Source organism: Salvia miltiorrhiza, chromosome 3 (assembly GCF_028751815.1).
Source record: "Salvia miltiorrhiza cultivar Shanhuang (shh) chromosome 3, IMPLAD_Smil_shh, whole genome shotgun sequence".
Classification (NCBI taxonomy): Eukaryota; Viridiplantae; Streptophyta; class Magnoliopsida; order Lamiales; family Lamiaceae; genus Salvia; species Salvia miltiorrhiza.
In genome coordinates, this window is record NC_080389.1 from 12658948 (window position 1) to 12801881 (window position 142934).

At 35.4% G+C, this 142934-nt stretch overlaps 10 protein-coding genes and 2 long non-coding RNA genes across 16 annotated transcripts; 9 read left to right on the forward strand and 3 right to left on the reverse strand.

Annotated features, from left to right (window-relative positions):
* Nucleotides 1-5779: 5779 nt before the first annotated feature.
* LOC131017605 (uncharacterized) lies at nucleotides 5780-6535 on the reverse strand. The gene is made up of 2 exons (XM_057946416.1): nucleotides 6378-6535; nucleotides 5780-6303 (listed from the first exon to the last, which is right to left on the reverse strand). Exons 1-2 carry the CDS (start codon nucleotides 6469-6471, stop codon nucleotides 5879-5881), a joined length of 519 nt encoding a protein of 172 aa, XP_057802399.1. The 5' UTR covers nucleotides 6472-6535; the 3' UTR covers nucleotides 5780-5878.
* Nucleotides 6533-7366, reverse strand: LOC131018351 (uncharacterized). Its single transcript, XM_057947080.1, has one exon. The coding sequence runs from the start codon at nucleotides 7364-7366 to the stop codon at nucleotides 6533-6535; it is 834 nt and encodes a 277-aa protein (XP_057803063.1).
* Nucleotides 7367-16299: 8933 nt separating this feature from the next.
* LOC131017577 (F-box/kelch-repeat protein At3g23880-like) lies at nucleotides 16300-17652 on the forward strand. Its single transcript, XM_057946380.1, has one exon. It carries the CDS (start codon nucleotides 16468-16470, stop codon nucleotides 17539-17541), a length of 1074 nt encoding a protein of 357 aa, XP_057802363.1. The 5' UTR covers nucleotides 16300-16467; the 3' UTR covers nucleotides 17542-17652.
* Nucleotides 17653-19349: 1697 nt separating this feature from the next.
* Nucleotides 19350-25839, forward strand: LOC131017704 (uncharacterized). Its single transcript, XR_009099802.1, has 2 exons — nucleotides 19350-19569; nucleotides 25649-25839. It is a non-coding gene; the product is annotated as an uncharacterized LOC131017704 (long non-coding RNA).
* A 7031-nt stretch (nucleotides 25840-32870) lies between these two features.
* LOC131017628 (uncharacterized) lies at nucleotides 32871-34705 on the reverse strand. Its single transcript, XR_009099711.1, has 2 exons — nucleotides 33901-34705; nucleotides 32871-33768 (listed from the first exon to the last, which is right to left on the reverse strand). It is a non-coding gene; the product is annotated as an uncharacterized LOC131017628 (long non-coding RNA).
* Nucleotides 34706-62367: 27662 nt separating this feature from the next.
* LOC131017602 (uncharacterized) lies at nucleotides 62368-64257 on the forward strand. Of its 4 annotated transcripts, none has more exons than XM_057946409.1 (5): nucleotides 62384-62609; nucleotides 62929-63087; nucleotides 63175-63279; nucleotides 63702-63792; nucleotides 63889-64257. In XM_057946409.1, the coding sequence occupies exons 1-5, from the start codon at nucleotides 62528-62530 to the stop codon at nucleotides 64004-64006; spliced, it is 555 nt and encodes a 184-aa protein (XP_057802392.1). In that variant the 5' UTR covers nucleotides 62384-62527; the 3' UTR covers nucleotides 64007-64257. The 4 variants fall into 4 exon arrangements, with proteins under 4 accessions (XP_057802395.1, XP_057802392.1, XP_057802394.1 ...); XM_057946411.1 differs by having other exon boundaries at nucleotides 63705-63792; XM_057946412.1 differs by lacking the exon at nucleotides 63702-63792 and having other exon boundaries at nucleotides 62368-62609.
* Nucleotides 64258-64875: 618 nt separating this feature from the next.
* Nucleotides 64876-65985, forward strand: LOC131018352 (F-box/kelch-repeat protein At3g23880-like). Its single transcript, XM_057947081.1, has one exon. The coding sequence runs from the start codon at nucleotides 64900-64902 to the stop codon at nucleotides 65983-65985; it is 1086 nt and encodes a 361-aa protein (XP_057803064.1). The 5' UTR covers nucleotides 64876-64899.
* A 23527-nt stretch (nucleotides 65986-89512) lies between these two features.
* LOC131018353 (uncharacterized) lies at nucleotides 89513-93634 on the forward strand. The gene has a single exon (XM_057947082.1). It carries the CDS (start codon nucleotides 89513-89515, stop codon nucleotides 93632-93634), a length of 4122 nt encoding a protein of 1373 aa, XP_057803065.1.
* A 5245-nt stretch (nucleotides 93635-98879) lies between these two features.
* On the forward strand, nucleotides 98880-99872 carry LOC131018354 (F-box/kelch-repeat protein At3g23880-like). Its single transcript, XM_057947083.1, has one exon. The coding sequence runs from the start codon at nucleotides 98880-98882 to the stop codon at nucleotides 99870-99872; it is 993 nt and encodes a 330-aa protein (XP_057803066.1).
* A 1578-nt stretch (nucleotides 99873-101450) lies between these two features.
* On the forward strand, nucleotides 101451-103388 carry LOC131017616 (uncharacterized). 2 transcript variants are annotated; one of them, XR_009099684.1, is made up of 4 exons: nucleotides 101451-101586; nucleotides 101983-102103; nucleotides 102765-102948; nucleotides 103030-103388. XR_009099684.1 is itself a non-coding variant. In XM_057946433.1 (2 exons), exons 1-2 carry the CDS (start codon nucleotides 102803-102805, stop codon nucleotides 103232-103234), a joined length of 351 nt encoding a protein of 116 aa, XP_057802416.1. In that variant the 5' UTR covers nucleotides 102627-102802; the 3' UTR covers nucleotides 103235-103388. The 2 variants fall into 2 exon arrangements, 1 of the variants encoding a protein (XP_057802416.1); XM_057946433.1 differs by lacking the exons at nucleotides 101451-101586; nucleotides 101983-102103 and having other exon boundaries at nucleotides 102627-102948.
* Nucleotides 103389-131088: 27700 nt separating this feature from the next.
* Nucleotides 131089-132281, forward strand: LOC131018355 (F-box/kelch-repeat protein At3g23880-like). Its single transcript, XM_057947085.1, has one exon. It carries the CDS (start codon nucleotides 131089-131091, stop codon nucleotides 132064-132066), a length of 978 nt encoding a protein of 325 aa, XP_057803068.1. The 3' UTR covers nucleotides 132067-132281.
* Nucleotides 132282-135976: 3695 nt separating this feature from the next.
* LOC131018356 (probable disease resistance RPP8-like protein 4) lies at nucleotides 135977-136648 on the forward strand. The gene has a single exon (XM_057947086.1). The coding sequence runs from the start codon at nucleotides 135977-135979 to the stop codon at nucleotides 136646-136648; it is 672 nt and encodes a 223-aa protein (XP_057803069.1).
* Nucleotides 136649-142934: the final 6286 nt, after the last annotated feature.

A 142934-nucleotide genomic window follows, 5' to 3' on the forward strand; every position in this document is an offset into this window, starting at 1 on the left:
CCATCAAATACTGCCTCAGCATAATTCACCTTTGCCTTAGCCCTTCCCTCTTTTACCTTCTTATACCAATATGGAAATTCATGTATCTTGAAGCACTCTGCCTCCTCATGCCCATGTCTATCACAATGAGAACAATATAACTTCTGTCTCTCTTCTTTTGTTTTCCTCATCTTAAAGATTTGTTGCTGCTTTCCATATGATGCAGATTCTTTCCCTTTAGCAGTCACCTGCTTTGCTAATGCAATAGCTTGCATTGCATGTGCTTCCCCAAAACTTTCTGGAGTTATTTTTTGATCCTCAATCTGGAATACCATTGAGTATGCTCTATTAACACTAGGCAACGAATCCGGAAATAGGATTTCGCTACGTGCACTCTCAAAAGAGTCATTAAGCCCTAGCAAAAACTGCATCAGCCTTCTATTTTCTTCCCTATTAACCCCTGCAGCTCTAGTTCCACACACACAGGTTAGTGGTGGTAGCAACATGTCTAACTCATCCCACAATGCAGTTAGATTGTTGAAATACACGAGTACACTTTGGCTTCCTTGAGTATAACTGCCTATCTGCCTCTGAAGCCTATAGATCTTAGAACCGTTGCTTCGCCCAAACCTCTGATTCAGTGCATCCCAAAGCTTCTTTGTATTATCAATATGTACAAAAGCATTCACCAATTCCTTCGAAATAGAGTTTATAATCCATGAAGAAATCATATAATCAGCCTTAATCCATGCTTTATAATAAGGAGATGCAAAATCGGGCTCTATTAATGTGCCATCAAGTAGCTCTAGCTTGCTTTTAGCTCTTAAAGCACGCTTCATAGAACGACTCCAGTTGAGGAAGTTATTACTTGTGAGCTGAGCTGAAACCAGCTGCATTCCTGTGTGATCCGCATTGTGCAGCTGCAATATTTCTTCGATTTGCTTCGAATCCATGGCGGATGGATCAGATCTATGATTTCGTCGATCATCTCCAGATCGGCGACGTGAATCCTCATTAACAGACAGATCCTCCATCTCTTTCTCATTCATAGTGCCCGCTTCCTCATTAAAGAGAACATTCCACTTAGTGTGTCGAACTTTCCCCATTCAGATCCGATCTCAAAACCTTGCTCTGCATACCATGTTAAATGTGTGAGTGTAGAAGTATAGAGAGCATGAAAAAAGGTGAGCTACTGCCGTTTATTTCTCAGAGAAAAGTTAATTACAAAATAACACTCTGGGGCTATTTATAGATGATAGCACGGAGTCAAAAACAGAACAACAAACCACTATGTGACACGTGGTATCAAATATAACAAACAAGAAATAAGCAAGCATACAACAACTCAGTATATATAACACCATAACACTATTCCATTACTAATCCCGATCAGGATTAAGTGAGATGCAATATTTATGAAATCAAAATGATAAATAAATGATGAAAAAAGGGGAATAAAAATAACACCAAATTTTGACATGGTTCAGCCAAACTGCCTACATCCACGGACCCACACCCGTATTAGAGAATCCAAGCATCTACAACACTGTGATTTTTATCCACCTACACAAATGCTATATGTGAACTCATTTTCATTACTCATGTATAACTTCAATCTGATGTTTTTTTCTCGCAAGATTTTTCTCTTAATTTCTCTCTCGATAATAAAAGAAGATATTCATGTTGGACCCTCAATTTATAGGCAAAAATGAGATGTTAGCCGCAATGCATGAAATTAAGGCACCAAAAATTGACATTAAAACAGTAGGTATTAGCCACTAATTAATGCTTTAATTTGCAGCAGCTATAGCAGACGCCCATTTGATTAACATGTTAGTTTGAAAATTTAATCACTTTTAAATTGTAACAAGGCATGATCTTTCAATTAGGATCGTTAATGTGCATTTATAAATTTCCACGTGTACTTTTAAATTTCCATGTAGATGCCCATATAATGCAACTACCAGCCTCGTTCCGGACATTTCATGAGAAAAAAAGGGCCCTTTTAATTGAACATGATTGTGTGCCTATGGCTCGTTTCTTTAATGGAATAGGATTGGAGCTTTTGGACCTGCATGCATTTTTTTTTTTACTGATTTGGACTTATAAAAATTGATGTTGTTCGAGAATCAACAGAAGTTTCAGAATGTGATGGTTTTCAATTAATAAAATTTTCAACATATATATGGTTGGTATCTACCTTGGTGGATGGGAATTAACAGAAGCTTCATATTACAATTGTGGTATCTACGTTGAGAGTTTAGTCTCACCATAGCCTTCAACATCGACATTTTATCAATTTTAGGGTTTATTGCTTATTTTTATATCAGTTTGTGACAGTTTATCAGCCTTGTATCTTATGCTTAACCTTTTGTTTTTGCTTGTTGAGAATAAAATTGGGTTATGTTGTTCTTTTACCAGCTTCTGTTTAGTTTGTAGCATATCGTTTCATTCTATGAAGAATTATCATCAATATATACCACTATTTAGGTATAATTATTTTCGACTAAGCTCAATTCGATTATACCTCTAGTTTTAACTATAAATTCAACGATTTAGGTGACTCGAACCTCCGACCTGGTGGTTGTAGGAAAATGTTTTACGAGCTGAGGTGCGCCTCGTCATCTATTATAAAGTATTTATATTTTTATTGAGAATAAAAATATTCAATATGTATCTTAGTGGAGCTCTTCATTCTTCGCAATCTTGGTGTGGCTAGTCGTGAGAAACCTCTTTTTACTTACAAAAACAGCCACTTTCTTAGGACTTGGTTTGGATTTTAAAGTCAGAAGTTTTTTGCACGCTATTATTGCTCTCTCAAGTCAGAGTATATTGGACTAATTGATAGAACATTAGAAAATAATTATGGATACAATGGATAAATTTTATACTGCACTTATAAGGTTATTGAAAATTAAAAGTTGGGAAACTTCATTGGGAGATCAACTTTCATTGATGAACATACGGAGTTTGCAAACATATGATAGAATATATTTATGTTATTGAACTCTAAAAACAACATGGTAATTTACACTTCGGGGAGTAAAATGGCAATCTAAATTAAATAACTAAACTAAATTCTATTTTTTTGAAAATTAATCAACTATATAATTTTTTTTCTTTCTAGATGCATTAGAACCCCTATCATCATCATCATCATTATATAATACGATTTGGGATTCCTTGCCTCCCCTTAATTTTAGGTCTTACGTGGCTTCATGAGAGATTTTTATTTTAAATCTCTGCAAAAAAAAGTTTTTAACAAGACTCGACCCTTATGGTTTCAGGTGTTCTTCTATGTTTTTTCTTTTTTCTTTCTTTATAAAATCACCATTTAATTTTAAAAAAATCAAGTCAGTAATTGTATTGTGGTCTCCGATTAATCTTACCTTATGAATATTGGTCCTTCTACTACAAAATTAATCACATTTAGGCCAATTTAATCTTGAGTAATATCGAATGGGGTTGTATGTACGTCTAGTTACCTAATTTAATTTGGATTATTAAAATATTTTGTTGAGCTTTAATATAATTTCATAATTATTAATTAGGATTTACTAATCCAAATAGGACTTATAATTAGTTTTCATATTTATTTTGCAATTATTAAATTATTAATTGATTATGAGGTTATTTAATCCAAATTCAAGGTGTAAATTTTTTAGTGATTAATGTTAACTTGGATTCATTATATGATAATTTAATTTATTTATTAGGAAATCTTTATAATTTAATGACCACCTAATAAATATAGAATTATAGATAACATAAAACCCTGTTCAACCCTGCAAACTAAGCCGCCGCCGTAGATGGATCGTGAAAATACGCCGCCTCGGTTTAGGAACATTGCGAAATCCCACCATCTTCATCAAGACATCATCGAAGAAATACTGTCAAGACTTCCAGTGAAATCACTCTTGAGATTAAGGTGCGTTTCAAAATCATGGCGTTGTTTAATTGGTAGCAACAGATTCATCAAAACCCAACTCGAGAAATCAAGAAACTACCAAAATTATGCTCGTTGGCAAACCATCTTCAACTACAATTCAGAAAATCCTGTACCCGGATTGAAGCGATGCTCTAAGTTATCCTACATGAATGACCCATTTGTTGATCCTTCCCCTATCGATGATCCCACCAATAATCATCTCTTGATGGGTATTAACGTTGTGGGTCATTGTAATGGGCTGTTGTGCATTCTCAAGCAACCAGGGTGTTTTTTCTTGTGGAATCCAGCCACAAGAATCTCCATCGAATTACCCAAACTAGACCTTGAAATAATAAAATATGGGTTTGGTTGGGATGAACAAAGTGATGCATACAAGGTGTTTGCTGTTTTGTGTAGCCATGTTGAGAATGAGTGGATAGGTAATGTTTATAGTGCCAAGACAAATTCATGGAAAACAGTAGAGCACGGGGTCTTGACTTGGATTATGAAGATGGGGATTATTTATGCGGAAAGATTCACTGGGTCGCAAGCGAAGATTATATTGAATCATTTGACTTGAAGAGTGAGATGTTTGGAATGATAGAGCTACCGGTGAAACCAGCGGTTGGCGTTCGGCCGTGGCTGGAATCACTATTGGAAGAAGAGGAGGAGAGAGGGGGGCGGCTTAGAGCACTCCCAGCAGATCACCTAAATGCATCACTAACTCTAAATTTAGGCTAAAACAATTGAAAATTAGATAAAAAAAATGCATCCAGCAGATCCCCTAAATTGGATGGGGCCCACAAAAAATTTTACACCTACCTAAATTCAATCTTAAATTTACACTCATCCTAAATTTATTTTAAGCTTATAATTAGTAGGGCCCACACATAATTATTATTTTTATGTAGAAAATAGGAGATCTGGTGTATGCATTTATAAAATCGAGATCCTAAAATTAAATAGGGAAGCTTTAGGGAGGAATATAGGAGCATAATTTTGAGATTTCTGCTGGGAGATGGAACACGCATAGTTTGGGAGATGAAGAAATATGGGGTGAAGGAGTCTTGGGTGAAAGTGAGCGTCGGTGGCCCTTTTCCTTCATACAATGCATCCACTAGCTTGCTTTGGGAGTTTGATGATGAAGGAGTGCTGGAGATTTTTCCACGCGAGATTGTTGGTTGCGATCAAACGAGTTACTATGTTGAAAGTTTAGTCCCACCAATATGGTGACATGTAGTAGGTTTTCTGTTTTCTTAGTTTATGCATTATCTACATTAAACCACATCCTATATTCTATGTTTTGATTTGTTTAACTGAGATCGTCGATTAGGAATTCAACAAACTAAGTTTGTTTAGATGGTTCACTCAATGTTTAATTAAGATTGTAAAAGATATTTGAATCTACTAAAAATGGTTTTGTTTTTCATAGAATTTGCTCAAGATCGTTTAATTTATTATTTTGAGTTACATTAACTTGTTGATTTATTCTTTAATTCGTGGCTTGCTCATTTTATGCGGACTTTTACTCTTTAATCTTCAATATCCTGCGCACCTTTACACGATTTACACGAAGTTTTGTGTAACAAAAATTCATGCAGCATATAGTAAATTGCCCAGCGTAAAGCTGCTGGATTTGACCTTTAATAGTTCAAATTGTAAACAAACAAAACCCTCTCTTTAACTTTGTAAATGCCGCCACAAATGGAGAGCAAAAACACCAAACAATCTCTTCATCTTCTCTATTATTTTTATATACCGAACGAATGAGAAAGATTCATGTGAAAGCAGGGGCGGATCCAGGAATTCTGTTTGGGGGGGGCTGAACCTGCCGCCCCCGAAAAATTTTTTTTGGGATATAATATATAGTAATTAATAAATAATTGTTTTTTTGTCATTAGTTCAACCATAATAATAAAAACGTACAATAGTTTCATTCATTACCATGTCTATTACAACATTACAAATAATCTATGAAATAATACTTGGCGAACTCGAGCTAGTCGTCTCTGTTTGAGAAAGCAATGACAGATGATTTCGACGTGTACTCATTGACTGAAAACGTTGCAAAACCTTCTCGTTGTCAATTGTTGAGAAAATTTCCTTCTCAATATAGACGACCAAACTGTCATTCATCCACTCATCTTTCATACGGTTTCTCAAATCAGTCTTAACAATCTTCATTGCAGAAAATGCTCTCTCAACAGAAGCAGTAGCTACGGGTAAAACCAATGTCAACTCAATAATTCGAAAAACCAATTGAAAAACTAAATGATTACCACTTTTAACCATTTCCTGAGCAAGACTTCCCAAATTGGTAATTGCTGAGAATCGAGAATCATTGCGAACAAATGATATGAAATTACGGAGTTGTTGTGGAAGACATAGACAATCACCTAATGAAAACGAAGCACAAAATGCACATTAATAATGAAATTACGAAGTAATTGTGGAAATAATTAATAATCACCTGGCCCAAAGTCTTCGGGATATAAAGTAGTCAAACGCATGAGTTGATCAATGTTGAATTGAGAGAAATTATTTCTCGGATCAAGACACGCCATGCATCTAAGCAAATTAGTGCTAGCTTCGGAAAACCGAGTGTTTAGCTCTTGTATTGTTAGATCAACAACCATGTTTCACAAATAAATCATCTATAGCATGCTTCAAAGAATGTGAACAAGTGTCAGCAACATGAACAATTCCAATAAATCTTTCAACCACACATCCTTCATTATTCACATATCGTAAAACGACACCCATTTGCTCTTTCATTGAAATATCTCGAGCCTCATCAACCAAAATGGTGAACACTTTATCTCCAAGATCATTAATTATCGCAAGTGTGACCTCTAAAGCACAAGCATGTGCTAACTCTTTTTGAACTTTTGGACAAGTCATTTGATTATTACCAGGAGCATGTTCACCCAAAACCTTGGAAACAATATCATTATGATCACTATACCATTGAATTAGCTCAAGGAAATTACCTCGATTTGAAGAACTAGATGACTCGTCATGTCCACGAAAAGCCAATCCTTGCTTCAACAAAAAACGAGTAACATCCAATGAAGCGGTCAACCGAGCACGATAAGCAATGTTCACCTCAATAGCATTTGATCTAAACATATTAGCCACACTCCCTCTTTGATTTTTAAATGCTTCAATTTGTATTCTAGCATTGTTGTGACAGCTATCTGCATCTCCAACGTGCTCTGCAAATTTGATTAACGCTTTTTTCCAATTGGTAAAGCCCGTTTTGGTAAACGCATCTGCTCCATACCGACCCGTTTTATCTGGGTGCTTGAAAATGTAACACCAAAAGCAAAAACAAGCATCTTTTGCTACACTATACTCTAGCCACACAAACTTTTGATACCACACATCTTGAAAACTTCTTAGTTGATTGCCAAATTGAGTTTTCGGATATGTATGCCCAACTACTTGACAAGGCCCCATTGATAAGTACTCTCTACGTGCTTGATCGCGAATAGCAATAGGAAACTCCTCAATTGCTTCAATAACGGGCGTAACTGAATCACATATTGATTGACTTCTACGTTTTTTAGAAAAAAAACGTTCCATTTCCTATAAAAATAAATTAGTTTAATTTAGCATTCATAAATAATAAATCACAAATATACAATTGGCTAACCCACAATTTTATTCTACTCATAATTGACCAAATATACAAATAGCTACCCTCTGTACTCCATCGAAAATTGACCAAATTAATTTACTCAAATTTAACAAATATACAAATTGAAATAGCAATGCTCTCTCCATCAAAAAATGTATAAGTATTAAAAATTGAAAATTGAAAAGATGCTCTCTCCATCGACTGCCCTCTGTCCTCCACTCAAACATTTGGGTCCCTCATAAATTGAAAATTTGGGCAACTCATAAATGCACAAATTCTAATCTAAGCAAAAAATTAGGAATGGAGATGAACTCACTGCTGCGGCTTGCGAGAGTTGCGAGGAAAATTGGAAGCAGAGCAGACCGACCGGCGGTGGCAGCCTGGCAGGTTCAGTGTCCTCCAACGGCGGTGCGGAACGCGAGCGACGGTGGAGTTGTGGCCGGAAGGGGGCGACGCCGCGACAGGCGACTGAGTCTGGAACTCTGGAAGCGGCGCAAGGAAGAAGGGTTTCAACTTTTAATTCAAATCTATACATACTACAGTCCTCCCTCGTTTTAGCCTTTTAGGAGTATTTAGTTTTATTATTATTATTTATTTATATATATTATAAATATAAAAAAAAAAAAAAAAAAAAAAAAAAAAAAAAATTCTAAAAATTGGGGGGGGCTCTAGCCCCCCCTAGCCCCCCCCTGGATCCGCCACTGTGTGAAAGTGCTCAATGCGCCTCTTGCTTATAAGAGCTATCACAACACATTCTCGTCAATGTTCGAGATCGTTTCGGAAGACATATAAATCTAATTAAATTAAGGGCAAATAGCATCAAAATCCCGATAGTTTATCCGTTTCGCATTTTTCCCATGACCTCAAAATTTCTCGTTAAAATCCTTGACCATTGCTCCGATTCTCGCTTTTCCCTTAGTGACGTTTTTCGGCCATTAATTAGATGACGTGTCACCAACGTGGCACACTTATGCTGAGTAGATTAATTAGAAGCTAAAAGACGTCGTTTTGCGTCTAACCTAATAGCGTCAAAATCCTTAAAGTTTGGCGTGATTTTCGTTTTTCCCTTGACCTTAAAATGACATTTTCTCGCCGTTTTGCTGAGCTTCTTGTTGAGGGTGTCTGATTTGGTTGAGGGAACAAGACGGTGCCGTCGTCTGACTTAGGGGCAGAGTTGAGAGAGATGAGGGAGGCTGGGGTCGGCGGCGGCGGTGTCGCTACTGCCCAGCTAAGGGTGGATGGGAGTGGACAGAGAGGGAGATTCAGATGGTGTTTCAGTTTGAGTGACTACAAACGAAGGACGAGGCCGACGCTCCTCGCCGGAGTTACAGCGGTGGCGGTCTCGTGCTTGTGTGTCTGTGACAGCCGGAGGAGAAGAGAGGAGAGGGAATCTGTAAAGAGAGGAGAGAGGGGTTAGCAGGAGAGAGGTGGCCGGCGGCCTAGTCGTGGTGGCCGGAAGAGAAGAGATGAGATGTAAAGAGAGGAGAGAGGGGTTAGTGGGAGAGAGGCGACCGGAGGAGAAGAGAGGAGAGGGACAGATCATCTCTGAAGAACCCTAATTTCATTTCAAATGAAGACTTTTAATGTTCTCACTTAAACACAGTCAGCGATTCACCGGAATTTTAATCCTACGTGGATTTCCGACAAGCATGTCAACATAAATTTATGGGCCGATTAATTTTATGGAAAAATTAAGAATTGGGATTAAAGTCAAGAATTTTAACGAGAAATTTTTAGGTCATGGAAAAAATGAGAAACGGGTGAAACTACCGGGATTTTGATGTTATTTGCCCTTAAATTAATTAAGGAAAGAAGCTGAAACAATACAACTGAGAATCTTTATTGGTCAGGACTATTTTATTTACAAATAATACTCCCTCCGTCCGTCAAAAGTGGACCACTTTTACTATATCGGGCGTCCGCAAAGAGTATACCACTTTCCTTTTATAGAAATGGTCCCACCATCCACTTTAATCTTTTATCCTTACAAACACTCTTTATTTACAAAAAAAACCACCCAAAATTCAATCTCAACCACACATCTCATAAAGTGTGTCACGGAACTGGGAGGAATGGAGCTTGATGTGGAACTGGGAGAAATGGAGCTTGATGTGGAATGGAAGGAAGAGCTGGGGCACAAGCTCGCTGGTGATGAAGGGGGCAGTTCAAGGATTTTGACTCAGTCAACAGGGAATAGTGGCTGAAGAGACAATTTTGTAGAAGGGAGTAGCGTACTTCACACAAAAACGCTTTTATCTTTATTTGTTGTTTCAGCAACTTTTATTTCTAGTTTGGTTGTTGCGTGGGACCGCATGTTCTCCCATATATGTCTCTTGTTTCTCAAGAAAGCAATTAAGCAGAAAATTATCAATTCTCCCTATCTTCTCTCTCTTATCTCTCTTGTTCTATCTTACTATTACTATTATCTTCCAGAAAATATATTCACAAACTAAATTACAGATCGGGCCACTACAATTGGTATCCAGAGCCAAGGTTTTGCTTCTATTCTAGCAAAATTCTGGGCATACTGATGGCGGACAACACTCGGATGAAGGAGCTGCAGGAAACACAGAAGAAATTAGATCAAATAATACAAACTGAAACGATGAAGAGAACAGCCGCAGAAGAAAAGATTCAAGAGAAGATCCATGCGGTCGATCAGAAAATGAATGATAGAATGTCTGGAATTGATGCAAAATGTGACAAATTGACTGCTCTTTTGGCTGATATCCAGTTACAGATGAGGAATTTGGGCAGGGATGATCCTAAATCTGGTGGATCTATATTTGGTAAGCATCCTTACCAATTTCATTCATTAAAAGGTTCTGGGTCTTCATCTACAGCTTTTACTTCTAAGTTCAGAACAGAGGGATCACAATCTGGTAATGGGAACTCATTTCATAGGGTTGATTTCCCTAAATTCGATGGATCTAATCCTAGATTGTGGATCATTAAATGTAATACCTACTTTAAACTTACTCCTGCTATTAGTGATGATCATATGGTGCAGATGGCCATTCATAATTTTGAGGGAAAAGCACTACAGTGGTTTCAAAACACTGGGTATGAGAGTGTTTTGGATATTAGCTGGGAACAGTTCTTAGAAGTGGTTGCTGCCAGGTTTGATGATATCAGTGAGGGGAAGGTCTTAATGGAATTTAAAAATCTCAAGCAAACTGCTACTTATTCTCAATATGTGGAGAAGTTTGAGGAGCTTAGGTCTTGTTTGATGTTAAGCAACCATATGAAATATTCTGAAGAATATTTTGTGGCAAATTTCATTAGTGGGTTGGCTGATGAAATGCAAAGTTTCCTATTGTTATTTAGACCACAAACTCTACAGGATGCCATTGAGATTGGGCAAAAACAGATGCTTACACTGGATGCCTTAGCTAAGAGGGTGAAACCAGCTCCTAAGAGTTATAACAATCACTTCTAGAATTACAAGAAGCCTGAGGTGGTGTCTAACCAGAAGCCTAATTCACCATATATTAGCAAGGTTCCCATTAAACTGTTGACAAGTGCCGAGATGGCTGCTAGGAGAGAAAAAGGGCTTTGCTACAATTGCGATGAGACTTATGTGTTTGGCCACAAATGTAAGCCTAAGGTTTTCTATTTGGCTATGACTGAAGAGCACGAGCTTTCTCACATGCAACATGATGAAGAGTATGTGGAACTATTAGTGTCAGATAAGGAACCTATGCCAGAATCAGAAATCTCCATGAATGCTATTACTGGCTCCACTAATGCTAAAACCATGAGGATAATGGGGGAGGTTTGTAGTCAAAAGGTGCAGTTACTCATTGATACTGGAAGTACTCTCAGCTTCATTAAGAAGAGTACAGCTAAATTCTTAGGGTGTTGCATTGATCAAGATACTCCAATGTTGGTCAAGGTGGCTAATGGGCAACAATTGGTCAGCACTGAAATGGCAACCAACTTTTCATGGAGGGTGCAGGGGCATGAGTTCACTTATTCTCTCAGATTGCTAGAACATGAGGGTTATGACATAATATTGGGAAGTGATTAGTTGGAACATGTCACCCCGATATTTTTAGACTATAAAAGCATGACATGTACTGTGCATGATAGAGGAAAAAAGGTGAGAATGCAGGCTGTTACTAAGGCTAATGAATGTCAGTTTATTTCTGGCCATAGACTACTTACTATGATACATCAGGAAACTAAAGACATTGAAGAACTATACCTGGTTACACCATCTGCTGTGGAGTCTGTATTGGAGTCTCAGTTACAACCTTTGTTGGATGAATTTGGGGATGTTTTTGCTGAGCCGCAGGGTCTGCCACCTGTGAGAGGAGTAGAGCATCAGATAATCCTAAAACCAAACAGCATCCCTAAACATCAACAGCCTTACAGGACTTCACACAGTCATAAAAATGAAATTGAGAGGATTGTGGGGGAGTTATTGAAAGATGGAATCATTCAACAGAGCAGGAGTTCCTTTGCTGCACCAGTCATATTAGTGCTGGAGGATGTGTGTTGATTATAGATACTTAAATTCACTTACTATTAAGCATGATTACCCGATTCCTATCATTGATGAGCTGTTGGATGAACTATATGGTGCTCATTATTTCTCTAAGCTAGACCTTAGGTCAGGGTACTTTCAAATATTGGTTAACCCTTCTGACAGGTACCTTACCGCTTTCTCCACACATCAAGGGCATTATGAGTTCCTAGTTATGCCTTTTGGGCTTTGTAATGCACCAGCTACCTTTCAGTCACTAATGAATATTGTCTTTCAAAAGCATTTAAGGAAGAGTGTACTGGTGTTTTTTGATGATATTTTAGTTTATAGTAAGACTTGGGAGGAGCATTTGTTACATCTCAGGGAGGTATTGTTGCTGCTCAGAACTAACACCTTGTTTGCTAAAAGGAGTAAATGCAGTTTTGGAAAACAGAGGATTGACTACTTGGGACATGTTATTACTCCTGAGGGTGTATCCACTGATCCTCAGAAGGTGGCAAGCATGTTAAATTGGCCAATCCCTAAAACCATTAAACAGTTGAGAGGATTTCTGGGTTTAACAGGCTATTATAGGAAGTTTGTGCAGGGTTATTGCCAAATCAGCTAACCCCTTACCCTACTTCTTAAGAAGGATGGTTTCAAATGGGATGAAAACGCTGAAGCTGCTTTTAAGCAGCTCAAGCAGGCTATGTCTACAGCTCCAGTGTTGGCCTTGCCTAATTTTAACTTACCCTTTACTTTAGAAACAGATGCCAGTGGCTTTGGGGTGGGTGCTGTTTTGATGCAGCAGAACAGACCTATTGCATATATGAGCAAAGCTCTTTGTCCCAAGAATCAGGCTCTATCTATATATGAAAGGGAATTTTTGGCAGTTGTTATGGCAGTTCAGAAGTGGAAAACCTATCTACAAGGTCAGAAGTTCATTATTAGAATGGATCAACAGGCTTTGAAATATCTGTTGGATCAGAAAACTATTAACCCTGTGCAGCATAGGTGGCTCACCAAATTATTGGGGTTTAATTATGAAATTCAATACACTAAAGGGAGTGAGAATAAAGTTGCTGATGCACTTTCCAGGTGCATCCCAAGGCAGGAGGATTTGGACGCTATTACGGTTGTCACTCCAGATTGGATACAGCAGGTTACTCTCAGTTATCAAGATGACCCAACTTTATCCCAGGTTATTGCTGCTAAGGCAATTGATAAGGATGCATATTCTGAATATGAGTTGAATGGTGACTTACTCAGATACAAGGGAAAAGTTGTGGTGGGTGCTAACACAAATCTGAGGTCTGCCTTAGTGGAGGAAATGCACAGTACTCCCTATGGGGGTCAATCTGGAATTCATGCAACCTACATGAGGTTGAAAGGATATTTTTACTGGCCTAAGATGAAATCTGATATAGCTACTTTTGTTCATAGCTGTGATATTTGTCAGAGACATAAAAATGATTTGGGTGGTTATCCTGGTCTTCTTCAACCCCTGCCAGTCCCTGATAAGGCTTGGGCTGAAATTTCTATGGATTTTGTTGAAGGCCTACCTAAATCTGGGGGTAAAGATGTTATCATGGTGGTGATAGATCGACTCACTAAATATGGGCATTTTATTGCTCTTTCCCATCCTTTTTCGGCTCAATCTGTAGCCAAGAATTTCCTGGATCACATATACAAGTTACATGGGCCTCCTACTGTTATTATCTCAGATAGAGACAAGGTCTTCACTAGTGTCTTTTGGAGAGAGCTCTTTAAACTTATGGGTACTAAGCTTGCTCTATCTACTGCTTATCACCCCCAAACTGATGGGCAGACCGAACGTCTCAATCAATGTTTGGAAAACTACCTACGTTGTATGGTTAGTTCTCATCCTAAACAGTGGTCTAAATGGCTTTCGCTTGCTGAGTATTGGTACAATACCAACTTTCATACTAGTTTGAAATGCACCCCATTTCAAGCCCTATACGGTTATCCACCAAATCAACTTGGCCTAGGTCCTTACCTACCTACTGATTCTTTGGAGGTGAAGGAATTAATGGAGGAGCGGCAAAAGTTTATTCAGTTTTTAAAAGATAATCTAACTCAAGCCCAGAGTCGTATGAAGTTTTTTGCTGATAAAAAGAGGCAAGATCGGGTTTTCCAGGTAGGCGATATGGTTTACCTAAAACTACAATCATACAGGCAGAACTCTCTGAGCTTGCGGAAGAATCTCAAGTTGTCTGCACGTTACTATGGACCTTACGAGATAATAGAGAAGGTAGTAGCAGTGGCCTACCGCCTGAATTTGCCAGATTCATCTCGGATTCATCCAGTCTTTCATGTTTCTTTACTCAAAAGGTGTATCGGGCGAGAGTTTGTACCTGTTCCGGATCTGCCCGTCCTTGATGACGATGATGTTTGCAAGGTGGAACCTTTAATGTCTTTGGGAAACCGCATCATCAGCCGGAGCAACCTGCCGGTCCCTCAAACCCTTGTGCAGTGGGTGAATCAGGATCCACTCTTGGCAACATGGGAAGATGATGCTTTCCTTCGTCGAAAGTTTCCATCTTTCAATCCTTGGGGACAAGGATCTTCGTCGGCGGGGGGTATTGTCACGGAACTGGGAGGAATGGAGCTTGATGTGGAACTGGGAGGAATGGAGCTTGATGTGGAATGGAAGGAAGAGCTGGGGCACAAGCTCGCTGGTGATGAAGGGGACAGTTCAAGGATTTTGACTCAGTCAACAGGGAATAGTGGCTGAAGAGACAATTTTGTAGAAGGGAGTAGCATACTTCACACAAAAACGCTTTTATCTTTATTTGTTGTTTCAGCAACTTTTATTTCTAGTTTGGTTGTTGCGTGGGACCGCATGTTCTCCCATATATGTCTCTTGTTTCTCAAGAAAGCAATTAAGCAGAAAATTATCAATTCTCCCTATCTTCTCTCTCTTCTCTCTCTTGTTCTATCTTACTATTACTATTATCTTCCAGAAAATATATACACAAACTAAATTACAGATCGGGCCACTACAAAGTGGTGGGACCCTTTCTCCACTACATCAAAATTATCACCAATTTTATTAAATCCCGTGCCCAGCCAAAGTGGTCCACTTTTGACGGACGGAGGGAGTAATTAGTATTAATTTATATTTTGATTCAACTTGATATTTATATTTACTTATTTAATTAAATAATCATTTAATATCAATGTTTGCTCCCACAAGGAGACGTACGTGCTAGTTAAATTAAGCCCATATCGCACAGGAAACCTATAAAACTGTTTGTTGTGAATACAAAAACCAAAACCCTCGTCTCTTCAAATACAAAAACCTATAAGCTATAACCCTCTAAATATATACCCAAGCTTTGGCTATGGAAATCGCTAAAAGTAGTCGAAAATCTTTCCATCTTCCCAAAGAAATCATCGAAGAAATACAGTCAAGATTGCCGGTGAAATCACTCTTGAGAGGAAATACAGTCAAGATAGTTTGAGAAGCAGGGCGGATGCAGCTAGGAACATGGGGGTGCAGCTGCATCCCAAAAAAATAATTTTTTTTTTAGTAGTATTAATATTCATATATAAATTATTTTAGATTTAGTTTTTGCATCCCCAATTAAAAGTTTTAATACAAAATAAAAGAGAAATTCAGTTTTTAAAATTTTAAATTCCATTGGCCCAATTAAAAAGAGAGTTCATCATCTCTTTCTTTTTCATTCTTTTGATCAAGCCCATCATTTAATCAATCAATTACCTCAATTCTTAATTAAACAAAAAAGTTGCAAGTACACATTTTGCATTTGGAATGCAGAGTTATTACTATTATATTTGTATTTTAGTAAAAAAAATGTTTATAATGTATTGAAGGCCTCAAAAAAATGTCTAAAATGTATTGAACCCCGGCCCCGTAGAAGTTCAGCTCCCTCAAAAAAATCTTAGCTCCACCCGTGTTTATAAGATTATTTTTTACACCCCCAATTTATTTAAAAATTCTAGATCTGCCACTATTGAGAAGGAGTGGTTTCGCTGATATTGTGCTTTCCTGGCCCAACATGGGTGACATTCATTACGCCCCATGCCTCTATGTTGAAAGTAGGGGTGAGCAAACCCAAACTGAACCAGTTAAACCGATTCGGACCGACCCACTAGACGCATACAGTCCGGTCCGGGTAAGTTTAATTTCTGGTCGGTCCGGGTCTAAATCCGTTTGGAGCCCCCGAACCCCGACCGACCCGTTCCTATTATAAAATAATTATTTAATTTATATTTTTATTACCTAAACCCAATATTCTAATTTCTAAACCTAGCGCCGCTCTGTACTATCTGCACTCCAAAAATTTAACTTTGAAGTGAAACCCGCCGCTCCGCCGTCAGCATCTACCCTAGCGCCGCCGGCCGCCCAGCAGCAGCCTTCTCACCGGACAGGACACAGCGAAATCCCTCCACCTCCAGCAGCAGCAGATGGATCGTGAAAACACGCCTCCTCAGTTTAGGAACACAGCGAAATCCCACCATCTTCATCAAGAAATCATCGAAGAAATTCAGTCAAGATTGCCGGTGAAATCACTCTTGAGATTCAGGTGCGTTTCGAAATCATGGCAGTCTTTGATTGGCAGCAAACGCTTCATCAAAACCCAGCATCAAAATTCAATGAAAAACCCATCTTTACCCCATCAAAGGGTCATTATACAGAAGGATCTTTCTGCTAATCCTGTGCAATGTTCTCTGCTATCGGTTTTGAGCGAACAAACGAATACTATCCCTGCATCTCCTCTACCCAATCCAATGCGATTTCTAATTATGGGGAGCTGTAATGGGTTGCTCTGCATTCGTGAGCATCCAAGTATTGGGGAACAAAGTAGATTTCACTTGTGGAACCCATCCACTAGAATCTCCAAGAAACTGCCACAAATTTTTAATTGCGGCTATGTTAAAGCTGTGGGGTTCGGTTGGGTTGAATCGAGTGATGAGTACAAGGTGTTTGTGAGTTTTGGTAATTCAGATTATCGTGCCCGGCAGATAAAATCAGTTTGTAAAGTTTATAGTTCAAAGACAAAATCATGGAAAACAATGGAGCACTGCGCGGATTTATATTCATGTGGTGTAACGGGGATATTTGCAGGTGGGAAGCTTTACTGGAAGAACGGACATGAAAAAGTTATTACTTTCTTGGACTTGAAGAGTGAGGTGTTTGGAAGGATTGAGATTCCCCTCGGTCAAGAGAAGTACTGTGTTGTGGGTGTGCTTGGTGGTTTCCTTTGTGCGCTATGTTATATTGACTCGTCTAGAGAAGTCGTTCGAGTTTGGGTTATGAAGGAAGAAGCTTGGAAGAGAGTGGCGACGTTTGCTAATCTTGTTGAGCTTCTTCAGCCAGCACCATTGGTGGTGGGTCCAAAGGGCGAGATTTTGGTAAATTTTGGATCCATCTTGTTGGTTTACGATCGTCAGGATAATGTTTTCCGCTGCCCTGAGGTTAATTTCCGTTACAGTCCACGTGTCTACGTTGAAAGTTTAGTCTCGCCAGAAGATGTATGAAAGCTTGAAATAAAATCTTAGGACATGATGATGAGTGATTTCATAGCATGCTATTTCTTGACAATATTATGTTTAGTATACATATAGTTTGATTTGATTATGCATAAATGGCTGCGTTTTGTTTCTACATAGATTGAATAAGTGCATGTCGATCGACAAAACACAAGTAAAAGCATCTTGTGATTTTGATGAACATAATTTGATGAACTTTAAATCTGTTGCATGATTTTGTGCTTATATATTTTTGTGTTTCCTAGTTGACTATTTAACCAAAAGCTAATTTATGCAGTGACACTTGATTAGACGCATCTGTATTTGGTATTGTGTTAATAACAAAGTGTACATGACAATTATTGAAGATAAAACTGTCTAAGATCAAATTTCTGAAACAATATGTGTTCTGTATGTGAAGATGATGAGCACTAAGATCGAATAAAAAGAAGATCTAACAATTTTGATTTCTGGATTTCTTTTGTTAGCTGCAGCTTTTAGATGTAGGGGAGAAAAATATTGATCTTTAGCTATCAACACCCTTAAACAAAATTCTCGATTATTGGTTGCAAAGTTGACAAATTTTAAATGTATGATTGTATTAAATGATGGGTTGGATTGTAAGTTGCAAGAGATGATTATCTTTCGCAAATTGGCCACAACTGCCAAAAATTTAGGTCAAGATGGATTTGGCAGAGTGTCTAGAGAGCACTAACCAGATTTCAAACAATAGGTAAACTTGATTATTATCATTTCAATTTAGGATTTCTATTAGCTGAAATCATTTTAGAGCTCAGTTGATAATAGCAAGTTCCCTTCAATTCTTTTCCACATTTTGAGTGCTTCTCTTTTTCAACTTTTAATCTTACTACAAAATATGATAGATTTATCTTGATTGATAGACTAAAAGTGTTAACATCTTCGCCAATTTTCACACTGCTTTGATTGCACTAATATTTATGTCTGTTTTAGGTCTAGATCGAGTCTCTTTTTTCTTTATTTTATTTTATAGTAATTTATTATTTTAAAAAAATCTATTAATTCATTACTTTTATAGATAATTTATTGAATGGATATATTTATTTATAAGCCTTATTAATAGCTATAGAAATATATCACATAGATTTAGTGTAATATCTAATGAATTAATATATTTTATAAATATATAATATGTAAAATAATTTTAAAATAAAATATATATAATCTATCTATATATATATATTAAAAGCAAAATAAATCATATCCTACGTGGCAATATATAATCACTCCATTCTAATTTTCCTCAATTCTCATTCATTCTTATTTTTTTTCTAAATATAATCAATTTCTATATCTAAAAACCATTAAAAATCTAAAAGTCATGATATATTTAAAAACTAAATATCTAAAAAATCATTATATAAATATTTCAACAAAATAAATTTGCAAAATAAATCATATCGTACGTGGCATCATATAATCACTTCATTCTAATTTCTTCAATTCTCATTCATTCTTATTTTTTTCTAAATTTTAATCAATTTCTATATCTAAAAATCATTAAAAATCTAAAAGTCGTGATATAACAAGTTGTGCCTTACGATGTTTTAGGCTCTTTTTCTATTAGTATAGATATAGATATAGATATAGATTAGTTGGACCCGCTGAGAACAGGCCTTTGTGATATTATATTAGTAGGGGACTCGGGGCCAATTTACTTTACCTAACGAATAAGCATTTCATATTAATTGATGATTGAAATATATTTCAAACCTATATAAATATAAAATAAATGACATAGGTCGGCCCAATTTAGATCCGGGCCACGATTGAAAACATATACCAAGGCTATAAAAGCGTTTGTTGTAAATACAAAAACCAAAACCCTCGCCTCTTCAAATACAAAAACCTATAACCCTCCAAACATAGTTTGCTATGGAGATCGCAAAAAATATTCGACAATCAAGATTGCCGGTGAAATCACTCTTGAGATTGAGGTGCGTTTCGAAATCATGGCGGTCTTTAATTGGCAGCAAAAGCTTCATCAAAACCCTGCCGGTAAACGGATACTGTTTTTTTTTTTCATTAAATATTTATGTTATAGATTTTTGTTGGATTAGTTTTAATAATGTCGGCCTTAAGTATACAATTAATTATGTGCTCCAATACGGGTGGGAAAATCAAAATCGGGTGACGGATAGTACCAACCCAAATCAGATCGGGTATTGGATACCCGTCCCCCGATAATAATTATGGTATCAGGTCGAAATCTGTGCTACGGGTGTGCGCTGAAAATCGGGTATATCCGAACCTGCACTCTATTAATGGCAATGATGTATTAATTAATTATTAATACTTTTAATGTCGTGCCTTAACATGGATTAGTTCATAGAATTATAGTGAACAATTATACTTTCAAAATTAATGTTCTTCTATTTGTTTGAGGCATCCTTTTTGAGAATCAGAAAACAAAACTTGTGTCGAAAATTGAGGCAAAGTAATAATCCTATGTGTACATGGTTTAGTTCACTTGAGTTTGCCCTTACTTTCCACTAAACTGCCCTTACAGAACATAGAAGCTAATTTCACAGATTTGGTTCATAACATCATGGATTTGAATGAAAGGTGCTATTGAGCCAAATCGGGTAATTCAAGTACCCGAATATCCTATTTACCTGAATAAACTCGATGATATTTGAAAATTAAAATTCTAGTAATTTCAAGAATGAAGCATCTAGAAATTAAGAAGCTCCCATATCTTGATTGTTCCATCATCACTTGCAGAGGCGAGCACCCTGTCTTCCTGCACCGTTAGAGCCAAGAAAAATAAATGTGAAAGATAAATGTGAGGTTGTTTATGACAAATATGTAGAAACCATCAATGTGATGTTTGAGTGTGCCTGCTGAATTTCATTTTGTTTGATTAAAATATCTCATTTGTACTCTCATCCCTAGTTCCCACAAACATACATACATAATAGTAAGATTTGTTGAATATATGTTTTGTTTGCCAATCAACAAAACTACCTTAGAACTCCACTGCACGGAATTTACACCATTCTCGTGAGCCTCTCTTCTCCTATGGAGCAAGCCGTATTGAGGTCCATTAGCCTGACATGACATACAAGAATAGAAACAAAGTTAAAGAGATCCTAAAGATAAATGAGTGCTGAGGCTTCTTAGCTTAAGCTTGTCCCAAAAGTTAAGCTTCAAGTTAGCCAACCATGATTGATACTATTTTTCTCACTTGATATTCTTTCTTCACACACATTTCTGCACAAATGAATGACTAGCTCACCTTATACTATATTCATATTTATATGTACAATATACATGTGCGTGTTTGTGTGTGCAACCGAGTAATGTTTTACAGAAGAACTGACTTCTTTCAACGTAAAGCTAGATGGTGTATATTAGAGGCAAACATAAAAAAAATGTGATTAAGCCAACTAACACATATACCGGGTTATTTGTGCCGTTTATAAAGCATATGTAACCATCAGCTGCTCCACTGCATATTATTCCCTCCCTGCAACATTCGTAGCTCAAAATAAATACACAATCTGACGAAACAAAAACATGTTACCCCAACAACGCAAGAATTATGATTACCAACTTTCTGAGTACATCTGAAACTATGAAAAAAGAAAAAGAAACAGAAGATGAAGAGAAAGATACAGAGAGTTTTCTACCTTGACCAGTGGATGAAGAGAATAGGTTGCACATGATAATATTCCAGAGTACTATTAAGTGTCCTGAGAAAGACAAATGGAGTCAAAATGATCGAGTTGTGAAGCATATAAGAAACTATCAATAATCAATAATTAGTTTACCACGTCATCTTCAACTCAGAAAAATAACAATAAGAATTAGCTACAAGTAACTGGGCAAGAAGAAATGCAAATTGATCCAAGATGATGACAGAATATGTTGTAAAAGAAGCATTTCACAAAAAGAAACCGGCCTTGATTGGTTTTTCAACGAAAAATAGAAATTTCCAAAGTATTTGAGACATCAAAGACAAGTCAAACAAACTTTACTACACCCAATGTAAATTCTAGGCTTCATATATTTTTCATTCTTTCATTCAGAGAACAAGAAAAGAAAAGATCTAACAAAGATACGTCAAATTGCTACTCACCAACGTGGAAGCTCCACATTGAATCCTGCTTCCCATATCTTGATGGTACGATCGTCACTGCACAATCACAACGCCATATAAATATATATTGCTCATGCACTACTTAATTGAAACCGCCCAAGACTTAAACGTTTTCTTAGTCAGGGCCGGCCCTGAGGGCGGGCGGGCATGGGCGACGGCCCAGGGCCCCAAAAAATTGAGGGCCCAATTTTTTAATATATCCCATTAATTATAAGCTTTATGTATACTAAAAAATATTAGATAATATAATTTATTGTCAAAAATTCAAAGTTCAATTTAAAATCAATTTGATGATAATTCTGTAACATAATTTTGAGGGCCCAAAATTTTAAATATATCTCATTAATTATAGACTTTATATATACTAAAAAATATTAGGCAATATAACTTATTATCAAATTTATATTATATAAAAACTTCAAAGTTCAAATCGAAATATAAAATTATGCTGACAATGTCAGTCACTGACTTACTGTTGTAAAAGGAGCTTCTCAAATTTAAAAATGTTGAAAACGTATTTGAGATCGTCAATGTCCCTAGAGAGATTAAATGATTTGACAATATCTATATACATATATAAAAGCTCAATCACTTTCAAAAATAGTAAATTATGTTTTCCTGCCAAAAATCACCTTATTATTTTTTAAAATAATTTTTTCTTTCTAATTTTTTTATCAATTTCTTCTACTCTAGATAATAATAATAATAATAATAATAATAATAATAATAATAATAATAATAATAATAATAATAATAATATAAAATTCATACAAAAACGCACTAAAAATTTAATCAATGTAAATCATATTAGAAATTCTATTTTTAAGATATATATATATATATATATATATATATATATATATAGAGGAAGAGGTTCTAATAAAAACCTCTTTTAAAATAAGAACTAGGAACCACATCTTAGCCTTTAAAATTGAAGATCTAATGGTTAGGATTAAGTTGAGAAAACATGCGCATAAAACGGTTCCATTAGTTATACATTCCCGTATTTTTGTGTTTTTGATTAGTTAAAGGTTATATTTGTCTTTTTCTATTTTCTTAATTGGTTTTAGTTGATTAGTTTTGGTTTCGTATATATGAATGCAATTAAATCCCAACTATTTCAATTAAAATCCACATATATGTATATACGATTGCAACTAAATTAACAATTAATAATTTATATATTTTTAAGCTATCCAACTAAACATTCTTTTGTGCAATAGATTATTTATTATGCACCCACTCACTATTAAAATGCACTTAAATTAAATAATTAAAGCAAATAAACATTCCAATAGTATTATTCACGAATTTGTGCAATAATTTTTAATATCTATGCAACAATAAAATCTGCTTGTGCAATTCTTAATATCTATGCAACTGTGCATCTTGATATTATGTAATAATTAAGAAGTGTTTTTGTAGAGCAATTTTTGTATTTTTTTTTTTTGTATTCATAACATATTTTTAGGTTGCTTTATTATATGTCCATTGTTGCACGTTTAACTTTTGTATTGCACTTCGTTTTATAATTCATTTTATTTATATGTAGATTTCAGTTGCACAGTATATTAATTTCGTGGACGAATATTGTAATGCATATACTTTCACATATATGTATTGTAATTGCATAGATGTGTGTTGATGTAGCATAGTTTTATTTATGAGTATATTTCAGATGCACAGCTACTTATGTTCGTTGCATAGATGTTGTGTTGCATATAATTTTAATTGCATAGTTGGTATCTAAAGCTGCATAGTTGTTGTAGTGTACTATGTTGCACAAATGAAAATTTTAAATACATAATGTGTTAATTTTAATTGCATATGCATAATTGGTATCTAAAATTGCACAAACGAAAATAAATATAGATGAGAGAACGTGATAAAGAATCCCATAAAAATCGATTCTATAGTTAATTCAATCAAATACAAATGACTTAATTAACCTTTAAATTATATCAAACTAAAAAAGCGGCACTTATTAATTAGAATATCTAATTAGGCATGTTTTATTAAATGAAACAATCCTAACCACTAGATCTTCAATTTTAAAGGCTAAGATCAGGTTCCTAGTTTTCATCTTAAGGGGTTTCTATATTAACCCCACCCTATATATATATATATATATATATATATATATATATATATATATATATATATATACAATTATTTATCTACAAATTTATATTTTAAGCTAAAGAGTTCTAAAATGAAAAAATATAAGTTTAATCTTTGTAACTGCATTAAATTGTTACAATAAAAAATATAAATATAAAAATAATGCTATATAGAAAAAATATAAAAAATAAAATAAAATAAACAAATTTTAAAATGTTATGATTCTTGATCATGACAAATTTTAAATTTCATCTTTGCTAGGTTGTATTTGTTAATTTTATCAAAATAAAAATTTTAAAATTAAACTATATATTCATTAAATATAAATATTAGTACTATGTATATTTCAGTAGAAATTTTGTATAAGTTATTTTAATATAATGTGTATATATTATATCATCTTTAATTTTGTCATGTATGAACGAAATTAAAATTCAGGGCAAATTCCGGAATGAGCTAAAGTTTATGTATTTATATTGCAATTTTATATAGTTGAAAAAATAGCAAACTTCACTAATAGTTTGTGGATTTACAGTCAATTAACGCCTCAAAAAAATATATTATGAAATAAAAATCAGTAAAAGTAATTAAAAGTTCCAAAAACCCTTTCAAAACTAATAGAAAATTTGAAAGAAAAATATCTAGATATTTTGGTGGAAATTTTTTAAATAGATAATAATAATCGTTAGTTAAAAGGTTTTGTCAAGATCTTGGTCATTCATTTTTACATCCTACAATTATAAGATGGTTTTATCTTCATTTTAATGCTATTATCTTTATTAGAGTGTAACACCCCGATAATTTAGATTTATTATATAAGTTTAATTATTAATATTTTCTTGTACTACTTATTTTTTTTTAGATAATTATATAATATATATATGGTTAACATATTTAAATGGGTGTTATCATAGAAATTTATAATGCATTTATTTTGGTGTTTTCGTTTTTAATGTTCATGTTTTCTTTTAATAAGCTTATAATGATTTCTTAATTGATAGGTTTAATTTTGAATGGTAATAATAATAATAATAATAATAATAATAATAATAATAATAATAATAATAATAATAATAATAATAATAATAATAATAATAATAATTAGTGACGATTTTAGTCTATTTAAAATAGATTTATGTGGTCCTTTATAGATTAGGATATATATATATGCATACAATCATTAGATATATGTATGCTTATCTAAAAAAAAAAAAAAAAAAGAAAGACGTGGCTTGCATGGTAATATAGATGAAGTTATCTTCATGCTAATGACTATTTGAATAAATAAGGATAGATCGACTCCAATTAATTTTGGATACTTATCAAGGTTTTTCACACTTGTATATATAGGAGGGGTCAGGGACGTAGATTAGGGAGAAACTCCAAATTTCATATTATTTTCGTTCTTTTCTTATTTATGCATTTAAGATTTGTCAAGATATTTCAAAGCAAGTTTAAGGTGAGGGATTATATGCTTGTGGTTATATTCATGTATGTTTTTATATGCTCTTAGTTCATGTTTGATTATACTTGCTCAGCCATGTAGAAATACATGTTCAGAATATCAGCCATGTTGAAATACATGTTCAGCCATGTAGAAATACATGTTCAGAATATCAGTCATGTTGAAATACATGTTCATCCATGTAGAAATACATGTTCAGCCATGTAGAAATACATGTTCAAAAATTTAGCCATGTTGAAATACATGTTCAGGGGCTCTCAGTTCGCCCATCAGATTTTCAGTTTATGTGTATGACAATGTGAATTATTTGCATGTTTAAGCGTATGTGAATATTTTGCATGGTTCCTCACTGAGTATATTTTCAATATGCTCACCCCTTATCTTTTCAGTTTTGCAGTGTTGGAGTCGAGGTGGCCATGGAAGTCGAGAATGGCTAGAGAATTAGTATTTCTATAAAAATTTAAATTGAACTTATTACTTTTCAGTTTATCGTTTTTATTTCATGTTACTATATTAGTTTTTTTTGAACAAGTTCGTTTTGAATTATTTTAAACTTTGTTAGTCAAGAAATTTTATTTTATCTATTATTTCTTCAAGATTTTAAATTAAAAAAAAAGTTTATGAAAATTGGGGTGTTACATAGTATAATAATATGTCTAACTTATAGAATTTCATTTTCTAAATATAATATTCTAAAAAATACTATAATTTTTTTTACCGTGCATCGCACTAATACTAGATGAAGTAATTTTTTATAAGTAATGGAAATTTTTATTTTTCAATTTATTGATGCGCTAATATATTGAGGGCCCATTTCTATAATTTCGCTCGGGGCCTCATTTTTCTCAGGACCGGCCCTGTTCTTAGTCATATACATATATATTGCGCACTACTTAATTGAAACGCACTAGTGTGAAGCATCAATAAGCAAGCATGGAAACAACGTGAAAACTATGAATACATGCACGATACCATATGATTTCCACTGGCATTAAAAGAAAAGGCCCAGACTGTAGATCTTTGTCTCAGGACCGGCCCTGTTCTTAGTCATATACATATATATTGCGCACTACTTAATTGAAACGCACTAGTGTGAAGCATCAATAAGCAAGCATGGAAACAACGTGAAAACTATGAATACATGCACGATACCATATGATTTCCACTGGCATTAAAAGAAAAGGCCCAGACTGTAGATCTTTGTCCGTCTAAAGTATGAATGCACTCAAACCCTCCATCTTCTCCAACCCACTCCTATACCAATTAAATAAAGTAGTGTCAATATAAGCACACAAGAATCCGATATACTCAAACATACAAACCATTATCCTTTAATACACACCTTGATAGATGTGTCAGAACTACAGGAGAAGAACATACAAACCATTATCCTTTAATACACACCTTGATAGATGTGTCAGAACTACAGGAGAAGATATCCACAAGAATCCGATATACTCAAACATACAAACCATTATCCTTTAATACACACCTTGATAGATGTGTCAGAACTACAGGAGAAGAACATACAAACCATTATCCTTTAATACACACCTTGATAGATGTGTCAGAACTACAGGAGAAGAGGATATCTGTTGAGAATGATGGATTCCATTTTACCATTTGAACATCTCCTGTATGTCCTTCCAATGTTGCTTCATGAAATAATTCGCCTGCTGCCCTTTGTAAGTATACATGAATTGATCTGCCCCACCCACACATGGCTATGTAATGGCCAGTTGTAACCGCCACACATTTGACTTCGATCTTAGGAATCTAGATGCATTTCTACCTTAAGTTAGCAATCTTAATCAAAAATATCAAAATCTTTGAGTCACCAACATTTGCAGACACACAAAAGACAACATTTCTCTCTTAAAGTAAAAGGAAGAGATCACCTTCAAAGCGTAACAAAGTGAAAAATCATAATGGAGATCCTACCAGTGAGTAGTGCCGGCATCGAAACTAGTTGTTAGCAACATTGTCGGTGTCAATACGCAAGATCGAAAAGCCTTATCCTCCAAGACTTTCTGCACAAACAGTAAGTAATTAGCCCAAAATCTCAAGTAATTAAAAGACAACATTTCTCTCTTAAAGTAAAAGGAAGAGATCACCTTCAAAGCGTAACAAAGTGAAAAATCATAATGGAGATCCTACCAGTGAGTAGTGCCGGCATCGAAACTAGTTGTTAGCAACATTGTCGGTGTCAATACGCAAGATCGAAAAGCCTTATCCTCCAAGACTTTCTGCACAAACAGTAAGTAATTAGCCTAAAATCTCAAGTAATTAGTGGAAGCAATTGTATGAGAAGAGAGAGGTGGAACCTTGCAGTGGAAAGAGCCGGTGGCAGGATCCTGTTCCCATATGCTAACGGTGTTGTCTGTGCTGCAAGAGGCGAGTAGGGCGGGCACACCTTCCACGGTGTACGGTTTCCAATTGAGGATACAAACCCTTGCGGTGTGGCCTTCGAGTCTCTGAAGTTCAACCAGCAAGAAATTCGCCATCTCCCGATTGCAGTTTAGATCAAAGAGATTGTATTGTGGTGTTGTAATTCAGCTAAGAGAAATGAAGATATCCCCAACACAAACTTCTATCGAGAAGAGCTGCTTTCGAGTTTCGAGAACCTTCTATCGACAAGACAAAGAGCTGCTTTTGAACCATTTCTTTCTTTCTTTTTTTTATTATTATTTTTTTTAACCATTTCTTTCTTGCTTTCGAGTTTCGAGAACCTTCTATCGAGAAAAAGGATGCCTGCTCGTGGCTGCTCCCAGCCAAGTCCTTCCTCACAACCCGGCCCAAGGACCCGACCCGTATCCTGTACAATAATTTGACCCTATCTGGTCTCATGTAGACCGGTTTCATGCAACGCAAGTGTGTCTCTTTCTTTCTTCTTTTTTTCTTTTTTTCTTTTTAAGTTAGTGTGCCTCTTTCCTTTATTCAAATTGTTTAGACGAATACTCCTCTTTTCCATTCAATATTAAATAAAAAAACTATTTACTTTTTGGGATGATATGATTGTTGAGACAAATTCTATTTTTGATATAATTAACGAATCAAGTGCTGCTCCTTGTAATTGTAATCTTTAACTTGTGCTAAAGTTCGTTTTCTTTTGTACTAGTACGCCCACCCGAGCGCGAATCATAATATATTTATTTTTAAAATTTTGAATTATGTAAAAATGTTAAAATATCATTGTTTATGGATTATATTAATTGTTAACAAAGAAATACGTTACCTCCTTCGTCCTGCGAAGCTTGAGCAGTAATTTTCTTTTTTTGTCCCATAAAACTTGAGCAATTTCCTTATATGGTAAAAGTTGTTTCTTTTATTTACCTTTTTACTTTTTCACCTATCACGCTTAAAGCACAAAATACCAACTCCTTAAAATTCGTGCAAAAAAGAAATTGTTCAAGTTTCGCGGGACGGAATGAGTAATTTAAATATTAGTATTTGATTTAACACTTTAAATGATCATAATTTATTTATTTCAAATTTATTTTTTATAATTTATACATGAAATTAAATTATCAAAATTTATTTATTTAATATCCATATTGAGTATTTTTTTTTTCATGTTACAAAATTAATGATTTCTACAAAAAAATTAAAATAGAAAAAAGAAAAAAGAAGATAGAAAATTTGGAGGAAAAAATTATGAGGAGAGAGAAAAATTGGAGATAAAAAAAAAACCTTCTTTTATATTATATATAGATATAGATTTTAGAGTTGGAATTTTGATCAATGTTTTATAACACACAAACGTATCCTCATTTTTTCAAACTTAGGGCATGTTAGAGTTACAAAGTGACGTGACTTTACAATAAATGCATATTTCTCAGATTTTGTACATTTTTTAACTACTTATCATACACAGTGGCGGAGCCACGTTGGTGCAAGGGGTACAACTGTACCCCCCAAATTTCTTATATTTTTAATATATATATATATATATATATATATATATATATATATGTAAGAAATATATTTTAATATAATATATATGTAAGAAATATAAGAAAAAATATAATATATTATTTTAATAACTATAATATTCATGTTAATTATTTAATATTTTATAGTAATTTGGTATATTAGTTTGTTAAATTGTGTTATTTTTGACTCATTTTCGTTTCTTAGTTAATTTTTAGTTTTCTATATTTTATATTTATATTTTCTTCCATATGTTTTCTATTATTTCAAATTTGTATGCTAATAATTATTTCTTACAGTTAATTTATATTTTTTGCAATAAAAGTTGAGTAAAATTTGTAATATTGTAATAATTTTTTTAAAAAAAATTATCATTAAAATTAGGGTTAATTACGCCAAAACCCATGAATTATACCCCAATTTTCAAATTTGCCATGAACTTTTTTTTATCAGCAATTCCCTGAATTTAAGGGGTTGATCAATTTTTTCATGCTTTCTAAAAATTCCCAAATTCATAGCTAACATGGCATTTTTAAGTGACCTGAGATATGACATTGCATTGCCAGACGGGAACCAAAACGAAGTCGTTTAGTTGGGGGTAAAACGACGTCGTTTTACCCCCAAACCCTCTCTCTCTCTCGCTCTCTCTCTCTCTCTCACATATGGGGGTTGAGCTCGCCGAAAATCGAGCTTGCTGGAAATCGAGCAGCAGCAATCGAGCTCAACCATGCCTCCCAGATTCACAACCTCCAAGACATCAAGATGGTGGAGCTATTCCTTGGCGAAGGGCTCGAGGATTTGGGATAGAACCCTAATTGCTCGATCTTGGTAAAAACCCTTTTTCCTCGATCTGAGAGGCTGCGGATCTGAGGAGGTGGTTGGGAAAAGCAAGGCGGCGGATCTGGTGATGGTGGGAGGTAAAACGACGACGGTGAAGCTCTTGGAAGCGGCGATTGATGGAGGGTCTGTGGGAGTGGTTGGGGAGAGGAAGGTGGCAGATCTGGTGACGATGGGACGTAAAACAATGACGGCGAAGCTCTTCGGAGGTGGTGGAGAGAGAGGTGTAGTGGCGGGGGAGTAAGGCAACTGGACGATGTAGCGGAGGTCACGCGAGGTCTAGAGCGGTGATGCCGAGGGAGAAGAGGAAATTGACGTCTAGAATATTGGTAGCGGCGGCGGAGGAATGGAAGTTGAGGCAGTGGAGAAGATATCCTTCGCCGATGACGGCAGCAGTGGAGGAGCAGCCACCTATGGTGGTGGCTGTAATGGCTGGAGGGAGCCGTGGCTGCCGGCGATCCTCCGGTGCACTTCCACGGACATAGAGAGAAGGAAGAGAAAGGAAATGAATTTTTTTTTGTTTTTTTTTTGTTTATATTTTTTCCGAGTATCAATCTTTCAGTCCAATAGGCGTCATATCAGCTCGGTAATACACGTAGGCGACAAGTCAGCTCGGAGCTTCGTCAGTGCAAAAAAGCATGTCAAAATTGGTCAACTCCTTAAATTCAGGGAACTGCTGATAATTAAAAAAAAAATCATGGAAAATTTGGAAATTGGGGTATAGTTCATGGGTTTTGACGTAATTAACCCAAAGTAAAACACTAGCTCCTAAATGCAGCGGTATAGGTGATGTTCTCTCTCTAGCCACTCAGTAGGATCGTAACAAATTCCACGTATAAAGCCACTAGTAACCAATTACTCTATTATCACTTTTTGAGAAACAAAACGCAACTATTTATGCTTAGAGGGTGTTTGGCTAAGTTTATTTTAAAGAGTTTATAAGCTCTTGGAGCTTATAAGATGTAAATTTTAAGAGGTTATAAGTTGTCAAAGTGTTTGTATAATTGAGCTTATAAGCTAAATAGAGAATTTTTTTAGAGAGAGAAATTTTTTTTAGAGAGAGAAAATCAAAGAAAAATGATCTTGAATGATATATGATGAAAATAATAAATTATAATTGAAAAATATTTGTGAAATAATTGTTGCATATGAGATTATAAAAAAAATAAGTTGGGGTAGAGCAACTTATTTTTTGGGGAGCTTATAAGCTCTTGGAGCTTAGTTTTGAAGCTTATAAGCTGTTTGGGAACTTATTTTGCCAAACACTTTGAAAGAGCTTATAAGCTCCTAAACATCTTACAAGCTGTTTCGAGGAGCTTATAAGCTCAGCCAAACACCCTCTTAATCAAATCAAACTATATATAACTGAAACATTATTGGGTATCTTCGTCTAGCCGGGGTTCACTGCTTGTTTCTCGAACCATCCTGTTGCCTTCACGGTTGCTCAAGCAACCAATGAACCCTCTTCACTCTCCTTCTCTATTTCACGGCCTCACTTCTATTACATGCACAAAAGAAGAAAAACACCAGTGATCACTAATTTCTTAGTGATGAGGAGTAATATATGCGGAATAGAGGAATGTCTTTACCAGTAAGATCACAGGGAGCAGCGAGGTAGCTTTCGTCAGAGGAATCATCCTCGCCAGAGGAATCGTTCTCGGCAGAGGAAACATCCTCACCAGAGGAATCATCCTCGCCAGAGGAATTGCACTCGTCAGAAGAATCACACTTAGCAGAGGAATCATATTCTCCAGAGGAATCACACCCGCCAGAGGAATCATTCTCGCCAGAGGAATGGTTTTCGCCAGCGGAATCACCGAAACGCGGGGAAATCTCCCGCGTAACAGCGATTTTACCATTATGCCCTCGACCACGCAAGACGCATGCTCCGGTGCTGATTTTACTATTTTACCCTCCATATGTAATCTATAAATAGGGCATACGTGCTCCTTTGTAAGCTACGCTATCTTTTACTCTCAATACAACAGCACCTTTTCTCTCGTTCTAGCATTCCGATTACTTCCTTTGTCTTCTCCGATCAATCAAAACTAGGTATAGTTTGTGGTTTTACGATAATTCTTTGATAAATCCGTCCCCGTTTAATGATGTTTCACCACTTAGCAAAAAAATACTGCAACTAACAAAGTGCAAATTGTAGCAAATAATCGATAACCGAGTATCGTATCCACATGGACTGATAAATGAAATTACTCTAAGTAATCATAATAATTCATATAGCAATATTCAGGCAACCTAAAATATGAAGAAGAATACAAACTAAACTCAAGACAGAACAAATAAATTCAGATAAATAAAACGACTGATCCTAGGGATATAAATTCATTAATCAAATTCACACAATCAACCTATTAATCATATTTACTAGATTAATCTAGTTATGATGAGAGATCACGTATTTAATCAAATACTCTCGTCATAGCAGCAAAGATCGTAGATTAATAAATTATCTATCTGTAGTAGCCCGCTCTTTTATTTATTATTAAGACCAATAAATGCGATATTTATTTATTGCATCTTTCAGTTATATAAATCCAGTGATTGTTTATCGGATAATACAACTCAAAATCTTGTATTAAATGTCTTTGCATGAGGCGATCGCGATTGAATTATTGAAGCAATCAATAATTTATTTTCTAATTTAATAACTGACTTAGCAAAGTCAAGTTATTAATTTATATACGATAGAAATAGTATTTCTATTATTTACTTGAAATCGTGATTAATTGCCGACTTATAAAACGAGTTATAAAATATGTAATTCGTAGAGAGTTATAACGAAGCGTCGTTATATGGGAACCCGAAATTAGTATTATAGATACAGAATGAGCAACACTGAAGGATTTTATTCATCACATCACAACTTTACAACTTACTATTCCCTGCATCCCTATTTCCTACCTACTACATCAAGAAAGCAGACCAAAGAAAGGGAAAGAAAGGGGACGTGTGCTATGTGTGTGCAGAATAGCTGCAACGGCAGCCTTCAAGCCACTCTCCCATCCCTTTAACCATGCCAAGGTACACATAGGTGTCAATCAGCCACCCTATGACAGCCATCTCCTCAATCACCCACCACCTCCACCATTTTCGATTCTTTAAGGCTACTAGCCAACACTCCTTGCCTTCATTCTCTGATCCTTCAGCCACCAAAGTAAGGAGAATTCATTAAGCTGCTGCTCTGCCAACTTTAAGAGTCCCCATCGTCTGCATTCAATATCAATAACAGCAGCCACCAACACCAAATATTTGCAGGTATTTACTAAGCTCAGCTCGTTCAAATCCGATTCGCATTTCATTCACAAACAGGATTAGTTGAAGGACATAAAGTTTACAACGAGTGTATATATATGCACACAGGGACTTAGCAATCGAAATCAGTTTATGCTATATTTTCTTATCACACGAGGCAAGCAAGGAAAATTCTTGATACATTAGTAAACCACGAACTTAGTTTTATCTCTTGCATAATCAATTATAGAAATACCAGAATTCAATAGAAGAAGGGAGAGAGTGAGGCTTGAGCCGGTTCTTGAGCAGAGGACAGATTTCAGCGGCGCTGCGATCTCCGGCCAAGGAAGACGCGACAGCATCGAACCAGGGCGCTGACCCGCGATTTTAGACGGAGAAGCTAGGGCCGAACTTTTCTCCCTCATTTGTGTGCTTCCTTTGAATGTGGAGGAGAGATGAATAATTAATGTTCCAAATTGAGTTCTGCTTGAGGCTGCTAGAGAAATCGAGAGAGGAATGGAGTCAGGGCCGGTGAAAGAGGCGGACATCGCCGGAAATTGCAGAGTGGCGACGGCGATTTCTGATAAAGAAAAGCTAGGGCTCGGGTTTGAAAAGGGAAAATCACCTGGGTCTTTCTGTGAGAGAATAAGAGCGGAGAGCTGGGGCTCATTTCGAAAGGAAGAACGACGTCAATCAATCGCCGGAGATGAGCAAAGAGACGACCGTCGGCGGTTCCACGAAGGCGGCGGCGAAATCTCTTGATGAGAATTAAGCTCTTTTCGATTTTGTAGATTTGGGTATGAGGAAGATTTAATTGAGAGATAATAGGGACAAAGGTGTGAAATGGAGAGGAGTGGGAGGCGGCAGCTCAACGAGGCGGTCGGCGGCGGCGACGCCGGGAATGAGAGAGAGAGAGAGAGAGAGAGAGGGAGAGGTGAGCTTTCGATTTTGAGATATGAAGAAAAGGCAGTTCAGCCGTATGTTTACACAAGAAGTGGGCGGCCCTTTTGGGCTTAATTTTATTATTTGGACTAAGAAAGAGAGATATAATTGGGCCGATTTTATTTTTATGTGGGCTGGAGTTTATTTTTTTGTTGGGCACCCATATTTTTTTGTTTAGCCGATTAAAGACTAGCCCATATTAATCTAGTATTAATTAGAATTAGTGAGTTTTAACTATGGTTTAATTTGGAACGAAATTATTATTAGTAAACGGCTTAGAAAACCCTAAGACAAGCAGATTAATTTTATAATTTAATCCGACAGCCAGGATTAACAATAGAAATTTCAGATTATTATTTTAGAATAATGATTCTTGAATACGAGTCATGCATAGTTAAATTACGTATTCTCATTTTTTAGGATTATATACGAGCCAATACCTTATTTTATATTATCGCAATAAAGGTCAAGCGCGAGAGTAATAGCTAGACAAGAAGCTACTATACCAAAGCAAAAGTTGCTATCAGGTGGGTTTACTTTCATATATATCAAATGAATTAAATGTTACATTTGAGCAAGTTATTTCATTCCAAATTATTTGAATTGTAAATCATTTCAATTATTGTCTTGCCATAAATGTTTAAATTTTAGTATGATATCTATCTGCTTTGGCTTTGCCAATGATGTAATCGAATTTGGGTCCTGAGCAGTTGATAGCTATCCTGTCAGGACTAGTGTACACCAGTGACCGTGAGTCATCTAGCGGGTTGGCCGGTCAAGTGTCCGTGAGAGGTGGCCACCTCTTCGGCACATAGTTCCAGATATGATAGATTACAAGAGAACTTAGTCTGCGCAGTCACACTTTAAGAATCACAAATGAATTTAGTAAGCTTGAGCCTTTTAGCTAAAACTCCCTTGCTGTACTGTTTATGTTGGCATGACAATTTATAGTTTTTATGCAATCATGTGTATATTTAGGCATACGTGCCCACTGAGTACTCTCGTACTCAGCCCTGCATATATTTCTAAATGTGCAGGTTGAGCAGTGGCTGATGAAGATGAAGTGAAGAGCGGAGTTTTTGTCATAAGTTAAATGAATGAACTATTGGATACATGTGATCAGATTATGTTATTTCGCTGCGTACTCTTAGGTTTTATGTCCTTTTAGTTAAGTCGAATTCATCTGAACTTACAAGTCTGTTTGAGTCTTTGTGACTAAACATCAGTTATATTATGAATTTTTCCTTCTTTAACAATTATTTTAGTTCGATCCTCTATTATTTGTTCACTCTCTTTCTATCGTTGTTTATAACTGTGTCCTTAGTTACGATTTCCTGACTTAATTATCCTTAATTAAGTCCGGTCGTGACAGAATGGTATCAGAGCAGTTCGTTTGCTCTGAATCCAAGAGTTACCCAATTAGTCCTAAATTTGATATTAGTATAAAAGAGTCAGTCAACAAAAGCTCATCACTTCATCACATCGTCACGCTCAACAAGAAAGGAAGAGGTAATGATTTTTTTTTCAAACGTTGAAAAGTTCACGTTTCATGCGACTGTACCGATGCTTATATTTAAGTTTTATATCTTTTCGATTGATTAGATATCTCAATGAACTTAGATGCGTTAAGAATGCATGATCACTGTTACAAGAAGAGCAAGAAAACTAGAAACTCAGTTATATCTCACTATAGTTATAGTGCCTAGAAAGAAGAAGAAAATCAAATGTCACTTCAAGAGACACGAGAATTCAATGAGAAGAGATGCAATGAGATGAAAAGAAGAGTGTCACACACGAGTCAGTGACACGAGAATAGTTCCTTATTCAGGCTGTTCACACGTGACAAAATACTAAATCAACCATTGCCTTACCGACAAGAACTTACTTGAGACATTGCTCATAGCGATGAGTATGACTTATGCAAATTAGCTAGAGGTTGTGTGATGAGCCAAGACTCATTTCTAACCTTTAATTATCACCAGTTATGGCATGAAGAGAACCTTCATAATTTATGTTCGAACTTTAGAGTAAGACTCACATAGGGTCATAACGCTTTGTATAATGATGTTATAGTATTATGATTAGAACTGTCAGCTTATAGTTTCAGATATTCAGAACCTTTTTATTACAATTACCTATTGCATTAGGCGGGAACACGATGGAGAATCCCTATTGATTACGATCACCTGCTATGAATCGAAAAGATGAGTTGTGGCATAGATAATTAGCAATTACCAACCATTATGATTGATCAGAAAATTTACGCAGTGTGTAAGATAGTTCAGAGTTCAACAAGAGCCAAAGTATCGACAACGACTTTATGCTATTAGGTATACATACCTTAGCCTATTAGAGACATCGCCTCAGTTAGAATGTCTTGGATTAGACATTCAGTTTAGTAACCAGAATGAAAGCGTTGACTAAGGTCATTCCATGACTTAGTATTATGTGTGGTGACACATACATTGTAAAGATGCTAAGAGAAGCAAAATCTATTTCCTTGTGAAGGGTCTTTCACAAGGGTACGAGAGAGTGCTTTAAATTACATGGTTGGAAACAAGCATTTGAGAATGAATGCAAGTATAGAAATACTGCATTATGATCATTTAGAGGAAGATTGTTGAGTAAGCTTGATTACAGTTGAAAAGTCTTACTTCGCACGTAGAAGTTTTAAGAAAAGATGCTGATTTTAGAAACCAGACTTCAAGCTTGAGAATCTCCAGAACATTTTCAAGGATAGATTCTAGATGTTAAGAGGAAAGTGGAGACTGTAGACCAGAAGTATCTTTTGCAGCCAATGAACAGAGAATCACCATGTTCGGAAAAGTATTCCGTGTGACTGAGAAGTAATTGTGTTGGGCCTGGCCAGTCCACATGACCAAAATCTCAGTAGTCGTCATATATGGGTTTCTAAACCTTTATATTTAACCTTTCATCTTAAAAGCCAAACAGGTTCAGACTATTAGGTCATTTCGTTTCGACCTTTTAGTCAATTCATTTCTATCCTATGGTTATTCATTTTTAGTTGTTTGGCATTCTGCTTAAACACTTTGCCTAATTGTCATTTATGATTTCAACCTTTGTGACTTATTGGTTATTAGTAGATTTTATTCGACCTAAAGATAAAAGAGTTATCCACCATTTTAACTCAGTCAGATACTTATGCCTTGACCCAAGGGTCAAGCATGTGATGTAACTAGACCATCTCTTATGGATATTGGTAGAACGTTGTTGTGTATTCTGGAAAAGATGATTGTTCTGATGCTTTTGTATGCCCCTATGTTGGCTTAGTTATTTTGACTAGTATTAGTACGGAAACGATGGTCCACAAGGTGTTCCGTGACCAGTTCTCTTGTGATGGCTTGGTAGAGAGCCAGTTCATCGTGTATAGTACTTGGATAGATCAGTAGATCTAGATTCAAATGTTAATGAAACAGTCCTCATCGAAGCAATTTTCCTATGTCTATTTAGCGACCTTATCGGTCTTTTGCGGTAAGTCACTTCTGCCATATTTTACTTATATGCTTGCACGAGGAAGAGTGCGAGCAAGATTTGAATATCAAGAAATGGTTTATAAAAGTGATGACATGCTTTTGTATGTTTACAATGCATTAATGACTATATGTCAACTCATCAGTATTCCACCCAATAAGAGCGTCCAAGTAGAGGAGGAAGAATTCCCTGAGATGATGAAAAAGACCCAGTACCAGGGCCATAATAAAACATAACCCCACCATCCATACAACCAGAATGTAGAATAGATGAACAATATCTATGTTAAAACCCATCTTTATTTAGTGGGACATGAGATTCCGCAGAGGCTGAGACTTGAGTATGAGCTATTGAGTGCATCTTCAATTTCTTGTGCTGCACAAACCAGAAACATCTTACTTGCGTGTCCTTTCAGCAGACCTCTAGTGGGAAGCACAGAGGAAAACGATGATAGTCGAACAATTAGAAAATTTTACGTGGGAACATTTTAAGATGAGATTATATGATAAGTATATGTACCTAGAGCTATCGCGAAAAGAAAAAAATTGAATACTTCAATCTAAAGTAGGAAAAGATGACGTTAACTCAGTATGGTGGAATGTTCTGCGACATGTCGAGATATGTGCCAGAAGAAATGGATACAAATGAGAAAATGACTGAGAATTATGTGTTAATCTAAGGCACGAGATTAGGAAGGCTTTGGCAAGCCAGGGGGATTTATTTACATAGAATCGTATAGCAGAACGATAGACATTCAAGCAACAATGTTGAGAGAAAGATCAGTAACGACGCGTATGCCAACACCTCCACATGCACAAACTCAGAACTTTTGAGGAAGAATAAAATGGAACAGCAGTAACAATTATGAAGCAGAGAAGACGCCATGGCAGGAGCAATCATCCCAACAACAAGGTTACGCAAGCCAGGGTACTCCTAAACAGGTAGGGGATAACCAGCAGAGGATCCGGCCCCGCCCAAAACAAAAACCATGGAAGACTCTGCAAGGCTGGTAATGATGGTTGTTGTTGTACAGCAGTCGGAAGGGGCATTATGCCAACTGTTGTCCGAAGAAGCAACAAAGGACGAGTCTCAAGCTAAACTAGCCTGTTTAGGCTCCGCATTTGCGAGCAATCCAAGTTTTGCCCCAACCACACCAAGAGTAGTAACCACACCAACAACAATAACAACAACAACAACAACAACAACAACAACAACAACAATAGCACATGTGTGCTTGAATTTAGAGCTGAACATAAAATCACTCAAAGTCGTAGTGAACAACTCTTATGTTATACCAATGAGAGACGTTGACTTAATCTTAGGAATGGATTGACTAGCTGTGAACCAAACCAACATCCTTTGCAACACAAGACAAATTTCTTTTCGACCCTTTGTAAAGAAACTGACACATTCCCATGGAATCAGCATGGACAAGAGGGAGATAATCATCTCCACCCTTAAAGCAATGAGGATGATGAGGAAAGAATATCCAGACTACCTTGTGTATTGCACGGAGAACTAGGAATCGAGAAAAACATAAGATTTGTGACAATCATACGAGAAATTCCAGATGTTTCCCAATGATTTCACCGGGGTGCACCCGTTCTTTTCGAAAGAAGAGAAATGACACATTAAGAGTGTGAATAGACTATAGAGAGTTGAACAAGGCGACACTCAAGAACAAGTATCCTCTGTCAAGGATAAATGACCTTTTCGATCAGCTCAGATGAGCAAGTGTGTTCTCAAAGATAGATTTGAGATTTGGATGCCATCAACCAAAGATTCAATCAAAAGATGTACCTAAGAACGACTTTCTGAACCAGATATAGCCATTATAAGTTCGCAGTTATGCCAAACGGATTGACCAATGCACCAGCCGTTTTCAGGGAGCTCGTGAACCAAGTTTTCCATCTATACTTAGACAAGTTGTCTTAGTTATCATAGGCGGTGTTTTGATCTAATCGAAGAATGTGAAAGATCTTAAGGAACACTTGAGGATTATCTTAGAAACGATGAGAACGAAGCGCCTTTATGCCAAGATTAGGGAGTGCGAATTTCGGCCCGATGAAGTCACATTTCTGGGACATAATGTCTCATCAGAAGGGATCTTAATCATGGCGGTCTTTAATTGGTAGCTAAACCATCATCAAAACTCTGCGTGAGAATTCAATAAAAAATCCATGTTTCCCCCATCTAAGGGTCAATAAAAATTCGTACCGGTGCTTCTTAGCTAATTATAGATCTGATGAAGATATTTTTTTCTTGGGACTCGAAGAGCGAGGTGTTTGGAAGGATTGAGCTTCCCTTTGATATAGACAAGAATGGCTTTGTGGGTGTGCTTGGTGGTGTGCTATGTTATATTGTCCGGTCTACAGAAGTCGTTCGAGTTTGGGTTATGAAGGAAGAAGCTTGGAAGAGAGTGGCGACGTTTGCTAATCTTGTTAAACTTCTTCAACCAGCACCATTGCTGGTGGATCATAAGGGAGAGATTTTGGTAAATTGTGAATCCATCTTGTTGGTTTACAATGGTCGGGATCAGGGACGAAGCCAGGGGGGCTAGGGGGGGCTAGAGCCCCCTCCCAAATTTTGATTTTTTTTTGTTTTTTAAATTTTAAAATATATATAGATATATGTTTATACCTCTTATAAAATAATTTTGTTTTATAAAAGAGTATTTGGTTATTATATTCTCTCATATATACTTAATTTAAGGATAATTTTGTTATTTAAAACTATATAATCTATGAAATATTGTTTGTTATTATTACTATTATACTTGTCTTTTAATAAAAAATGCCTAATATGTATGAAATGCTAAAAAAAATTATAATGTATTGAAACTAATTTGTAATATATAGAAAATATATAATCTATGAACATGTTGTTTGTTATTATTATTATTATGCTTGCCTTTTAATAAAAAATGTCTTAAATATACGGAATGTCCAATTTTTTTTTTGTGATATATTGAAACTATATAATCTATGAAAATATTGTTCGTTATTATTAGTATTATGCTCGTATTTTAATAAAAAAATACCTTAAATATAAAGAATGCCCAAAAAAAATTCCTGGGGGGCTACCGCCCCCCCGAACCCCCGTACAAGTTCAGCCCCCCCGAACTTAATTCCTGGCTCCGTCCCTGGTTGGGATAATGTGTTCCGCCGCAGACATGAGGTTGTGGTTTGTTCCAGTTACACTTCAACTCATGTCTATGTTGAAAGTTTAGTCTCGCCAGAAGATTTATGAAATATGGAAACAAAATCTTAGGACATGATCATAAGTGATTTCATAACAAGCTATTTCTTCACAATTATGTTCAATTATATATAGTTTGATTTGATTAAGCATAAATAGTTGTGTTTTGTTTCTCAAGTGATAATAGAGTTAGGTAATTGGTTGAACTTGTATTACTGGTGGCTTTAATTTATATGTGGAATTTGCGGTGGCTGGAGACAAAACATCACCTATTCCGCTGCATTTAGGAGGTGATTGGTATGATAGAATGAAAGTGGAAAATGGAATAGTGATTCATACCTTCATTCCATTCATTTGCTTGGTATATTTTTTTGGTAGGAATCATCTGTCACAGCCCGCCCTAACTAGGGATAGTTAGGCCGAGTGATCCGCGACTAGGGATGGGGTTAAAGAAGAAGGGGAAGAAAAGGGGCGTCATTTATAGCCGTAAAACTTACTCATCTTAATAAAACTCGTCATTTTTATTCATTAATACTCAATTGAAAACAGTCTATGAAAGACAGCATAAAACTTAATTAATATCATTAATCAAGTTATACATCATATGAAACCATTCTCTTAAGACTCAAAGTATGACATAACATACTATAACATCAACAACATCTTGCAGCGGAAAGTAGCTAGACATATGTATGAAGACATATTCTAGACAGGTTAACTATTTATTAACAACCCTGGAGACTCCGCTCATTGCAGCACCATCATCACATCAGCTCAACCTGCACATTTAGAAAACATATGCAGGGCTGAGTACAAAAGCACTCAGTGGGCACGTATGCCTAGGTATAAAAATACATGCTTCAAAACTGTAAATTGTCATGCCATCATAAACAGTACAGCAAGGGAGTTTTTCGCTAAAAAGGCCCAAGCTTACTAAATTCATTTGTGATTCTTAAAGTTCGTCTGCAGACTAAGTTCTCTTGTAATCTATCATATCTGGAACTTTGTGCCGGAGAGGTGGCCACCTCTCACGGTCACTTGACCGGCCAACCCGCTAGATGACTCACGGTCACTGGTGTACACTAGTCAAGGCAGGATAGCTATCAACTGCTCAGGACCCGAATTCGATTGCATCATTGGCAAAGCCAAAGCAGATAGATATCATACTAAAATTTAAACATTTTATGGCAAGACAATACTTGAAATAACTTTAACTCAAAGATTTTGTCATGAAATAACTTGCTTGAACGTAACATTTAAACTCATTTGATATATATATGAAACTGAAATTAACAGTTAGATCATCTCATGCATTCATTCGTATAAGAGGCCTACGACACGCAGGGGATCTCTATATACGTATAGTAAAAATAATGCCCACCTGATAAGCAAACCTCTGCTATAGCTTAGTTACTCCTGAATAGCTTTTACTCTCGCGCCTGACCTTTAATGCGAGAATATAATATAAGACTTTAACTCGATGATAATTCTCAAATCCGCCGCCTTCATCGTGGCTCTGAGATTCCGGCGAGGTCGGTTCTTCAATTTCCATTCATTTTCTTCATTGTCATTCCTTCGAAATCACAAAGATCGAGCCCTAGCTTTCTCTCTATTGAGTGAAACCGTCGCCGCCGCTCCTCTGTAATTCCGGCGCCGCCGCCGCCTTCAACGGCTCTGCCCTCTTTCCTCTAGTAACATCAAGTGGAACTCAAATCAGGGCCAAAAATCTCCTCGCTTTCTCAGTCTCAACGAAGACACACAATTGGGGAGGAAAGTCGAGCCCCGGTTTCTCCGTCTGAATCGCGAGTCCCCGCCCTTGTTCGACGCCGTCGCGTCCTCCTTGGCCGGAAATCGCAGCGCCGCTGAAATCTGTTCTCTGCTCAAGAATCGAGCTCTAGCCTCTCTCTCTCTCTCGGTTCAGGCGAAGTCGCCTCTGCTCAGCTGGACGACCTCCGTCTCCTCTTCATCGGTCAGCGTCGACGTCATCTTGTACCCGTCCCCGATTTAATGAAATCAGGTACAACAAAATACTACTTTTATCTTTCCCTAAAATACTAGATTCAGTTTCACTAAATCGAAAGGAATTTCTCATTCTATAATCTATGTCTTTCATGTTACTAGAGCAAGGGAAGCATCATAGATTGGGATTCAATTTGTGTAGAATATACTATGGATTAATCTTATTACAGCAACTCGTGGTTTGCTTATGACCATATGTACGTATATTACTCATTTATGCACTCTGCATTCCATAAAACTGAGCATGCTTGTTGGTATGAATGTGGACTGGATAAACTGAGATAGTATATACCTTGTGTATTTTGTGCTTGATTGGCTGATGTATTTTTCTTTAGTTCAGTGGGGATTTGCTGAAATAAGTTGTGATGTGCTTTGTCACAATTGCAGGAAAAAAAATATGGAAGAAGATGAAAAATCAAGCCAAGGCTTACCTTAAGTTTAAGCAGAAGCTTGAATGATCTCTCTCTCTCTCTCATTCTCTTGTTGTTGGCGTGTGAAGAAGTGGATGGAAATTGCTTGGCTGATGATTTAAAAGATGGAGTTGTTGGCTGATACTACAAGGAAGTCAAAATGTATCTGCCTTTAGAGGAGGTATAGTCATAGGTTGTGGCTGAGGTGGTTGGAGGACTTGGGCGGCTGGAGCATGCTAAGGAATAGGGCAGGGAGAAGGGGATTGGTGGAGTTGGGCGGCTGTGGCAGAGCTATTGCTGCTTCACACACGCACGCCTCCTCTCTCTTTTCTTTCTTCTCCTATTTCCTCCCTATTTCCTTTCTTTGTAATTAACATTCTCATGCTTAGGTAGATATTAGTATTGTAATAGCTAGGTTGATTGTGGTGCAAATAAATAAAATCCCTTTGGCTTCAAAATTCTAAATCTGTAATATGAAATGCGTATCTGTGTATTTGCTTGATCATTATTGGACTCGTATCGAAAAACTAAGAATATTTCTCGACGACGTGCACATAAGATTTTGAAAGTCGACAAAAAGACGAAATAGCAGTATTTTACTATTCATCGTCAAAAAGTCAAAATTTTCAAAAACGTCTTAACGGACTCAGATCTCACTTCCGAGTTCATCATTCTCATTCAAATAATTATCTCGAATTATTCAAATACTCAAACTCAAATACGGACATAAAATCTCACATCATTCTCACATCATCGAAAGAACATCTCAACATCTTAAAAAAAATAACAAGAAAACTTCATATAACTCCTCATCTCTTTACAAAGTAAATCAAACAAGGGATCTATACCCTAATTACTCAAACTTAAGCAATTAAACACGTCATCAAAAGCCCGGGTGTTACATACCCTCCCCCTTAAAATAAATGTCGTCCCGAAATTTGTACCTCCTGTAAATGTTTCGGATACTTCTCTCACATCTTATCCTCAAGCTCTCTTTCCACTTCTTTCTAACTATCATATCTCCATTGAACCTTATCCAATGCAATCGACTTATTACTCAATTGCCAAATTTTATGATTTAGCATCATCTGAGGTCTCTCTTCATAACTCAAGTCTGGTTCTAAGATCATTTCTTCTTAGTAAACCACATGGTTTGGGTCGAAAATATATATCCTCTCAATTGTGACACGTGAAACACGTTATGCACATTTCCAAAGCTAGGTGGCAAAGCCAACCTGTACGCTATTGGACCTATCTTTTGCAATATCTCGTAAGGACTTATAACTCTGGGTCTAAGCTGTCCTTTAACTCCAAATCTATTCATCCCCTTTGAGGGTGAAACCTTCAAGAAAACTTTGTCTCCTATCTCGAAACTTTGTCTCACATCTTATAGGCAAACTCAATTAGTGGCAACACATTCTCCCGATTTACTCCTCTATCAAGGATAGTAGTTCTTATCATATCTTCTATCGTCTGCTATGCTAAAATTCATCCTTGTACCCAACTCTTTCTGTAACTCATCCAAAAACGTGATGTAATATTTTTTTTTTGAGGTGATCTACACCGGTACTCAATGCAATCTTATAATGTCATGAACATACAATTGTGCTAACTTATCTGGTCCATACGCGATTAGGATCGGTATGAAATGTGCAGATTTTGTTAGTCGATCTACAATCACCCAAATTGCTGTATTTTCTCTTTGACTTTTCGGTAAAGCTATCACAAAATCCATCGCTATGTGATCCCATTTCCACTCGGCAATCTCCAACGGTTTTAACTTCCCATAGGGTCGTTGGTGTAATGCTTTCACTTGCTGACAAGATAAGTATCGCTCTACAAACGAAGCTATGTCTCATTTCATTCCGTCCCACAAAAATCTATTTTTCACAACCTGATACATCTTTGTGCCTCCTGGGTGGGCGGTGTAAGGCGTGTCATGAGTCTCACTCATGATCGTATTCTTAAGTTCATCATCGCGGAAAATGCATATTCTCCCCTCAAATAAAATAGCATTGTCTGATGCTTTTTGGTAACTCTTGAGATCTCATGCTCTTATCCTTTCTCGTAACTTGTTCATTGTCTCATCTTTCCTTGTGCTTCAATCACCATTTTCCTCAAACTAGGCATCGTCGCAACAATACTCGCTATCGTCCCTGGTGGTTTTATCATCTCTATCCTCATCTTGTCAAAGTCCTTTATAAGCTCATCCTCTCTCGTGAGAAGACATCCTTACTTTGACGAGACCTTTCGGCTCAATGCATCGGCTACTACATTGGCCTTGCCAGGGTGATAGTTAATGTCGCAGTTAACATCATTTACTAATTCGAGCCATCTCCTTTGCCTCATGTTAATATCCTTATGCTTGAAAAAGTATTTCAAAGTTTTGTGGTCCGTGAAAATCTCACATCTAACTCCGTAGAGATGATGTCTCCAAATTTTCAGGGCATGCACAACGGCTACAAGCTCTAAATCATGCGTTGGATAATTTATCTCGTGGGGTCTAAGTTGTCGTGATGCATAGACTATAACTCTTCCTTCTTGCATCAAAACACATCCTAGCTCATTCTTTGACGCATCTGTGTAGATGGTATACTCTTTATCCATTTTCGGAACTAGCAGCACTGGTGCTGTAGTCAATTTCCTTTAAGCTCTTAAAAAAAACTCTCTTTACACTCCTCTTTCCAATTGTACTTAGCTTCTTTTCTCGGTCTTGCTATCATGGAAAATCCTTCAATAAACCTCTCATAGTATCCTGCTAAGCCTAAAAAGTTGCGAATCTCGTTAGGCGTAGTTGGTGATCTCCACTCATGTACAGCTGGTACCTTGGCGGGGTAAATTTTAATTCCTTCGGATGATACAATATGTCCTAGAAAAGTTACTTCGTTCAACCAAAACTCGCACTTGGTGAATTTGGCAAAAACTTCTCAACTCTTAGCGTTTCCAACATCGTTCTCAAATGTTTTGGCGCTCCTGTTCATTCTTCGAATAGATGAGAATATCATCTATGAAAAGTAGGATAAATTTATCCAGTTATTGATGGAACACTCGGTTCATGTGATCCATGAAAACTACTGGTGCCTTCGTCAAACCGAATGGCATAACTATGAACTCATAGTGCTCATACCTCATTTGAAAAGCTGTCTTAGGTGTATCCTTCTGTCAAAATTTGAACTGGTGGTAATATGATCTCAAGTCAACTTTCAAGAAAAAGTCGCTCCTCGTAATTGATCAAACAAGTCATCTATCCTTGGTAAAGGATATTTGTTCTTGAGTGTCAATTTATTCAGCTCTCGATAATCTATGCACATTCTCAACGTGCCATCCTTCTTTTTTGACAAAAAGGACTGGTGCTCCCCACGGGATACACTAGGTCTAATAAAACCTAACTCGAGCAATTCTTGTAGCTGAATCTTCAGCTCTTAGTAGCTCCTTAGGCGCCATTCTATAGGGTGCCTTCGACACTAGTGCTGATCCAGGTTCTAGGTCGATAGTGAACTCCAACTGTCTTGTTGGTGGCAATCCTGGTAAGACCTCGGGAAATACATCTCTATATTCCCTTACCACTACTACATCCTCAAAGTTTTTACTTGATTCTCCTTCATCATTCAAGTAAACTAGGTAAGCTTGTGCTCCTTTCTTCTTTACCAATTTCGACGCCTGAAGTGCCAAAATGATTGGAATTCTCTTCTTTCTATCAATGTCGTGAAAACATGTTTGTTCCTTCCCAGGTGGTTGGAAAGTTATCTGTCTCTTCTTACAATCAATCGGGGCAAAGTTCTCTGCTAACCAGTCCATCCTTAGAATAATGTCTACGTTCCGCATAGGCATTAAGTGCAAGGTTCTTGTTTTCATCTTTAGTGATCCTAACTTAAACTCTAATTTAGAAATCATGTGAGAAACTGTAGTAGCTCTTCCTACAGGAGTGATTACTCTCAACTTGGGACTAGCTCGTTTTGGTTCGAGTTTGAAGGTAACATGCTTCAAACACTTAAAGAATGCAAGGCTCCTGTATTAAACAGGATTCTAACTGGTGCATCCAATATCTTGCCCATACTACCTTAAAGTCCTGCCTTAAACCAGCACTTAAAACTCAAACATTTCTTCATCAGTATCCATCTTCTGATGAGCGAACGTGATAGCTCACAGAGTTCTCAATTATACTCTACAATCGATTTCTTTCCTTGAATCAAACTTCGATAATAAGTCTCTCGCTGCTTACTGTACTCCTCGGTACATATTTCTCAAGAGTAGCCTTGAATTGTTCTCAGGTGTAGTTTACCAGTTGCTCGGGTGTTAAAGTCCTCTGACGTGCCTCTCACTAGTCTTATACATCAAAAGAATCTACTAGGATAACTCAAAAGTTGTAAGAGTTCAACCCTAGAATGACATCAAAACAAATTGTTCAAGAGACTCAAATGAATGACCAGAGGGTAGAATGAAGTAACTACCAGGTCGAACAAAAATGACCTAGAGTAAGAACCCATCTGGCTTTTCAACCGAAAGTTGAAACACATGGGTTTATAAACCCAAAACACGTCTACTGAGATTTGGATCATGCGGACTGGCCAGGTCCAACATAATCACTCCCCAGTCACACGGAATATACTATCCCGAACTTGGAAATTCCGTGTCTTCTAAACCCTCAACATATTATACATAACAAAACTTAAGTTCACACCAGCAAGCTAAAAGCTTAAACTCAGGGTCCTATGTTCTAGACTCTTGTTTCGAAAGTTCAATATTTTTCGACTCTCCTCTCATGTTGCGCTGGTGGTGGCGGAGTATTATCCCGCCTATCATTCACATCACACTATTGATGACATATTTGAGGCATTTTTGAAATCACAAAAGGAAAACTCAACTCGACCAACGCTCTAAGCATCCTCGAAACTCAAGTTCAATTTACTAACTCAACTTTAAGGAAACCCTCACGGTCACCTTAACATTCATCTGTAAGGCAATAAGCACTCACGAAATGCTAACAAAAAGACCACTCTGGTCAACCTAATATATCCATCAGTAGAATGCCTCTTTTTAGAGGACTTACATAAAGGGGTTATATAAACCATACAAAAACCATAGTATCTATCGTAATGTCCCTTCTAAACCGACACCATTAATAGTACTATGTCTCGGGTTGGACTTCCTACGATAATTGCTACCAGTTAACTCATCTAGTTGCTACTTTAGCATACTAGGAACATCCATCTATTTAACATCAGTAGGGTACTACATTCGCATGCTTATCTATCAGCATGTCAAAAGCTCAAGTATCAGTATCTCCTAAGTAAGTTATATACATCGCAATGTAATTGAAACTAATCAAAAACAAGGGTGTACCGCTCATACTCTCAAGATCATCCTTAGCTCTAGCCTACATCGGCTTCTCTTCTCATCCTCATCAACTCTAGCCCTCCTCGGCTACTTCTCATCCTTTCAACCCTAGCCTTCCTTGGCTCTTTCTCATCCTTTCATAGTCTATGAACATGTGTTTGAAAATCTGCTAGGATATCTCTGTACCACATACTGTACGCCTCGTCCTCGTATCCGATCTTCCCTGAGTTCGATCTCACAACAGTCCACTTTCGTGCAGTGCCATCAGTCCTGGCCAACCTATAAGGAGAACTTAAAGGTGACTCTAGGATTTAACTCTACTTGGCTCCAGCAACAGAAATAAACAAAACATAACTTAGCAAAACTCCTACTAAGTAGTACTGTTATCTTAAAACTCAAGTTCAAAACATCTAAATTCTCATCTCGTCCCATCTTTACTCAGTAGGGAATCTCTCTAAACAATGATATTAGATCCCTCAATCTAAATCATCGTGACTCAGTAAGACAACTCAACAATTCTCTCTCAAAGCCATCTCCAAAGACTATGGCTCATGATACCTCCTCAAGTACCATTAAGGTTGCGTGAGCAAAACTCGCGTCACAAAACAACTCAACATATCGTTCAATATCTCATTGCAGCATGCTAATAACTCATCATTAATCATGCTATTATACTCAAGCTCATAACTCAAACTCATAACTCAAACCAACAAGTACTTAAAGCAATTGCTAATTCTCTCAAGCTTTAGCTCTAAGTTCTCATTTCATCCTTCTACTTAGTAGAAAATCTCTCTTAACAATAACATTAGATTCCTTCATCTAAATCATTGTGACTTATCACAACTGCTCAAACAATTCTCATCACAAAACATCTCAAATACATCACATCATAACTCATAATTATGCATCCTCAATCATATAACATCATATGATATAAACGCTCTCAAGATTCATCATGTAACGTCAACATATGCTCTTACAACATAATAATTCATTATTAATCATGTTGTAATCCTCAAACTCAAACTATGCATCTTCAAAGTATAACATCATAACTCATCATATAACCTCAACATCATGCTCTTCAAAATTTAACGTCAAATAAACTTTGAAATTTTACATACCTCGTTGAGCCTGGTGTGATGGTGTGCTGAGCTCACGGTTGTTAATAACTATTAGTCTAGTGACTCATTCTAGACTAAACTCAAGACTTCTAATTCAGAGCTTTCCTTTGCTCTGATACCACTCTGTCACAGCCCGCCCTAACTAGGGATAGTTAGGCCGAGTGATCCGCGACTAGGGATGGGGTTAAAGAAGAAGGGGAAGAAAAGGGGCGTCATTTATAGCCGTAAAACTTACTCATCTTAATAAAACTCGTCATTTTTATTCATTAATACTCAATTGAAAACAGTCTATGAAAGACAGCATAAAACTTAATTAATATCATTAATCAAGTTATACATCATATGAAACCATTCTCTTAAGACTCAAAGTATGACATAACATACTATAACATCAACAACATCTTGCAGCGGAAAGTAGCTAGACATATGTATGAAGACATATTCTAGACAGGTTAACTATTTATTAACAACCCTGGAGACTCCGCTCATTGCAGCACCATCATCACATCAGCTCAACCTGCACATTTAGAAAACATATGCAGGGCTGAGTACAAAAGCACTCAGTGGGCACGTATGCCTAGGTATAAAAATACATGCTTCAAAACTGTAAATTGTCATGCCATCATAAACAGTACAGCAAGGGAGTTTTTCACTAAAAAGGCCCAAGCTTACTAAATTCATTTGTGATTCTTAAAGTTCGTCTGCAGACTAAGTTCTCTTGTAATCTATCATATCTGGAACTTTGTGCCGGAGAGGTGGCCACCTCTCACGGTCACTTGACCGGCCAACCCGCTAGATGACTCACGGTCACTGGTGTACACTAGTCAAGGCAGGATAGCTATCAACTGCTCAGGACCCGAATTCGATTGCATCATTGGCAAAGCCAAAGCAGATAGATATCATACTAAAATTTAAACATTTTATGGCAAGACAATACTTGAAATAACTTTAACTCAAAGATTTTGTCATGAAATAACTTGCTTGAACGTAACATTTAAACTCATTTGATATATATATGAAACTGAAATTAACAGTTAGATCATCTCATGCATTCATTCGTATAAGAGGCCTACGACACGCAGGGGATCTCTATATACGTATAGTAAAAATAATGCCCACCTGATAAGCAAACCTCTGCTATAGCTTAGTTACTCCTGAATAGCTTTTACTCTCGCGCCTGACCTTTAATGCGAGAATATAATATAAGACTTTAACTCGATGATAATTCTCAAATGAATGAGAATGTATAAAATAACTATGCATGACTTCTTATTCTAGTGATTATTATCATGAAATAATAATTCAAGAAATTTTACTATAAATCTTGACTATCGGATTAAAACTCGTCTTAGGAGATTGAATTAATAAACTTAATTAATCCACTCACTTCAGGGTTTGTTAACCCATTTATTAGCTAATAACTCATTCTAAATTATTCCATAAATAGAATTAATAAAGTCCAATTAATAGACTAATCTAAATTAATATTCAATCGGGCTAAATAAATAATGCGGTAATCTACTGTCCAATTAATTAACAGCTTCAGCCCAAGAAATTCACCCTGTTTCGGCCCAATCAAAACTGACTTCTTCGGCCCAACTAAAAAAAAATGGAGGGGCCCAGACCAAAGGAAAAGTCAGCCCAAATCCACTCCCTCTCTCAAATTTTCGGCTGCAACACGCAGCATCTCTCTCTCTCAATTTTTCGCCTGAAACTCATCCATTTTCCTTCTCCATTTCTCACCCATGAAATCCGCCGCCTTCATCGTGGCTCTGAGATTCCGGCGAGGTCGGTTCTTCAATTTCCATTCATTTTCTTCATTGTCATTCCTTCGAAATCACAAAGATCGAGCCCTAGCTTTCTCTCTATTGAGTGAAACCGTCGCCGCCGCTCCTCTGTAATTCCGGCGCCGCCGCCGCCTTCAACGGCTCTGCCCTCTTTCCTCTAGTAACATCAAGTGGAACTCAAATCAGGGCCAAAAATCTCCTCGCTTTCTCAGTCTCAACGAAGACACACAATTGGGGAGGAAAGTCGAGCCCCGGTTTCTCCGTCTGAATCGCGAGTCCCCGCCCTTGTTCGACGCCGTCGCGTCCTCCTTGGCCGGAAATCGCCGCGCCGCTGAAATCTGTTCTCTGCTCAAGAATCGAGCTCTAGCCTCTCTCTCTCTCTCTCTCTCGGTTCAGGCGAAGTCGCCTCTACTCAGCTGGACGACCTCCGTCTCCTCTTCATCGGTCAGCGTCGACGTCATCTTGTACCCGTCCCCGATTTAATGAAATCAGGTACAACAAAATACTACTTTTATCTTTCCCTAAAATACTAGATTCAGTTTCACTAAATCGAAAGGAATTTCTCATTCTATAATCTATGTCTTTCATGTTACTAGAGCAAGGGGAAGCATCATAGATTGGGATTCAATTTGTGTAGAATATACTATGGATTAATCTTATTACAGCAACTCGTGGTTTGCTTATGACCATATGTACGTATATTACTCATTTATGCACTCTACATTCCATAAAACTGAGCATGCTTGTTGGTATGAATGTGGACTGGATAAACTGAGATAGTATATACCTTGTGTATTTTGTGCTTGATTGGCTGATGTATTTTTCTTTAGTTCAGTGGGGATTTGCTGAAATAAGTTGTGATGTGCTTTGTCACAATTGCAGGAAAAAAAATATGGAAGAAGATGAAAAATCAAGCCAAGGCTTACCTTAAGTTTAAGCAGAAGCTTGAATGATCTCTCTCTCTCTCTCATTCTCTTGTTGTTGGCGTGTGAAGAAGTGGATGGAAATTGCTTGGCTGATGATTTAAAAGATGGAGTTGTTGGCTGATACTACAAGGAAGTCAAAATGTATCTGCCTTTAGAGGAGGTATAGTCATAGGTTGCGGCTGAGGTGGTTGGAGGACTTGGGCGGCTGGAGCATGCTAAGGAATAGGGCAGGGAGAAGGGGATTGGTGGAGTTGGGCGGCTGTGGCAGAGCTATTGCTGCTTCACACACGCACGCCTCCTCTCTCTTTTCTTTCTTCTCCTATTTTCTCCCTATTTCCTTTCTTTGTAATTAACATTCTCATGCTTAGGTAGATATTAGTATTGTAATAGCTAGGTTGATTGTGGTGCAAATAAATAAAATCCCTTTGGCTTCAAAATTCTAAATCTGTAATATGAAATGCGTATCTGTGTATTTGCTTGATATCTGATTTCTAGATCTCTTAGAATAAATCTAAATTAAATCCGTAGATTTAATTCTTTGACTAGCATCTAAATTAAATCCGCAGATTTAATTTGCTTCACAAGCCGAAATAAATCCACAATTCAAATAAAATAATAATAATAACAACTAATAATATAATTAATATTTCTATAGCACTTAATAAATAACATGACTTTGCTAAGTCAGTTATAATCTGAAATAATAATCATGGACTGCTCAATAAACCTTATTGTGGATTTTCACGTGAAATAAAATAATAACTCTGCTTCAAGTATTATATAACTCAAAGCCATAAGTCGAAATCAAACATAGATCATCACTGAAAGACGCAATAATTAATTATTGCGTTACCGATTTTTAGTAATTAAGAGAGCGGGTTACTACATCATCATTCCATTTGGAATCACCATTCCTCCATCTATGAGAATTACCATTCCTTCCATCCACCTACCATGATTAGGGGTGGCACGGTACGGTATACCTTATTAAATCGATCATACCTTATACCTTACCTTTACCTCCGGTATGGAGAAAATTCATACCTTTACCTTACCTTTACATACGGTATACCTTAAGTACGGTATGGAGAATATACAAAACTTTTACCGTACCTTTATTTTGGTATACCTTACCGAATTTCGGTATACCATACTTTCACGGTATACCGCACTTTAACGGTATACCAAAATAATCGGTATTACCGAAATCGAAAAAATTTAATACGGTAAAAAATTGATAACTTATTTATTTAAAACATGTTTAGATAATGAATAATTTTTAACAAATATAATAATGACATAATAGTTATATCAAATTGTATAACTCATGGAAGTATATAATTTTATCATATTTAGAGTCTCATACTTATATATTCATAAATTATATAATAAATTATATTTATGTTATAAATTGGGTATAATTTAGTTTAGAAAAATAATCATAATTATATATATACTATACAATATAACTATGTAACTCACGTCACATGATTATGATAATAAAACTATGTTATTATATATATATATATATATATAAACAACACTATCACATAATTATAAGATACTTATATTATTTGATTATATCTATAATCTCGTACTTACATGTTCATATATCATATAATAAGTTGTATTAATGTTGTAAGTTAGATGTAATTTGTTTAAGAAAATTATTCATATACTACACAAAATAACAAAATTAACATTGTCTACATCTCAAGTCTCATCAATTAAACTTCAACAAAAGTAAATTCAAATATTATATTATAATTGTGTTACAATATCAATATAAATAATTCAATTATATTAAATCATAAACTATATGTACGTAACTTATAACATCTATATAATTTACTATATATTACATGAATGCATACAAGTATGAGAATATAAATATCATCAAATGATATAAAAGTGAATAAAATATAATATAGTATGTAAGTTATATAATTTAATATAGTATAATTAAATTATTTATATTGATATCATAACACAGTATATTGATATAACTTACATACTATATTATATTTTATTCACTTTTATATCATTTGATGATATTTATATTCGCATACTTGTATGCATTCATGTAATATATAGTAAATTATATAGACGTTATATCGAAATTCGCTTCCCATATCTTGATGGTACAATCGTCACTGCACAATCACAACGCCATATAACTATATATTGCTCATGCACTACTTAATTGAAACGCCGAAGACTTAAACGTTTTCTTAGCCATATAAATATATATTGCGCACTACTTAATTGAAACGCACTAGTATGTGGAAGCTATGGATACCTGCATGATACCATCTTGTCTCCACTGGCATTAAAAGAAAAGGCCCAGACGGTAGATCTGTGTCCACTTCATAAATAAGAAAATAAGAAAAGAGGGAATGTTACTGGCAGAAACCTTTATAATCTTATCCCTTACAAAAACTAAAGTGCAAGCTAGTCCAATGATATGCTCCAAAGAATGAGATATCAAATGACATGCTCAAAATTAGTTTTTATTAATAAATTAGAAATTTAGAGCGCAAATTACCCGACGGATGCGTCTAAAGTATCAATGCACCCAACGCCTTCTTCACAACCCCACTCCCCTGTCCAGACCTATACCAATTAAATATAAAGTAGTGTCAATATAAGCAAAGTAGTGTCAATATAAGCACACAAGAATCCGATATACTCAAACATACAAACCATTATCCTTTCATACGCACCTTGATAGATTTGTCAGAACTACAGGAGAAGAGGATATATTTTTCTTCTTCTGATGAGAATGTTGGATTCCATTTCACCATTTGAACATCTCCTGTATGTCCTTCCAGGAGTTTAAAATTATTTAAGGCCATTAGTTTAGGGCGATTTGCAAAAATAGGCCACTATTTTTCGGACTTGCAAAAATAGGCCAATTATTTTAGTTTTTGGCATTTTTAGGCCACATTTGAGCTCAATTCAGCATTTATAGGCCACTTTCTGGGTCAAAATGTGGCCCAAAATAGCCTGATTGGGTACACATGTGGCCTAAAAATACCAAAAACTAAAATAATTGGCCTATTTTTGCAAGTTCGAAAAATAGTGGCCTATTTTTGCAAATCGCCCTAAAATAATGGCCTTAAATAATTTTAAACTCGTCCTTCCAGTGTTTCTTCATGCCGAAATCCGGTCCATGTCGAGTTTACCCACACATCAATTGATGATTTGCCCCACCCACACATGGCTATGTAATAGCCAGTTGTACTACACGCCACACATTTGACTTCCATCTTAGGAACCTAGATGCATTTCTACCTTAAGTTAGAAATCTTAATCAAAATATCAAAATCTTTGAATCACCAACATTTGCATAAACACAAAAGACAACATTTCTCTCTTAAAGTAAAAGGAAGAGATCACCTTGTAAGCGGATTCACGTGAAAAATCATAACGGAAATCCTCCCAGTGAGTAGTGTCATTGGTGGCATCGAAACTAGTTGTTACCAAGATATACGGTGTCAATGCGCAAGATCGAAAAACCTTACCCTCGCTGACTTTCTGCACAAACAGTAAACCGCACCCAAAATCTCAAGTAATTAGCCCAAATCTCAAGTAATTAGTGGAAGCAATTGTATGAGAAGAGAGAGGTGGAACCTTGCAGTGGAAAGAGCCGGTGGCAGGATCCTGTTCCCAGATGCGGATGGTGTTGTCTGCGCTGCAAGAGGCGAGTAGGGCGGGCTCACCTTCGACGGGATCCGGTTTCCAATTGAGGATACAAACCCTAGCTTTGTGGCCTTCGAGTTTCTGAATTTCACGCACCAAGAAATTCGCCATCTCCCGATTGCAGTTTAGATCAGAGAGATTGTATTGTGGTGTTGTATTTCAGCTAAGAGAAATGAAAAAACCCCAACACAAACCTTTTATCGAGAAGAGCTGCTTTCGAGTTTCGAGAATAGGGGTGAGCATTCGGGCGGGTTGGGTTGAAACCGAACCGTTTTGACCAACCCGAACCCAAATCGCCAACTAAAATTTCAAACCGAAGCAAACCATTTTACTTGAAAAAACCGAACCAAACCGAACCATAAATTTTCGGTTCGGTTCGGTTTGGCCTAAAACCGTTCCATTTTTTTTTAATTCAAAAACCTGGTAACAATATTTTGGCGTGGGGCGGCGAGGCTCGGTCGGGCCTAGGCGACGGCGAGGCAGGCTTGGGCGACGACGTGGGGCGGCGAGGCTCGGTCGGGCCTAGGCGACGGTGTCGCGGGATGGCTGGGCGACGTCGTGAGTCTCGCGACTGCTGGGACCTGGGCGGGCGTAGCGGCGGGGAACTCTACTGGACGAAGAGGCGGCGCCGGCAGGGATCTTGGGTCGGCGATTGTTGGTGGGGATGGCAGTCGGCTTCTGCCAGAATGGGGTGGGGTGGCGGTGGCGCTGCGGCGGCCCGGCGGGAAGTGGGAGGGAGCCCTAGAAATTGAAACTTGAATTGCAATGGGGGGGATGGGAAAGGTCAGAGCCAGAGGCTGCTAGGGCTGCTGGGCTGGATTAGAATTTAGAAGAATAGGGTTTGAAAATTCTAATATTATTAATATTAATTATTTATAAAATATATAATATATTAAAATTTTCGGTTCGGTTCGGTTTATAAACCGCACCGTTTTTTCCAAACCGAACCCGAACCGAAAACTGGCGGTTTGAAAATTTTCAAACCAAACCGCACCGTTTTCACTACAAAAACCGAACCAAACCGCCCGGTTTGGTTCGGTTTGGCGATTCCGGTTTGGTTTTGCTCACCCCTATTCGAGAACCTTCTATCTAGAAGACCTGCTTTTGAACCATTTCTTTCTTACTTTTTATTACTCCCTCCGTCCCAATAATCTTGTCCCACTTTCCTTTTTGGTTTGTCCCAATAATCTTGTCCCAATTTCTTTTTTGGGAAAAATTTAGGGTTTGATTAGTTAATTAAACATCATCCTAATTAATTCACTAAAATAAACTCACCCCTTCACCCTACTCTCTCACCCTCTCTATTTCTCACACACAACACGCACACACACACCAGCACACACTCTCACCCTCTCTACAAATTTCCGGCGGCATCCCTCTCCGGCGGCGTCAGCCGCACCTGAATCCGGTGAGCCGCGCCCCTTTTCTCCTTGTCTGGTTCTTTCTCTCCCTTCACACCTTTCTCAAATTCTCAATTTAGCTATCCTCTTCTACAAATTTCGAGCCCTAGCTCTCCCCCAAGAATTCAGCCGCCGCCGCGGCTCCTCTTTCCGGCGACGCCAGCGCCTCTCACCTGACACCAGTTCCCCCGCCTGTCACTCCTCTTGCGCCATAGCCGCCGCCCTCCCGCCTTCGCCCTTTGTGTTGCCGCCGCCCTCCTGCCTCCGCCCGTCGGCTGCCTCACCTCTCCTCCTCTGTGTTTGTTTTTTCCAGAAATTAGGGCTCGCAAATTAGGGCTTTTTTTCTTCATCCCTCCTCTTTTTCTCTCAACAATTAAAAGATTCCATTTTTTGATTTTTGTTGTTGTTATTTGTGGATCTCTTTGTTTCTGTGGTGGTGTTTCTCTGTGGTGTGTTCTATCTTTGGTGGGCTCGCCAGTGTTAAAACTGTGGTGGTGTTTCTCTGTGGTGGTGTTGCTAAGGGATGGATGTCCCGGCGGATGTTCCGGTGTTAAGCTAAGGGACGGATGTTCCGATGGATGTTCTGGCGGATGTTCCAGTTCCAGCGGATGTCGCCGGCGACTGCATAGTGTATGATGAGGGAGAGAGTGCCGAGAGAGAGAGAGACATCTTTGGGGAGGGAGTTAAGCTATACTTACTTTTTCTTAAACATGTGGGACTTTCTATTTTACAACACTAATTTTACACTTCTTAATCTCCGTGCCCAAAAGAAAAGGGACAACATTATTGGGACGGAGGGAGTATTTTTTTTTAACCTTTACTAAAAGTTAGAGTTAACAAAAAAATATTACTAAAACTTAAGATCTCGAGAAAAAAGAACTAATTAGAAACTTATCTGCCAGACTTCGGAAATGGGAACCATGATTAGGAAAAATTGCAAAGTAGAGGTCATGTGAGAATAAATGAAAACTCATGATTTAAATAAAAAATTCGTCAAAGTTGTGATCATAAAAAACTACCATTAACCCTCTAAAAATGATTGGTGGATGTTTATTCATCACTCCAATTTCTTCTATTCTTTTGAATCAGTGGCAACGTAGGGCGGTGGGGTACAACTTACCCCCAAATTATTTTTTTAGTACTAGTATTATAGTATAATAGGATTAGGGATGGCAACGGGCCGGATCTGGACCGGATCTCATCAATCCCAGATCCAGATCCGTTTTTATCTATCAGATCCAGATCCGAATCCAGATCCGCGGATCTAAAATTTTTGGATCCAGATCCAGATCCGTCAGATCCGCGGGTCCGCGGGTCCAGATCCATGGATCTAATATTTTTAAATTAAATTAAAAAAAATAATCAAAAATTCACATAAACATGGCTGAATCTGTCGAAAATGGCTGAAATCAACAATTTATCTAGCAAAACTAACAATTTAATGGCTGTCAAATCAACAAATCTAACAATAAGTTTCAAATATAGTCATAAATCTAACAATTTATCTAACAAAATGGCTGAATTTTGAACACATCAATGCCTCAATCTAACAAATTTCGAACACATCAATGGCCAACCTTAGATTGTAAGCATCCTATGGTGGAAATCTACATCCAGCCGACGGCGAGTAATAGATGAAGCTCTGGCTGTTATGGCAGTGGCGAATGGTGCGGCGCAGCGGCGAGATGGTAAAGCTGACGGAGTCGGTAGGCCGTTTTGAGGCTGTAAAAGAGAGGGTGTGAAAGGGAGTTGGGCAGATAGTGTAAAAGAGAGAGAGCGGCGACCTGTAACTTCGCCGGCGATCTGGATTGCGAGGGAGGCCGGCAGGGTGAGGCTGGGAGGGAGATAGGCAGGGACGCAGGGTGAAGGAGGCTGGAACGAACTGTAGGGAGGCTGTAGCTTCGCCTTCGCCGGCGAACTGGATTGAGAGGAAGGGCGGCGACCTGGCGGCTGGAGTGGAGAGGCCGACGAATTTTAAGAAATGAGAGGGAGGACCGAGAGAGATGGATAAAATAGAAACTAGGGTTTGCAATTCTAATTTGTGTATTATTATTAATTTTTAATATATTTAATATTATTACTAAATTAAATATAAAAAATAAATAATATATATTAAAATAAATGGGTCCACGGGTCGGATCTGGGTCGGATCCGGATCTAAAATTTTAAGATCCAGATCCAGATCCGTTTTAAAAAATGAGATCCAGATCCGGCCCAGATCCGTCGGATCCAAAAAAATGAGATCCAGATCCGTAAAAACGGATCTGGATCCACGGATCTGGACCGGGTCCAGGATCCATTGCCATCCCTAAATAGGATGTGTTTAAATGTTGTTTGATGTGTTTCTGTACCCCCGACCAAATTGCAAACTTATATGAATATATTTGGTTTGGGCTTTGGGCCCAAATCAAAACTTAAAAAACGGCAGCCGGTGAGAATAACAAATAAAAAAGATCACACAAAAATAATTAGAGAAAGTGGATAGTCAAAGACACTCATTGCCCGTAGAGATGCTCTATACAGCAAGCTAATCTATTTAGAGGTATTATATAAATATAGCACACATAATCTGTTTAATAAGTTGACTAACTCATTTATAATTATATTTTTGCTTGTTTGATATGCAAATTTGTTTATGTTTGTGAATAATTTTAGTTTTCTTATAGAATTCTTGCATTTTTATATTAATATAGGAATGCCAAGTGTAACATTCAAATCAAAATAATCAAAAGGAATGACAAAACATCTAAGTTGGTGTTTATTATTTCGGTTGTATTGCAAGTGTGGATAAAGTATTTTCTAGAAGTACTTTTGTCAAGAGTAATTGTGAAACAACATGTGGAACAATATTTTAGAACGTATTATTTTTAACATTAAATTAAGTATCTTTTACATATAAGGTTATTAGATTATTTTTCGTACCCCCAATTTAAAAATCCTGGATCCGCTACTGTTTTGAATGATTACTTTTCCTCTTCCTTTAAAATACTTGTATGGTCATGTAAGAAACAAAATAATAAGTAATTTCATAAAAACTTTAAAATACGATTACTTTAGCTTGCAATTTCTTTGTTTTTATGCATTATTTCTTTGTTTTTTTTTATGTTTCAAAGCACAATTTATAATAAATAATAAAGCCTATGTGCTTCTTCAATGGATAAGGTGTTTTTTATATCTTCTTATAGTATTTTTATTTTAATTTTTTTCTTATAATTCATTTATCCTATTTATTTTTGTTTTTTTATTTCAAGGCTTTTTTTACTATGTTCAGTTTAAATTTCTCATTTTTAGCATCTTTTTGTGAGTTTTTTCTAGGTTTTATTTGTATTTCTTACTATATTTATTTATATTTTTTTCTATACTTATTTATATTTTGTTATGATTTTCTTTTTACTTAATAAATAAAATTTATAATAATAATCAATGAAGACTTTGTGATCTAATGAATAAGTTGTTTGGTTTATGAATGAAGATAATTTAGGTTCGATTCTTAATTGAAGTGTTTTTATTTATATTTATATTTTTTATTTTTTTTACAAAAACTTGTGATATTTTTTCATAAAATCAAATGAGGCGGCTTAGCTAGCGTAACATAATACATTTCACAAATTTAAATGACTTTTAAAGAAAAGAGAAATATCAAATATTTGTCGTGCTAATTTATGTTAATAGAAAAACAAAATATGACTTATCCTAATAACAATGTTATTTTTGCTTATATCGAATATTAATTTTGCTCATATCGGTAACAAATATTTGTTTAGAAAAATTAGTATTTGCTATTGAAAAATGTCATATTCTTCAACACCCGTTTTATTAAAACATGTGCTTAGAATCACTGCAACATTTTAAGACATGATTGATTGCAATTTAAATTTATACTCTAGAGTGGAATCTGTTGAATTCGATGGGTATTTAATTACGTCATAGTTTATATTCGGATATATGCAATCTCATCCTTTCCAATAGGATATGAATCAAATAAAATTAGTTGAAAGTGATATAAATTATCAAAGACATTGAAATGTCCCAAAGTTTCAATCTATCTTAATAAATGCTCCTTAAAAGAATTTATAGTAGGCTTTCTTATGTTATTACTTAATTGCTATAAGTTCTAAACAAGGCTATAGAGAACTAGCTGGTTTTATTTTAAAATGGTCACTGTCCTCTTGTTTTTTTTTTTTTTATCTAAAGTATAGAGTTTTTTTGTTGTTGTTGTTGGCTAATGTACACAAACTCTATGTTTTAGGCTGCCAAAGAACACACTAGTAGATTATATATTATCTTCTTGATTAATCTGCTACACTTTCTTGCTTATTTTTTCTCCATTCAATTTTGTATGCTTTATTTTAATTTTAAGACTTCAATCTAATTAATATATATATATATATATATATATATATTTTATCATTAATATCACTTTTAATAGTCAATAATAAGGTAGTATGTAATTTTACTAGTTAAGAATTTGGAGTTAGATGATTTTTTAACAATAACTTAGACTTGTTTGGAAATTAGAATAAAAATTTAGATATCATGGGTTCAATTGTATTCAGGCTGGTTGCATAATTAATTATATTTAGATATCTCTTACAATTTAAAAAAAAAAGTGTAATAAAATTGCGAAGTTAAAAAAATATATGCATATTAGATTCAGGTTCTTTAAGTAATTAAAAATTACACAAACACTTATATGAGTCTGGATTATGGGTTGACCCGATCCTTTCTCTTTGACCCGGTCTATAAATTTTAATTAAAACACTTATTGTTTACGTTCAAATCCCTCCCCTCTTTTTCCGAAACCCTCCGATTGCTGTCTCCCATTCAGCCTGATTTCCCCTCCACCGTCGGCGACGCTTTCTCCGGCCGGCCTCCGCCTCAGCACCCTACGCTGCTTCCCTAAAGGCGGTCTGCTATGCTATCGTTCCGCCTCCCGCTGTCGGTCCGCCTCCTCCAGTCGGAAGTTGCTGCAACGCGCCGCCCTTACACGCCCTCCAGTTAGTAGTGAATATTTTCTCCTTTGGCTCAATTTTATATATATATTGTTGTTACCTTTGCAAATCGCAACGATAAGATGTTAGGAAGAGTTTCTTCATATTTTTTGCTTTGTCTGCACCGAGCTAAATATGGTATATATGCGTTCTCTATTTGCTTTTAAGGTGTAGGGTTTGTGGTTCTTATGGAATTTGTAACACTCTGCATTTGTATTTGTGGACAGTTGCCTCACCTTCTCCTCGTAGTAATAGATATTATATCACATTTGTTAATGATTTTACAACAAAAATTTGAATTTCTTTGTTGAATATAAATCTGAAGCATGTGATGTTTCAAAAAATTTCACCTCCGTTGAAATGCTTCGTGGAATATTTGCTCTTCCAAGTTGCTTTTGGAGGAGAAGCCTCTCAAATTCTACCCTGTCGATGAAGTTAAGAAGCCGCTCTCCTTGTTGCTCAAGGCCAAGCCCACCAAGATCAGGTTACCTTGCTTTCATTCTTTTGTGGCTGTTGTTTGGCGTTTTTTGGTTGAATATTATTGTGATTTTGTTTGTTGTTGTATACAAAGCGAGCATTACTCCCGGAACAGTTCTGATCATATTGTCAGGGAGATTTAAGGGGAAGAGAGTTGTTTTATTGAAGCAGATTTCCTCTGGATTGCTTCTTGTAACTGGTAATTTTATAATCTGATTTTAAGTTTTAGCTTTCTTTGATGCTTGGATTTGTGTTGAATTTCAAATACATTCCTTTTATGTGGTGCTAGTTGATTTAGCTCAATGTTGGTAATTTTTCTGATGCAAATGCAGCAATTTATTGTGTCAGTTTTCCAATTTTATGAATTGATTTTATTTAGTTAAGAAGATGAGTTTTTTCCTGCTTATACTCGCAATATCATTTTGTAATGTTGGCAAAAATATTTAACTCTGCTTTAATGATTGTTATGGTGTGTTTTTACCTCTTAAGATTTAGATGTGACTTGAATTGTTTGAGCAGTTGGAGATTTTTGTACTTGTATTTATGTCTCTATATTTCATTTTCAAGCTAATTTGGTTGCTTACACTTTCCCTTGTTGACATTTTATATCATCTTTTGAAGCAGTGTTTTCTATTAGCTATGCATCTCGAATCTCTTGGGCATATGTTAATTCTTTGCCTGAAGTTATTGTCATCCATACACGAAGTATTCTGTATGTTGCTCTACTAATATTTTTTTTGGGGACCTTCTCTAATCCACATGCTTACAACTCTATCTCCGATTCTAAATCATGTCTTTTAACTTGCAGGCTTTCCTTTTCCTGCTCGCTCAATCTCAGCTCATTTTTTAGACCTTCTATCTGCAACAAATACTGTTACATTTCTTCAGATTTGTTTTCAATTTCCAGCATCAATTCTTCCTCATGACTACATACAGTCTCGAGCTGTTGTTGCAGAGAGCCAACGTGATCCATCAGCCCTCGACTTTAGATGACCAGTGCTTTGTCTCATGCCTAAAATTGTATACACCAGGAAATTATTTTATATATGTATGGTTAAGAGATGCCTACTATTGTTGTGTTCCATCATGTAATAGCCTTCTATTTGCATTCTTTGGTTTCAGATTTCCTTAACTTTGGATATTGTGCTCTACATAACATCATTACGGATTTCTACTATTTGACTACTTAGCTTGATAATCTGTACATGATAAATTGAATCTTGAAGTTTACAGTTGACTTTGGCTTAATGTACAGGAAAAAGTGAATCTTGAAATTCTGTGGGTAACTCTTATGAGTGCAAAGAATTAATGAGGGTAAGCAAGTATATATCCTTGATTGATTTAAATATTGCAATGATATCTAATGTAGTAACATTTTTTTGTTTGTATATCCCACAAAAACTATAGATTCTAGGTTTGATTCTCAATTGATTTGTCTTTATTTTTTTTTCTTTTTCACAAAACTTGTGTAAATAAAACTTTTAGTAATAGTAAAAATTATGATAGGAGATTAGGAGGACCCGGTCTCATGGTCCTATGCAAGACTACCTCTTAAAATTATAATTCAATTTTATTGGTTTGGAATATTTTATTTACAAATAATACTTTCTATTAATTTATATTTTGATTCAATTTAATAGTTATATTTATTTATTTAAATTATCATTTAATATCAATGCTTGCTCTCACAAGGAGACGTATTGAGCCCATATCGCACAGGAAACTATAAAACTGTTTGTTGTAAATACAAAAACCAAAACCCTCGCCTCTTCAAAATACAAAACCTATAACCCTCGAAACATATACTGAAGCTTTGGCTATGGAGATCGCAAAAAGTAGTCGAAAATCTCTCCATCTTCCCGGAGAAATCATCGAAGAAATACAGTCAAGATTGCCGGTGAAATCACTCTTGAGATTCAGGTGCGTCTCGAAATTATGGCTGTCATTAATTGGCAGCAAACGCTTCATCAAAACCCAGTATCAAAATTCAATAAAAAACCCATTTTTCCCCCATCAAAGGGTCATTATACATAAGGATCTTTCTGCTAATCATGTGCAATGTTCTCTGCTGTCGGTTTTGAGCGAACTAACGAATACTATCCCTTTAAGTCCTTTAGCTGATCCAATAAATACTACATTGTCGATGGGATATGAAATTGTGGGGAGCTGTAATGGGCTGCTCTGCCTTCGTGTTCGTGATGAACAAAGTAGAATTCACTTGTGGAACCCATCCACTAGAATCTCCAAGAAACTGCCAGAAATTTCTAATCGCGGCTATGTTATGGATTTGGGGTTCTGTTGGGTTGAATCGAGTAATGAGTACAAGTTGTTTGTGGGTCTTCGTAATTTTGATTATTACCAGCAGGAGATCGAATGGGTTTGTAAAGTTTATAGTTCAAAGACAAAATCATGGAAAACAAGTGAGCACTGTGCAGATTTAGTTTTATGTTGTCTACCGGGGGTATTTGCAGGTGGGAAGCTTTACTGGAGGTATTACGGATATAAAGAGATAGATATTATTTTCTTGGACTTGAAGAGTGAGGTGATTGGAAGGATTGAGCTTCCCTTTGATCACGAGTTTTGCAGGAAACAGCACTGGTTTGTGGGTGTGCTTGGTGGCTTACTTTGTGTGCTATGTCATACTGACTCGTCTAGAGAAGTCGTTCGAGTTTGGGTTATGAAGGAAGAAGCTTGGAAGAGAGTGGCGACGTTTGCTAATCTTGTTGAGCTTCTTCAGCCACCACCATTAATGGCGGTGGGTCTGAAGACCGAGATTTCGGTAAATTGTGGATCCATCTTGTTGGTTTATGATCATGGAGATAATGTGTTCCGCAGCCATGAGGTTTGTTCGGGTTACCGTTCACATGTCTATGTTGAAAGTTTAGTCTCGCCAGAAGATTTATGAAAGATGGAAACAAAATCTTAGGACATGATCATAAGTGATTTCATAGCATGCTATTTCTTGACAATTACTATGTTCAATTATATATAGTTTGATTTGATTAAGCATAAATAGTTGTGTTTTGTTTCTCAAGTCATAATAGAGTTGGTAATTGGTTGAACTTAGGCTTTAATTTATACTAGTGTACCTCCCGCGCTATGCGCGGTGATTATGATTATGGACTTTCATGTCAATTTAATATGCCACATTTTTTCTTATTTGGACATTCTAATTCAATAAGTCACTTTGTAAAATGAAAATCAATACACAACAAACATTCTCACTCAACACATTATTTACATTAAATGTCATTATGGCTCACAAATAATTATCCATTGTTAAATTGAGATTAAAAATCGTACATGGATTAAGACACCTCAAGCAATATATATATATATATATATATATATATATATATATATATAGGAATTGGTTCAATTGAGAAGCTCAAATGTGTTGAGAAGTTGAGAAGCAATGTAATAGATGAACATGTTAGTACATTTTGATGAACATGGTAATTAGACACTATATAAATAAATTCTTTGAACATACCAAATACAACTGACGAACATACGAATCTATTTAATTTGTTAAAAAATACGTCACCGCCAATGATCGAACCCCAGATCAAACTCGTGTTCATAAAAACTAATTGGCATGTTCATCTATTAAATTGCTTCTCAACTTCTCAACACATTTGAGCTTCTCAATATAACCTAACCCTATATATATATATATATATATATATATATATATATATATATATATATATATATATATATATGAAACACTTTATAATTATTATAAAAATATTAAAATTAAAATTTAATATTTATGAATTAAAAATTTAGATAAAATACTAATATATATAGATCCAAAAAATTTAGTGAGATAAATCTAGAAAGTTTTAAAATATCAATAATCACAAGTTATAGAAACTTGTTTTAATACCTGTTAAGATAATTGTTCTGGAAAAAAAAATATGCATTAAAAAATAAATATATTTTATTTAACAAAAATAATTTTGGACAAATTAATAGTGCATTAGAATTAGTTAATTGTAAAATAAATCATTAACTTATACTCCTTATTTTGTAAATTTGGGCTTAATTTTAAACATTTGCAAATAAAAATCGAATTCTTATAATTTTAAACATTTGCAAAATTTAAATATACAATACTCTAATATTATCAAAGCACACTAAACTACGTTGTTGCGTCATGTTTTCGATCGTCGAAAAAATTAGAGAAGCCTCAATTGCAAATTTAGAAAAATACGATATATATTTAAAAACTTTAAAAAATAAGATCGAAATTACAAGATGGGTATAAATTCATGATTTATTTTATAATTTTTCCTTCATAAAATAAACTATAGTATACAATAAATCAAAATGCCAGGGAATAATAGGAGAAAATAAGAAGAAGAAAAAAACTTAAAGAAAAAGTTAAAAAGAGGGAGTATTAATTTTATTGACTCACATTTTAGATATTAAATTTGAAATTATGAAAATTTCATATATTTCATTACACATGTATCGAACACCCTACTTTTATGTGTTATCTTTAAATTTTTTTTCTTAAATTAGATTGTAACATATAATTTGCTATTTTGTTTATAATAGTGTTATCGAACACCCCATTTCATTACACATGTATCGAACACCCTATTTTGTAACATTAAAAAAAAAAAAAGGTATCAAAAGTATATATAAAAAAAAAAGAAAAAGAAATAGTAAACAAAAAAACTTTAAAAAATCATGAATAAACATGTAGCATAAAATAAATATGAAAATAATTTGAAAGAAGAAAACAAACTTATCAAAAGTGAAAATAAATAAAAGATAAATTAGTAAACAAAAGAATCCCTTAACAAATAAGCACGAGTGAAAATGAGTAATAATTTGTTAGTTAGTGGGGTAAATATTTGTTGCGATTGACGGTTTGTACCAATATATATTTTTTTCCAATTCCAATTATACCCTTCTAATTGAATTAAATTACATTTACTTTGCTTTTTATATATATAAAGATGTGGAATTTGCGATGGCTGGAGAGAGAACATCACCTGTTCCGCTGCATTTAAGATCTAGTGTTTCACTTTCTACTTTCAATCTTTTATATTTTCTTGGAGTCAGAGGGTTTTTAGGACAGTAACTTAGGTCGATTTGAAAATTACGACAAAAAAATTCTGGTTTGTAAATATAGGACACTAATTAATATGTATTGCACCTGCAGAACAATTCTCGGCCCATTATCAAATTTCGGGCATAATCTAATGATGTGTTAATTTTCAAATTCCATGTCATAAAAAATAAGAGTGAATTTGCCACATAATCAACCCACCCATCAACTTCCCCATTCCATAACTTACGTGAAATTGTTTCTCCAAGATAGTGAAAGGTTTGAAGACATTCTCTACAACTAAAGCTTGAACCCCCAAATTTCTCACTAGTCCGATATTGGTGAAAGTAAGAGAGGAGATATTTGCATCAACCTCCTCCCATGTACAGTAAGTATTTCAGACCTTAAATTTCTGTATTGGATTTTACTTATTTCATATATGAGACCAAATTGCAACTATAACTTCAATTGTTCACAAGAAATTTGAATAAGAAGGCAAGGAAAGATCCCATTTATCGAGCGTTGCTGATTTAGAAATTCAAATAGGGGTTATTGCCAGAAAATACATATACTTTGTCAATTTTCTGGTTTATATCACGACTTTATAATTTGGCCAGAAAATACATCAATTTTCAATTTAATTGCAATTATAACATGACTTTATAGTCTGGCCAGAAAATACACCAAATTTCAATTTATTCTCAATTATAACATGACCTTATTTAGATTATTTTTCATCATAGATGTATTAATATTTATTGTATTTATATTAAATTTTTATGTATAAAATATTTTTAATTGATTTATTAATTTTTATAAAAATTAAGTTAGATGATTAATTATTTCATAATAATTATTTCATAATATATATATATATATATATATATATATATATGTATGTATTTTTAAGCCATCAATATAATATCTTGTTTATATATATATATTTGATTTTAATATTCTATTAATATATTATATATATAATAAGTATTCATTTATTTAAATTGTGAAATTATAAAATATTAGGACCAATTAAAAAAATTACGTACATATATAATAGAAACTATGTTAAAAAGTAAATAATAGTATTATATATTATTTACATATAGATGTATATTTATCAAATATATATGTATTTATATATAGTATATTGTGAGATGAAAAGAAAATTAAAAATATTTAATGTATTAAACTTGATATTATTATACTAAATTAATACAAGGTCATGTTATAATTGAGAATAAATTGAAACTTGGTGTATTTTTTGGCCAAACTATAAAGTCATGTTATAATTGCTATTAAATTGAAAATTGATGTATTTTCTGGCCAAATTATAAGGTCATGATATAAACCAGAAAATTGACAAAGTATATGTATTTTCTGGCAATAACCTCATTCAAATACTTACTGATATTAAATAAATACTTTGTGAATCAAGACTTGCTGATATTAAATTGTGAATCAAATACGTACATCATATACTTTGTTTATACTTGCTGATATTAAATTTGAAAGCTTAAATTTCTGTATTGGATTTTACTTATTTCTGCATTTTTTTATTCTGAAAGTAGATATGTCGTTGAATTTTTTAATGAATTTGTTGTGATCCAGGACATTTATTTTAATAAATGTGGTGTGTGGTCCTCAATGTTTGTTTTAATGAAAGATTTGTATTTTTCAGTTATTGTGGTCTTGAATGTAGGGTTTTAGTATTTAATCGATTTTTTTTTTCTTTTGCAGAAATTGACAAAGGTTATCTATCAGTTAATATTCATTATGATGGTGCATTTGTTTCATCACCTAGTGCAAAATATGTTGGGGGTGATCGAATTATATTGCACTATGTTGTTGCTAAGCAATTGAGCTTACAATCTTTAAGATAGTGTTTATATTACAAGATAACATGTTTAGATTGATGTTCTCTGATGTTGAAGTTAAAGAGTATTGTCTAAGGAGTTTGGATAAAAGACAAGTTGACTTTTATGTAGAAGAAGATAAGAATGGCTCACTGAATGTTGGGGAGGATGTTACAGAAACTGATGTGAATCTAGGAAGTAATTTTGTTTCTATAGATGTTGAGGGAAGTAAGGACTATGAATGGTTATGGCTAATGTAGATGACAGATCAGAGGAGTTTTCCGATGGTGATTATAATATGGTAGAAGACTCTGATGAACAAGATGACGATGATGCATTATTCGATCAATATGTGTCAAAAGATCTCGATTTTCATGAGGACGAATCTGGTGGGGAGAGTGACCAAGAGGCTGATGTCGTGCATACTAATTTTGATGAGTATAAGGACTTTGATGGTGAGTTAGAGGCAGCGAGTAATCCCGTCTTCAGTCCTGAAGTTATATTTGAACCTGATTTTGAATTGGGTATGATATTTACTTCTAGGGAACAATTTAGGAAGGTTGTCCAGTCTCATGCAATTAGAACAAAAAGGTCCTTAAAGTTTACAAAGACTTCACCTACGAGAGTATATGTAAAATGTGAAGATGAAGAGTGTAACTGGAGCATTCATCTTACCAAATTGAAAGATGAAGAAACTTTTCAGATTAGGAAGTATGTGAGTAATCACAAATGTGACAAGACATTTCATGTGAAGAATATGAAGTCCAAAAAATGTGGAGTTGAAGGTCACAATTCTTTCATGTGACAAGACATTTCATGTGAAGAATATGAAGTCCAAAAAATGTGGGTAAACATCTAAAAAAAGTTATTGCTGAAATTATTTATATTAATTAATTTGAAGTGTATGTGCAAAATTCTACACTAATTGAAAAGGTGCGCATGAAGCAGCTGGCTCCTTTGTGTGGCAAGTTCACGTAAATTATAGAATGGGAAAAGAATTACACGTAAGTTGGGGGGTGGGTTGATTATGCGGTAAATTCACTCTTATTTTTAATGACATGGAATTTGAAAATTAACACATCATTAGATTAAGCCCGAAATTTGATAATGGGCCGAGAATTGTCTTACGAGTGCAATATTTATTAATTAGTGTCCTATTATTACAAACCTGAAATTTTTTGTCCTAATTTTCAAATCAACCTAAGTTACTGTCCTAAAAAACCCTCTGGCTTTATTTTCTTGCATATGTTTTCTATTATTTCAAATTTGTATGCTAATAATTATATTTTTTACCGTTAATTTCACTTTTATTATCTAATAATAGGTTGACAAAACCAAATTTATGATATATAAATTTTTTTAATTTATATTTTTTGCAATAAAAATTAAGTATAGTTTGTAATATTGTAATATTATTTTTTAAAATATCATTAAAATTATATATATGATAGTGTACGTTACAAAATAATTATATAATGTTGACTTTCTATTTTATAATAATAATTACTACATCTGTCCCAACTTAATTTTAGTATTCAACTTTCATTTTTTTATCGTTTCACATTTTAGTATCCATTTCTATTTTAAGTAAATGTAGGTGGAACTCTTACTCCACTTTAATTATTTAAACCCCCACATGAAAATGTAGGATTATTCCATTCACAACACACTCAAATCACTTTATTAAAATCTGTGTCACTCTCAAATGAATACTAAAAATGAGGTATTGAACTTTATTAAAATTTCTATCGCTCTCAAATCTATATATAATATAAAAAGGCAGTTTCCAACGTTAAAAAATTACCGCCATTATTTAAAACATCAGTTGTAGGAGATTAAACGAGAATTCAGCTTTCATTTCCACTCATTTAGCTCAATTCTGTTATACTTACGAGGCACACTTTATTTATTTATTATTTTTCCCTTTTTCTTTTACCTCTTATTTTTTAATTGTTTCTTCTATAATATATTCTATAACATATTCAATATGTATATCAATTTAAAGATTATAACAAGAGCTTTAATTTTATACAAAGTATATAAAAAATAGATTTAAAATAATAAAGTTATCACAAATTAAAAGTTTTAAACAAAATTATTTTCTCTCTTATCTCTCTTATTTTATTTATGTTTCTTTAATTTGATATATAATGTAAAAATTAATTTAAAATAAGAAAGTTATCACAAATTAAAAGTTTCAAACAAATTCTTTTCTCTATTATTTCTCTTATTTTATTTGTTTATCTTCAATTATCTATTTTCATTACGATGTCATTTTACTTTTTTATCATTTGTCTATTTCCTTTTTTCTTTTGATTTTATTTAATTGTTGCATTTCTTTCTTTCAAAAAAAAATTCGCACAACTTTTTACGCACGATCGCTATAGAAAAATAGTTTGTAATTTTAGTTATTAAAGTATCTGTATTATTTTTTCCACTTAAGTTATGAATTATTTTTTCATCAATATTATGTAGTTTTCTCCCCCATTTTGTAGAGTACCTATTGTTTCCATATATTTTGTCATGTGTTTGGATTGCTCTAATAATTTATTTCATTTATTATAGTATTAATTTTACGTAAAACTTTAAATTTTAAATTAAATATTTTTTAAAAATTGTGTGACGATGAACTCGAATTTGAGATATTCTTCAACGTCAATCATTAAAAACTTTATTATTACACCAACACACATGTATTTTTCAACTCTACACTTTTTAGGGTGTATGATCATAGAAGGTAGAAATAGTATTTAAAAAAAAGTTATAATGATATTTTATTAAACAATAAAAATGAGGATATTTTTCAAAACTATAGATTTATATATAATTTCTGTTACGAAAAGAAAGTAATATGTAAAGATTCGTGATTTTTTTTTAAATTATCTTTTAAATTGCTCATTCTAAATTAGTCGGCGGTCATTTTTTTTTTGAGTTGTTGGTGTCCACTTTTATCCAAATTAAGTTATGTGGATACTGCTATTTGTAAGTGACCCGTCGAAACGGGTCTATTAAAATATAAATTTATGAAATTATTAATGTATTTTTTATTTCATGAATTATTTTTTACAAAAATAGAGAATTTAATAAAATTATTTTTAAGTAAAAAAGTTAAATATTTATTTGAAATTGACCTAATTTAAATGTCTTATAAAAGTTATATGTAAGCAGAGTTTCGATCCAAAAAATATTAAAAAAGAAATTAAAACAATTATTTGAAACGTATCTATATTAATTAGATGTCTGTAGTTGGAACCAATAATTAAAAAATAAGAAAAAAAATAAATTAAATAATACTCCCTCCGTCCCACTAGACTTGGCACTTTTGAGTTGGGCACGGAGATTAAGAATAAAGGGTTAAGAGTGTAAAGTAGGTAGGGTCCACTTATTTTATGTGAGTAGAGAAAGTAGGGACCACATACTATTTTAGGAAAGTGCCAATTCTAGTGGGACAAACAAAAAAGGCAAGTGTGCCAAGTCTAGTGGGACGGAGGGAGTATCATTAATGACTTAAACTTTAAAAGTTTGAATAAATTATTAAATTTGCAATTACCTCATAATCTATCGAAATCTTATCATACAACGCGTTAGTTGTTGTGTCTTGCATATGACCTCTTTTTTTAGTGACTTTTGACATTGCCACGTAGAAACTTGAATTGGTCTGCCCATGAGGTCCAAGATAATTTTTTAGGGAATATAAATAGAATTAATAACATCAAAGTCCTATATATTACCTCAAAATTACAAATACTTATGTATTTTCTATTTTTCGTGTAAGGATATAAATAAAATTTTATTGATCAGTGAAATATTAGTATAATGTTTTTTTAGATATTCAATAGTTTTTAGATATATAATGATTTTGATATATTTAATAGTTTTTGGATATGAGAATTGATTATAAATTTGCATTTTGAAATTAATTTTTATAGTACATATTTTATGTAAATGCTAATAGATTTGAAGTCACATAAATATAGAACATATAAATACAATATCTAAAATAAATATAATTATAGATATTATTTATCTTAATATCATATGAAATATTTATTTACTAACTATAACTATCATTACACTTTATATAAAATTGAAAATTAACGTGTTTTCATATTTAGGTTCTTTAATAAGTTATTGGTGTGGATTTTTAATATTTTTTTTATTATATTTTAATTATATTTAATCTGTATAATTATTTAATATTTCATTTAATTTTAATGATCGCCGTGCATTGCACGGGATAGGCATACTAGTAAATACTAAAAGAGTAGTGATTTTCGGACACTGCAGTGTCCGGACACTGCACGAAAAACCGGTTTTTTTAAGGTTTTTTGATTGAACCGGTTTTTTTGTTAATTTATGGTTTTACTAAAATATTCTTTCCTTAAATTTTTCAACTACTTTTAATCTTTTCCTAAATATATTTTATTTACATTTTTATTTTCTGTAAATTTCGTTTTTTTTTGTGCCAGTTTTTTTTCGAAACATATTTTTTATTTTTAAATTGTTTTTTTATTTTTTTTATCGTTTTTTTTATTTTTTCTTTTAAAATATTCTTTCCTTAAATTTCTCAACTACTTTTAATCTTTTCCTAAATATATTTTATTTACATTTTTATTTTCTGTAAATTTCGTTTTTTTTGTGCCATTTTTTTTCGAAAAATATTTTTTATTTTTAAATTGTTTTTTTATTTTTTTTATCATTTTTTTTATTTTTCTTTTAAAATATTATTTCCTTAAATTTCTCAACTACTTTTAATCTTTTCCTAAATATATTTTATTTACATTTTTATTTTCTGTAAATTTTGTTTTTTTGTGCCATTTTTTCAAAAAATATTTTTTATTTTTAATTTTTTTTTATTTTTTTAACGTTTTTTTTTTTTTTTTTACTTTTAAAATATTCTTTCCTTAAATTTCTCAACTACTTTTAATCTTTTCCTAAATATATTTTATTTACATTTTTATTTTTATTTTTATTTTTATTTTTATTTTTATTTATTTTTTGAAATTATTTTTTTTTAATTTATTTTTTTCCGAAATTAATATTTTAGTTGTTTTAAGAGTAAATTATTTTTTTTTTCCAAAATTATGTTTTAAATATTTGTTTCCAAATATTTAGGGATTCTCTTAAAAATAATCATAGATTTGTTTCCAGATATTTTTATCCAAATTAAGTTATGTGGATACTGCTATTTGTAAGTGACCCGTCGAAACGGGTCTATTAAAATATAAATTTATGAAATTATTAATGTATTTTTTATTTCATGAATTATTTTTTACAAAAATAGAGAATTTAATAAAATTATTTTTAAGTAAAAAAGTTAAATATTTATTTGAAATTGACCTAATTTAAATGTCTTATAAAAGTTATATGTAAGCAGAGTTTCGATCCAAAAAATATTAAAAAAGAAATTAAAACAATTATTTGAAACGTATCTATATTAATTAGATGTCTGTAGTTGAAACCAATAATTAAAAAATAAGAAAAAAAATAAATTAAATAATATCATTAATGACTTAAACTTTAAAAGTTTGAATAAATTATTAAATTTGCAATTACCTCATAATCTATCGAAATCTTATCATACAACGCGTTAGTTGTTGTGTCTTGCATATGACCTCTTTTTTTAGTGACTTTTGACATTGCCACGTAGAAACTTGAATTGGTCTGCCCATGAGGTCCAAGATAATTTTTTAGGGAATATAAATAGAATTAATAACATCAAAGTCCTATATATTACCTCAAAATTACAAATACTTATGTATTTTCTATTTTTCGTGTAAGGATATAAATAAAATTTTATTGATCAGTGAAATATTAGTATAATGTTTTTTTAGATATTCAATAGTTTTTAGATATATAATGATTTTGATATATTTAATAGTTTTTGGATATGAGAATTGATTATAAATTTGCATTTTGAAATTAATTTTTATAGTACATATTTTATGTAAATGCTAATAGATTTGAAGTCACATAAATATAGAACATATAAATACAATATCTAAAATAAATATAATTATAGATATTATTTATCTTAATATCATATGAAATATTTATTTACTAACTATAACTATCATTACACTTTATATAAAATTGAAAATTAACGTGTTTTCATATTTAGGTTCTTTAATAAGTTATTGGTGTGGATTTTTAATATTTTTTTATTATATTTTAATTATATTTAATCTGTATAATTATTTAATATTTCATTTAATTTTAATGATCGCCGTGCATTGCACGGGATAGGCATACTAGTAAATACTAAAAGAGTAGTGATTTTCGGACACTGCAGTGTCCGGACACTGCACGAAAAACCGGTTTTTTAAGGTTTTTTGATTGAACCGGTTTTTTGTTAATTTATGGTTTTACTAAAATATTCTTTCCTTAAATTTTTCAACTACTTTTAATCTTTTCCTAAATATATTTTATTTACATTTTTATTTTCTGTAAATTTCGTTTTTTTTTGTGCCAGTTTTTTTTCGAAAAATATTTTTTATTTTTAAATTGTTTTTTTAATTTTTTTTATCGTTTTTTTTATTTTTTCTTTTAAAATATTCTTTCCTTAAATTTCTCAACTACTTTTAATCTTTTCCTAAATATATTTTATTTACATTTTTATTTTCTGTAAATTTCGTTTTTTTTGTGCCATTTTTTTTCGAAAAATATTTTTTATTTTTAAATTGTTTTTTTATTTTTTTATCATTTTTTTTATTTTTCTTTTAAAATATTATTTCCTTAAATTTCTCAACTACTTTTAATCTTTTCCTAAATACATTTTATTTACATTTTTATTTTCTGTAAATTTTGTTTTTTTGTGCCATTTTTTTCAAAAAATATTTTTTATTTTTAATTTTTTTTTTTTATCGTTTTTTTTTTTTTTTTACTTTTAAAATATTCTTTCCTCAAATTTCTCAACTACTTTTAATCTTTTCCTAAATATATTTTATTTACATTTTTATTTTTATTTTTATTTTTATTTTTATTTATTTTTTGAAATTATTTTTTTTTAATTTATTTTTTTCCGAAATTAATATTTTAGTTGTTTTAAGAGTAAATTATTTTTTTTTTTCCAAAATTATGTTTTAAATATTTGTTTCCAAATATTTAGGGATTCTCTTAAAAATAATCATAGATTTGTTTCCAGATATTTTTATCCAAATTAAGTTATGTGGATACTGCTATTTGTAAGTGACCCGTCGAAACGGGTCTATTAAAATATAAATTTATGAAATTATTAATGTATTTTTTATTTCATGAATTATTTTTTACAAAATAGAGAATTTAATAAAATTATTTTTAAGTAAAAAAGTTAAATATTTATTTGAAATTGACCTAATTTAAATGTCTTATAAAAGTTATATGTAAGCAGAGTTTCGATCCAAAAAATATTAAAAAAGAAATTAAAACAATTATTTGAAACGTATCTATATTAATTAGATGTCTGTAGTTGGAACCAATAATTAAAAAATAAGAAAAAAAATAAATTAAATAATATCATTAATGACTTAAACTTTAAAAGTTTGAATAAATTATTAAATTTGCAATTACCTCATAATCTATCGAAATCTTATCATACAACGCGTTAGTTGTTGTGTCTTGCATATGACCTCTTTTTTTAGTGACTTTTGACATTGCCACGTAGAAACTTGAATTGGTCTGCCCATGAGGTCCAAGATAATTTTTTAGGGAATATAAATAGAATTAATAACATCAAAGTCCTATATATTACCTCAAAATTACAAATACTTATGTATTTTCTATTTTTCGTGTAAGGATATAAATAAAATTTTATTGATCAGTGAAATATTAGTATAATGTTTTTTTAGATATTCAATAGTTTTTAGATATATAATGATTTTGATATATTTAATAGTTTTTTGGATATGAGAATTGATTATAAATTTGCATTTTGAAATTAATTTTTATAGTACATATTTTATGTAAATGCTAATAGATTTGAAGTCACATAAATATAGAACATATAAATACAATATATAAAATAAATATAATTTTAGATATTATTTATCTTAATATCATATGAAATATTTATTTACTAACTATAACTATCATTACACTTTATATAAAATTGAAAATTAACGTGTTTTCATATTTAGGTTCTTTAATAAGTTATTGGTGTGGATTTTTTAATATTTTTTTATTTTTTTTATTATATTTTAATTATATTTAATCTGTATAATTATTTAATATTTCATTTAATTTTAATGATCGCCGTGCATTGCACGGGATAGGCATACTAGTAAATACTAAAAGAGTAGTGATTTTCGGACACTGCAGTGTCCGGACACTGCACGAAAAACCGGTTTTTTTAAGGTTTTTTGATTCAACCGGTTTTTTGTTAATTTATGGTTTTACTAAAATATTCTTTCCTTAAATTTTTCAACTACTTTTAATCTTTTCCTAAATATATTTTATTTACATTTTTATTTTCTGTAAATTTCGTTTTTTTTTGTGCCAGTTTTTTTTCGAAAAATATTTTTTATTTTTAAATTGTTTTTTTATTTTTTTTATCGTTTTTTTTATTTTTTCTTTTAAAATATTCTTTCCTTAAATTTCTCAACTACTTTTAATCTTTTCCTAAATATATTTTATTTACATTTTTATTTTCTGTAAATTTCGTTTTTTTGTGCCATTTTTTTCGAAAAATATTTTTCATTTTTAAATTGTTTTTTTATTTTTTTTTATCTTTTTTTTATTTTTCTTTTAAAATATTCTTTCCTTAAATTTCTCAACTACTTTTAATCTTTTCCTAAATATATTTTATTTACATTTTTATTTTCTGTAAATTTCGTTTTTTTGTGCCATTTTTTTCAAAAAATATTTTTTATTTTTAATTTTTTTTTATTTTTTTATCGTTTTTTTTTTATTTTACTTTTAAAATATTCTTTCCTTAAATTTCTCAACTACTTTTAATCTTTTCCTAAATATATTTTATTTACATTTTTATTTTTATTTTTATTTTTATTTTTATTTATTTTTCGAAATTATTTTTTTTTAATTTATTTTTTTCCGAAATTAATATTTTAGTTGTTTTAAGAATAAATTATTTTTTTTTTCCAAAATTATGTTTTAAATATTTGTTTCCAAATATTTAGGGATTCTCTTAAAAATAATCATAGATTTGTTTCCAGATATTTTTATCCAAATTAAGTTATGTGGATACTGCTATTTGTAAGTGACCCGTCGAAACGGGTCTATTAAAATATAAATTTATGAAATTATTAATGTATTTTTTATTTCATGAATTATTTTTTACAAAAATAGAGAATTTAATAAAATTATTTTTAAGTAAAAAAGTTAAATATTTATTTGAAATTGACCTAATTTAAATGTCTTATAAAAGTTATATGTAAGCAGAGTTTCGATCCAAAAAATATTAAAAAAGAAATTAAAACAATTATTTGAAACGTATCTATATTAATTAGATGTCTGTAGTTGGAACCAATAATTAAAAAATAAGAAAAAAAATAAATTAAATAATATCATTAATGACTTAAACTTTAAAAGTTTGAATAAATTATTAAATTTGCAATTACCTCATAATCTATCGAAATCTTATCATACAACGCGTTAGTTGTTGTGTCTTGCATATGACCTCTTTTTTTAGTGACTTTTGACATTGCCACGTAGAAACTTGAATTGGTCTGCCCATGAGGTCCAAGATAATTTTTTAGGGAATATAAATAGAATTAATAACATCAAAGTCCTATATATTACCTCAAAATTACAAATACTTATGTATTTTCTATTTTTCGTGTAAGGATATAAATAAAATTTTATTGATCAGTGAAATATTAGTATAATGTTTTTTTAGATATTCAATAGTTTTTAGATATATAATGATTTTGATATATTTAATAGTTTTTGGATATGAGAATTGATTATAAATTTGCATTTTGAAATTAATTTTTATAGTACATATTTTATGTAAATGCTAATAGATTTGAAGTCACATAAATATAGAACATATAAATACAATATATAAAATAAATATAATTTTAGATATTATTTATCTTAATATCATATGAAATATTTATTTACTAACTATAACTATCATTACACTTTATATAAAATTGAAAATTAACGTGTTTTTCATATTTAGGTTCTTTAATAAGTTATTGGTGTGGATTTTTTAATATTTTTTTTATTTTTTTTATTATATTTTAATTATATTTAATCTGTATAATTATTTAATATTTCATTTAATTTTAATGATCGCCGTGCATTGCACGGGATAGGCATACTAGTAAATACTAAAAGAGTAGTGATTTTCGGACACTGCAGTGTCCGGACACTGCACGAAAAACCGGTTTTTTTAAGGTTTTTTGATTGAACCGGTTTTTTGTTAATTTATGGTTTTACTAAAATATTCTTTCCTTAAATTTTTCAACTACTTTTAATCTTTTCCTAAATATATTTTATTTACATTTTTATTTTCTGTAAATTTCGTTTTTTTTTGTGCCAGTTTTTTTTCGAAAAATATTTTTTATTTTTAAATTGTTTTTTTATTTTTTTTATCGTTTTTTTTATTTTTTCTTTTAAAATATTCTTTCCTTAAATTTCTCAACTACTTTTAATCTTTTCCTAAATATATTTTATTTACATTTTTATTTTCTGTAAATTTCGTTTTTTTTTGTGCCATTTTTTTCGAAAAATATTTTTCATTTTTAAATTGTTTTTTTATTTTTTTTTATCATTTTTTTATTTTTCTTTTAAAATATTCTTTCCTTAAATTTCTCAACTACTTTTAATCTTTTCCTAAATATATTTTATTTACATTTTTATTTTCTGTAAATTTCGTTTTTTTGTGCCATTTTTTTCAAAAAATATTTTTTATTTTTAATTTTTTTTTTATTTTTTTATCGTTTTTTTTTTATTTTACTTTTAAAATATTCTTTCCTTAAATTTCTCAACTACTTTTAATCTTTTCCTAAATATATTTTATTTACATTTTTATTTTTATTTTTATTTTTATTTTTATTTTTATTTATTTTTCGAAATTATTTTTTTTTAATTTATTTTTTTCCGAAATTAATATTTTAGTTGTTTTAAGAATAAATTATTTTTTTTTTTCCAAAATTATGTTTTAAATATTTGTTTCCAAATATTTAGGGATTCTCTTAAAAATAATCATAGATTTGTTTCCAGATATTTTTATCCAAATTAAGTTATGTGGATACTGCTATTTGTAAGTGACCCGTCGAAACGGGTCTATTAAAATATAAATTTATGAAATTATTAATGTATTTTTTATTTCATGAATTATTTTTTACAAAAATAGAGAATTTAATAAAATTATTTTTAAGTAAAAAAGTTAAATATTTATTTGAAATTGACCTAATTTAAATGTCTTATAAAAGTTATATGTAAGCAGAGTTTCGATCCAAAAATATTAAAAAAGAAATTAAAACAATTATTTGAAACGTATCTATATTAATTAGATGTCTGTAGTTGGAACCAATAATTAAAAAATAAGAAAAAAAATAAATTAAATAATATCATTAATGACTTAAACTTTAAAAGTTTGAATAAATTATTAAATTTGCAATTACCTCATAATCTATCGAAATCTTATCATACAACGCGTTAGTTGTTGTGTCTTGCATATGACCTCTTTTTTTAGTGACTTTTGACATTGCCACGTAGAAACTTGAATTGGTCTGCCCATGAGGTCCAAGATAATTTTTTAGGGAATATAAATAGAATTAATAACATCAAAGTCCTATATATTACCTCAAAATTACAAATACTTATGTATTTTCTATTTTTCGTGTAAGGATATAAATAAAATTTTATTGATCAGTGAAATATTAGTATAATGTTTTTTTAGATATTCAATAGTTTTTAGATATATAATGATTTTGATATATTTAATAGTTTTTGGATATGAGAATTGATTATAAATTTGCATTTTGAAATTAATTTTTATAGTACATATTTTATGTAAATGCTAATAGATTTGAAGTCACATAAATATAGAACATATAAATACAATATATAAAATAAATATAATTTTAGATATTATTTATCTTAATATCATATGAAATATTTATTTACTAACTATAACTATCATTACACTTTATATAAAATTGAAAATTAACGTGTTTTCATATTTAGGTTCTTTAATAAGTTATTGGTGTGGATTTTTTAATATTTTTTTTATTTTTTTTATTATATTTTAATTATATTTAATCTGTATAATTATTTAATATTTCATTTAATTTTAATGATCGCCGTGCATTGCACGGGATAGGCATACTAGTAAATACTAAAAGAGTAGTGATTTTCGGACACTGCAGTGTCCGGACACTGCACGAAAAAACCGGTTTTTTTTAAGGTTTTTTGATTGAACCGGTTTTTTTGTTAATTTATGGTTTTACTAAAATATTCTTTCCTTAAATTTTTCAACTACTTTTAATCTTTTCCTAAATATATTTTATTTACATTTTTATTTTCTGTAAATTTCGTTTTTTTTTGTGCCAGTTTTTTTTCGAAAAATATTTTTTATTTTTAAATTGTTTTTTATTTTTTTTATCGTTTTTTTTATTTTTTCTTTTAAAATATTCTTTCCTTAAATTTCTCAACTACTTTTAATCTTTTCCTAAATATATTTTATTTACATTTTTATTTTCTGTAAATTTCGTTTTTTTTGTGCCATTTTTTTCGAAAAATATTTTTCATTTTTAAATTGTTTTTTTATTTTTTTTTATCATTTTTTTATTTTTCTTTTAAAATATTCTTTCCTTAAATTTCTCAACTACTTTTAATCTTTTCCTAAATATATTTTATTTACATTTTTATTTTCTGTAAATTTCGTTTTTTTTGTGCCATTTTTTTTCAAAAAATATTTTTTATTTTTAATTTTTTTTTTATTTTTTTATCGTTTTTTTTTTATTTTACTTTTAAAATATTCTTTCCTTAAATTTCTCAACTACTTTTAATCTTTTCCTAAATATATTTTATTTACATTTTTATTTTTATTTTTATTTTTATTTTTATTTTTATTTATTTTTCGAAATTATTTTTTTTTAATTTATTTTTTTCCGAAATTAATATTTTAGTTGTTTTAAGAATAAATTATTTTTTTTTTCCAAAATTATGTTTTAAATATTTGTTTCCAAATATTTAGGGATTCTCTTAAAAATAATCATAGATTTGTTTCCAGATATTTTTATCCAAATTAAGTTATGTGGATACTGCTATTTGTAAGTGACCCGTCGAAACGGGTCTATTAAAATATAAATTTATGAAATTATTAATGTATTTTTTATTTCATGAATTATTTTTTACAAAAATAGAGAATTTAATAAAATTATTTTTAAGTAAAAAAGTTAAATATTTATTTGAAATTGACCTAATTTAAATGTCTTATAAAAGTTATATGTAAGCAGAGTTTCGATCCAAAAAATATTAAAAAAGAAATTAAAACAATTATTTGAAACGTATCTATATTAATTAGATGTCTGTAGTTGGAACCAATAATTAAAAAATAAGAAAAAAAATAAATTAAATAATATCATTAATGACTTAAACTTTAAAAGTTTGAATAAATTATTAAATTTGCAATTACCTCATAATCTATCGAAATCTTATCATACAACGCGTTAGTTGTTGTGTCTTGCATATGACCTCTTTTTTTAGTGACTTTTGACATTGCCACGTAGAAACTTGAATTGGTCTGCCCATGAGGTCCAAGATAATTTTTTAGGGAATATAAATAGAATTAATAACATCAAAGTCCTATATATTACCTCAAAATTACAAATACTTATGTATTTTCTATTTTTCGTGTAAGGATATAAATAAAATTTTATTGATCAGTGAAATATTAGTATAATGTTTTTTTAGATATTCAATAGTTTTTAGATATATAATGATTTTGATATATTTAATAGTTTTTGGATATGAGAATTGATTATAAATTTGCATTTTGAAATTAATTTTTATAGTACATATTTTATGTAAATGCTAATAGATTTGAAGTCACATAAATATAGAACATATAAATACAATATATAAAATAAATATAATTTTAGATATTATTTATCTTAATATCATATGAAATATTTATTTACTAACTATAACTATCATTACACTTTATATAAAATTGAAAATTAACGTGTTTTCATATTTAGGTTCTTTAATAAGTTATTGGTGTGGATTTTTTAATATTTTTTTTATTTTTTTTATTATATTTTAATTATATTTAATCTGTATAATTATTTAATATTTCATTTAATTTTAATGATCGCCGTGCATTGCACGGGATAGGCATACTAGTAAATACTAAAAGAGTAGTGATTTTCGGACACTGCAGTGTCCGGACACTGCACGAAAAACCGGTTTTTTTAAGGTTTTTTGATTGAACCGGTTTTTTGTTAATTTATGGTTTTACTAAAATATTCTTTCCTTAAATTTTTCAACTACTTTTAATCTTTTCCTAAATATATTTTATTTACATTTTTATTTTCTGTAAATTTCGTTTTTTTTTTGTGCCAGTTTTTTTTCGAAAAATATTTTTTATTTTTAAATTGTTTTTTTATTTTTTTTATCGTTTTTTTTATTTTTTCTTTTAAAATATTCTTTCCTTAAATTTCTCAACTACTTTTAATCTTTTCCTAAATATATTTTATTTACATTTTTATTTTCTGTAAATTTCGTTTTTTTTGTGCCATTTTTTTCGAAAAATATTTTTCATTTTTAAATTGTTTTTATATTTTTTTTTATCATTTTTTTATTTTTCTTTTAAAATATTCTTTCCTTTAATTTCTCAACTACTTTTAATCTTTTCCTAAATATATTTTATTTACATTTTTATTTTCTGTAAATTTCGTTTTTTTGTGCCATTTTTTTCAAAAAATATTTTTTATTTTTAATTTTTTTTTATTTTTTTATCGTTTTTTTTTTATTTTACTTTTAAAATATTCTTTCCTTAAATTTCTCAACTACTTTTAATCTTTTCCTAAATATATTTTATTTACATTTTTATTTTTATTTTTATTTTTATTTTTATTTTATTTATTTTTCGAAATTATTTTTTTTTAATTTATTTTTTTCCGAAATTAATATTTTAGTTGTTTTAAGAATAAATATTTTTTTTTTTCCAAAATTATGTTTTAAATATTTGTTTCCAAATATTTAGGGATTCTCTTAAAAATAATCATAGATTTGTTTCCAGATATTTTATCCAAATTAAGTTATGTGGATACTGCTATTTGTAAGTGACCCGTCGAAACGGGTCTATTAAAATATAAATTTATGAAATTATTAATGTATTTTTTATTTCATGAATTATTTTTTACAAAAATAGAGAATTTAATAAAATTATTTTTAAGTAAAAAAGTTAAATATTTATTTGAAATTGACCCTAATTTAAATGTCTTATAAAAGTTATATGTAAGCAGAGTTTCGATCCAAAAAATATTAAAAAAGAAATTAAAACAATTATTTGAAACGTATCTATATTAATTAGATGTCTGTAGTTGGAACCAATAATTAAAAAATAAGAAAAAAAATAAATTAAATAATATCATTAATGACTTAAACTTTAAAAGTTTGAATAAATTATTAAATTTGCAATTACCTCATAATCTATCGAAATCTTATCATACAACGCGTTAGTTGTTGTGTCTTGCATATGACCTCTTTTTTTAGTGACTTTTGACATTGCCACGTAGAAACTTGAATTGGTCTGCCCATGAGGTCCAAGATAATTTTTTAGGGAATATAAATAGAATTAATAACATCAAAGTCCTATATATTACCTCAAAATTACAAATACTTATGTATTTTCTATTTTTCGTGTAAGGATATAAATAAAATTTTATTGATCAGTGAAATATTAGTATAATGTTTTTTTAGATATTCAATAGTTTTTAGACATATAATGATTTTGATATATTTAATAGTTTTTGGATATGAGAATTGATTATAAATTTGCATTTTGAAATTAATTTTTATAGTACATATTTTATGTAAATGCTAATAGATTTGAAGTCACATAAATATAGAACATATAAATACAATATCTAAAATAAATATAATTTTAGATATTATTTATCTTAATATCATATGAAATATTTATTTACTAACTATAACTATCATTACACTTTATATAAAATTGAAAATTAACGTGTTTTCATATTTAGGTTCTTTAATAAGTTATTGGTGTGGATTTTTTAATATTTTTTTATTTTCTTTATTATATTTTAATTATATTTAATCTGTATAATTATTTAATATTTCATTTAATTTTAATGATCGCCGTGCATTGCACGGGATAGGCATACTAGTAAATACTAAAAGAGTAGTGATTTTCGGACACTGCACGAAAAACCGGTTTTTTTAAGGTTTTTTGATTGAACCGGTTTTTTTGTTAATTTATGGTTTTACTAAAATATTCTTTCCTTAAATTTTTCAACTACTTTTAATCTTTTCCTAAATATATTTTATTTACATTTTTATTTTCTGTAAATTTCGTTTTTTTTTTGTGCCAGTTTTTTTTCGAAAAATATTTTTTATTTTTAAATTGTTTTTTTATTTTTTTTATCGTTTTTTTTTATTTTTTCTTTTAAAATATTCTTTCCTTAAATTTTTCAACTACTTTTAATCTTTTCCTAAATATATTTTATTTACATTTTTATTTTCTGTAAATTTCGTTTTTTTTTTGTGCCAGTTTTTTTTCGAAAAATATTTTTTATTTTTAAATTGTTTTTTTATTTTTTTTATCGTTTTTTTATTTTTTCTTTTAAAATATTCTTTCCTTAAATTTCTGAACTACTTTTAATCTTTTCCTAAATATATTTTATTTACATTTTTATTTTCTGTAAATTTCGTTTTTTTGTGCCATTTTTTTCAAAAAATATTTTTTATTTTTAATTTTTTTTTATTTTTTTATCGTTTTTTTTTATTTTACTTTTAAAATATTCTTTCCTTAAATTTCTCAACTACTTTTAATCTTTTCCTAAATATATTTTATTTACATTTTTATTTTTATTTTTATTTTTATTTATTTTTCGAAATTATTTTTTTTTAATTTATTTTTTTCCGAAATTAATATTTTAGTTGTTTTAAGAGTAAATTATTTTTTTTTTCCAAAATTATGTTTTAAATATTTGTTTCCAAATATTTAGGGATTCTCTTAAAAATAATCATAGATTTGTTTCCGGGTGCGCCGTTCCCCTCTGCACCTGCCGCCGGTCGCCACCGACCCGGCACCACCTCCAGCCTCCGGTCCGCGGCTTCTTCACCCGTCGAATATTCACTCTCAAGTCTCAAACACTCACCGGACGCCGCCTCAAGGAAGCCACTGCTTGACGCCGTCGTTGCTGTCTTCGCTCCGACGTCACTGGATCTCGCCGGCCGCTGCCTCGCTCCGACGGTGGGGAGGGCTGCTTGCTGCGCTAGATCGGCGTCTGCGTGGATCCAAAGATCTGGATCGTAGGACTCCAGCTCCGTTCCGACGAATCCGACGAGTTTACAGCTGCCACAGTCTGGATCGTTGGACTTCGCCGCTGTTGCTGCTGCTCTGGAAGTTGAGATCGCCAATTAGTGCCGGCGATGGCAGGTTCTGCCGACCGGTCGGCACTCAATCTCCCTCCTATTTCAAATAACTTTAGGTCTCCTCCAACGAACACTAAGCAGCAGGAGGCTGCAGAAACACAGTTTTTAATTTCTACCGCTGAGAATCAAAATCACGTTGATGTTAATTCTTTACCTACTGCACGTGCTCTTCTCAATGCGGGAAATTCTGCTACTGACCAACAAGTTCTCGCAGCTGAGCAGCTGCCTACGGGACTCCCCGAGGTAGCGGCTTCGGAAGGCAAAATCAAGGCGTCGTACGCTGCTATGGTCCGTCCTCGTTCAGCCCGCAAGCCTGATATCTTGGCCAACAAGTTTGCGGCTCTGAATTCGGAGAAGATTGGCAGTAAATACAACTTGGATATCCCTGCTGAATTCTACAAGAAACAAGTGGAAACTTTTGATCATGCTCTCATTGGGCGACTGTTGCTTCAAAAAGGGGACAAACCGAGAACTACTTTCGGTCTTAAGGAAGAACTACAACATCATTGGAGCATTAAAGGTTGCTGGACGCTAACACCTATGGCCAAGGGTTTCTATATTATTAACTTCAGTTCTGCAGAGGATAAGGCAATAGCTAAGCAGCGCAATGGTTGGGATTTGTCGCAGGGCGCTTTTCGACTCCGGGAATGGACACGTTTCTTTGATCCCTACAAAGAGATTTCATCGCTATGTCAAGTTTGGGTGCGGCTATACTATCTGCCGATTGAGTTATGGCATCCTGAGGTTTTCTCGGCTATAGGCAGAGCTATCGGTCTTCCGATTCGGTTTGATGGTCCGTCTGTGTATAAAGAAGTCGGACATTTTGCAAGAATTCTCGTTGAAGTTGATTTGGCTCTTCCTCTTCAAGATTCTATGACCATCGGGTGTGACAATAATTCTATTTTTGTTGAATTTTACTATGAACAGTTACCACTTTATTGTTCTTCATGCAGAATTACGGGGCATAGCCGGGACAAATGTATCAAAAGCAAAGCCAAAGATCATGCCAATCAGTCGAAAAATGATGCCACTGAGAAGCAAGCAGGGTCTAAAGCAAGGGCTCGTGGGAAAAGTTGGCAGCCTACTGGAAGAACTTCGAAAGGACTACAAAATCTGCAGGGAGAGTCTTTTGACAAGGTGGCAACTGATGTTAATCCCTTTGGTCCTTTGACTGAGGAGGATCGGGTGATTCAGGGGGATTTTTTAGCTGATGATAGTACAATGTCGGAGAGGCATAGTGATGACGCGGAGGTGGGGTTGCATAACTCCCGTTCTTCGATTCACGAGGATAGTTTCACTGCTCGGGATAAGCGCTCGGGGAAAGAGGCTTTGGATCTCTTAGGTCCGGATTTATTGAATGCAGTTTTTTCGAAAACCGTGGAGACGGGTTCTAGCAGTTGTGAGGAAGTGGATGAGGAAATCTTTGCTGAAAATTTGGAGAATGATGTCCATGATTTCGAGGGTTCCGAGTCTAGGGTGGATTCTGAGGTTAGTCCAACAAAGCCTACTGTTGATGAGATCAGGTTGGATTTGGCTAAAAAAACAGTGCAGTTGGAGGCAGCTATTAAAGCTCAGCGTCTTAAGGAGGTTCTTCAGTCAAACAGAGATTCCGCTATTAAACGGCCGCGTGGTAGGCCGCCTAAGAGACATGGTATTCAAACCGGGAAGAAGGACCCGCCGGCAGGAACAATTAAATCTAGGCTGCGTGGAACAGAAGAGGTGGAAAGTAATCAACAATCTGAGGATTTGATTAACAAACGTATGCAAGAGGCGAAAGAGTTGGGGCATAACCCAATGGATTATGTGATTGAACAGCGGACATCGAAGAGCGGCAAAGTTATGAGTGACGTTGCTGACTTTACGGCTAAGAGTTGGGCAGCTCAAGTGGAGAGGGGGGAGTCCTAATCCACTAACAATCATTAGTTTTTATGAACATGCTTGTTTGGAACGTCCGTGGGCTCACTGATGAAACAAAACTTCTTCTGAAAGAGCATTGTGCCTCTTTTTCGCCGTTGGTGGTCGGTATTCTGGAACCTAAAATGGCTTTTCATAATTGTCCTGCTTCTTTTTGGCGTTCTTTGAATGTGGTTCCTTGTCATCAGAACTCCAGAGTTGATATGTGTTCGAATATTTGGGTGTTCGTTCATCCTGTTGTTTCTGTCAGAATTGAGTTATCTACTGATCAGGTTGTTTTATTGAGTTGTGTTTGGCTTCATCATAACTTTAGGGTTGCTGTGGTTCACGGCTCAAACTCTCATATTGAACGGCGCACTCTGTGGCTGGATTTGCTGAATTATTTTGATGGTCAGACGGTTTTCATTGGTGATTTCAATGCTGTTAAGGGAGCTCATGAACGGATTAGCACCCGTCTCCCAAATGCCGCTGCTTGCAGAGAGTTCAACGATTTTATTGCTGCTACTGGGTTTGTTGAGCCACAGACTTCTGTTCTTCGATTTACTTGGTCGGGCCGGAGGTTTATGCCTTCTCATGTTGAGTCAGTTCTTGACAGGGCCATTGTTTCGACTTCTTTCTCAGATAGCTGGCAGTCTATAACGTCACATGCTCTTCCCCGTGTGACGTCTGATCATGCACCATTGGTGCTTATTTGTTGCCAAGCTCAGCAGACTAGTCGTCGTTTCTTCAAGTTCTTACATATGTGGACTAGTCATCCGGATTTTGAGAGTTTCGTTGAGAATTCTTGGCGGGACCCGGTGGACACGCGATGTCCGATTTATAGGGTTATGTTTAAACTTAAACGGCTGCGAAAGGAGCTGCAAAATTGGAATAGAACTGTCTTTGGGAATGTTGATATTTCGATCGCTACTGCGCAGCAGGAGTTATTGGAGATTCAGGCTCAGATTTCACAGGAAGGGTATACGGATGCGCTTTTTGACGCAGAGGTTTTAGCTCAGGCGAAAATTAATGTGTCTTTATCCAGAAAGAGTAGTCTGCTTCGTCAAAAATGTAGAGTCAAGTGGCTGCATGATGGAGATCGGAATAACTCGTTTTTTCACTCCCTGCTTCGTTACAAGAAGAGATCTTATATGATTGCCCATCTTGAGATTAATAATCAGATGGTTTATGATCAGGAGGAGATTGGTGGTCATATTGTCCAGTTTTTTACTAGTCTCTTTGCTGAAGATCAGACAGCTGAGGTGGATATTGTGCAGATTGAGGCTGTAATTGATCACAAGGTTTCCTCCGCTCAGAATGCCTTACTGTCTAGGATTCCTGATCAGGAGGAGATTACCGCTGCGGTTTTTGACATGGATCCACACAGTGCTGCGGGTCCGGATGGCTTCTGTGGTAGGTTCTATCATGCTTGCTGGAGTATCATTAAGCAGGATATCTGGGAGGCTGTTAGGAATTTCTTTGTGGCTTCCTATCTTCCAACGGGTTGCAACTCCAATACTTTGATTCTCATTCCGAAGAAAGAGACGGTGAATTCTGTTGCTGATCTGAGGCCTATTGTGCTTTCGAACTTCCTTTTCAAAATCATTTCAAAAGTTTTGGCAACGAGACTGAGCGGTGTGGCGGCGGAGATGGTTTCCAAGCATCAGTATGGTTTTGTTCGCGGTCGTTCCATTCATGACTGCATTATGCTTGGTTCTGAGGGAGTGAATTGCCTCAAGCGTTCTCATGGGGGGGTTAACATGGCTTGTAAGATTGATATCAGAAAGGCTTTTGATACCTTACGTTGGGATTTTCTTCTTAAGGTTTTGCGAGCTGGAGGCTACTCTGAAACTTTCATCAGATGGATTGCTATTATTCTTCGTTCTGCAAGACTTTCAATTCTTTATAACAGCAATCTTTGTGGTTATTTTCAGTGTTCTAGAGGCGTCAGGCAGGGGGATCCTTTGTCCCCAATTTTATTTGGAATTGCTGAAGATGTGCTCAGTGTCCTCTTCCAGAATTGTGTTGATTCTGGTAATCTTGTTCCAATGAATTTGACCAGAGGTACTGCTTTCCCTACTCATCTCCTTTATGCAGATGATATTTTGGTGTTTGGTCGTGCAACGACTGCGAATGCTCGTAAGATCACTCATATTTTGGAGTTTTATGGCTCTATCTCGGGTCAGATCTGTTCTATGGAGAAATCTCACGTTTATTTTGGGGACAAGACTCCTAACAGGTTGAGACGTCATATCATTAATATTTTAAATTTCAGGAAGGGTTCTCTGCCATTCAATTATCTGGGCGTGCCTATTTTCTCTGGGAGGGTCAAAGCCTCTTTCTTGCGTGCAATTCATGATCGGATTATTCTCAAGTTTGCCAGATGGAAGGGCATGCAGCTTTCTATGGCTGGTAGAATTTGTTTGGTGAAGTCTGTGATTCAGAGTTCTATTACGCATTCTATGATGGTGTATCGCTGGCCGAGAAGTCTCATTAAGGACCTGGATTTTAAGTGTCGGAATTTTATCTGGACTGGCGATGTTTCCAAGAGACCCAGCTGCCCGGTTAGTTGGGCGAGGGTGTGTGCTATTAAGGAGGAGGGTGGTCTTGGAATTCGTTCATTTGATATTATGAACAAGAGCTACTTGATGAAGATGGCGTGGAACATTATTGGTGGGCATTGTTTCAGTCATCAGATTATGCGCAGTAGATATTTGACGCCGCTTTGTCGTCCTACCAAGGCGGCGGCGTCTTCGATCTGGTTGGGCTTGAGGCCGGAAATCCCTGAGTTACTTGATGAGGCTTATTGTTATGTGGGTGCAGGAACTTCGATCAATTTTTGGAAAGATGATTGGCTTGGTTACTCTCTTGTGAAGCGCTGTGGTGTCCCGGATTTCCTTTTGGAGACACTGACTTGCTCAGTGGCGGATTATTATTATGAGGGGGTCTGGCATTTCACTCAAAACTTTTTAAATGTCTTCCCGGAAATCATTTGTGATATCCTGCTTCTTCCTGTCGGGGAGGGTTCGGATGATAGGTTTTGGAAAAGTTCTGTGCATGGTACGGTCTCTGCTGCCGCAGCTTTCTCAAAACGCTGTCATGGGTTTCCTATTGTTAAGTGGGGTGCTTGGATTTGGGAAAATTTCATCCCGGTTCGACGTTCGTTGCTTTGTTGGAGGCTGATTCATAACCGATTACCTACTTTCGATTACCTCATTAAGCAAGGATTGATTTTGCCTAATTTTTGCTGTTTTTGCTATAGGAGTGGGGAGTCTATCGATCATCTTTTCTGGCAATGCAGCGAGCTTAGACATGTTTGGGAGGAGTTCTTGAACTGGTTTAATTTTAATGGTGAGCATGTTGATATCCATGGTTTCTTAGTTGCAGCGTGGAATCATAAGCCTAGCTCTCAAGTTCTGACGTACTGGAAGGCTGGTATTATTTATCTTCTTTGGGCTATTTGGCATCAAAGAAACGAGTGTGTGTTCAAAGGGAAGGTTTATAGCAGTCAGCGGTTGCTTCAACACATTAGGGTTGCTTTTAAAGAAGTTGAAGCTAACTTCAGCAAGTTGGGTTGTATGAATAACAGTTGGTCGGATTATTTGATTATTAGGAGGATTGGGGTGGCGACTAGAGCTTCGCCGCCTCCTATTTTTGTGAATGTGCATTGGTGGCCCCCGATTCTACAGTGGATTAAGGTCAACACTGATGGCTCCGCTTTAGGAGCTCCGGGGAAGATCGCTGCGGGCGGGGTATTTCGGGATAATCACGGTTGTGTCCGTGGGTGTTTTCATCAAGATGGCGGAAAAGGGTTTGCCTTTGAAGCGGAGCTTCTTGCGGTCATTCTCGCGATTCAAATTGCGCATGAGAGGAACTGGCGGTTTTTGTGGGTGGAATCAGATTCTACTTATATTGTGAATCTTTTTGGAAGTCGGGATTATTTGGTGCCGTGGCGCTTCGTCGCGGCTTGGAAGAAGACCTTAGGTTTGCTTAGAGATTTCAATTTGCAGGTTACTCATATTTACAGGGAGGGTAATAAGCCGGCGGATATTATGGCAAGCGAGGTGGTGCCAAATGGTTGGTGGCTCCATGCGATTGAGGCTATCAAGACGGCGGTTGGTCTTGACATGGCTTCTCACAGCCACGTTCGTTTACGTTATTGATGATTTGTGATTGTGATTTGGCTTGCGCTTGGGTGAAGCGGTTTCATCTTGGCTCTCGGTTGCGGTTTCGAGGGGTCACGGCGACGACGTCTTCATGTTTCCGTCTTTGCCTTTTCTTTGCTGTTGTTATGTTGTTTTGTTCCTCTTCTGTGCTTTTGGGAGCCGGAATTTTTAGGGGCGATGGTTCGGCCGAACCTTCTGAAAATTTCCAACTCAGCTTCTCAGGCACCTTTTCTTTAACGAGTACTCTTTTTACTCTTCCTGAGGTTTTAATGAGGCTCGGCCCTTAGTTTGCTCCCCCTGTGCTCTCAAGGGTTTTGGTTCTGCCGTTTTTTTCACTTTTCCTCTTTAATAAAAATTTTATTTAAAAAAAAATCATAGATTTGTTTCCAGATATTTTTATTATTATTAATATTTATTTTTCGAAATTATATTTTTTTTCGAATTTTTTTTTAAATTAATATTTTAGTTGTGTTAAGAGTAATTTGTTTTTTTTTTTTCCAAAATAATGTTTTATTAATTTGTTTCCACATATTTAGAGATTATACTAAAATAATCCTAGATTTGATTCCACTAATTTAGGGATTTTCATTCTCCAAAGATTAATCATACATTTGAATCCAGTAATTTAGATATTCTCCTAAAATAATCCTAGATTTATTTCCACATATAATTTATTTTGCGAATGTTATGTTAATTTTTTTATTTTTACTAATTTAGAGATTCCTTTCAAAATAATTCTAGATTTGTTTTCATTTATATATTTTATTCGAATATTTTTTAAAAAATAACATATTGAAGATTATTTAAAAAAAAAAAAATACAATAACAAAAAAATAAAATTGGAAGAAGTTTTTTTTTTTTTTTAAAAAACCGAAATAAAAGCAAAAGTTGCGAAATTTATGTTAATTTTTTTTATTATTACTAATTTTAAAGACTCCCTTCAAAATAATCCTATATTTGTTTTCATTTATATATTGTTTTTGAATTAAAAAAAAAACATATGGAAGATTATTTTTTAAAAAAACGAAATATAATAAAAAAAAGAACATTTGGAAGAAGATTTTTTAAACAAAAAACCGAAATAAAAAGAAAAATGTGTGTTTGCGGGATTTTAACCTGAGACCTCAATAATATGTGAGTAATACTTTGCCACCTTGTCCGGTAGTGACAAACGCATTAGTTATGCTTTAGAAATAAACATAAAATGAATCATACTATGGGGCATCGATTGAAAAATTAAATAATATATACTTAGATTAAATATATTATAATAATTGGAATAATACGAATAAAGTTTACTTAATTAATTGAAATAAATTAATGAACTTGAAAAAAACAAATAGTGAATACGTTGGTATATTGGTCGGAAAAGTATATAACATATCATTGAAGATACTGCATTGTAATATAGTATTGATGTCGATTTGATAATAAGATAATGAACTACTATAGTGTAAATAATGATGTCGAAATAATTATACTAAATGAAATAATGTTGAACTAATTGATTGAATGAAATTAGTGAAGTCAATAACTATATGACATACATATGAAGACAATGTATTATATTTTAGTATTAAACGCGATATAATTATAAGAAATAATTATACTTAACGTTCATCAATTTGAATTTATTAATTCAAATAAATTAGTGAAGTTGATAAAAATAAAATATAAAACAATTAATCATACGATGGGATTTTGATCGGAAAAGTATGTAACATATACTTTATTTGATTATATTATAATAAAGTATTGTAATAGATATCACAATAACTAAATAAATCACTATTGTGTGATTAATGAAGTCGAAATAAGTGTATTCAATGAAATAAAGTTGAATTATTTAGTGAATTGAAAAAAAATGAAATAAATTGAATTGTATAAGATATATATGTAATGAAGGAAATTTTATTAAAAATGAAAGAATATATATGTTGGCCAATTAAATGAAGACATATATAATATTAAATATATTATAAATGAAGGAATACGTATGTGGGCAATATAAATGATGAAAATTATAAAATTAAATATTACATAAATGAAGGAATATTTATATTGTATAAACAATTGAAGTTGTGCCAAAAATAAAATTGCCTATAATATATTATATTTTAAGTAATGTATATTTTGTCAAAACAATTGAATATGTTTTAGCCTAAAAAACATAAAATTGCATAAAATATATTCTAAATGAATAAATATATTACTCAATGGAATTATGTTGTGTAATTAAAAATCTTACTTAAACAAAATGAATCATACGGTGAGACATCGCTCGGGAAACTATATAACATATACTTGAAGAAAATGTATCATAATATAGTACTGATGTCAATTTGATAATAAGGAAATGAACTACTATAGTTTAAATAATGATGTCGAAATAATTATACTCGATGAAATAAAGTTGAACTAATTGATTAAACTAAATTAGTTACATTTTTAAAAATAAAATGAATCATATGATGGGAAATAGATCGAAAAAATAAATAACATATACTTTATTAAAGGTGATGTAATAATAAGAAAATGAACTACTACTGTGTGAGTGACGATAAGAAAATTAAAATAAATGCATCAAACGAATGGATTTTGTTTGAAAAACTATGTACCATATACTTTGTGAAGTCAAAAAAATTATATTCAATGAAATAAAGTTAATAAATTATTTGAAATTAATTAGTGAATTTGGAAATAAAATTAACATATAAAACTATTTAACATATACTTGAGGGAAATACAATGCTTTATTGAAAACAATTAAACGTGATATGCCAATAAGACAATGAACTGCTATACTATAGTTTAACGAAGTTGATATAACTATTTGTTATAACATTATGAGTTATTAATTAATTTAAGTTAAATTTGTGAATATAATATATAAATAAATGAAATAAAGTGAAATGATTCATACAATTGGATTTCGGCCGCGACACTATTTAACATATTTTTGGATGAGAAAGAATTCATTATACGATGGCATTTTGCAATGTATTGAAATTAATTATTGAATTTGGAAAAAATAAAAAAATTTATACGATTGGATTTCGCTTGCAAGACCATTTAACATATACTCCCTCCGTCCCACGAATCTTGACACGTTTTTCTTTTTGGGCTGTCTCACGAATCTTGACACGTTTCCTTTCTGGGTAATAACTATTACATTCTCTCTCCTACTTTATCACTTTTATTACATTCTATCTCTTATTTTATCAATTTTATACTTTATTAATTACACACTTAAAACACTAATAAATAATATAGTTAAATTATATTAACAACTAATATTTTTATAATCAACATAAGAATTAAATTGAATGTATGAAAAAGCTAAAATGAGCTAAAATAAACATAAGTACACGACATTAGAAGGTAAGTTAATTTCCAACCATGACTTATTGCGGCTGCCATCGCCGGGCAAGGTGGCAAAGTATCATATACATTAGACAAAGGTCAGAGGTTCGATTCCCCCTTGTCCCTTAGAGGGGGTGATTTTTTTTTATGGCAACAAATCGCTAGTTTTTTTTTAAAAAAAAATCGAACAGGCATTTTCACAAACACATGGCGTGCAATCACTTAAAATCTTATACAAAACATAATCAATATTATTTTTTTCCTTTTTCTTTGCCTCAAATCTGCGTTTTAATATTCTAATTTGTAGCCTATATATAGCATTAATATTTATTTATTTATGGCGACAATAGAAGATAAGTTGATTTTCAACGACAACCTATTGCGGTTGCCACCGCCGGGTAAGGTGGCAAAGTATCTGGAAACAAATCTATGATTATTTTTAAGAGAATCCCTAAATATTTGGAAACAAATATTTAAAACATAATTTTGGGAAAAAAAATAATTTACTCTTAAAACAACTAAAATATTAATTTCGGAAAAAAATAAAAAAAATAATTTTGAAAAATAAATAATAATAAAAATAAAAATGTAAATAAAATATATTTAGGAAAAGATTAAAAGTAGTTGAGAAATTTAAGGAAAGAATATTTTAAAAGAAAATTAAAAAAAACGATAAAAAAAATAAAAAAACAATTTAAAAATAAAAAATATTTTTCAAAAAAAAAATGGCACAAAAAAAACGAAATTTACAGAAAATAAAAATGTAAATAAAATATATTTAGGAAAAGATTAAAAGTAGTTGAGAAATTTAAGGAAAGAATATTTCAAAAGAAAAATAAAAAAAATGATAAAAAAAAATAAAAAAAACAATTTAAAAATAAAAAATATTTTTCGAAAAAAAAATGGCACAAAAAAAACGAAATTTACAGAAAATAAAAATGTAAATAAAATATATTTAGGAAGAGATTAAAAGTAGTTGAGAAATTTAAGGAAATAATATTTTAAAAGAAAAATAAAAAAATGATAAAAAAAATAAAAAAACAATTTAAAAATAAAAAATATTTTTCGAAAAAAAATTGGCACAAAAAAAAACGAAATTTACAGAAAATAAAAATGTAAATAAAATATATTTAGGAAAAGATTAAAAGTAGTTGAGAAATTTAAGGAAAGGATATTTTAGTAAAATCATAAATTAGTAAAAAATCGGTTCAATAAAAAAACCTTAAAAAACCGGTTTTTCATGCAGTGTCCGGACACTGCAGTGTCCGAAAATCTTTATTGATACTAAAAATGGGGCATTGAGTTAGAGACAAAGTATCTCATCTATAGTACGCGTTAAGGATAGACTTGAAAAAACTATAACAGATTTGTGGCCTTATATATACATTCTGTAGCTATACGGATTACAACATCTACATATATTATATATACAGACATAGATATTCACATGTATCTCCCCCTCAAATTTAATTACAGATTTACTAGAGATATAAAAGTTAATTAATTATAATTTAATTAACCCTATGAAACATTTATCAATTAAAGTTTAGAACAAAAACATAATTATTACTTAATGATGAAATAATCAACCCCAATAAAGTTTTTTAATTTTAACCCTTATAATTCCCAATTGAGTATGATCAACCCTTATCGATAATAATTTAAATTAATACAAGAAATTAAATTGAAGAAAATCTAATATGGGTTAGACAAGTAAGAAGATATCTAGAACCCATGAATCTCTCTTCTGTAATAATAATAATCTATTCCAACTACAACTCACAATCAAAACAATCGTCTCTTCGCATATAAAAACTACGAAGCTATGTATAATTAAACTGCCATCAAATTGTAAACGAAACCTTATTAGCTCTTGCAGATGGATAATACTGAGTTTCTGAACAAGAAAACTGACAGCTCCGTACAATCTCTCCATCTCCATCAAGAAATCATCGAAGAAGAAATATTACCAAGATTGCCGGTGAAATCACTCTTGAAATTCAGGTGCGTTTCGAAATCATGGCGCTCTATGATAGGCAGCAAACGTTTCATCAAAACTCACCTCAAGAATTCAACAAACAACCAAAATTACGCTCAATGGAAAGTAATCTTCAACTCTAGAGAACATGGAATGATCCAGTGCTCTATGCGCTCCTACTTGGATGAAGAGGGGTTAAATTTATCGCCTATCGACAATCCACCCGACGATTGTCTGATGATCACGACTGATCTCGTTGTGGGTTGTTGCAATGGGCTTGTGTGCGTTGTCAACGCCGATGAGTTTTGCTTCTTCGTGTTGAACGCCGCCACTAGAATCTCCATCGAACTACCTGAAACAGACCTTATTCATCATCTTCAATTTACAAAATTAGGGTTTGGTTGGGAAGAAGAGAGTGGCGCATACAAGGTGTTTGTTGGTGTGTTTTATGAAGATGATGACGAGAGATTGGGTAAGGTTTACAGCTCAGAGACAAATTCGTGGAAGACGGTGGAGCACGGGAGCCTCGACTGGCATTGCTCATTAGGGAAGTTTGCACGTGGGAGGCTTCACTGGGTCGCAGTGAATGGCGGACATACATATATTGAATCCTTCGACTTGAAGAGAGAGGTGTTTGAGACGATGGAGCTGCCGTGCAAACTACCAAAAGGCGACGGGATTTGCCCGTGGCTGTGGGTGATAGAGGGATGCCTTAGTGTGGTGTGTGATGATTATGGTAAAGGGAAACGCAGAGTTTGGATCATGAAGGAGTATGGGGTGAAGGAGTCATGGGTGGAAGAGATCTCTAAGCCAAGCAAGAAAATTAGACGTTGTTGCGAAGCGTTTTTCTATCCTGAGAGTTTAGTCTCACCAATTCCTCAAGAGAATTTATAATATCATAGGTTTTTGAGTTTGTAGGTTTTCTTTTTTTCTTTTTTAATAAGAGAATCAATAATGATTCTGATTTCCTCCTCATGTGGTGACTTATGTTTTTTCTGCCGTACTAAAGAAGCTCAATATATGGTTTTATTATTTAACTGAAGCTGCATATATCCTTACGTTTTCTTCTCTTATTTATTCAATTGCTATCAGCTCTAAACAAGGCTGGAGAGAGAATTAATTGCTCGTTTTGGTTGAAGCTAGTCATTGCCCTCTTGTTTCTAAGCCTAAATTGAATAGAATTTTTTATAGTTCAAAGTGTTGATATTGTGTCATAGTCTTGATATACAAGGTTACTGGCATCGACAGTGATATAGTATCATTGCAGTTATAATATTATTGTGTGTTTCCTTGTGTTTTTTTGGCCAACATACTCGTTTGCATAAGAGACTTTATACTTTTATTTTGCTAACATGGAGATTTGTATCAGAATGTGGCTGTGATATGTCATATTGTGTTTGTTTTCAAAAAGCACACATCGTTGTCTGATGCGTTTCCACTGCAGGGCGGGGATTCATGCAGCCTAAGTGCTCGTTCAGTCGTTTGGTTCAAGTAGAGGAATGGAAAGGGAATGTAATCAAATAAAGGAATGGAATGGTAACAATAACCGTTACTTTTATTTTGTGTTTGGTTTAACAATGGAAATTAATCATTAGTAAGGGATTCCTTTCTTTTGTTTCTCCTCTATTTTGAGGAGTAACAAATTGGGTGATTAAGTTACCCTCAAGTAGGGGTAATGGTTAATTCATTACTCAAACCAAACATCAAGTAATGGATTCAATTAATTGAATCCCTTTCCAAAGTTTCTGTCTCAGAGCTGCAAACCGGTGTTGTTCAGCCGTGATGAACGAGCTGTGCAGGAACTGGAAGAGTCGAGCCGCTAGTGATCCTCTTTAATGGCTCGTGCAGTTTTAGGTTATCAGTTGAAATGGTATATCGCAATGTGCCTTTAGTTTGTGCAGTAACACAAAATCTTGGGTACGTACATCTGGGTGTACCGTATAATCGGGTTGACCCGTACCCAAAATAGTATTATTTATATGGGTTGGGTTAGGATATGAGTTCAAATTAGAGTGCGGGTCAAAGTTTAAGTGAAGGTATAACCTGATTGTACGGTACACTCGGGTGTACCCAAGACCACCTCGTGCATAAATAGGAAATTTGATGAGGCTAAGATGTTTTGTATCCTACTGTAAGAGCGAGTTTTTTTTTTTTTTTGGTTTGTTCTTTTTTTTAAGATATTGATTTAGCCTCATCTTTATTGTAAAATTCGGGTCGGATATATTGGGCCGAACAAATCATGGACCAAATATATTAAAATAATAGGGTTAATGGTGTTTTTTACCCTATTTGAAAAAGGAAACATAAAATGTACCCACCCAAAAATAAACATATAAAATGTACCCAATTGAGTGTTGAAAAGACTAACATGCCCTTATTTTTCTTTTGGTTTTATTTATGTTTTTCACATTTATTTAATGCCATTATTTTTCTTTTTCTTTTAATTTTCGTTTTTCACATTTGAAGGCTGAGTAAAACGAAAATTGGTAGCTGCAACTTCAACATCAAACACAAAACCAAACACTTTTGAAATATTCATCTTCAAAACCCCCAAAACTTCTTCAATTGCGGGTTTCTTCAATTCGATCATAATCTGGTGGTTTGAAAGGTATATTGAGGTCTTCTATACATGAGTTACTGTTATTCAAAACTATTTTATGGTTTATGAAGAACAATTTTCAATTCAGTTAATATATTTTGAATATTCCTGTTTTTGTTCTATAGTGCTCGATTCGCGAACTTCACTCGGCATGCTCGACAAGTCAAGCATGTCGAGCAGACATGAGATATGAACAAATACTCGACATGCTCGACCATATGGAGTCGAGCATGGCGAGCATTAAGCATTTAGTACTGTTACTCGACAAGCTTGCCTTATCGAGCATTGCGAGCGAGGTTCGCGAATTGAGCATGCCGAGCATATTGAGCAACAGTAGATGTTATGCCTCATTTTTTTAATTCAAATCTCATTTTGATATTTCTTATGTTTCGTTCGTATTTTCAGATGAGCCAAATATGTATGGTTGTATCAAATGGTGGTTCATGGAATAACGACAAGTATGAGGGAGGGGGGGCATCGTGAATATCTCCGTTTTCCATCATTGGGCATGACATTCAACACATTAGTAAGTTGGGTTCAAGGGATTGTTAGTTTAGATACAAATATTTATGAGTATTGGATATATTCATATTTGAAAACTCCGGAAGATGAAACTTTGAGAATCAAGATACTAGATGATGATGATTTAAAATTAGTAATTGATTCATTTCAAGTGCTGAAGATCTTTGTATCAGTTCTTCAAAAGATAAATGTTTCTTCTTCTAGTTTTGTGAATATGTTGAACTCTCAAGTCACAAATGTGAATATGAAACAACCAATGTTTGAAACGCTACAAAATCCTCAAAGAAACATGGATCAACTTATAGTGCCTAGACATGACGTTCAAACTGAAAATGTGGTTGTTATGTATCAAAAAGCATCCAAATGTTACCGAAGTCAGAACTTTGATAAGCAAATGTCAAAAATTGCAATGACTTCTGAGCAAAATGCATTTAAGAAATTAATGGATGTTGATCCAATACGATGGTCCCGTAGTAAATGTCCAGTACGGCGGTATGAGTTTCTTACTTCTAATTGTGCAGAATGCTTGAATGGTCGTCTTAGATGGGCTCATAGATTGCCAGTATGCACTCTTTTGGAATGTGTACGGACATTGATTGCACAGTGGTTTGTTGAGCGACGTAATAAAGCTTCGGTGAGAACTCATATTTTAACTGAATATGCAGCAAAAAAGTTAGAGAATTCCATTGAAGATGAACGGACCATGGATGTGCAACCAATTACATCAATGAAATATAAGGTTTCATGTGGAACAAAGACGTATGTGGTTGATCTGAATGCTAAGATTTGCTTGTGTCGGGAATTTGATCTTGATTTGATTTCTTGCGCTCATGCTGCCGCGGCAATAAGGTACTTCTACATTTATATTTCTATTTGTCTACCACTTGTTATTTGTATATTTGGTATTAATGTTTCCAACATTTAATGCAGTAAATCAAAACATAGTTTATTTTCTGTGTCGAGCTACTACACAACAGAGACATTGCGTGAGATATATTCGGGTGAGGTGATGCCAATCTTGCATCCAGATGAGTGGTCTGTGCCTGTAGAAGTGAAATCAAGACAAGTGTTGACACCACCTCAGCCTACACAGGCAGGACATCCGCGGACAAGTAGAATCGAATCTTGTAGGTGATTATCTAGAGCTTGTTCGAGATGCAACCAAAGCGGTCATTACCGTTCCAAATGCAAAGAGGCCATTCCAATATCACAAGATGAACACATTGCTAGTAATGAGTCAGAAGTTGTTGGGTCTCGTAGGCGCAAATGTTGTGGCATATGTGGTGAAGTTGGGCATAATCGTCGAAGATGTAAAAAATCTGTGACGTCTTGAATGATTTATGTCAATTTGTCTAAGACTTTGGATGTATGCTATTTTTAAGACTACTCTAGTTTGGATATGGTCTTGTTTGTGTTATTTTTAAGACTGTGGATGTAAGTTTTTTTTAAGACATTTTGTTCTAGATTGCTCTAATGATATGTGACTTGTTGTTGATGTTTTAATAGTTGCTGTTCCAGAGTGCTCGACATTAGATTGTAATGCTCGCAGTACATGAGTCGAGTATCAGTACAATTAGAGCTGATGCTCGACATGCTCGACATTAGTTGAGTTTTCGAGCATTATTGTATTTTCAACTAAGACTCGACATGTATCAAAATCAAGCATTAATACAATTAGAACCAACGCTCGACATGCTCGACATTTGCACATATGTCGAGCAAGCGAGCGTTAGTGCAAATTGCAGTAGTGCTCGACATAAATCATTCGAGCATTAGTGAAGATGTTGAGCTACCGAGCACACAGACAATATTAAACACCAAAGATCTAAGATTTTCATAAAAAAATTCAGAAATCAATTTCAAAGTTTGATGAACGTCGACATAAGCAGATTTCATTACCAAAAGGTTCATAGTCTAATAAACCTTGAGAAAAAGAGTCAAAGTCGACAAAAACATTTCATAAGTCATAAATTCATTACAAAAACAATATCTTCGCTGCTTTCACATAATCTTCAGCATAATCACCCAAACCACCTTCTAAGAAATTCTTAAGTAACTCTGTAGGAGTAGTTAGCCTTCCATCTAACTCCCTATGATATAATGAGTAGTGTTCATGTATTTCATGCTCAACATTAGGGATTAAAAGCATTTTCTCCAAATTGGAGTCCCGTCACTAAAGCATACTCAAAACGACTGAACCTCAAATTTTGGTTGTTTATCCTAAACCACAGCGCCGTTTTATCTGCTTCCTCACCAAATATTATTTGGTGTGATATGACGTGATGAATGGCTTGATTGCATTTGTTAATTGAATCTGGTAGCTTTAAAAATCTTCCAAAGCAGCTTTTCTCAAATTGCTTACGACTTCTCCCCCAATATCTGATAGAACTCTACGGATACCATTCATAATGGTTGAATCCTTCGTGTATGTCACTATTGTACAAGAAACACCTCTCATTAGAGGTCTCTTCCACTTCCATCATCTCTGTCCACAACAACAAAAATAAATTAGAATGAAGACAAGTGTTGCCATACAAAAATCAATTGGAATCAAGACAAGTGTTCACATGCAAAATGTAGAAATGCTCGCATTGCTCAACATTGCTCGGCATTGCTCGACATGCTCGAAACAGAGTAGTCGAGCATTAGTGCAAAATGTAGAAATGCTCGCATTGCTCGACATGCTTGAAACAGAGTAATCGAGCATTAGTGCAAAATGTACAAATGCTCGCATTGCTCGACATGCTCGAAAAATAGTAGTCGAACATTAGTGCAAAATATACAAATGCTCGCTTGTTCCGCATCGAGCATGTCGAGCATTCCGAGCAATTTCAAACACTACGGTAATAGGAAAAATTTCAGAAAAAACGGCACCAAAATAGACATCAGAAATAATTTCATTCACAGCATGAATCAATAAACACAAAATCAGAGATCAAAAAATCTGAGCATTCAACTACACAAAATTTAAACACAAATGCTCGCTTGTTTCGCATCGAGCATGTCGAGCATTCCGAGCAATTTCAAACACTAGGTAATGGGAAAATTTTCAGAAAATCGACACAAAAATAGACATAAGAAATCGAGTAATCATCCACATAAAACATAAATCGAGCAATCATCCACATAAACCAGAAATCGAGCATTCAAAATCTGAAATTTGGAAACGTGGTTCCCCAAAATCGGGAATAACAAGCACACAAAATCTGAAATTTTGAAGCAAACATACCTCTTGAATTGGATTGTCGGGATCGTTGTCTGAATCGTTGTTCTCTAAAATGTTCATCTGACGACATTTGGTAGCTTGAACCGGAGATTTGTGGTGACGGCGGGAGGGTGACGAAGTGACCGAGCACCGCGCGAAGACGAAGACAGAGAGACGGCGGCGGCGAGCAGCACTGCGCGAAGACGACGACAATGACGGCGGTGACCAACACTGCGCGACGACGACGACAGAGAGACGGCGGCGGCGACGGTGAGGGAGTCACGGCGGCGGAAGGGTGATGCGGCGGGGAGGGTGACGGGAGGGAGAGGGTGAAAATGAAATCCCTAATTGGTGAAAAATGAAAATGGAGCACCTTTTTTACATTTTTTATTTTTATGATTTTAATAGAAAGGGTAGAATGGTCTCAAATGGGTACATTTTATTGTTTAAAAAAAGGTGGGTACATTTTATGTTTTCTCTTTCAATATGGGTATATCCAATTTTGCCTCATTAAAATATTTATAAATATATTATTATATCTTTATAGTTCTAAATTAAATTTATAATAAATAATATATCCCCCAACAATCTGCCTTATTTTGGGTTAATAGCCAGAAAATACACGAACTTTCATCGGAATTGCATATTGCACACGACCTTCAAAAATAGCCAGAAAATACATCACCTTTTAATTTAGTCGCAAATTACACCACCATTTCTTCGTTCTTGGGTGCAATTTGCGACTAAATTAAAAGGTGATGTATTTTCTGGCTATTTTTGAAGGTCGTGTGCAATATGCAATTTCGATGAAAGTTCGTGTATTTTCTGGCTATTAACCCTATTTTTAAATAAGTAAAAGTTTTATGCGAATTATGGTTTTGTTTCCCTTTATAAGACGTCATTTCCATTTTTTCTGAATTCACTCGAAACTCGATAAAAAATAAAAAATTACGATTGACGATTATAATTTAGATTTCTTTCAAGGTGATTACGGCGTTTTTATTATTTTTATAATTTGAATCTCGATCAACCATGCAATTTGTCTTGTCAAAGTATTGATTGATAATAAATCCTTTGAATTTTTTCGCTCAAGAAATATTAATCCAATCTGATAGTAATTAAGTATCTGTCTCTTTCCTAGATTAGGTAGTAATTAAAACTCCATTGAATTCGAGCTTCATAAGGTTCGAGTTGAACTTGAGCTACATGATCAAGAAAATTATACTTCCATATTTAATGAAAAAAAAATGGCAAAGAAGAAGATGTAAAGAAAATTCACCAAACATATTACTCATCTAACCACAAATTGAGCAGAAACTTATTCTGCAAATCAAAATTGCCTCACAAAACATCCTCCAAGAGGGGATTCGAGGTTTACTTCTGCTTTGCTTCTAGGGGTGGTAAAACGGTTTCGGTTATTCGGTTATAACCGTAACCGAACCGAAATACCGATTAATCGGTTAATCGATAACCGGTTTTGACCGGTTCGGTGCGGTTATCGGTTATTAGATTTTAGAAAAATCGGTTATTCGGTTTAACCGGTAACCGACCGGTTAAAACCGAATTAACCGGTTTAGCCATAAACCCATATTAATTAAATACTATACTATTTTATTAATAATTATTGTAGGGATGGGTTTTCAACTTTTCTGAAGCAATCGGATGAAATATGAATATTAATGATATATCGATGAATATTAATAAGTGAGATTCATAAGATATAATTGGATATTAATTAATGATCGAACAGAAGCACCATTGAAATATGAATATAAGGTTTAAATTTTATTGAAGCCTTATTTGTATCTTAATCAGTATCATTCTTTTAAATATTACACTAAAAGGAAACAGTTAGAATGTATGGAAAAGCAAACACACTACTGGTGATTTGGTATATGATGGAAAAGGAAATAGTTATAATGTATGATCGAGGGTGGAAACACAAGAAATGCATGAACTCGATCCCTTTCAGTAATTATGCCCAATGCCCAGTTTAAATCGGTTAATTCGGTTAACCGATTAACCGGCCCGGTTAACCGGACCGATTAATCGGTTAATCGGACCCAAAATCGGTTCAGTTTTCGGTTAGCAATTTTAAGGTTAATCGGTTCCGGTTAACCGGAAAATCGGTTCGGTTATAACCGAACCGAACCGAACCGATTACCACCCCTATTTGCTTCAAGAACAAAAAATAGGAGAAGGTAAAGATGAGAAACTGCAGGAGATTATTAAGAAAATTTGTGCTCAAAATCGACAGATGGATGTTTTATATCGAGGTTTGAATACATTTGTTGATGTTGGAGAATTAATTAGGAATCTGTAAGATTGTCGCCGGAAATCGCACACTTCTCTCTCTCACAACAATTGAAGAAACAAGAAAAACAATCAAGAAGAATAACACGGTGTTTACGTGGTTCGGTGATAACACCTACGTCCATGGCAGATCAAGAGCTATGTATTATTGATGAAGAAAGTAGAAAGATGATACAACAGTGAGCTTCGAGCTCCACACCTCTCAGCTACGCTTAACTCACGCAAAAGTATCTCACCCCCTCTCAAACTCTTATCTTGGAATGAGAAAGCTTCTAACTGAAATCTGGTAGATAACAGCAAATACATCTATCTACCCCTAATCACAACAAACACACATCTAACGGCTCAGATTAAACGCATAAACTAATCAAGAGAAGACTAGTAAGCTTGACCGTAGATGAGCACTCCCATGCATGCACGTGTGATGAGTTGGACAGAAGCATATCTTCACAAATCTCCACCTTGCTTCATCAACTCAAGCATAGCAATCTGCACACCACCACTTTAACAATCACAACAACTTCACCAGCTCGAGGCAGTGCTGATGCGTCTTCGACTTTTGGGCCATTTGGCCCTATTTTTCTCTTTATTTGTGTCGGTACAGGTCTGTCCGGGGGAAAAACAAAGTTGTGAAGGAAGGAAGGTCAGTAGAGCGAAAACGGAGGAAATGCGATCAGAATGGGCATTACCGAGCCCAAATTGCTAAGTCATGTTTACCAGCATGGAGCTTCGGCCAACAAGTACCTCTCCAATTTAACTTGGGGCATGGGAACCTGGAGCAACCCACCTGGTATGCACCACACCGAAGAGAGCAATCCATCTGATCGTTACCACATGAAGCAGACAGCTAGAGCCACAAAAGTAAAGTCAATCTCGGAGATCTCGAAGAAGGACGTGGAAGATGAAAGAAAGAACTAGAAGGATCGGAAGAATGGGAAAGGTTGACTGAGCTTGCAGCTGGAAGCCATCTTCAATCGGATCAATCAAAGATTGAGCTAATTAAGGAAAGAAGATCCCGGCGAAGATTTGGAGACTAGCGCAGCTAGGGTTGGACCTCAACCATTTGGTAGTATAAAAGACTAATGGTGTGCCGCGTGCACAGACTCTGGGCACTTGAAACTCTTGTTTTTACTTAGCTATTACTTTAATTCACCGTGTGTGGCATTCAAACATTTTACGTTTCAGTACTACTTCTCCCTATTCCGTTGTATTTTGCTTTTGAACAAGATCGAAGGCTTGAAGCCTAGGTATTATTTATCTTTTCCAGCATTTCCTTTCGTTTCATCATGTGTTCAATCTATTTTACATTTATGAATTCTGTTATGTGTGAGTAATTCTTTAGGTGAGGTTTTAGGGGTGGAAATAATTGTTGTTAACATGTAAACATTCGTGAGGCATTTGTTCTTTCGGTTGAATCTCGTGGTTCCGGAAGGATCTGTTCGAAACCATGGATAGTAGGGGCCTAACGGGTGATCTTCGTTCGGTGAAACGCTGTCCGTGTCAAGCAAAGGCCAGGGTATACAAAGGTACAACAACCAGTATGCCCAAGACCGAGTAGCTGAGCAGCGTCAACAAAAGGTGTTGTAGATCCGGAAGGTGGGGAAAGGATTGATGGGATACAATGTCCTTTCTCAGTCTTGGGCTTCTCTAGAGACTATCCATCAACTGTGACGAGGCATAAAGCCATGGTTATCAAACGAGGAAAGCAATCTCGGCGCCGTAGCACGTCTATGACTGGTCGGCTGACAAAGCCGGAAATAGTTGTGTCCAGGAGGCGTGTGTCACTCAAAGCGCGGAGTTGGGGACCTCGGAAGAGAAGGTTGGTGAGGGTCATACTTGGTGAGTAACGGGTATGACTACCATCTACGGAGAAGTGAAGCACTGCCTTGTGACCGGGGATTGTGTGACCTTCGAACCAAGTGACCACAATGAGATCAACCATCCTATATGAGAAGTATAACCTTTTGAAACGCCCCAATGTCTTTGGGCCATGCCTTGGGTTTATATGGATCATAGACGGATCATCCGTATGCCTATGACCGAAGCGAATGTTAACAACAGTTATGACCTAACCAAATAACCTCACCCCTTTGTTATTATTGATCTTGTTTATTTCTTGTGCAGAGTATACAGATTGAGAATTGTGACACCTCAGTTTGTTGTTGGAGAACAAAGTGGTTCCTCACTCCCTGTGGGATTCGACCCTACACTTACCGCTAAGACTAAGTTCTTGTTGTGGGACGTAGGAGCGTGTACTGTCTGTACTGGGCATACACAAGTATTTTGTCCGCACCGCACGACGGGTGTGTGTCAAAATTGGCGCCGTTGCCGGGGAGTGACGCGCAGCAATTTTGTTCTCTCCTAACTCCATTTTCCACTACTGGTGTATGCGTGGAACTCGTAGAGCTGTAAGAGCATTGGTGTTTGATCCTGATATTGATCGTACAGAAAGACGACTGCGCGCAGAAGCACGAATAGCGAGACGCAAAGCTATGATAGAAGCTGAACAAGCAGAAGCCGTACCGGAGCAGACCCTCCGACAGTTGGCATACCCAACTAACCTCAACCTGAGGCCGAACGGAATCACCCTACCCGCAAATCCGTTCGCACCTCGTCGGTATGACATGAAGCCCTCATTGCTTCAGATCTTACCGAAGTTCAATGGATACCCAGGAGATGACCCTCATACCCATCTCCAAGATTTCGAGATGACAATCATGCACCAATCAACTGATGAGCAGCAAGAGTATGTCAAGTTGATACTCTTCCCTTTTACCTTGGTCGACAACGCAAGAAGATGGTTGTATGACCTGCCCGAAGGCAGTGTAACTACATGGGCACAACTGCAACAGGCCTTCTTGGAAGAGTTCTTCCCAGCAGCACGAGTGGAGCGGATGAGATGGGATATCTGCAGCATCAGACAAGATGGGCTATAATCCTTCTATGAATACTGGACGAGATTCAAGAGAATGTTAAGCAATTGTCCTCATCACCAAATCTCCCCAAAAGATCAGGTGGAGAGTTTTGTAAAAGGCATGCGAAAAAACGATCGCAGTTTAGTCCTAGAAGCCTGCAATGGATCGTTGATTAGTAAGACTCCATTAGAGGTCTTCCAATTATTGGGCACCATGGCAGAAGAATAACGCGATGAGGGACATGAAAGGAATCTGGAAAAACCAAGGAGAGCTGAAGAGAAGGAGGAGATGTCTAAACTGGAGAAAACTATGGAGAAGAGCATGAACGAACTCAAGGAACTTCTATCGGGCTTGACTATACCGAAGAAGATTCGCCAGTGTGGCCTTTGCGATGCCACATGACATCAATCTGAAAATTGCCCAAATTTTGGCGAGGATATTGTTGATGTCAATGCCATTGGAGGACATGATGGGAATCCACGGAAGTATGATCCTTATGCAAACACTTACAATCCGGGGTGGAGAGACCACCCCAACTTTCGGTGGAAACAAGATGGTCAGCCCCAACAGCAGAACAATATGGGCGCACCAGTGCAACGTCCTCAGTATAATCAAAACCAGCATCTACAACAGTACCAGTTGGGACCACCTCAGCACCACAACCAGAATCAACATCAACCCCCTTATCAACCACCACATCGGAGAGCACCTTGGGAAGAAGCCATCGAAAGCATGGCTAAGGAGAGTGAGAAATTTCGCAATGAAATTTGTGCCGGTATGAACCAGACTAATCAGCAAATTAGTCACTTGACTAAAGCAGTGGCCAAATTGGAGAAAAACGCTGGTAAACTCCCAGCCGTGGGAATCAACCCCAGAGAGCATGCCCAAGTAGTGCTAACCGAGTTTCCTGAAGAAGAGGAAAAAGAGGAAGAATTGTTAGCAGAGGCTGAGTTGCTTCGAGGAGGCTGGAATAAGAGTGGGAAAGGGCCAACTGATGAACAAGCTGGAGATAACAACCCAACTGAGGCACCCTACCCAGGACGCCTGAAACAGAAAGCTAGAGAGAAGGAAGCAAGTGAAATGATGAAGATGTTTCAAAAGGTTGAGTTGAGCATACCTCTACTCGATGCTATCAGGCAAATTCCAAAATATGCCAAATTCTTGAAAGATCTTTGTTCAAGAAAAGTCAAAATGGAGGAAGAAGTCCGATACGTGATGGGAGAAAGTGTTTCGGCGGTGATCCAACGGAAGCTACCCACTAAGCGAAAGGATCCAGGGATGTTTACCATTCCTTGCAACATAGGAGGAACCAACATGGATAAGGCAATGATGGATCTTGGAGCCTCCATTAATGTGATGCCATTGGCTGTATACAAGAGATTGAATATTGGCGAGATGAGGGACACCCGTGTGGTCATACAATTGGCTCCAACGCTTACCCCGAAGGAGTAGTGGAAGACGTACTGATCAAGGTTGGGGATTTGATTTTCCCAGCAGACTTCTATGTTCTAGATACCGGACCTGAAACAGGAGAGAATGCCATACTATTGGGGAGGCCGTTCATGATGACTGCCGGAACCAAGATCGATATGAAAACCGGAATCTTGACATGTGAGTTCGATGGAGTTCAAGTGGAATTCAACATCTATGAGACCATGAAGAGGAAACAGGCAATGGAAACGGTGGACATGGTCGATGTATTTGAACCTTTGGTGCAAGAACAAGGAATTGCTTTCGGTTCCAGGGATACTATAGAGAAGGTGATTCAGTATGGTGTGACTGATCGGGATGCCGAACACATGGAGGATCATGAGATGAAGGAAGCCATCATGGAGCTTTACTCTCTCCGAGAAAGCACTTTAGAAGCCGAGGTGGAGGTAGACCAGAGGATCAAGGAATTAATCCAGGGTGTCTATCTGGCTGGGGGAACAGAGGCAAGCAAACCGGAGTTATTGGCTTAGTATGGGCAGAACGAGAAGCTGTTACCTTCAATTCAAAAAGCACCCGTTTTGGAGCTCAAGCAATTACCTAAGCATTTACAGTATGCTTATCTGGGACCAGAAGAGACGCTACCAGTTATCATCAGTTCTGATCTAATCGTCGTGCAACAAGACAGATTGGTCAGAGTATTACGAGAAAACAGGGAAGCCATCGGTTGGACCTTAGCTGATATAAAAGGCATCAGTCCCACGGAGTGCATGCATCATATTTACCTTGAGGAGGGAGCCAAACCCGTTCGAGATTCTCAAAGAAAGATGAACCCGGTCATGAAGGAGGTGGTACTAAAGGAAATTCTTAAGCTGTTGGAATTGGGAATCATCTACCCCATATCCGATAGCCAATGGGTGAGTCCTGTCCATGTCGTACCGAAGAAATCGGGGATACAGGTTGTGGAGAACGATCAAGGCGAGCTTGTGCCCACCCGATTGCAAACTGGATGGAGAGTTTGCATCGACTACCGGAAGCTGAATGATGCTACCAGGAAGGACCACTTCCCACTGCCCTTTATCGACCAGATGCTGGAAAGATTGGCCGGTAATGCCTATTACTGTTTTCTAGACGGATATTCTGGATACATGCAAATCTTTGTGGCACATGAAGACCAGGAGAAAACCACTTTCACCTGCGTATTTGGAACATTTGCATATCAGAGAATGCCGTTCGGACTATGCAACGCACCGGGAACTTTTCAACGGTGCATAATGAGTATCTTCTCTGATCTATTGGAGAATTGCATTGAAGTCTTCATGGACGACTTCACCGTATATGGGAGCTCTTTCGACACATGTTTGAAGCATCTAGAGCTCGTTTTGAAAAGATGTGTGGAGAAGAGCCTGGTCCTTAATTATGAAAAGTGTCATTTTATGGTAAGGGAAGGAATAGTGCTTGGGCACGTGATTTCAGAAAGGGGAATTGAAGTGGACAAGGCGAAAGTTGATTCCTTCGCCAAGTTACCCTACCCGACAACCGTAAAGCACATACGGGCATTCCTTGGCCATGCAGGCTTCTACCGGCGATTTATCAAAGACTTCGCCAAGATTGCCCAGCCCATGACCAGACTTCTTCAACAAGATGTGCCGTTTGAGTTTGATGATGATTGTAAGGAGGCATTCACGATTCTGAGAAGCAAGTTGGTGTCAGCCCCCATTATTCAACCTCCGGTGTGGGACTTACCGTTTGAAATCATGTGTGATGCCAGCAACCACGCCGTTGGAGCAGTACTGGGACAGAAGAAAGGCAAAGAAAGTTGCGTGATCTACTACGCATCCAAAACACTGAATCCGGCACAATGCAGCTATACCACTACTGAGAAAGAACTCTTGGCGGTGGTGTTTGCCATAGAGAAGTTTCGTTCCTACCTTTTGGGAACAAAGGCGGTGGTCTATACGGATCATGCCGCGTTGAAGTATTTGATGGCCAAGAAGGAATCCAAACCTCGAATCATCAGGTGGATCTTATTATTACAAGAGTTCAATATAGAAATAAGGGACAAGAAAGGAGCTGCGAACCTTGTGGCGGATCATTTGAGCAGGTTGCAACTGGAAGAGGATGATGGTATGCCCATTACCGATACCTTTCCAGACGAGAAGCTATATTCCATGAGTGCCTTAGAGGAAGAAGAAGAACTGTGTGCTCTAACCAAGAAGGAACCCTGGTATGCGAACATAGCTAATTACTTGATTACCAAGGAGTTACCCCCAGGATTGACAAGGTTCGAACAACGGAAGTTACTCGTGCAAGCACAATACTACTACTGGGAGGATCCATATCTCTGGAGAACTAGAGCAGATCAGGTCATACGAAGATGCATACCTGAGGATGAGCATGCCCAAATCCTGGACATGTGTCATGGAACAACAAATAGCGGTCATTTTGGAGGAAAGCGCACGGCCCACAGAATTTTGGAAAGTGGATTCTACTGGCCCACGATATTTGCGGATGCAAGAAAATGGGTACAGAGCTGCCCGAAATGCCAGATGAATGGAGGTATTACCGCAAAGGATGAAATGCCACAAGTTCCAATCATGTCGGTCGAAATTTTCGACGTATGGGGGATTGACTTTATGGGGCCCTTCCCAAGGTCAAAGAACTACGAATACATTCTGGTGACAGTGGATTACGTATCAAAGTGGGTTGAAGCCAAGGCAACCGCAAGCAATGATGCTCATACCGTGGCAGTTTTCCTGAAGGAACAAGTGTTCGGGAGATATGGTGTACCCAAAATTCTAATCAGTGATCAGGGGTCTTATTTCTGTAATGCCATTATCAGAGCGCTAACCAAGAAGATGGGGGTGACACACAAGGTCACCACTCCATATCACCCCCAAGCGAATGGCCAAGCCGAGATCTCCAATAGGGAGATAAAGAGCATCCTGGAAAAGGTGGTGCACCCCAACCGCAAGGACTGGAGTGATCATTTGGGGGATGTGTTGTGGGCATACAGAACTGCTTTCAAAACACCCATTGGAATGTCCCCGTTTCGTTTACTTTATGGGAAAAGATGTCATTTGCCTGTGGAGATCGAACATAAGGCATACTGGGCAATCAAGCAAATTAATCTCAGTATGACCCTAGCTGGAGAAGCAAGAAAGTTGCAGTTGAGTGAGTTAGAAGAGCTTCGGTTGGAGGCTTACGACAATGCGGTACTCTATAAGGAGCGAACCAGAAGGATCCATGATGCCAAGATCAGGAAGAAGGAATTCTTGGCGGGACAAAAAGTCCTACTTTTCAATTCACGTTTCAAGATGATGGCTGGGAAGCTTCGTTCAAAGTGGTCAGGACCATTCGTGATCAAAGAAATTTTTTCAAACGGAAGCATTGAAGTGTATGATCACAATGGAGTTGATACGTTCGTGGTGAATGGGCATCTCCTAAAGCCCTATCATGAGCTTGCTGAAGTAGAAAAGGAGAAGGAGGAATGCCACCTTCTCGACCCTAAGTACGAGTGAGGAGTGAAGGAAGGTCGAGCTCAAGACAGGAAACAAGAGCGCTTGCTGGGAGGCAACCCAGTGTGGTTACTTCGGTATGGTCTTTACCGAATTTCTTTTTGTTTCTTCTCTTTTATTTCGTTTTGTTTTTGTTTGGATGCACTAACCCTACAGGGAGACGGACCAAGATGAATTTGGAAGGAGGCCCAGGGGTTGATCCGAGCCCACTTTGCGTTGCAAAGTGTGTAGGTGGAGAGTTGGGAGTTGGAACAGTCTGGAAGAGGGCTTACGAAGGAAGGTGACGCGAGCGTGTCAGAGGCAGGCGGCGATGTGACTGCAACTCTTCGGTTTCCGTAGAAATTTGAATTTCAAATTTTGGCCATGATTTTATTTCCTTAAAAATTCTTTTTCTGACATAACCGTCACACTTACCATATTCAAAGCCTTAACCCACGATCTCCTTCCCCACAAACCCTAACCTCCGAAAAACTGCTACACCATGATCACCACTCGCCTCAAACCCTAAATTCCCATAATTACCGATCACCCTTCTTAAAGACCAACCTTGCCTCCAAAAACCCCACAAAATCCAAAACTTCCGCACAAATTCTAAGTCTTGTGATCTCTGCAAATCGCAATGGCAAAAACCAAAGGAGGAGCAGGCTCCGGAAATACCCAAGCGCCGAAGAAGAAAGGCGCCAAACTCCCACCTCCAAAGCGTACCACAAGGCGGACCGCTTCGGAGGAGACCTCCACTAAAATTACCGAAGACCCTTTGCTGAAGACAAAGGGCATGCCGAAGTCCTCCAACTAGAGGAGCAAGAAGTAGCAAGAGCAGCCGCCGAGTCGACGCAACCGAAAGAAGGGGAACCCGAGCTCACCCCTCCTGTGAAGAAATCAAAGAAGGCTCAGGCGAGCAAAGCAACTCCGGCGTGATCCACTGTCGCACCACCACCTATTCAAGCTCAACCGCAACCACAAATTCCAGAAACCTCCATGCAGGAGGGGAAAACAGCTTTCGAGGATACGGAAGCGAAGGAGGAGAAGGGCGAAGAAGAGAAGATGGACGAGGAAGAGGATGATGAAGCAGAGGAAGTTGAGGCCGTTCAGGAGAGGGAAGTAGAAATCCCGACACCCCAGAGCAAGAGACCCGGAGTGAAAAGAAAGCTAGATGTTGCCAAACCCCCACTACCAGTTAAGGCCAAACCGGCACCGGCAGGCAGTAAGACCCGAACAAAAGCTGAACAGAGTAAGAAACTAAGGAAACCCACTGCAGCCGAAAAAGGGAAGGCCAAGGAGATGGAAGAGCCGATGGAAGTAGACCCAGAGAGAACCGAGACGGTTGAAAGCTCCAACTCGGAGGATGTGGTCGCCCCTGCTAAGCCGGTGACGAGCACAATCACCTCAAAACCCAAGGGCGTCAAGCGCAGGGGAGTCGTGCGACCCAGCACTATGGAGACGGTCATACCGAGGGACAGTCAGAGGTATGCCGTTTTACAGAATCGGGAGATAACTCCTTGGTATTTTCTGGTGACTGAAGTGTTGGAAGATTTCGGGATAAAAGAACGTGTGGAGGGATATTTGAAGAGCATTGGTTGGGGGAAGATTCTGAAGTGGAATGTGTTGGCGTTCAAGAATTTATCAGAAGAGTTCATGAGTACGGTAGAGTTCAAGCCAAAGGGAAATTACTCAATCGAAACACCAGGTACCCTCCGCTTCCAATTGCGGGGGAAGATGTTCCCACTGTCCATCAACGACTTGAACATCCACCTGGGAGTAATAGAGGACAAGGAAGTGTACGATGATGAGTATAAACAAGCTGAAACCATGGCTCCACCGGAGTGGCGCAGTCAGATTGACCAGTACTGGTCCCAACTCTCAACGGGGGCCAAATATGTGAAGAATATCAGCAAATCCAATGAACTCCGCGATCTAGCCCTGCAGATTTGCCATCGTTGGTTGGCCTATAACACTTATGGCCGGATAGAGGGATCCAACGTAGTCACCCAACAAGAGCTCTTTTTGCTCTGGTGTATGGTGGAGAGAAAGAGGGTGAACTTTGGGTTCACAGCTGCACTACAGTTTCAGTATGGGGTAACCCATACCAACAAGTATCTCTCCCTATGCCCGCTGGTGACTCTCCTGGCGAAGAAGCTTGCAGGTTTCAACGAGAAAGCCCCGGATGAGGCAGCCGTGGCAGAAACCCGACTCTTTGATATCGGGCGGCTGGTGCATTGGTGGATTGTTGAGATGGATGAAGGAGGCGACTACCGTTTGGTCCAACCAGAAGGCAGCTCAGTTCGACCTGAACCGAAGGTTGCACAGGAACAAGGAACTTCTCGCCCAATCAGTGGCGAGATTATCAAGCTGACGGCCGAACTGAAGGAAATCAAAGACGAGCTGGTAATGCTGGGAGGAGAAGTGGCCACGTTGAGGGATACTGTGGAAGAAGGATTCAAAGTAGTGGAGGCTGGTTTTAAAGAAATCAAGGAGATGCTGACTGCGGAGGCAAGATCCTCCGACCGAAACGACTAAGTACCTTTCCCCTGAACTCGTAGATTAGGTTTTATTTTATCTTTTTGCTTTTCTTGTTTTGGTGTCTGTTTAATCTGTGTTTGAGTCGAGTCTACTTGCATTGTTTGGTGGTGAAAGATTGTGCATGCTGATTTCAGTCTTGGTATGAGTTGGTGGATTGAGTATGAAATGCATGATGGTAGTGATGAGGTTACTGAGAGTACCCCACCGGTGAGATCAGGACCAAACTGAAAAAATTGCATGTTTCTGGTGAGAATTTGCTGTGACTAGGAGATCTAGACTTTGTTTGAAGACTCATTTTGCTAGTACATGACTTGTGTGATTTGGGCACGATTCTTTGATTTAGGGCCCCAGATTTCTCTTTGTGTTTAATGTGAAAAGAATCCCTTGTATGCCAATTTGAGCTGAATTCATTCTTTCTTGAGCCTTGCTATTGCTATATCTAGGAGAAAGAATTTATGAAGTGAATAAAATGGTGAACAAGGAATTATAGGAAAGAAAGAAAATCTGGGCACAAAAAAAATTGCATAAAAATTATTGCCCACAAAAGAATCAAAGAAAAGATGAGCCCCATTGAAAATGGGAGAATAAAGGGTTGGTTGTAGCTATACTGAACGTGTGTACTGAGTAAGGGTGATACTGAAATTAGCCACTGAACCATATTTACCTCACCTTAGCTCCGTATACCCCATTACAACCCAACAAAGACCCTCTGATGAGTCAGACTAGTGTGCTTAACTCGTAGTCTTCAATCAAATTCTTAGAAGAACTGGCACAGCAAATTATGAGTGTAAACACTTAGCCCGGTGCTTGAGCGAGAAGAGAGACTACCATCACACTTTATGCATGATCATTACTCAGGTTTGTGGTTTGACTAAACTGAATGATGCATGTTGGTATGATCTGATCCTGGAATCTATGCAGGTGTTGTGTCTCTTAGTTTTATTTCTCTTCTTTCAACCTTTTCGTCCGTGTCTTCTGTGAATCCACCTACATACTTGAGGGCAAGTATGCTTTAAGTGTGTAGGTGTGATGCGTCTTCGACTTTTGGGCCATTTGGCCCTATTTTTCTCTTTATTTGTGTCGGTACAGGTCTGTCCGGGGGAAAAACAAAGTTGTGAAGGAAGGAAGGTCAGTAGAGCGGAAACGGAGGAAATGCGATCAGAATGGGCATTACCGAGCCCAAATTGCTAAGTCATGTTTACCAGCATGGAGCTTCGGCCAACAAGTACCTCTCCAATTTAACTTGGGGCATGGGAACCTGGAGCAACCCACCTGGTATGCACCACACCGAAGAGAGCAATCCATCTGATCGTTACCACATGAAGCAGACAGCTAGAGCCACAAAAGGAAAGTCAATCTCAGAGATCTCGAAGAAGGACGTGGAAGATGAAAGAAAGAACTAGAAGGATCAGAAGAATGGGAAAGGTTGACTGAGCTTGCAGCTGGAAGCCATCTTCAATCGGATCAATCAAAGATTGAGCTAATTAAGGAAAGAAGATCTTAGCGAAGATTTGGAGACTAGCGCAGCTAGGGTTGGACCTCAACCATTCGGTAGTATAAAAGACCAATGGTGTGCAGCGTGCACAGACTCTGGGCACTTGAAACTCTTGTTTTTACTTAGCTATTACTTTAATTCGCCGTGTGTGGCATTCAAATATTTTACGTTTCAGTACTACTTCTCCCTATTCCATTGTGTTTTGCTTTTGAACAAGATCGAAGGCTTGAAGCCTAGGTATTATTTATCTTTTCCAGCATTTCATTTCGTTTCATCATGTGTTCAATCTATTTTACATTTATGAATCTGTTATGTGTGAGTAATTCTTTAGGTGAGGTTTTAGGGGTGGAAATAATTGTTGTTAACATGTAAACATTCGTGAGGCATTTGTTCTTTCGGTTGAATCTCGTGGTTCCGGAAGGATCTGTTCGAAACCATGGACAATAGGGGCCTAACGGGTGATCTCCGTTCGGTGAAACGCTGTCCGTGTCAAGCAAAGGCCAGGGTATACAAAGGTACAACAACCAGTATGCCCAAGACCGAGTAGCTGAGCAGCGTCAACAAAAGGCGTTGTAGATCCGGAAGGTGGGGAAAGGATTGATGGGATACACTGTCCTTCCTCAGTCTTGGGCTTCTCTAGAGACTATCCATCAACTGTGACGAGGCATAAAGCCATGGTTATCAAACGAGGAAAGCAATCTCGGCGCCGTAGCACGTCTATGACTGGTCGGCTGACAAAGCCGGAAATGGTTTTGTCCAAGAGGCGTGTGTCACTCAAAGCGCGGAGTTGGGGACCTCGGGAGAGAAGGTTGGTGAGGGTCATACTTGGTGAGTAACGGGTATGACTACCATCTACGGAGAAGTGAAGCACTGCCTTGTGACCGGGGATTGTGTGACCTTCGGACCAAGTGACCACAATGAGATCAACCATCCTATATGAGAAGTATAACCCTTTGAAACGCCCCAATGCCTTTGGGCCACGCCTTGGGTTTATATGGATCATAGACGGATCATCTGTATGCCTATGACCGAAGCGAATGTTAACAACAGTTATGACCTAACCAAATAACCTCACCCCTTTGTTATTATTGATCTTGTTTATTTCTTGTGCAGAGTATACAGATTGAGAATTGTGACACCTCAGTTTGTTGTTGGAGAACTGTTCGCTATTATTTTCGCTACCCGCAAGTGCACGGTGTAGTTGCAATATAGGGAAGCAAGGTCGTATTCCACAAGGATTGGTGAATTTAATAAACTTCTAAATATTATTAATGAGTTGTTTTCAATCTATTTAGACAACCAAAGATGAAGAGGTGTTGAGAACTAAAACAAAGCTAAATAAAGCAAGTAAATAAAATAACAACAAGATAAACTTAGTTAATAAATTGGGGAATGACTCGAAGGAAAGTTATCCTAGGGACTAGATTTCGATGGATCGTAATGAACTTCAATCTAAAGCAATATTAATCTTGATATGGCCCACTTATCTAGGGCGATCTCCCCACTAGTTCTAGCCCCCTCCCGGACGACTAAAACAGTAGATTACGGGTCATAATTGCCGTCCCCGGTCAATTTCTAACCTATAACTCCCAAGAGCACAAAAGATCAACAAGCCCTCACCCAACTCTCAACCTCCCGGTTTATTGAGATGATATGTTTCAAGCTCCTAATCTATTGTAATTATCCTCTCGATTCAAATCACAAATTAGAAATGCACAAAAGGTGGCCAACCAATCATACAAGAGATAAATCTAGGGCTTGAAAAGATAACAATAAGCACAATCAAGATATATATATTAAACAAAGAAATCAATCCATTACAAATTCATCTAATCTAATCCCTAAGATAAGCGATTTTAGCCAAGCATATTCATAATAAAAACAAATCCCAAGTCATAAGAAAACATAAATAAAGATATAGAGAGATAGAGATTCATAGACAAATCCTATAATCTTGATCTTCAATCATGTAGTCTTGATGAGCTCCTTTCCAAGTCTTCCCCTTCTTTCTTTGATTTTTGTATTCTTTTTGTGTGTGGAAGAGAGAAAAAATGGTAGAGAATGGAGGCTAGGGTTTGGAATTGGAGAGTTGGGGAAGATGGAGTGGGTGTGTGTGACGTTTGATTTGAGAAAAGAGGGGGAAAATGGAGTTTTGGGCTAAAAATCATGTCTGGGCCCACCAAAGGGCGGATCACCGCCTCTTCCCCGCGGTCACGGCATGAACCGCGGCTGAAAACGCGGCTGGAAGCAGGGGAGGCCGCGGTCATGGCCCGCGGCCGCGGCTCGGACCGCGGGTGCCTCTAAAAAACGTTCTAGACTGCTCTGGAGTAGAGGCCCGCGGTCGGGCCCGTGGCCGCGGCCCGGACCGCGGTCTCCTGGGCTTTATGCGCAGTCCGCTTGGTCGGTTCCGTTCTCCCTCGTCCGGACTCGGATTTGGTCGCCGTTTGCGCTCCCGAATTCCTATCGAGACGTACTTCGATCTCATGTCTTCAAAATCCTCCAATTAGTCCTTGATGTTTCCTGAAATCACTCCAAAACTACACCAAGAAATCAAATCTCAACAAAACTCAAAATGGGGAAACAAACACACATTGACAAGCAAAATATGAAGGGAAATGACAACAAATCATGTGGAATTAAGGTACGAAAACTATGTTTGTCAAGAACAAAGTGGTTCCTCACTCCCTGTGGGATTCGACCCTACACTTACCGCTAAGACTAAGTTCTTGTTGTGGGACGTAGGAGCGTGTACTGTCTGTACTGGGCATACACAGGTATTTTGTCCGCACCGCACGACGGGTGTGTGTCAAGTGCTCGAACTTCAATCTTGGTAAAGCCTTAGTTAAACTATCAGTTGCATTCTCTTCAGTAGGTACCTTTGATACTTGAATCACACCTTTATTAACCAAGTCATGAACAAAATGATAGCGCACATCTATGTGCTTTGATCGTTCGTGAAAAACTTGGTGCTTTGCAAGGTGCAAGGCACTTTGGTTGTCACAAAATATCTCCACCTGTTTCTGTGATATCCCAAAATCACCCAAAATTCCTTTCAGCCAAACACCCTCCTTTACTGCTTCTGTCATCGCCATATACTCCACCTCTGTGGTGGATAAAGCAACAACATGTTGCAGCATAGATTTCCACGATACTGCAGAACCATAGATAGTGAAAATATAACCTGTTTGTGATCTTCTGCTTTCTATGTTTGCAGCATAGCCAGCATATATCCACAAATCCTATTAAAGGATTTCCTTCATATCCATGCTTCCTCTCAAATAGGATTCCCAAATCAGTTGACCCTTTAAGGTATTTGAAAACATGTTTTAATGCCTCCCAATGAGGCCTCCCCGGGTCTGCCATAAACCTACTTAACACACTTATAGAGTATGCTAAATCAGGTCTGGTACAGACCATTAAGTACATGATGCTCCCTATGGCATTGGAGTATGGTATAACCTTCATATTCTTCATATCCTAACTGGTTTGTGGAGCCTGCTTAGTACTTAGCTTAAGTTGTTGAACCATAGGGATAGCTTCAGGATTGGAGTCATTCATCTTGAATCTCTTCAAAACCTTGAGGTTATAATCCTTCTGCAGCAAACACAAGCTTCCCCTTTCTTTGTTTCTAATGATATCCATCCCCAAGATCCTCCTGGCTTCACCTAATTCCTTCATCTCAAATGCAGATTTCAACTTAAGCTTCATCAATTTGATCTGCCTTTCATCTCTGCTAGCAATTAGGATATCATCTACGTAGAGCAGTAGATATACATCAGGCTTTCTTCCATCTCCCTTGAAATAGACACAGTTGTCATGCCTTGACTTAATAAAACCAGACTTATTCATAAACTGATCAAATCTGATGTACCATTGCCTAGAACTCTGTTTTAGACCGTATAGAGATCTCTTCAACAAGCAGACTTTGTCTCCCTATCCTAGCTCCTGAAAACCCTCTGGTTGCTCCATATATATAGTCTCCTCTAGGCTTCCATTCAAGAAATTCGTTTTAACATCCAATTGTTCAAGGTACATATCCTGTTGTACCACCGGTGATAGAAGAATTCTTATGGATACATGCTTCACAACTGGAGAAAAGACTTCATTAAAGTCTATTCCCTCTTTCTGAGTAAAACCCTTAGCTACCAATCTTGCTTTGTATCTGATAGTTTCCTCACCTGCTATTATTTCAAATTTCCTTTTGTTATATCCACTTGCATCCCACAGGCTTTTGATGCTTTGGTCTTTCAACTAACACCCAGGTTCTATTCTTGTGTAATGACTCAAGCTCCTCCTTCATGGCTTGCATCCAAAACACTTTTTCCTTGCTTGCAGCAGCTTCCTTGTAATTAGATGGTTCCTGATACTCAATATCTTTAGCCACATTAAGAGCATAAGCAATCAAGTCAGCTTGACCATATCTTGTAGGAGCCTTAATGGTTCTCTTTTTTCTGTCTCTTGTTAGTTGATAATCTTGGATCCCTCCAGTGTCTGAGCTTTAAGAAGTATCAACACCCTGAGCTTGCTCTTCATCTTCAGATTCTGAATCAGCTTCTGAAAGTTGTGGCTCCACCTCAACCTCTGTGATACTCTCATTACTGATATCCTTCTGCCCAATGTCTGGTTGGCCTTTTCCCTTCTTGAATGGCATAATATCTTCTCTGAAAACAACATCTCTGCTGATAATAATCTTGTTCATACCCTTTTCAGTGCACCACAACCTATACCCTTTTATTCCAACAGGATATCCAAGCATAATGCACTTGAAAGCTCTTGTTGCCAACTTGTCTTGTTTGACATGAGTATAAGCCTGGCATCCAAAAGTCTTAGTAATTAACTGAGTAATCAGAGATATACCCATTCCAAGCCTCATCTGGGGTTTTGAACTCAATAGCTGATGAAGGGGTTTTGTTGATCAAGAAGGCTGCAGTGGACAGAGCTTCTCCCCATAATTTCTCTGAAACTCCTGAACTGATCATCATACATCTCATTCTTTCCAACAAGGTCTTGTTCATTCTTTCCACAACTCCATTTTGTTGTGGATTGGAAGAAACAGTCCTATGTCTCTTAATGCCCTTATCCTTGCAGAACTGATCAAACTCATTTGACAGAAACTCTAACCCATTATCTGTCCTCAAACACTTGAGAGTAACCCTTTTCTGATTCTCTACCTCAGTGCACCAGATCTTGAATTGTGAGAAGGCATCTGATTTGTTCTTTAACAGATACACCCAGACCTTTCTGCTGAAATCATCAATAATGCTGAGAAAATATCTAGCTCCACCTATAGTTGGTGAGCTTGCAGGTCCCCATAGGTCAGCATGCGCATAATCCAATGTTGCTTTGGATGTATAAATGCCTTTGGGATAAGGTAGTTTGGTACACTTTCCCAAAATACAAGTTTCACAATGTGGGATTGAGAACTTACTGGGATTTCTCAGGATATCTTGTTTCAACAGCTCATTCATAGCTTTCTCTCCAATGTGGCCCAATCTAGCATGCCACTGCATTGATTGATCCTGTTGGCTGACATGGCTGCTTCCAGCCATAAGTTCTGCATTCAAGTAGTAGAGATTGTGCTTCATTGTTGCTTTCATGATCACCTTTCCATTTTTCATAACAAAAAGTTCCCCATTCTGAGATTTCCAGCTGCACCCTTTTGATTCCAGAGTACCTAGAGAGATCAAGTTTCTCTTTAGGTCTGGTATATATCTGACATCAGATATAACTTTCACAGATCCATCAAACATCTTTAATTTGATTGTACCAATCCCTTTCACTTGGCAGACATGATCATTCCCCAATAGCACAGATCCTCCTGCCTCAAGCTTCAAATCTTGGAACCAATCCTTTCTTGGGCACATGTGGAAAGTGCAGGCCGTGTCAAGAATCCACTGATCTCCACCCTTTTGTTGCATGATATTTAGGACCTCTGCATCTGGATTTTCTTGAACGTTGTCAGCTATTTTCTGCTGCCCCTTCAACTCTTGCATTTTCTTCTTCCATATGTAGCAGTTTTTCTTCAAATGTCCTGGTTTCTGACATTTAAAACACTTTCTGGTCTCCTTTCCATCAACACCCTTTCCCTTTGGTTGATTACCCTTCTTGGATTCATCGTGTGGTTTCTTCCCCTTTCCTTTTGCCTTCTTGATGTGGAGACTCTCAGAGATGGAATCAGTCTTTCCATCACTCTTCTTTTGAAGTTGTTTGGCCCTCAGAGCAGTGAGTACTTCTTCAAGGGAAATGGGGGTTTCTCTACCAAAGATTATAGCATCTTTCATGTGCTCATAGTTCTTTGGTAAGGCATTCAGGAGGAGGATTGCCTTATCTTCATCTCAAATCGGTTCATCAACATTCTCCAAATCATCAACAGATTTGCATAAATCATCCATCTGTTCATCAAGATCTTTCTCCTCATTGAATCTCATGGAATAAACCTTTTGCTTCATGTACAATCTGTTTGCTAGAGACTTAGTCATATACAATGACTCAAGCTTATGCCAAACCGCTGCTGCAGTTCTTTCTTTGGAGACTTCTCTTAGGACTTTATCTCCAAGATTCAGAAGGATTGCGCTGCACGCCTTTCTGTCAAGTTGCTCGATCTTGACTTTCTCTTCATCCTTCAGATCTTCTACCTTCGCCTTTGATTTTGGATGCCAACGCATCATCGAGGCCTTGCTGAATGAGCAGCGCTTCCATCTTGATTTGCCATAAGGCAAAATCATTTTTGCCATTAAACTTCTCTATTTCAAATCTCGCAGAACTCATGTCTGCGAATTGGATCTGCTTCAATCGAAATCTACTCTGATCGATCGATGAGAAGACTCCGATCAGTTGTGATTGTGTGCGTCCGAATCCGCGCGATCAACAGGTTCCCACAGACGACGCCAATTGTAAGATTGTCGCCGGAAATCGCACACTTCTCTCTCTCACAACAATTGAAGAAACAAGAAAAACAATAAGGAAGAATAACACGGTGTTTACGTGGTTCGGTGATAACACCTACGTCCACGGCAGATCAAGAGCTATGTATTATTGATGAAGAAAGTAGAAAGATGATACAACAGTGAGCTTTGAGCTCCACACCTCTCAGCTACGCTTAACTCACGCAAAAGTATCTCACCCCCTCTCAAACTCTATCTTGGAATGAGAAAGCTTCTAACTGAAATCTGGTAGATAACAGCAAATACATCTATCTACCCCTAATCACAACAAACACACATCTAACGGCTCAGATTAAACGCATAAACTAATCAAGAGAAGACTAGTAAGCTTGACCGTAGAAGAGCACTCCCATGCATGCACGTGTGATGAGTTGGATAGAAGCATATCTTCACAGAATTCGACGGCTTGAGGAACTGCAGAATGTGCTCTCGTTTCCAGTTATCAACTCTACATATTATACACCACGTCGAGCAAATGAACATTGCGCGAATTCAATACCTCAATCGAGATTTGGTTGCATACATAACAACACGAAGAAGACCTACCAAGGCAAGATTTTTCAGGACAAAATGCGAAAACAACCTCACCTAATGGATATATAACCTGCAAACGGAATGGATATACACGAGAAAAGAAATTTGAGCTCGCAGATTTGGGCAAAGAAAGAGAATGTGTATATAAATGCATATTAATAATTTTGGAGCAAATTTTCACATAAAAATGCGATAATATAAACATGTCTAGAGCTCACTGATCGCTTGCAGAAACCTATCACCCTTTCGACTAACACACGACCAATTCTTGCTGACTACTGAATAGACATACCTTGCTTGTCGCTTCGTCTGAATTCTAACCGCAACACTTCAGACAATTAGACACTAGCTCTACAGTAAATCAAAATTCGTAAATTATAAACGGAACATAGATAAAATTTCCAGACATATAATTTTCTCAAACTGCAGATAATTTACTGTGGTTTTAAGATAGTCTCTCCAACATTGTCGCGTGTATATGTAAAATCTACAGATACGGAAAAAATACTATATGATGCATTTGTAGATTTCAATAAAAGTTTCTTGATTTCGAAATTGCCACACACAAAAAAGAGAAGAAAAGAAAAAAGGTTTCTTGCCATCATAAATCTGTTACTAGATATGGTCACTTTGCAAGGTCCGACACTTTTTAACTTCTAAAGATGGACGACATTCCATGACATGTTGCAAGATTCTAACGACTAATTTGTGTACTCCTTTGTTTTTCTTCATCGTTATTATTCATTCTAATCTACTTTCATTTCTTCATCTCGTCCCCTGATACGATTATATCAATGGTGGAGCTTTTCAAGCAAGCCCAACCTCAAGAGATATTAAGAAACGAAGATGAAAGGGGCTATTCGAGCAGCCTACACTCCATTTGCAAAATAAAAGTTTTAATTCATTTCATTCCTCCTTTCATTCTAAGGAATTGTATTATAATAATAATTAGCTTACTTTTGATAATTCCATTCAATCAACCAAATTGATAATCAAAATCAAGTTTCTTTCTTTCCTTTTCTAACTCTTGTTCCAATGGTAATAGCTAATTAGCCTTTTTTTTGTAAAAATTGTAGAAATATTGTATAGAGTTTTGTGTTATATTATTCTCTTGTAATAAATTTTAAATGTATATTCTAAATAGGTGTTATCCTTTAAATTATAATTCATCGTATTCTTAAGTATTTACACTTATTCAAATCTATATTTTGATGGTTAATTAAATTATTTTTTCTTAAAATAATATACTATATACTAATGTATACCATTAAAATAAGGGTTAATAGCCGGAAAATACACGAAATTTGCAAATTGCACATGACCTTCAAAAATAGCCTGAGAAACATCATATTTTAATTTTATTGCAAATTGCACACGCGTTGACCACCACCTTGATCGGTGTTGACGTGGCACCGAAATTTCAGACGTGAACTCACGGGCATTCAAAACGACGTCGTTTTGAGTGAGTATAAATTAAAAAAAAAGGAAAAATCCCCAGATCTCTTCCCGTATGCACCTTCTTCCCGCCGCACCTTCTTCCTCCGATTTCCTCAAGCGACGCTCCGACGACTAGCGCGGCAAGGAAATCGGCTGCTCAAACGACGCTCTGATGGACCGGAGGCAGCTAAAATCTGTAAATTCGCAAGGCCGCCGCAGATCTGTAAAACAAGGGGGAAAACCCCAGATTTAGGGCCGGCGGCGAGGTGGAAGAGGAGCTGGGGTTTGGTGTTTGTTGTTGTGTGGTGTGTGTGGGTGGGAGAACATCTATTTTGGGAGCCATGGCAAATTTGTTCCCCAATTTCCACTATCTCTCTTTCCCTAAATCCAAACCCACAAAAACTGATGTTGACATGAATGCAGAGAGCTTGCTTGGCTTCCGCCTCCATCAACATCGGCTTTGCTCTCCTCATTCTCTCTCTCTTCTCCATCCTCCAGAAGCAGCCCTCCAATTCCCCCATCTACTTCGCCCGCCACATCTCCCCGTCTCCTTCCACCCCAGCCTCACCGTCCGCCGCCTCCTACCCTCACCCGCCTGGATCTGCGTCGCCCTCTCCATTACCGAGGACGAGATCCTCGACACTTGCAGCCTCGATGTCCTTATCTTCATAAGGCTCTTCAAATTCGTGTACCTTAATTTTCATCAACCATCCTTGTTTTCCCTCAGAATTAAACTCTAATTACCGTCCAATTCATTCTATTTTCTTTTCAATTTTTAATTATTTTTTAATAAATAAATGTCCAGAGATTATCACCGTTGACAGCAGCAATCCCAACTTCCCGCCGCAGCAAATCTCAATTCTTGTATCTCAGCTGTAGACAGAGGAGGGGTTTGAAGGAGGCAGACAGAGAGGCGGGGTTTGGCGGAGGAAGGTGAGGCGACGGGAGGTGGCGGCATCAATGAGGAATGGATGGTGGAGGTGGCGGTTGAGTGGAGGTGGAAGAGGGGACGCAGCGGTTGAACGGCGCTACTGTCACGGCGCAGCTGCTCCTCGCCGGAGAAGCAGGGAGACAATTTTTTTTAGTAAATTCTTAAAAATATCAAAACAATGTCGTTTTGCCCACGTGGCTTGCCAACGTGTAAAAAAAGCCACGCAATATGCCATGTAATGTCCACGTAATCACCGGTCAAACATATTCCTCGTCGGAAATTTCGCCGTGTGCAATTTCCAACAAAATTAAAAGGTGATGTATTCTGAGGCTATTTTTGAAGGTCATGTGAAATTTGCAAATTTCGTAAAAGTTCGTGTATTTTTCGGCTATTAACCCTTAAAATAATATATAATAGATGATAGATAAAATTTTAGTAAGAAATTAAAAGAATTAGAACTTAAATTAAACGATAGAAAATCAGTATAAAATAATTCAACAATTTATCAACACCTAATGAAATTTGCAAACTAATTAGATCAATAATTTTAAATGACAATTATCCTTTAAACTGATGTGCAACTTATATACATTTATCTAATTGAAATTTCTATGTGTAATTTAATTTAACTAATATTCATTTCAGGAACGGGTGATTAACATTACTACTATTATTTTATATTATCTTACCAACTTGTATATGTTTCTCTTAATGCGTTCATGTTTCTTTCTTTTCTTTTGAATATGTTTATTTTGAAAATTCATATATATATATATAAATAGTGAGTACTTTTAATGAGTTCGAACTTATTTAAAAGTGTGATTGGAACAAATTCTTGTATGTTTGTGATTACGATCATATTAGTAAAATATGATGTTACATTATTGTCCTTAGAGTAGATTAAAAATAAGATACTTTTATAACAAATATAGATATATATAGATATAGATATAGGGTAGGGATCCATAAAGAATTATATTTTTCGAGAGAATGAAAAATAACGAATAAGCCTATAAATTTTACGAATATATCAACATAAATAATGAACAGATGTATTCAGTAAATATGGTAAAAATAATGAAAATCTCGCCCCTATCAGGATTCGAACCATGACCAAAAATCTTATTCATACGATATATTGATTTATTCATTGAAATTACAGACTTATTCGAACGCATTCTCTATTCTCAAAATATTTAGCATTCTCCATGGATCTTCTCCCGATAGATATATATATTTATATATATATATATATATATATATATATATATATATATATAGATATTAGATATTCACATGTATCTCCCCTCAAATTTAATTACTATAATTTACTATAGATATAAGCTAATTAATTATAATGTTATTAACCCTATTAAACATTTATTTATCAATTAAAGTTTAGAACAAAAACATAATTATTAACCTTAATAATGAAATAATCAACCCCAATAAAGTTTTTTAATTTTAACATTGAAAATTAGAATAGAAAAAACTTATAATTCCCAATTGAGTGTGATCAACCCTAATCGATATTTAAAATAATACAAGAAAATTGAAGAAAATCTAAGCATGGATTAGACAAGTAAGATATCTAGAAGAACCCATGAATCTCTCTGCTGTAATAATAATAACCTATTCCAACTAGAATTCACAATCAAAACTATCATCTCTTCGCATATAAAAACTAGGAAGCTATGTATAAATTAAACTGCGATCAAATTGTAAACGAAACCTAATTAACTCTTGCAGATGGATTTTCTGAACAAGAAAACCGGCAGCTCTGTACATTCTCTCCATCTCCATCAAGAAATCATCGAAGAAGAAATATTGCCAAGATTGCCTGTGAAATCACTCTTGAGATTCAGGTGCGTTTCGAAATCGTGGCACTCTTTAATAGGCAGCGAACGTTTCATCAAAACTCACCTCAAGAATTCAACAAACAACCAAAATTACGCTCATTGGAAAGTAATCTTGAACTCTAGAAAACATGGAATGGTCCACTGCTCTATGCTCTCCTACTTGAATGAAGAGAGGGTAAATTTATCGCCCATCGATGATAATCTGATGATCACTACTGATCTCGTTGTGGGTTGTTGCAATGGGCTTGTGTGCGTTGTCAACGCCGATGAGTTTTGCTTCTTTGTGTTGAACCCAGCCACTAGAATCTCCATCGAACTACCCGAAATAGACCACCTTATTCATCATCTTCAATTTACGAAATTAGGGTTTGGTTGGGAAGAAGAGAGTGGCGCATACAAGGTGTTTGTTGGTGTGTTTTATGAATATGGTGACGAGAGATTGGGTAAGGTTTACAGCTCGAAGACGAATTCATGGAAGACGGTGGAGCACGGGTGCCTCGACTGGCATTGCACTTCAGGGAAGTTTGCGTGTGGGAGGCTTCACTGGGTCGCAGTGAGTGGCGGACATACATATATTGAATCCTTCGACTTGAAGAGTGAGGTGTTTGAGACGATGGAGCTACCGTGCAAATTACGAAAAGGCGACGGGATTCGCCCGTGGCTGTGGGTGATAGAGGGATGCCTTAGTGTGGTGTGTGATGATTATGGTAATGGGAAACGCAGAGTTTGGATTATGAAGGAGTATGGAGTGAAGGAGTCTTGGGTGGAAGAGATCTCTAAGCCAAGCAAGAAAATTAGACGTTGTTGCGAAGCGTTTTTCTATCCTGAGAGTTTAGTCTCACCAATTCCTCAAGATAATTTGCACTAGCTAGGTTTCTCGAGTTTGTAGTTTTTCTTTTTTTTTCCTTTTGTCTTTTTTCCTTTCTTCTGCTATTTATTCAATTGCTCGTTTTGAGTTGAAACTAGTCATTGTGCTCTTGTTTCTTAGCCTAAATTGAATAGAGTTCTTTTGGGAATGTACGATGACAATTTTTATGTTTAATTTCGGCAGCTAAAGAACATTACTTGTTCAGCTGCATTTAAGATCTAGTGTATTAATTTGCATAAATTTATATTATAATTTATTTAAAAATAATAATTTGCATTAATTGTGATCCTACAAGGAGACGTACGTACTGGTTAAATTGGAATGAGATTAAGTGTACCATATTTTATGTCTCACTTCGTGTCCCACTTTTAATTTACTTATTTTTTTATTTTATTTTTAGGAATTATATTTTTTTCTTCAAACTCAATTTTATATACTTTAGTTTAATTTTGTGATTATTAACTAGGGTTTATTCCATCAAATTAGGGTATATAATTATTTTTTATTATTTAATTTCACTTTTATTAGCTAATAATTGATTGATAAATTCAAAGTCATGGTATATATTTTTTTAAAAATTTAATTTTTTAAAATAAAATTTAAGTATAATTCATAGTATTATAATAAATTTTATTTTTATAAAAATATTTTTAAAATAATAGATATAAGAATAGAACATAGTGGTACACATAAAATTGTGGGATACTGGACGTCATCCCGGTTAAATTGAGCCCATATCGCACAGGAAACTATATATAAAACTGTTACCTTCGCCTCTTCAAATACAAAAACCTATAACCCTCGAAACATATACCGAAGCTTTGGCTATGGAGATCGCAAAAAGTAGTCGAAAGTCTCTCCATCTTCCCGAAGAAATAAGGTCCAAATTGCCAGTGAAATCACTCTTGAGATTAAGGTGCGTCTCGAAGTCATGGCTGTCTTTAATTGGCAGCAAACACTTCATCAAAATTCAATAAAAACCCCATCTTTCCCCCATCATACAGAAGGATCTTTTTGCTAGTCCTGTGCAATGTTCTCTGCTGTCGTTTTTGAGCAAACTAACGAATACTATATAGCTACATAATAAGGATATAATACACAATCTATATTTTAATGTTATTTTTCTACGTGACCTACGTACCTTGGTTGTGGCAACAATACCAGTAAAAGTATCAAGTTGAAAGTTCATCATTAATTTCTCTCTCTCTCTATTCTATCTGTTTCTCTTACAATTTTGCCCATCCATTTTTAAAATCCTAGCTTCGTCCTAGCCGCACTTTAGATTGGCCTTTCTACTGGCTGTTTAATGGAAGTTTGAGGTGTCGATGAATGAGCCCTTTTGATTCCTTGTTGAATTTTTATATTTATTATATACTTTTTTATATTTTATCATTGTTGTACGTTTAACAATTTTTATAATCTTTTACTTTTTCATAGTTTACTGAAATAATTAATGCAGCAAATATGGTGACTTTATTGGCATATTTACTTTATAGTATATTTTTAACATTTTCTTGGGGCCAATTAGTGCAGCACCATGTGCATAAAGATGTGCCTTATCCCCGCTTTATTCTTTCACCAAAGCAAATACTAATATTTAATATTGTTTGGATAATAATTGCGGTGGTAATGGAACTATCCTTCCCAATATAATCTAACTTAATTAGTTAAGCCAATACCTAATTAACTTAATTTGGACAAAATTTAGCAATTTTATGATCGATCAGACATGGTAGCGGAAGCGGCAATCTCATCTGCAGTCGAACTGCTCAGCGATCTGCTCATCCAGAAGGTTAAATCCCTGCGAGGCGTCGAGCCGTCTTGCCCACCCCGCCCCAAGCCCCGTCGTTTCTTCGCACCATCGTGCCCGTCGTTTCTTCGCACCATCGTGCCCGTCGACACCAGCGACCGTGCCCACGACGGTCGATTGCCCCCGCCCGTGGGCACGATGGGCACGACGGGCCGAGGGGACGATGGAAGCTCACGATAAATGGCTCGAACGTGGTCACGACCGCCGTGAACTCCGGAATGTCATTAATGAAGTGCAGATTTGTTAAATCTTTTCGGTTGGGACTAGGAATAACTTTTGTGATGAAGAGGTTGTTGGTGATAATAATTGTGGGAGCTTGTAAATCTTTTCGGTTGGGACTAGGAATAACTTTTGTGATGAAGAGGTTGTTGGTGATAATAATTGTGGGAGTAGTAGTTTAAACAAAACTTAAAGCTTCTCATTTGTAACCAAAGAAACAAAAAGAACCACGAATTCAAACCAAAACCCTCATCAAAGAAATCCAAAGATCAACCATAAAGGAAGAAGAAAACATCAAGAGGCGAAATATAAAGGTATGTATGTTTTGTTCCTCCGTCTACTACTCAAAAGCACGAAATATGGAAGAAAAAAAAAATGCGAAAAAACATTATAAAAACGGCTTTTATGATTGTTTCGTTGTTTGAACGTTTTGATCTCTTACAAGTATATATGTTGATCATGAATATTGTTTATTTTTGTTATGTAATTTCACTTGTATATTTTCAATCATACAAAACAAAACAAAACAAATTGTGAGTTACATGACTGGTGGAACCATTGAATTGTTGAAGTTTTATGACAGATAAAGCAAGTAGATTATTGGTTACAACTCGCAACAAAATTATTACTCCCTTCGTCCGCCAAGATTATGTCACAATTACTATATCGGGCGTCCGCCAAGATTATGTCACTTTCCTTTTATAGCAGTGGTCCCACCATCCTCTTTAATATTTTATCCTTACTAACACTCTTTATTTACAAAAAAACCACTCAAAATTCAATCTCAACCACTCATCTCATAAAGTGGTGGGACCCTTTCTCCACTACATCAAAATCATCACCAATTTTATTAAATCCCGTGCCCAAGCAAATTGTCATAATCTTGGCGGACGGAGGGAGTACAAATTAGGATCAATACGTTCACAAGATGAAGGTTTTAGACTCCGAAAAGAGTTGGGAATTGTTGTTGAAGAAGGCATTCATTGGTCGTAGTAATGAGAAATGTCTAGAAGAATTGGAGAGTACAGGCAGAAAAATCTTGGAAAAATGCCATTAGCTATCAGCGTGGTAGGAGGCTTACTCATGGAAACACAAACCAAGAGTGGATGGGAACAAGTTCTTAACCAAATAAACTCTTATTTGGGAAGGACTGAAAGCGGCGTATCAACAATTTTGGAGTTGAGTTATCATAATTTGTCTCCCCAATTAAAATCATGCTTCTTGTGCCTAGCCTTTTTCAAAGAAGACTTTACTATCCTAGCAAAAAGGCTAGTTGCTAGTAAACATATGGGAGGCACAAGGCTTGATCCAACAGGAAGGAAGCAGAACAATTGATGAGATAGCGAGAGGTTATTTAAATGAGTTGATCAATCGAAGCATGCTTCAAATTCAAGATGTAACTATCGATGATCGAGTCAAAAGTTGTCGCCTCCATGATCTTGTTCGCGAGGTTTGCTTAAGAAAAGCAAAGGAGGAAATAGGTCTGGAGATAGTAAAGGGGGAGGCGGGGATTTCGTCAGAACCATCGTATAAACCTCGCCATCGTGTTGTCTATGGAAAAAATCTTGAGACTTCCTCGTCGAATCAAAATAAGCACGTACGCTCTCTTTTCCTACTTAACCTCCGCGGAGATGATATCTATATGCCACTTCATCTCATTACTGGAAGAGCTATCAACTCCTTAAGACACTCGAGCTTGACGGCTTTTTCTTCGAAAAATTTCCCAACTGTTTTCGGTTATTAATTGGATTGAAGTGCTTGAGAATATACACATCTGACATTACCTCAATAGAGCTCCCAAGCTGGTTTGATCATCTTAGAAACCTCGAGGTTCTTGACATGGAATTATGCATAGTATGTTTCCCAATATTTTCATTGAAAATGGACAAGCTTCGTTACTTCAGCGCACATTTTGCCGTTGGACTGACGAACATAACCACGTGGAAAAATATTGAGTGTTTGAGACACGTAAGCCACGAATATTGGATGAAGTGCAGATCAACTCTAACGAGTAGTTGCAATCTTCGTGAATTAGGCATACGTTTTTATGATCCGATAGAGCATCAAGGGTTGATCAAAGTGAGAGCGTCGTTGGAGAAGTTGCAGAATCTTATCATACTTCACTTAACAATGTCTTTGTATTGTGTTACTGACCTAGCAATAGCTGTGCCGCAGCTCACTAATCTCACCAAACTTAAACTGAAAGGTAAGATGCCCAAATGTCCAACTGCGAGTATGTTCCCTCCAAATCTTTCTCACCTCACGTTGATTGGTTCCGAGCTACATGATGATCCGATGGCAGAGCTGGGTAAGCTTCCAAAGCTGTTATTCCTCAAGATTCAAAATAACGGTTACTGCAGTGAAACGATGGTAGTTTTGTGCCACGGGTTCCCCTGTCTCGAATCCTTGTCGTTTGGAAATTTGCATGGACTCAAGGGTGTCTTCATTGAAGAAGGTGGAATGCCGAAGCTCAAACATCTCCGAATCCATGATTGCTTCAATCTGAAGACTTGGAATCTGCCGCAACACATCAACATATATGTTATTGAATAAGCTCAAGCTTACTTTACTTATCTTTTGTTATTCCTATGTATATGTCTTATAAGAAATGGAGTGTCTTTTTTTAGTATTCATTCAATTCTACTCATTTGTAAATCGACTTATGGAACTTGTGTGTGAGATGTAGTAATAATTTCTACTTATTCCTAAATACAATATAATTTTGGCAGGCCAACTACTCTATATCATTTGTCTATTTTTTTTTTTGAAGTAATGGTAAATAGCCACAGTGTATTGTGGAAGCCAACACACTAATTAAATAGAAAAAAAAAATTAATTTATTGAATATATTTTTGTAATAAAAAAAGGGATCTAATAATGTGACTGTATTGTGCATATTATAGTAATTTTCTATTTTTTGTAATTTTTTATTTTTCTAAACAAATAAAATACAAAAAATTACACAAAATAAAAAAAAATAGCTACAATATAGATAATATATTAAAATAATTAATCTATTTCTTATTTATAAAAATACTAGTATATCATGTAATACTAATGCTCTTATACTACAAATAGGGTTATTCATATTAAAAATAGTCTACACTTTGACTTCATAGTGATTTTTTAACCTGTATTTATAATTATTACAAATATAGTTTGTATTTATCTTTTTATTATATTTAAGCATAATAAATTAAAATTGAAGAAAATATAATTAAAAACTATAACAAATTAAGAGTGGTACATAGTGGTACACACTAAAATGTAGGCCAGAGGATCCCATCTGCCAAGATACTGCCAGAAATTTCTAATCCCAGCTCTTCTATATATTTTTCTAGGCTTCCATGCGGCCGACCATCCCACGCAGGGCGATAACCACCCCTGGTCTTATAGATAGTTTATTGTATATATGGCTTCCACGAAAATGTAATAGCCTAAGTTATATGTATCTTGTTCTTTAATTTTTAATTTTTAATTTTTCTGAGAAGGATCACTTTTACAACAAAAAAATGAAATACGAACAACCGCGCTGGTCGCAATAGATCTCCTCGAGCAACAATCCTATAAACAATCTCCAACAAGCCTCATTCTCCACCTCTATCACTGCCCATGCGTTGGGGTACATCTGATTATTGCCATCACATAACAGTACTAAGTGTGTTTTCAAGAAACACCCATCTAGACCAATTATTGGCCTACATTCCTCTAAAAAACTCTTCTTCAAGGCTGAAAACCCAATATACAATCCCTGAAATATAGTACCATCACCACATAAGAGCTCAAACCAGCCCCCTCTATCCACTCTCATCAACTCAGCAATATAACTTCTCAATTTGTTATAATGACCCTTCATAGTACCTCGTAGCACCTGTAAGGCATGTGCCTTAGCCCTATATAACCTACCATTAGGAATAGCTATGTTAAATCGCCTTTTAACATCATTTCTAAACTCCTCAATACACATTTGAGGTCTAACTCTGAAGACCCCAGTGTATTCTTCTCCAATCCACTTATAACTCGCTTGCTTATTACCAACTGCGAAGGTACATGTGTGATCCTGACCTAAAACCTTCACCACTAAAGACCTCTCATTTTTTACTGTACTAGCATAGATTCTCCCTTGACAAGGATCCTCACAATAAGCCTCACACTGATCCTTGTTTACCCTCCTAAAGTGTATTAGATAACCTTTAACAATACTCCATGATATAAGTGACCTCTTGCACTGAAAACCATCCTCAAAACGCATACCTAAAACAAGTTTGAAGTCTGAAATATATCTGAGTCAATACTAACATACCCTTCTCTGTCAGAATCCTCATATTTAGATAACCTCTCTTCTTCATTCCCCTTCACAGATTCCATATCACCTATAACACCAATACTTCCCTGATATTTGTCCTTGCATCTTGATACTCTTCATCTCCTGACCCTAGTTCTTTATCACCCAAAGAATCATCTGATTCCACAGCCTCTTCTTCAATAAGTTGAGGAATATAATCATCATCATCTTCATCTGTATCATATAGCTCTTCCATTTGTAAAATAGGTGTGTCTATAACTAGTTGCTCCATGCCCTTCCTTGCAACATTCTCCACATTCTCATCATCTACTACTTTCTCTTTCTCTTTGCTCTAAAACACCTTCTCCTTCCCTTTAGACTGGTTCATCTTGCCCTTCCCCTTATCACTACTACTCTTAGTGGTAGTGACAGTCTTGATAATTGTCTTAGTTATGGTTTCAGTGACAGCCTTAACCTTCCCTATTTTTCCCTTCTTCCCATCATCAACATAGAGACTTATGGATCTAATTGTAGATGTAAGCCGATGCAGCCCTCACTTACACGAGGGTTACACGTTCTATCGTGTAGCTCGATCGACCGTTGAAAATAGGCGCGTGTTTTACACGTGCCTTTAAAAAAAAAACGAAATTTTGAATATCATGGACTCGATTTGCGTGATTTTTGACCTTTTTTTTCTTCTTCTTCCTCATTTTTTTCCTTCACCTTCTTCATCTTCCTCACTTCTTCCTTTCTTCATCTCTCTACACCCTTCATGGATCCACACAACCCAAATTACTATGACCTAAATTGGTGCCCCGATCTATCCGATGACTATCATCCCGATTTGTCGGGATGTAACTTAGGGGATGCTCCTCCATCCGACGAGGAGATGCCTTCGGCAGCCCATAGTGCCGCCAAACCAAAGAAAGACAGCCGGAGGAAGGAATTTGACTCAACCTAGAACACCTCTAAGTTGACTTGCAATAGGACAAGGACATTCTAGTGATGGTAAGTTGACCCAGTGTCATCTCTCAAGGAAAGTCTTAAAGGGCTTTTAGTAGTATCGTAGGAAAAAACAGTAAAGAAAGCAGTAAAGGGATTGATTATTAAACTAAAACTTAGAATTAAAAACTTAAGTAAAAATTGAACTTAAAATTAAACTAGGCGAATTGAACTATTAAACCCTAGGCAAGATTTTAAAGAACTTAAATTAAACCTACTTAAGAAATTAAATACTTACAAATTTAAAGACTTCTAATCTAGGCATAAACTAAAGTGCATAATTTAAATTGCATAATTAAAAAGGAAGCATAAACATGAACGAAAAACGTAAACATGATTAAACGAAAATAACTTGAATTGAAATACGAAATACCGTAAATGTCTTGAACGTGTAATTGTGTCACTCAATCACAATCCAAGAAACTAAACTAAAAACTAAATTGAAATCTAACTTAGAACAATAAAAACTCGAAACTATGAAAGCAATTAAATTCCTAAGCTTCGGATGCCAACAGATCTCTAAGATGACGTCTAAAACTAGGGCAAGGGATTGATGTTTTACAATGAAAAGTATGGCCCTATTTATAGACTTCAAATCCTTCTGGATCACCATAAAAGTTGCCATGCAAAACCGGACTCTAAAAGGAATAGGATCGTGCAAAGGAAGGTAAGTCAGGCTGTGACGCGCTCTACAAGTCATCTCCACCCTAGCGGAAATCGCGGCTCTCGCCAGCGGAATGGCTTCCGCTCTGGCTTTCGCCAGCGGAATGGGTCGCCAGCGGAATGGCTTCCGCTCTGGCTTTCGCCAGAGGAATGGTGATTTCTCTGGCTATTCGATTCCGCTGTAATGGACTTCTATCCCCTCTGCTCTGACTCTTGACTCCTCTGGTGATTACTTGGCTACACTGGCTTCTTGATTTCGCTGACTCCAGAGAAATGATGATTTCTCTGGCGCTTCCTCTGCACTTATGATTCCAGTTGCGAAGTGATTTCTCTGGCGCTTCCGCGCTCGCTTCGATTCCTCTGACACTTCCGCGCTCGCTTCGATTCCTCTGGCGCTTCCTCACTCGCTTCGATTCCTCTGGCGCTTCCTCGCTCGCTTCGATTCCTCTGGCGCTGGGGCATTTCTCTGGCTTTCCATTTCGCTGCTCTGGCAAGCGGGGCTTTGCTTCTCTTACATGCCAGAGTATGCCCAAAAACACGATTCTTAGCCCAAACTCTCCAAAATTTGCACTCTTCATCTCGAAAACCTAAATCTCCTGCAAAGCATAAAATAGACCATAAAACGCACCAATTTCCAGAAGATTTAACTTAAAATATGCACATGCAAACCCCTAAAATTAGAACAATTAAGCATAAATCAACCCCCCCACACTTAGCCTTTTGCTTGTCCTCAAGCAAAATCCATATGAATCCTAGGAAGAGATTGATTTCAACAATGCTAATTTCCATCCAAACATTCTCAAAGTGAATTCAAAATTTTACAATCAACACATATCTCTCGATCATACAAGTAACTCAAAGTTTAAGAAGCAACAAAAGAGTAATGTAAGTAATTCGATCAGACCCAATTCTCCGCTAGAAGTGAATTCCCTAATGTGATCGCCTTTATAATCAATATCACCATTTTTCACACTTTGTGTGCTTAAGATTTTCGACAGTTGAGCCATAATTCATGAAATAAAAACCATTTGGATGTAATCCAAAGTCTTTTCACGTGGTTTCCCATGCTCATAGTTAGACTAGCGGAGCAGAGACTCAGAGCTATCATATTTCAGAACATGCCAGATGTTTCAGAGCTAGCGATTTTGAATTTTGAAGTTGGCAATTCGTCCAACATTTTCACAGATAAGATACGATCGTAGGCAATCACAATGACAACACTCCTTCTAGCATCTACCGGACAAATCACGTTTTACTAACTTACAAACATGTTGCAACAAAACTCAAATCCTTTGCACAATCAAGAAACATATATCAAGAGTAAAACAAGAATAACCACCATTCATTCACAAACCCGAAATTCGCATTGAAAACCATCTACTCTTCCACAAATTCATAAAAATTAGCAAGATTCGAGACCAAAAACTAAGCATAGAAAGACTAATCTCGCCCAATTGAAAGCATAATCACAATAAAACACCGCCCCACACTTAAAGCATGCCATGTCCTCAGGGCACAAAAGAAATAAAAATAGTGGAGAATACGTCCCTGATTATCGGCATTGAGAAACTGAAGCATCGTGCGAGGTGGTGAAGAGGGGAATTCGCGGTCTGTGGCAGAGTGGAGAGTTGCAGCGCTGCAGAGAAGTACAGCGCGGAGAAGTGCAGCGCGAAAAAGTACAGCGCTGACGGAAGAGACGCGCTGGTGAGGCTGCACTGATGGCAGAGACGCGCTGGCGAGGCTGCACTGATGGCAGAGGTAAAACTGCAGCGCTGAAGTCAAAACATGAACACCATATCAAAGTATCCGCGCAAGCAACCAAAACTTAGGAAATACACAAAACAACAACGGAAAACAAAGAAAAACAAAAACTAAAAACAAACCAACGGTGGGTTGCCTCCCACCGAGCGCTAGAGTTAAAGTCTCCAGCCCGACTTCAGAATTGAATCATCAGTGGGGATCGTGCAGAGCTTGAGACTCCACCTCCATCGGAGTACTCAAATGCCCATAGAAGGGTTTCATGCGGTGACCGTCTACATTGGAATTCTCCTTAGCATTCGCACCAGGGTCAAACACATCCTTTAGCAACACACCCTCTTTCTCTCGAGACTGCTCTGCCGATCTGAGAACCGGCGTCTCCTTTTCTTTTTCCGGGCCAGTGCTCATCAAATTCTCCTTAGTATAATTCTGGCAAGTGCTCATCATAGTAGGCTGGATGGGCAGCGCTGGGCTCGTCAGAACAGGCAAAAGATGTGCAGCGCTGGCGTCCTTCGTCATAGTTGACGGAGTAGTCAGAGCTGGGCTCATCAGAGCTGGAGTGCTGGATAGAGCTGGCAGAAGACTGTTAGCGCTGAAAATTCCCACTTCTTCCACATGATCAGAAATCTCAACAAAAGAACAGAAATGCATTAAGGAGGTAGGAATAACAGGCTTCTTATCGAAAACCGAGAACGTTACCGATCTACCGGATCCCGCCATACTCACAGTTCCAGATCCCACATCAATGCGAGTCTAGGTAGTAGCCATAAAAGGCCGTCCGAGTAGAACAAGATGTCCATTCTTTCCTATAACGCCCTGCCCTGAATCAAGCACCACAAAATCGGCTAGCACCGTGATTCCTCTCACCTTGACCTCAACATCTTTTAAAAGACCACGAGTGCTACAATATGCTCCATCAGCTAGTTGAAGTCTTGTTCTCGTGCTTTTAAGCTCATCTTCCTTCCTGCCCAATTTTTGAAAAATAGCAAACGGCATTACATTGATTGCCGCACCTAAATCTAACATTCCCGAGAACTCTCCAGCTCTACCCAAACCAATACTAAGAATAAAACTGCCAGGATCTCCTTGCTTCGGTAATGGTTGGGTTGGATCAACAATCGGTGGTGGCAG

Bases quoted from the DNA above. Each gene is read 5' to 3' on its own strand.
- LOC131017605 (XM_057946416.1), bottom strand. From the start codon at position 6,471: ATGGCGTGTCTTGATCCGAGAAATAATTTCTCTCAATTCAACATTGAT. The intron at 6,304-6,377 runs GTGATTATTAAT...CGTTTTCATTAG, and splicing joins TCCCGAAGACTTTGGGCCAG to GTGATTGTCTATGTCTTCCA.
- LOC131018351 (XM_057947080.1), bottom strand. From the start codon at position 7,366: ATGGGGCCTTGTCAAGTAGTTGGGCATACATATCCGAAAACTCAATTT.
- LOC131017577 (XM_057946380.1), top strand. From the start codon at position 16,468: ATGGATCGTGAAAACACGCCTCCTCAGTTTAGGAACACAGCGAAATCC.
- LOC131017602 (XM_057946409.1), top strand. From the start codon at position 62,528: ATGCTATCGTTCCGCCTCCCGCTGTCGGTCCGCCTCCTCCAGTCGGAA. The intron at 63,088-63,174 runs GTTACCTTGCTT...TTGTATACAAAG, and splicing joins GCCAAGCCCACCAAGATCAG to CGAGCATTACTCCCGGAACA. The intron at 63,793-63,888 runs GTATGTTGCTCT...TTTAACTTGCAG, and splicing joins ATCCATACACGAAGTATTCT to GCTTTCCTTTTCCTGCTCGC.
- LOC131018352 (XM_057947081.1), top strand. From the start codon at position 64,900: ATGGAGATCGCAAAAAGTAGTCGAAAATCTCTCCATCTTCCCGGAGAA.
- LOC131018353 (XM_057947082.1), top strand. From the start codon at position 89,513: ATGCTTGTTTGGAACGTCCGTGGGCTCACTGATGAAACAAAACTTCTT.
- LOC131018354 (XM_057947083.1), top strand. From the start codon at position 98,880: ATGGATAATACTGAGTTTCTGAACAAGAAAACTGACAGCTCCGTACAA.
- LOC131017616 (XM_057946433.1), top strand. From the start codon at position 102,803: ATGGATGTGCAACCAATTACATCAATGAAATATAAGGTTTCATGTGGA. The intron at 102,949-103,029 runs GTACTTCTACAT...CATTTAATGCAG, and splicing joins CATGCTGCCGCGGCAATAAG to TAAATCAAAACATAGTTTAT.
- LOC131018355 (XM_057947085.1), top strand. From the start codon at position 131,089: ATGGATTTTCTGAACAAGAAAACCGGCAGCTCTGTACATTCTCTCCAT.
- LOC131018356 (XM_057947086.1), top strand. From the start codon at position 135,977: ATGGACAAGCTTCGTTACTTCAGCGCACATTTTGCCGTTGGACTGACG.